Genomic DNA, 144,179 nt, shown 5'->3' with positions numbered 1-144,179 from the left:
TACCAAAATTGGACTGGAGTTTGAATAGGAGATAAAGCCTGGAAATTATCATCATAAAAGTGATAGTTGAAGTAAAGGGACAACAGTAGCTCCCTAAATGAAATAACATGCATAGAGAATAGCAGAGGACCAAGGACTGAGCCTTTTTTTTTTATAAGTTTCTTTTTTTTTTTTAACATCTTCATTGGAGTGTAATTGCTTTACAATGGTGTCTGCTTTATAATAAAGTGAATCAGCTATACATAAAGGACTGAGACTTTAAAGAAAACAGAAGAATGAGGGAAAGGCCAGCCAAAATATAAATATTTTCTAGGTGAAAAATAGCTAATCACACAACGAGAAAAAAAGAATTCTTGAATTTCTAATAATAATGTGACTTTTAAAAATTGGTTCAATTTAACTGTTTCTATAAAAAGAATTTTCTAAGGAAAATGCAAAAATAAAAGATTCTATCCAGTCTACCTAGAAGAGTTTATACAAACATACTTCATGTGACTGCTCCTGAAATGTAATTTCACCTAGAAAAATAGCAAGCATCCTTAAGTAATGCTTTAATGTCTTTATCTCTAAATTACTCTTGTCAGCTAAAAATTTTGGAAATAAGTCTATGTCATTTGGCTCACTTTGATAAAGAAGAGAATCCTATTTCCTATGTGAATTATGAAGAACTGTAACCTTTATTCTCAATAAAATATTAATGGAGGAAGAGTTTCTGAAAAGAGCCCTATTTAATGACAGAGTCCTGTGTTAATTCAAGAAACATTTACTGAATCCTACTCTATGCAATAGATTCTGCTCCTCATTCTCTGGAAGATCAAAGACTTTCTCTGCTATCCCATATGTGGATATCTAACCACAAGCTGCTATGCTATTTATTATCCACCTTTCTTCAAAGAATGCTCATATTTCAAGAATACCAACCATTCTACCTCTTTATCCTTGATGAAACTGATTCTAATAAATCAAATTTGCCAAAGGTCTAGAGGACCATTCTAACTTCTATCTAAGAAGATAACATATAAAACACATAAACTACAATTATTTTCTCCCAGGTTCTTTAAGGCCATTTATAGTGTGAAAAAATGACATACAGGAAATTATGTAAAACATAAATGTGCAGCTTAATGAATTGTTCTATAAGCAAACACCAGTATAATCACCACCTAGGTCAAGAAACAGGACACTGTCAACATTACAAAGCCTCTAACTTGCCCTTCTCACTTAGAACTCTCTCCCCTACCCCCAAAGGTTACATTAATTACTTGCCTTTTGGAGTAATTACCTTTGCACTTCTTATACAGGATGATTTTAAAAGAACATAAAACTATCAAAATTTTATTTAGTATATATATTCAGTATATAGTACATTTAGTATATATATACTTAGAATATATGTTTACTACATATATAGGAACATATAGTCAAAACCAATTTTTAAAGGAATTATCACAATATTTTTTCTAATTTTACTAATCTTCAAAATTATCCCCACAACATACATAAGTCCTGAGGTCTAATTTATCCCAAACCCTTGGTAGCCTATCACCAATGATGAAATGGTAGCCATAATGCAGTGCTTCATTTCTTCAAGAATGTGAGTAATATGTGGTACAAACACAAAGTTCTCAGTATATCCCAAGAGATTTGGGTGGTCATTCATCCAAACAGTCAAGGTTTCAAACAAAACACTCAATCTTGACCCACGGAAAATGCTTATTAAGGAACCACTGGAACGTGTGATGGAAATGAAGTAGAAAATGAAGTTATTAGAGACTTCCTGTGGCTACAGGGGAAAAACTCACTTCCTTAGCTTTTTGAATATGGGATCAGTGTCATTACGGTCTCCAGGAAAAAGAATGGACTGAAGATTCATTATGGTCAGCCCTCTGTATCTACAGGTTCCGCATCTGAGGATTCAACAAACCACTGATCATAATGTTTTTTTTTTTTAATTCCAGAAAGCAAAATTTGAATTTGCCGTGCACTGGTAACTATTTACATAGCATTTACATTGTGTTAGGATATCCACGTGTTCATACAATTTATTGGAAAAAACTATCTTTAATCCACTGCTATGCAGTAGCACCATTGTCTAATCACGTTTCTATGTATTGACAGCTGTATTTCTAGACTCTATTTTGTGCTGTCAATTTACTGTCTCTTCTTGCACAGATAATAGGTACTCTCTCATGGTTAGAGATGGAAGTTTATCTTTAATTTTATTTCCATCATCTCAGATTTAAGCAACTTGTTTTAGTTCCCTCAGTATCTTTTCTCAATTTTTTTTTTTTTGGTTACAGCCCTGATTTTAATGTGAGGAGCCATCCTATCCCCCTTTTCATGTAGTCTTACTGGGACTGTTAATTGAGGTGCCCACCCTTCCCTGACCAAGAAATAGTAATATAACTCAAAATGTTTTTCAGACTCTCTCTCTAGTAAGAAACTGAATCATAAACTCAGTGATACAAGGATAAAAAGTTTGAGTTGATCCATTCCAATCCATTCCTAAAGAGATTATCCATTAGTCCGTATACACCAAGAATATTAGCCAGTGAATTTTATTAGAAAAAGCCAGTCTGGACACATTGAAACACAAAACAATTGATCAAGTCTTCTCTGAATCGAAGATGTAAAGATATATTACCTCCAACAGTCCATTACAAAGCTACGGATGAAAAAGGAAGATCAGATTCCTTATAAGAAAGAAGATTAAGAGTTCAATATTTTTCAAAAGAAGTGCCGCCATCCAGGTACTAAGGAAAAGACACTGGAAAAGGAAAAAAGACTGCTTTACTTAGGAGGTAGTCTCAATCTAAAAGTGTTCATCCATCAAACTGGGAAAAAAATTTTTTTTAAGCAGTGCTATCCATTATCTATGAAGGTACAGGGTACTGTGTACTCTCATGCATTGCTGAGTGGACTATGACCTGCTGCAACCTCTTTGGGAAACTAATCCGGTAATATCTACGAAGATTCAAAATATATATTCTCTCCACCAGAAATCCTGTGTTGGAGAAATGTATCCTTTAGAAAGAAAAGCACCAGTATCTAAAACGCATATACAACGATGTTTCTTTCAACTTTGCCTGAAGTAACAAAACAGAGGAAGGGGGCTTCCCAGGTGGCACAATGTTTAAGAATCCGCCTGCCAATGCAGGGGACACGGGTTCAAGCCCTGGTCTGGGAAGATTCCACGTGCCACGGAGCAACTAAGCCCGTGTGTCACAACTACTGAGCCTGCGCTCTAGAGCCCACGAGCCACAACTACTGAAGCCTGCACGCTTAGAGCCTGTGCACCGCAACAAGAGAAGCCACTGCAATGAGAAGCCCGCGCACCGCAACTAAGAGTAGCCCCCGCTCACTGCAACTACAGAAAGCCTGCGTGCAGCAACGAAGACCCAACACCGCCATAAATAAATAAATAAATAAATAAATAAGCAAATAAATAAATAAATTTATATTAAAAAAATAGAGGGAAGGAGGGAAGGAGGGAGGGAGGGAGGATGTGCCTGCCTATCAAAAGGAGAATGGGGCTTCCCTGGTGGCGCAGTGGTTGAGAGTCCGCCTGCTGATGCAGGGGAAACGGGTTCGTGCCCCAGTCTGGGAAGATCCCACATGCCACGGAGCGGCTGGGCCCGTGAGCCATGGCCACTGGGCCTGTGCGTCCGGAGCCTGTGCTCCGCAGCGGGAGAGGCCATGGCAGTGAGAGGCCCACATACCGCAAAAAAAAAAAAAAAAAAAAAAAAGGAGAATGAATATATTGTGGTATATTCATGCTATGCAATAGTCGTTTTTAAAAAGAATAAGTCAACCCTACTGAACTGTACACTTAAAATGGTTAACATGGTATGGCTAAGATGGTAACTTTTGTATTATGTGGTTTTTAACAAAAAAAGAGTTATATCCACACATAATGATCTAAAGAAGTGGTTAGTTGACATGGAAGCATAGAAAAAGGAGTACCACATCACTAGCAGTACCCTAGCACAGGGACTCAAACTGCTTGGTCTTAGTGAATGCTTTTATGGAAGCAGCTATATCAGATTATCTCAGCTTGACAGCAGCAAGCAGTCCAATTACATAATTATGTCCCTTGTTTTTATTTTCATGGTTACCCCCCCCCAAAAAAAGCACTTCCTTTTATTACTTGCATATAAGTGTTGTGACCAAAGGATGCTAATATTCAGTCCCTTTGACAGCCATATTTCTCACTGCAAATTAATAAACTGGCTTTTGGGTTTTAAAACAAATAACAAAAAATGGACTCTGTCTAAAGGCAGAGCTTCCTCCCCACCAACCGTCCCCAATCATCACACATACATAGCCCCAAAGATCTTCCTGCTTTCTCCTCCTCAACATTCTAAAACTCCTCATAAACTTTCTAAAATTCAGATTCTTCTCGTGTGTGGCAGAAGAACTCAGAATTGGGGAAGTCAGAAAGAGAATCCATAACAAAGCAAATGCATGAAACTGGTCAGAACTTACTTAAAAGAAAAAAAGACAATTTGGGACTCAGAGATCAGAACCCTGATTTCTGCTCTTTCTACAATGAATTAAAAATCAATTATGTTAGACATTTTCTACCCTACTTCCCTACCCACTCACAACTATCTCCCTCAACAACCCCAACACCCACCTCTCCCCATCCTCTCACAGAAGGAAACTGAAACTACATTTCAGAAGCAAAGTAGATGATGGTCAATGCTAAGCATAGAAGGAAATTATTATAGTTAATTTTCCTATTTATATCACACAATATAAGCAAGACCTCATTGGTTGAGCCTTCAGAATGTGTCCCAGGTAATCATACCTATTCTCCAACTCCTGTCTTCTCTCCAACACTTTCCCTCTTCCCCTTGCATCTGTGCTTTTTAAGTCCTCATCCTTCAGTATACCTACCATCTCCTTTGTGAAACAACTATGCTCACCCCACTCCTTTCTTGCATCTTGCAAACTCCACTGCCTCAGTTGCAACGAATGTCAATGGAGTCTCTGCTCAGTCCTCTATGGATCCCACAGACAGAAATGGAAAGCTCTCATCATTTGTATGCTCACTTGTGTGTGTACGTGAGTGCATGAGAGAAAGGTAGAGAAAATGAGAGGGAACAAAAGTAGGAGAGGGAGAGAGAGAGCGAGGGAGAGAGAGAGAGAGAGAGATCTTGAGTTCAAACTATCTCCATCATCCAAGGCTGCTGGGCCAGGGGTTTATTCTAAACAAACACAAATCTATCTAAATGCAATGTGGTACCCTGGATTGGATCCTAGACCAGAAAAAGGCCTTTATTTAAAAGAAAAAAAAACCTGCTGAAATCCAAAAAAGTTTAGAGTTCAGTTAATAATAATGTACCAATTTTCTTCTGTTAGTTTTGACAAGTGTCCCAGCGTTATATAATGTGTTAACATTAGGGAAAACTGGATAAGAGTATACGGAAACTCTCGGCATCATCTTTGCAATTTTTCTGTACATCTAAAATAACTCTAAAAGTTTACTTAAAGATATGTACACATATATATGTATATATAACACACACATATAGCTATATATGTACTTATAAGATTAGATAGATAGACTGGAATTGTGAGAATTTTTTTTTGCCTTCAGGAAACCACCAACTCTAGTTTACTCCAGAATGTGTTAGAGAATGATGACAATTTCCCAGAAGATTGTGAGGAAAGGTGAGGAAAAGATTTTACATCATTACACAGCACATGAAAGAACTTAAATCTCTGTAAGATTATTGTTCTTCCCCCAAAATCTCTCCAGCAGCCTCAGTACCCTCTTCTCCCAATACTATTAAGTGTTCTGGTTATCATTACTGCAAAACAAACTACCCTAAAACTTAATGACTTCAACAGTCAATTATTATAACTCACAATTTTGTTCGTCAGGAATACGGGCAGAATATCAGCAGGGTGATTTTTCTGTTCCACATGTCATTAACTGAGGTCACTGGGTCGCTTAGCTAGCAGATGGAATGGTCTGGAGGGTCCAAGATGGCGTCCCAAAGATGCCTGGCACCTTGGCAGGAATGACTAGAAGGCTGGGCACAGCTTTGGTTTTGAACCATGTGCCTACATATAGCCTCTCCACCAGCATAGCTTCCAAGTAGTTAGACTTTTTACATGGCAACTGAGGCATCCTAGAATGTTCCAAAAATAGGAAGTGGAAACTGTCAGTATATGAAGGACCGTGCCAAGAAACTAGCATACCATCACTTGTGCCATATTCTAGTCATCAGCATAGTCACAGAATCTGCCAGTCACTGATTCGAAAGGAAGAGGCTTAGACTGCACCTCTCAATGGGAGGAGTGTCAAAGAATTTGTGGCTGTCCTTAATCTGCCACACTAAGCATTTAATACACATTTCAGACTTATTTTTCTAATGAATGAGAAAATTAAAAGTTTCTACCTTCAAAAAGCTAGCTCAGTATGTAGGCCAAGTGGCAGATGCATAGATAGTTATTAAGCTATAGAGATATAGTTTATTGTGTGAAAGTGATTGTTTTGCTTTCATTTCCTGGGAATTGATTAAAAATAGAATTATCATTGACTCGTAGGAGTTTATCTCATTCTTTCATTCCAGTTGGAATATGGTTTCACTATGAAAACATTTTCTATATTAGCACTAGTACATTAAAATAAGGTAGTTTTTTTCTTTAATCCCAAATTCAAGAGTTAAGATGATAGGTTTAAAGGTACTGAGTGTGCCAAATATTCTTTCAAAGAATATATGAACATCTAAAAACATGGCAAAAAAATTTTTTTAAATAACAAGTAATGACAAGGATACAGAGCAACTGGAACATTCACACATTACTGGTGGGGATACAAATGGTACAGCCACTCTGGAAAAACTGTTGAGAAGTTTTTCATAAAGTTAAACAAACACCAGCAAACTCTCACTCCTAGAGCAGAGGTTGGCAAACTATTTCTGTAAAGGCCAGGTAGAAAATATTATATAGGCTTTGTGAGACAAACAGTCTCTATTGCAACTACTCAATTTTGTCATTATAGCATGAAAGTCACCACAGACAATTTGTAAATGAATGAGCATGGCTGTGTTTCAATAAAACTCTATTTACAAAAACAGGCAGTGGGCTGGATTTAGCCCTTGGGCCTAGAAAAATTAAAATATGTTCACACAGAAACCTGCACACAAATGTTTACAGCAACTCTTTTCATAACTGACAAAAACTGTCCTTCAATAGATTAATGCATAAACAAACTGTGGTACATCCATAAAATGGAATTCTACTCAGCAATTAAAGTGAAGTATTGCTATTCAATACATACAACAAAATGGATGAATCTCAAAGGCATTGTGCTAAGTGAAAGAAGCCAGTCTCAAACAGTTGCTTACTGGTATGAGTCTATTTATATGAAATTCTAAAAAAGATAAAACTATAGGGACAGAGAATAGATTAGTGGTTGACAAGGGTTAGGAGTGGGGGGAGAATGTACCTACAAAGGGTCAGCACAGGGAGTTTGAGGTGAAAGAACAGTTCTGTATTCTGATTGTGGAGGTGGTTACACAAATTTATACATGTGTTAAAACTAAGAACTGTACACACCTCCCAAAAAAGTCAATGTTAACATGTTATTTTAAAAATAAATAATATGAAGAAAAGTATTTTCTCCACTATAAACTCATCAAACAAAAAGACTATTTCTGTAAACAGAGAACTGGAGTGGAGAGATTATGACTAGAACAATATTTAAATTCCCACTCAAAATTCTGAATAATTTATAACATAATAAACATAATTATATAATACTATATATAATTTATTTACACTTGCCTTGCTTTTTTTCACCTTTATCCTTGAAGTTCAGAAACTTCTCAACTATCCCAGCCACTATATGCCTGAATGTATTTTCAGCAGTATCTATTCCTTCTGTTGCTTCTCACATGGTTTTCATCATTTCAATATTTTACATTCTTTCATTTCTTCATTGTACTCTTCCAACCCATTTTTCACCTCCTTCTGTTGACTTTCTTTGAGCCTTTTGCTAATCTCTTTTCCCCATGAAGAAACAGGGAACAGGTTTTCTGTAATTTTTTTGAGGGTATGTAGAACAATTATCCAAACTCTTCCTGTTTTCCCATGCCTCCTTTGAGGCATTTTCTTTTTTTTTAAGATTTATTTCTTATTTATTTTTATTTATTTTATTTATTTTTGGCTGTGTCAGGTCTTAGTTGCAGCATGCGGGATCTTTCGTTGCTGCATGTGGGCTCTTTTTTGCGGTGCACAGGCTTCTCTCTAGTTGTGACATGTGGGCTTTCTCTTCTCTAGTTGTGGCGCGCAGGCTCCAAGGCACGTGGGCTCTGTAGTTGTGCCGCCAGGGTTCCAGAGTGCGTGGGCTCTGTAGCTTGCGGAACGCAGTCTCTCTAGTTGAGGTGCGCGAGCTCAGTAGGTGGGGCACACGGGCTTAGTTGACCCATGGCATGTGGGATCTTAGTTCCCTGACCAGGGATTGAACCCGCGTCCCCTGCATTGTAAGGCGGATTCTTTACCACTGGACCACCAGGGAAGTCCCTGAGGCATTTTCTTAACCTGTCTTTTGTTGGGGTTCTTTTCTGAACACCTCCTGCTAAGAGTTTAGTCAACTTTGAAGTCAACGAGAACAGCCCACGTAAGAATGTCCTCACTTCTGACATCTTTGCAAGCTCGGAGTTTCCCAAAACCACCCTTAGTTCCCATGATTCATGAGGAAGACTCACAGAACTCAGAAAAAGCTATTATACTTCCAGTTATGGTTTATTACACCTAAAGGCTACAGATTAAAATCACCCAAGGGAAGAAGTGCACAGGACAGAGGACAGGAGGGCTCCAAATACAGATCTTCCAGTTGACCTTTCCTCCACGGAGTCAGGACTGCATTACTCTCCTGGCACTGATGTGTAACAATGCACACAGAATATTGCCAACCAGGAAAGTTCATGCAGATCTCCATGTTCATAGCAGTCTCCAGTCCCCGGCCTCTTCCAGAGATAAGCTGATACTGCATGATCCAAAGCCCTCACCATAAATCACATTATTATCTGCTGTGGCCAGCCCCCACCCTAATCACATTACCTACCTAGTGTGATCCAAGGGCCCCATGCAAATAAGACATTCCTATTAGGCACGATTTTCCAAAGGCTTAGAGACCTTTCCAAGCTGAGGACAAAGGTCAGACCTCTTTGGGGGTAAGGTTAAATTCTTTACTATACATCCTCCAATATATTTTAATTTTTAAAAAAGTTTTCAGGCACAGTCTAGTTTTTGAAGTGGGCTAGGTACATGTCGAAGAAGAGTATAAGCAGGGGTAATGGGAATCAAGCTGGAGAATTTCACACAGATTTGATGTATGTAACACCCTTCCATGCAATCTATTTTCTTTGCTGCCACCAGTTTTTTGCAGAGGATCACAGCAACATCCTTTGGGTTAAGGTATTTTGTGTTGTGATGTACTAATCACTTCTCCTTCCTCCACTTCACTTCCCTTCCAGCAATCTCCTCTTTACTAGGACGCAAAAATCATAGAAATACCAAGTAAACTAACACCCCTGTAATCGACAGTTTTCTTAAGAGATATCTGTCACTTCTCCTGTGACTCATTCCAACCCCTCTAAACGAATAATCAATGTATATACCTGTGAAAACTTTCAATGAGATCTCAATTCTGCTTAGATAATTAAGAGACAGCTCCCTTGTTTCAGTCTTCGTTTCAGGATCCCTTGTTTACAGTATTTGGTAAGGTATGCTATTTTATAGTTTGTGTCTTATGGTTATGGATTTTATAATTCATTAAAAATGGCACTTTTTCTCTACATTCGCATGTTTGTCATTTTCAACGAGTTTCAAAGGAGAAGAGATTTTTTTCCATCATCTTTTGCAAAAGACCCCTCATTTATTTTCAGTTTTGGGGGTGTATGTCTCTAGCAATATAGGTGGATTTCTTTTTAAAATGAATACTCTAATAGAGGAAGAATTTGATTCATTAAAATTTTGACTTGGTGAGTAAAATAAATTATAAATGTCTTGGTGTATAATAAACACTGATATCCTTGAGCAGAATGCAGATATAAATTAAAAATAAGCGAAGAAAAATGCAGATATAATGAAAAGGTAATACTTAACTCATTTTATGACTGAAAAATGAACAAAGTTAGAAGAATGGGCCTAAAGTGGTTCCAGGGTGGGTGGTACAGTAGAATCACTCTGATAAAATATTACATAGAAACAAAGGAAGGAGTCTGGATTTTGCATAAATACATAAATCTAAACCTGTGTCACAGGAATGCTGTGTCCCTATTGCTTTTCATATTGATTCCAATCAGGGCATTGTAATAAATCATGTAGCTACTGTGTTCAAGTTAATTTCTTTAATTATTACCATCCGTAGAAGAAATCATGGACTAGAAAAAGACAAATGGTCACTCTTCTGCTGCCCTGAGTAAGAGCTGACTAGGGCAAATTGTGCAGCCTGTTACTTAGATTGGTCTGCCTACCCTTCCCACTGTCCAGGATGGCTGAGCTTGCCCAGACAAGGGACTAACACAGGGAGTCAACACACTTACTGTAATTACTAATATTTTTAAACTTATTCCTGCCCTCTTATGCATTTTTCCAATTTGTCATTCTTGTTATTGTTTTCTCTTTCCTACCTTTATTCAGATTCATTTTCTTTTCCATTTTATCCTCTAGAAATTTGGAAAATACATAGCCTATTTCTATTCTTCTTATAATTACCCTTAAATTTTGAAAGAATATAACTTTCATTTAAGTATTACCACCATGGCCAATATACAATTCTCCATCAGTTTCAGTATCTAGAGCCTTCCCTGCTGGTCACCATCCACCCTTACCCCAACACATACCTTAGCATCTGAGGCAATTATTTGAGGGTCCAGTTGCAGATTATTAAGCTGTTTTACTTTACAGATAAAAAATTACTCAGACTTAACTATTTTGTTTGACTGGTCTTTTTCAGTACTATTTTATCAACCCATCTCTTCCTCTTCCCTGGATTCATTTTGCAGGAATAAAGCTTCTAATAACTATTTAATAGGAGAAAGGTAGAAAAATGGATTTAAGATAGTCTTCAAATCAAAATCAGTATAATATAAAGTCACCCAGATAAAAGTCAGTGGTGAGGGCTATGGAAAAAAATAAATAGATTTCTATGAAACAAGAGGCTTGGGAACACTGGACACCAGCTGGAGAGAAGCCCAAACCAGGAGCAGTAAGATGCGAGTCATACCTCTTCTCACCGGCCACCCACCCCACCAAAGGTCTGTGGGGGCTATGGTGGGGGGGCAGCTAGCAGGTGTGGAGGAAGGGAGGAAAACATTAGGCTGGGGCTTTCCCCTCCTGAATAAACCACTGATCACTCACAAACAAAACTAAAAAATGCTTTCTCTTCCCAGAGGAAAATGCACCCTTGGTAATGCTGTCTTTTGGTCAAGAATCAAGAGAGATGAGTATTTGTTCCCACTAATGGAAGCACGTACATTAAGTTATATCTGAATGGTGACTTCAGCCCCAAGTATAAATGGGCAAAAACATAGGCAGACTTTGGTTTTCCCAGCTCCAAAAGTACCTTTTTCTGCCTGGACATCATCTCCAGCAGCTACATATCCCATTAAGATTCTGAGGGCCATGAAAAGATGCACTAAGATATGCTGTATCTGATCTGCTCTGTGCCGTCACCTCATTTGTAGTAACATGTTATATCCTTAGTTAATTAAATCAGAAACTTAAAAAAACATATATTTGCATGGACAAGAAGGACAAGGATCATTTTCCACAACCCAACTGAAATACCTCAAATGGTAAATTTGAGGCCTTGCACATCTAAAAATTTTTATTTTTCTCTTCCATTGAAATGCTTCTTTGGCTAGGTATATAGTATTCTGCTCAGTTAAAGAAAATCTTTTTCCCCCCTATCTTTCAAAGTGCTGTTTCATTGCCTTCAAAGATTGCATTACAACAAGAGATCTGGTTATTTCTTTGTAGACATTTTTTTCTATCTGAAAGCTTTTTAGAAATTTCTCTTTATACTTTGTCATCTCAAATTTTACCATAATGTATCTAGGTGTAGACCTCTTATAATTTATTGTTATTTATTTATTTAGGCTTTATTTATTTGAGTTTTTCTCCAGATATATTTGGAGGTGGAACATGTGTGACGTGTGCTGCGTCCACCTTCTTTATCTAATCTTACCCCACATACAATAAATCTAGTAAGATAAAAACCTAAGATACAATATGGATAAGTCTCACATACATAACATCATTGAGCCAAAGGTAACAATACATTCTCTACTATTCCATTTTATAAAGTTCAAACAGGCAAAACTAATCTATGCTGTTAGAAGTCAGGATGGGGCAGGGAGATCAGCTCGGTGCTTTGTGACCGCCTGGAGGGGTGGGATAGGGAGGGTGGGAGGGAGATGCAAAAGGGAGGGGATATGGGAACATATGTATATGTATAACTGATTAAATTTGTTATAAAGCAGAAACTAAAAAAAAAAAAATTTCATTACATTGTAAAAAAAAAAAAAAAGAAGTCAGGATGGGGGTTATGTTTAGGGGGCTACTTGGATCTTGGTAATATTCTGTTTCTTGGTCTGGGTACTGATTACATAGCTGTATTAACTCTGTGCAATTAATTGAGCCATATACTTACAACTTACACACTTTTATGTATGTAGTACTTCAATTAAAAGTTATTTTTTATTTTTTATTTATTGTTTATTTATTTTATTTATTTATTTATTTATTTATTTTTGCGGTACGCGGGCCTCTCACTGTTGTGGCCTCTCCCGTTGCAGAGCACAGGCTCCGGACGCGCAGGCTCAGTGGCCTGGCTCACGGGCCTAGCCGCTCCGCGGCATGTGGGATCTTCCCGGACCGGGGCACGAACCCGTGTCCCCTGCATCAGCAGGCAGACTCTCAACCACTGCGCCACCAGGGAAGCCCTAAAAGTTTTTTTTTTAAACTGGATTTAGATTATTTTGAATTCTCCATTCTTCATATGGAGATAACTTTTCACTTACTTTAACCATAATTTTAAAAACAGATTAGGGACTTCCCTGGTGGCGCAGTGGTTAGGAATCTGCCTGTCAACGCAGGGGACACGGGTTCGAGCCCTGGTCCAAGAAGATCCCACATGTCACGGAGCAACTAAGCCCGTGCGCCACAACTACTGAGCCTGTGCTCTAGAGCCCTGGAGCCACAATTACTGAGCCCGCATGCCACAACTACTGAAGCCCACATGCCTAGAGCCCGTGCTCTGCAATAAGAGAAGCCACCACAATAAGAAGCCCGCGCACCGCAACAAAGAGTAGCCCCCGCTCGGCACAACTAGAGAAAGTCCACATACAGCAATGAAGACCCAATGCAGCCAAAAATAAATAAGTAAAAAATAAATAAATTTATTTTTAAAAATAGACAGTTAGGAGTTGTTAAAAGGTGAAGCTGGAGCTGGATGAAAAGAAGGTCAAATGTAAGAAAAGTTAAAAATGTACAATTAGTAAGACTTCGTATGATTAGAAATATAGTAAAGAAAAAGACCGCCAAGGAGGTTTCCTACACTTATTTCCGGTATAGGTAGCTGAAAGAGACCATAGTATCTTACTTTTCAGATTCAAGGCAAACATGATTCACTTCTCATTACATTTACTTTCATAAGCCTAAATTACTTGTGCTATCTTCCTAAAACCAGATCCTATCACTTTCCTGTTCAAAAACACTTTAGTAGCTTTCCTGTACATACAATAAAAAAATTTTTTTAATTCAAACATGGTCAATAATGCCATCTATGATTTGGCTCCCACCTACTCCCTCATCATCTTCTCACAACACTTTCCTTCTCACCCACAACACTTAAAGCTATGTAGCTTTCCTCAGTTCTATAAAATATCAAGATCTTGGTCTCCTCAGGGTCTCAGACATGACTTCCTTCTAAAATTTTAATTTCCTTCCCCACTGTTCACTTCTTTATGTCTCAGCTTAAACATCATTCCAGCAAACAAACCTTCAATGACTGCCCTTCCCCCAACTTGTTAGGTCCCCTAGTTATTCTTCATATCCTATTTGTGATTATGTATTTAAGTTGACATGTTTGTCTACCTCCCCCTTTAGACTAAGTTAGGGCAGCACCTTTATCTATTTGATTCTCCTGTATATCCAGTTCCTAGCACAGTGTACAGTGTATACAGGAGGTGCTCAAACATTGAATGAATGAGTGAATGCACACAGGATGAATAGCAGATTTGAGGGGAGAAAGATTTCAAGTTTGGGTATTTTTAATCTGAAGTGTCTATGCATTATCAAAGAGGAAAAAAATGCTAGGCACACAGAAATAACTACCTGGATTTCAGGAGAAAGATCTAGGACAGAAAGACTGATTTGGGAGTAATCAATAAGTAACTGAATCCACCCAAAGGCTGAGAATATACAGGGAGAAGAAATTTTAAGCAGAAGGGGAAGGAGGCTAAGACTAAGAAAGAACAATCAAATTGATGGGAGATAAATGAGAAGTTTGTGATACCGTTAAGTGTGATACCACTGAGGAGATTATTTCAAAACCAGAGTAAATAATGCGAAATACTGCAAAAAGGTAAGGACTAAGAGCTATCTACAAGATTTAGTGACAAAGCTACTGATGACCTTGGATAGCATATCAATTGAATGATGAGTAGAAATAAGCATTCAGTTAATTGAAAACTCAATCAGTGGAGAAGTTGAGAAACCTACCAAAAACTTGGATGCTTATGTTAAAGGAGATGGAAGGGCTTCTTCCCCTTTTTTAAGGAATGAAAGCTGAGCATATTTAAATTATCACGAGATGGAGTCGGTAAAGAGAAATCTAAGTTAGACAATTGCTAGAGCTTTGTATCCCATAGGGTAGGAAAGATGTAGGACCCAGAGCACAGGAAAGAGGGTCAGCCCTAGAATGGTAATTCTCCATTCCACTGCAATTAGAGGAAAGATGGGTTGGATTCAGTTACATCTGTAGATAAGGGGGCAATAATTAAGGAATAGTTTCAACCTCCTCTGTGAAGTAGGAGATGAGGTACTCTGCTAAGATTAAGTAGAGGGCTAATATAATAAATCAATAGAACATGAGATTTAAAATGGCCACTATCATGAAAAGTAAAGGAAAAGAGAAAGGAATTTCAAGAAGCACTACAGGCTTATGAGTTTGGAGACAATGAATTTCTAATAGCAGTAACAGTGTGATTCTTTCATTTCCTTTGCAGCTCTTGCCTGAGCCAAAATCGGGGGACTAAGCCTGATATAGGATTTGTATTCTGGAGGGCACATGAACAAAAAGATAAAAGGGCAAAGAAGTTAGAGGTATTGGCAATAGAACACTTAAATGAGAGTGGGTAAGGTGGGAAGTGTGGATAAGGAAAAAGGAAAAACAACAGGTTCCTCACAGAAGAGAATGGCGAAGTCCAAATGATGCCAAGTAAAGGTGTGGTGGGAACGATGGAGTAATAAAGCTGAGAGAAGTGTAGGCTGAAAAAATGAATATATTAGAGAAGTAATTTTCCCCATGATAGGCCTACCCCAAGTATCATATTGAATGTGTATGTGTACACATATGTGCATAAATTATAAGATCAATTTTAATCAGTACTTGATTTACAAAGTTTAATTCTAACCTCAGGTTACTATTTTTAAAAAAAATTTTAATGCCCTGCTTACACGGTAGGCCACAACATCTTTCAATAACGACATACTACTTTGAATAAAGCAAAAAGTTAAAAAATCACTGGTCTAGGTCAACCTGCTGATTTTACAGAAAAGGAAACAGCCTTCCAGAAGTAAAGTGATTTATCCAAATCCAGCAACTTGCCATAGCAACAGAACTTTAAAAATAAATAGAACTTTGCAGAAAATTTTTCTGTATTGAAAAATGGCTTACTCCTGATCTTTCTGAATAAAAGTATTTCATAATCATCAATCTTTCTTTAAATCTTTGACAGAAATATTTGCCATAAATATAATATTTATCATGCTTACAATTAAATACTGTGTTCATCATGTTTATAAATTAAATGTTATAAATGATTTATAAGTCTTGTCTAAAGACCTGAATTTATAATTTCTATAAATTTCTTTGCCAAAAATTATCAAGGAAAAAGGACAAACTTAGTCGATATAAATGCTACATTTTACTTACACTGTTAATTAAAATTATTCCATTTCTTCTATAATCTTCCTCAACACAGCATTACACACAGCCACTACTAGAAAGGACTGAAATTGGCAAGAGAGATGAACCCTACTTGTCTCATCAACAGTTTAACCACTCAACAGGTTATATTTAAAAAAAAAAAAAAAAAAGCTCAGAATATTTGCCAGCCCTTGAGCTAAATGTCAGAAAAACGATAAGATAGGAACTATCTGTTTTCCCATCTACAGACCAAATAATAGATGCTCACTAAAATGCCTATTCACATGAAGGAGCAATTTCAGTCTTCTGATCAGAGTAAATATTTTGATTTATCTACTACCCTACACCTAAGGATTAAAAAATTATCACACATCACACTTCAAGGAATTTAAAATCTGGCTATGGAGATGAGATAGATAGGCAGTATATGCATATGGTGATGATCAGATCCCGGAACTTTATACCTACTGGATGTTAGCCAACGAAGTACTCATCTGGGAAATAGACAGTGAAAGTTCTACCAATGATATCACTGTCAAAATATTTTATAATCAGCTGTTTCACCAAGAAAATCATTAATTTGTCAGATTTCACTTTTTGTGTGTGTGTGTGTGTGGTATGCGGGCCTCTCACTGTTGTGGCCTCTCCCGTTGTGGAGCACAGGCTCCGGACGCGCAGGCTCAGCGGCCATGGTTCATGGGCCCAGCCGCTCCGCGGCATGTGGGATCTTCCCGGACCGGGGCACGAACCCGTATCCCCTGCATCGGCAGGCTGACTCTCAACCACTGCGCCACCAGGGAAGCCCAGATCTCACTTTTTTTTTTTTTTTTTTTTTTTTTGCTGTACGCGGGCCTCTCACTGCTGTGGCCTCTCCCGTTGCGGAGCACAGGCTCCGGACACACAGGCTCCGCGGCCATGGCTCGCGGGCCCAGCCGCTCCGCGGCATGTGGGATCTTCCGGGATCGGGGCACGAACCCGTGTCCCCTGCATCGGCAGGCGGACTCTCAACCACTGCGCCACCAGGGAAGCCCCCAGATCTCACTTTTAAACCAAGAGTTGAACTACTTCATTTATTCCCCGAACTCACATTTTAAAACTATTCCACAAAAATCTAACGTGAAGACATGAAAGTTTCTACACACTAATTCTTCCCCAAAGAACATCCTGTAAATTCTTAAGATTTCAAAATAAAAACTTCCAAAACACCTCACAAATAGAAGCAAGACCTCCTCCAAGAAATTCCCCTTGATCCTCATTATTTGTGGAGTCCATATTTGCAAATTCTCCTACTTGCTAAAATTGATTAGCAATCCCCAAATCAATACTCACAACACTTTCACATCATTCACAGACATGCAAGGGTGGTGAAAAATTTGAACTCCCCAACGCTAAGGTCCAACAAGGCTATGTTCTAACTTCTTATTTCAGTTCTCATACTGTAAACAAGTGTCCTTTCTATGGTCTACTTAGTGTCACATTTTTGTACTTTTTGTTGGAGATTTCACTGTTTAAAATGGCCCCCAAGCAAACCAATATACACAGCATGGATAAACAAAGTCCTACTGTATAGCACAGGGAACTATATTCCATATCCTGTGATAAACCACAATGGAAAAGAATATGAAAAAGAATGTATATATGTGTAAATGAATCACTTTGCTGTATAGCAGAAATTAACACAACACTGTAAATCAACTGTACTTGAATAAAATACATTTTTAAAAATAAAATAAATTAAAATTAAAAAATAAAATGGTCCCCAAGCATAGTACTGAAGTGCTGTCTAGAGTATCTAAGCTCGAAACCGTGATGTGCCTTAGAGGAAAAATATACATATTAGATAAGCTTCAATCCGACATGAGTTATAGTGCAGTCGGCCATGAGTACAATACTTATGAATCAATAATATATAATACATACGGTGTCCTTAAATAGAAACACACATAAAATCAGGTTAGATATTGATAGGCTGAGAACTATATTGTGACCAGAGGCTCACAGGAACCTAAGCCTGTACTTCCCCTAGGAGCAGTGGTTCAGTGAATACTAATTCAGCATTCACAGTGACTACATAATAAAACTACCCCAAATAACAAGAATCCACTGTACTCTGAAAGTGACCCCTTTATGCACGTAAAATCAGCAAAACAGGGCAACAGAATTTGTTCACCGAAATGAACTACCGTTTCCCAACATATAGCATTATTCCATGAGACTACTCAATAAACACGTGTGTCAAGTAAATGGTTCCGAAAATTAAGTGATCCAGTTTTATGGCAAAGACCCCTCCAGTGCAATATTCTTCCCCAGCCGGCACAAAGGTAGACCATTCCCTTGTCATTAGCTGGAGCACGTGCAGGCAGCCATTAGAAGCTTAAGCGCACAATCACCGGAGTCGGAGAAGAAAAAAGTTCAGGAAGTCTGGTCTCACGTTGCAGTTCTCATTAGTGCACAACTGACCCCTGAACAACACAGGTCCACTTACACAGGGATTTTTTCCAACACATATACACTACAAGATCCGAGGTCGGCTGAACCCTCGGAGGCAGAACCTCAGATACTGGAGGGCGGACTGTAAAGCTACAGAGGGAATTTCGACCGCAGGGAGGGTCAGCACTCCTGAGTCCACCCGCACCGCCCCCTCCCCTCCGGAGGCCCGCACCTCCCCACCTTTCAAGGGTCAAGTGTATTTTCCTTCAGTAGATCCCCTCGGCTTTCACGACGTTTCGAAAATAACCTGTGACCACACATTAATACCAAACGTGAACGAGTGTCTCAATTTTATTTAACATTTTTAAGTGACTGTAGAACTCTATGAGGCCCAATGCCAAGAAAGTGCAAAATAGTCACCACAAGCATGCGGTTATGAAAGTGAATACCCACAGTGGTTGCATCATCAACCCAACTACGAGCTTTGGCGCGTTTAAAGAAGCCACGGCGTTTTCTGGAAGTTGGCTGGACGTAAACAGCGGCGCTACATCTTCTCCCACTACCGTCTTCGGTACTGGTTCGGATTGCTCGGCACATAGCCACTGGGGGTTAAGAAGGCGGTGAAAAACACCGCGAGGGCAATAGCCACCGCCTGGAAGAGAAGATGAAAAACGCTGTTAGCGACGGCGGCTTTGCTTCACCTCACATCACTCCACAGTCACTTGCTGCCGAACCAAAGAACGAACGACAACCAACGAACGACAACCGCCCTAAACGTTTTGAGGAGTTTGGCTGTTGTCATAGAAACGGGGGCCTACTGAAACCTAAACAGCGGGAGCTCCCTTCCTAGGCGACCCAATAGAAATTTTTGAGGAAAACTCACTTTCCTTCTCATGGCGCCCCAGTTCTGACCTTTGAACTCTGGAAGCTAGACGCTATCCACGATTTTCAGCGTTTTAGGGACAATGCTACGTCTTGGCAATTTAAAGGGCGATCGAAGGTGGCAGATATTCTGAGGTGGGCCACGACAGCTCTGCCCCTCGGACTTCGCGCCCCTAAAAGGTACCGACGACGAAGGCTCGGCCCTCTGAGGCCCGCGCGCTCCTCCAGGTCCCCGCTTCCCGCCGCCTCAGGCCCAACCCCAGCGCCCTCACCGCGACGCCGCCCCAGCACCCCACCGGGCCTCTGCGCCCTCCAACTGCGGCCCGGCCACCGAAGCCTCCCACCCGAGCGGCGGCCGCGTCCTCCCCACCTCGACCACGCGCTCCCGTCCGTCGCGCCCCGCCTGCGCCGCCCCAGCGGGTGGGCCCCAACTCACGATGGTCGACGGGGGAGGCTGGCGCACAGGCACCAATTGGACCAGGCGCTGGCCAGGCTGCAGGACCAGCAGGGTCACACGGCGGCGGGGAAGTAGGCAGACAACCGGCAGGTGCGGCATGACTCTCGGCTGAGGCGAAGACGCGAGGCTCTGCGAGGGGAAGACGCGAGGCTCTGCGAGGGGAAGACGCGAGGCGAAGTGATGTGAGGTGAAGCGAAATGACGCGAGGCAAGGTTTGAGCGCGCGAGCTCCAGAACTGGGCGGGCAACTGGTCTGCGCAGGCGCCCGGGCCAAAGGGTGGGGGGCCTACTCCCCTTCTCCCCGCTAAGCCACGCCCCTGCCACATCCCTTCCGCTCCGCACCCTGCTGTGCCTCGCCCTCTCACAAGTCCTCTCCACTCCCAGTCCTCGTGCACCTCTTCTCGCGTCACACGTGCAGTACCCCCGTCCTGGGGCCCCTAGGCCCTGCTTCCTACCCCTCCCACAGTGCCCTTTCCCTTACCTACCTTGCCCAGCCCCCCAGCGCTACGGCACACAGTATCTCGATTTTCTGCCGGTGAGGTGCTGAACACCTCTGTACTTATTTCCCCTTATCTTTCATTCCTCCCTACCTATACCTCTCAACATGCCATTACTTCTGTTCGTGGAATTTATAACATTTATACTCTGTTCTCTAATGTTAATTACATTTCCCATACATTGTCTATAACTTAATTCCCAACATTGAAAACCAAGAACAAGTATCTGCTGTGTGCTGATGATATAAAAATATTCATGGCAGGATCAAATAGAGTGTGTGGATCCAGTAAAGAAGGTGATATAATTATATGTCACTAGACTTGTAGCTCTTGAAGGAGAAATGGAATATATTGTGATTTTCAAATTTAATACTATAATAATCCTATATCTACTCTCTAAGATGATCTAGTTTCTTCACACTATTTCACTTTTAGCCTTATTGCACAACCAGCATTCTAGGATTTCTTTTAATTGCCTTGTTTCTACTTCCTGAATTCTTTCTCTGTTTTTGGATTCCTATTTCATTTTGCTGTAGTACATCCTTAAGCACTTCTTTCAGGAAGGGTCTGTGGTTGATAAATTTCCTCAGTCCTTGGGAGTCAAAGTATTTTGCTCCATACTTAAATGCTAATTTGGCTGAGTATAGAACTCTGGGCTCAAAATCATTTTTCTTCAGGAATTTTAAAGCCATTATTCCCTTGTTTTCTAGCAGCTAGTGTAACTGATGTGAGCCAATATAATTCTCATTCCTTTGATGTAGCCTCTTGTTTCTTCTTGGAATCTTTTTATCTTTGGACTTGTGAAGTTTCTCCAAGTTAGGGCTAGATATGGTTCTTTCATTCATTCATGAGACTTTTTAATTTGAAGACTTGGATCTTTCTTTAGCTCTGGGAGATCTACTTCTATGTATTATTTATGTCTGTCCCTCTATTTTCTTTGTCTGTCTTCTCCTTGTGTCTTTACATGGGGTGGCAAGAGCAAGGGAGCTCTCTGTGGTCTCTTTTATGAGACAGAATACCATTCACCAGGGCTCTACTCTTGACCTAATCATCTCCCAGAGGCTATACCTCCTAATACCATCACATTGGGAGTTAGGATTTCAACATACGAATCTGGAAGGAACATAAATATGCAGCCCATTGCATTTAGTAAAAAAAAGAATGCAAAACATCTCATTAAAAAGTTTTAGTTCTTAAAAATTATCATCACAAGAAAAAAGATTTTGTAACTGTGTGTGGTAACAGATGTTAACTAGACTTATTGTAGGGATCATTTCTCAGTATGAAACCGCACACCTCAGTTGGGACTTGAACCCACAATCTTCCACCTGAAACCACACAACTCGTCTCAGGACTTAACGAAGCTCAGGTTCTTTACGTTTCAGTGCAGAAGGAATTCAGCGAGAGGCAAGGTGATAGGTAAGAAGTAGATTTATTAATATCCTTTGTAAAGAGGTTGCAGGAACATGGGGCACGAGAGGATGGTCACGTCCCAGGTCTCAGGTGAGTTCTTGGGGTGGGCCACCAAGTGAGGGTCCTTGGCTTCTCGCAGGAAAGCATTCAAGAGCAAACCAGAGTAAAGGGAAAGCAGAGATACATATTCCATAGGCAGAATATGATCTGTCTCAGAAGGTAAGGGCAGCCCTGGGAGATACACCCTCCATAGACAGAATGTGGGCTGTCTCAGAAGGTGAGAGCAGCCCTGAAATATGGGGTGGTTAGTTTTTATGGGTTGGGTAATTTCATAGGCTAATGAGTGGGAGGATTGTTCCAACTATTTGGGGGAAGGGGCGGGGATTTCCAGGAGTTGGGCCACTGCCCACTTTTTGGTCTTTTATGGTCTGCCTCAGCACTGTCATGGCACTTGTGGGTGTGTCATTTAGCATGATAATGTATTACAATGAGCATATAATGCGGCTCAAGGTCTACTGGAAATTGAATCTTCTGCCATCTTGGACCTAGTAGGTTCTAACCAGTTATTGTTGTGTCCTCAATGGCTGTGTGCCCTTTTAATGGTTGTGCCCTGCCCCCTTCCCTCTTGTCTCATTTGTATACAAATAGAAAATCATTATATTATACACCTGAAACTAAAATAATGTTATATGTCAATTATATCTAATTTAATTTTTTAATTTTTACTTATCTTTTCAATGAGTATACTTGATTTATAATATTATATTAGTTTCAGGCATACAACATAGTGATTCAAAATTTTATAGATTATACTCCATTTAAAGTTATTAAAAATAAATAAATAAAATAAAGTTATTATAAAATATTGGCCATATTCCCTGTGCTGCACTATATATCCTTGTAACTTATTTTATACATAGTAGTTTGTATCTTTTATTCCCTTACCCTTCTTTTGCCCATTGCTCTTTCCCTCTCCCCAGTGGTAACCACTAGTTTGTTCTCTATATCTGTGAGTCTGTTTCTTTTTTTTATATTCACTACTTTATTTTTTAGATTCCACATGTAAGTGACATCATACAGAATTTGTCTTTCTTGATCTGACCTATTTCACTTAGCATAATACCCTCCAAGTCCATCCATGTTGTTGCAAATGGCAAAATTTCATTCTTTTTTATGGCTTAGTATTCCATTAAATACATATATGTCACATCTTCTTTATCCATTCATCTGTTGATAGACACTTAGGTTGCTTCCATATCTTGGCAATTGTAAATAATGCTGCTATGAACATTGGGGTGCATGTATTTTTTTGAATTCAGTATTTTCATTTTTGTTGGACGTATACCCAACCGTGGAATTGCTGGGTCATATGGTAGTTCTATTTTTAGCTTTTTGAGAAACCTCTAGACAATTTTCCACAGTAGCTGCACCAATGTACATTCCCACCAACAGTGTATGAGGGCTCCCTTTTCTCCACATCCTTGCCAACATTTGTTATTTGTGGTGTTTTTGATGATAGCCTTTCTGACAGGGGTGAGGTAATATCTCATTGTGGTTTTGATTTGCATTTCTCTGATGATTAGTGATGAAGAGCATCTTTTCATATGCCTGTTGGCCATCCATATGTCTTCTTTGGAAAAATGTCTCTCCAGATCTTCTGTACATTTTTTAATTAGCTTGTTTGTTTTTTTGATGTTAAGTTGTATAAGCTGTTTATATATTTCGGATATTAATCCCTTATCAGTCATATCATTTGCAAATATTTTCTCCCATACAGTAGGTTGTCTTTTTGTTTTGTTGATGGTTTCCTTTGCTGTGCAAAAGCTTTTAAGTTTGATTAGGTCCCATTTGTTTAGTTTTTCTTTTTTTTTTTTAAATTTTTGGCTGCATTGGGTCTTAGTTGCTGCGCGGGGGCTTTCTCTAGTACGCGAGGGGCTACTCTTTGTTGTGGTGCACGGGCTTCTCATTGCGGTGCCTTCTCTTTGTTGCGGAGCATGGGCTCTAGGCGCATGGGCTTCAGTAGTTGTAGCATGCAGGCTCAGTAGCTGTGGCTCATGGGCTCTAGAGCACAGGCTCAGTAGTTGTGGCACATAGGCTTAGTTGCTCCGTGGCATGTGGGATCTTCCTGGACCAGGGCTCGAACCCATGTCCCCTGCATTGGCAGGTGGATTCTTAACCACTGCAACACCAGGGAAGCCTAGTTTTTCTTTTGTTTCCTTTGCCTTAGGAGACAGATCCAAAAAATGTTGCTATGATTTATGTCAAAAAGTGTTCTGCCTATGTTTTCTTCTAGGAGTTTCATGGTTTCCAGTCTTACATTTAGGTCTTCAATCCATTTTGAGTTTATTTTTGTGTATGTTGTGAGAAAATGTTTTAATTTCATTCTTTAACATGTGACTTTCCAGTTTTCCCAGCACAACTTATTCAACAGACTGTCTTTTCCCCATTATATATTTTTGCCTCCTTTGTCATAGGTTAATTGACCATAAGTATGTGGGTTTACTTCTGGACTGTCTATTCTGTTCCATTAATATATGTCTGTTTTTGCACCAGTACCATACTGTTTTGACCACTGTAGCTTTGTAGTACAGTCTGAAGTCAGGGAGCATGATACCTCCAGCTCTATTCTTCTTTCTCAAGATTGTTTTGGCTAATTAAAAAAAAAAAAGAATATCTACTTCCTTAGTTTAGGGGACAGCAATCTATGGCCCACAACCTGTTTTTCTAAGCAAAGTTTTTATATTGATTGCATACTGAAATGATACAATTTTGGTATATCTGGTTAAAAACAATACAGTATAAAAATTAATTGTACCCATTTGTTTTTAGTTCTTTTAACATAGTGACAGAAAGTTTGAAATTACACATGGGTTTCATATCAACCCAATGTTCTCTTGGACAGCTCTGCTCTAGACTCTTACCCTGAGCAATCAGATCCTGCATGAATGTGCCTAGCTACCTCCCTAACCTCATCTCCTGGTCTTCACTATCCTCTTGGTACATCATGCTGAGTCACACCAGTCTCTTGAATCTACATGGCTTCATTCTGTATCCCTTATGGGTCCCTGCCTGAGAAATCTCCCCTGGACATTCCCACAGCTTACTCACTTACATCATTCCATTCTTATACTATCCTGCAAAAATACAGCCCTCACCCTATTCCCCATGGCTCTCTTTCCCCTTCTCTGAGTTATTTTCTTCATGGCCCATCAGGACCATCTGAACATGGTAACTGTGTGTCTCCTTCACTAGGAGGTGAGCACTGCAAGAGCAGGAGTCTTGTCTGACTTGCTCACCCCGAAGCACCCCAAGAGGCACCTCATACATGGTAGGTACTCAATAAATATATGTTGAATGAATGAATAATGAATGCTCATATCTCTTTGCTCTCTTTTCCTTCCCAACTAAAGACACTGTCTGGAGAGAGTAGCCTCTCCAACACAGTAGAAATTGACAACATAGGCAAGGGAGGCACTAGATTGTGAAGAGAGGGAATGAATGCACAATGGCACATTTCAATATTGGTCACCTGTTTGTAGCTGTGATATGGGAGAGCACAGCTGGACGAGAGATATTAATATATAATTGTTCCCAGACTTTTCTCTCCCGCTATGGGCCAAAGAAGACTCGAGTTTTGCCTAGTCAGTTTCTTTCTCTCCCTCATCCTTCAAGATGAGATGTCAGAACTATCCCTTTGAACTCTTGTAATGCAGAATCAGGAGGAAACAGAAGGGGCAAAGGACAGGAAGCTCAAGACACCATTGGGTGCGATTTTCTGAAGAGTTGAAAAAAAAGTTTTGCAAAGAATTGCACTGTGTGAGTAAAGTAGAAGGAAAAATGAAAGGGAATTTTTAAAAGGAGTGCTGTAGTCGATATATCCCATTTAGGACATCTGAAAAATTGAAATAAAAAACTTGAAATTTTGAAACTGTTTTGGGTGACAAACTATATATCTCAATTGACATATCTGAGCCTGGACCACATGGTTGATGATTGTGTGTTTAGACCATTTACATTAAATGTAAATAAATGTGAGTAATAAGAGGCAAAGTTTATCATATTAAATTTTTTTAAAGATCCAACTATATACTGCCTAAAGAAAACCCACTTAAAGATGAAGATATAGATAGACTAAAAGTAAAAAGATGGAAAAAGATATACATGCAAATATTAACTACAGAAAGCTGGATTTGCTATACTCTCAAAGTAAATGTCATCGCAAAGAATTTTTGCACAGATGAAGAGAGACATTTCATAATGATTAAGGGATCAATTAATTAGAGGACATTAAATTCCTAAATGTTTTTTTTAAATTTTTTTTAATTTTTTTTTTTAGATATTGGGGGTAGGAGTTTATTAATTAATTTATTTATTTTTGGCTGTGCCAGGTCTTCGTTTCTGTGCGAGGGCTTTCTCTAGTTGTGGCAAGAGGGGGACACTCTTCATCGCGGTGCACGGGCCTCTCACTGTCGCAGCCTCTCTCGTTGCGGAGCACAGGCTCCAGACACGCAGGCTCAGCAGTTGTGGCTCATGGGCCCAGTTGCTCCGCGGCATGTGGGATCCTCCCAGACCAGGGCTCGAACCCGTGTCCCCTGCATTAGCAGGCAGATTCTCAACCACTGCACCACCAGGGAAGCCCCCTAAATGTTTATGCACTTAATAACAAAGCTTCAAAATAGCTGAAGAAGAAACTGATAGACGCAAAAGAAAAAATAGACAAATCTAAAATTATAGTTGGAGAATTTAAAACTCCTCTTTCAATAATGTTTGTTTTCAACAAAACAAGTAGACAGAAAATCAGTAAGGATATGGAAGACTTGAACAACACCATCATATTGAAGTAACTGATGTTTATAGAACACTCTATCAATACCCAAACACACATTCTTTCCAAGTATACATGCAATATTTACCAAGATAGAATATATTCTGCACTATAAAACAAGTCACAATAATTTGAAAGGATTTAACTCATACACAGTATATCATTTGACGACAATGAGATTAAATTAGAAATCAAAACCAGAAAGGTATCTGAAAAAAATCCTCGAATATTTGGAAATTGAACAACACACTTCTAAGTAACCCATGGGTCAAAGAAGGAATCACAAGGGAAATTAGAAAATATTTTCCACTGAATAAAAATTAAAATACATCAAATTTTGTGGGATGTAGCTCAAGCAGTACTCAAAGGGAAATTTTTGGCATTAAACGCATGCATTAGAAAATAGGAGAGGTGTAGTTAAGTCTTTCATTTCTAATTGTGAAATGAGAGAATTTGTTTATTATTAAAGACTTTCTTTCTTTCTCTCTAGATGGGAGACCAGAGGGAATACTGGAAAGATGTTGGACTTCAACATCCTACAAATCTAGGTTCAATTCCTGGCTTTGTTATTTTTTAACTATGTCACATTAGGCCACTTACATCTTCTCTCAGCCTTAGTTTCCTCACTTGTGAAACCGAATTAATAACACCTATAGTTCAGGAATACTTCAAGGATTAAATGTGCCTTTGGTACATAGAGGGTCACACAATGATATCATGCTTTCCCATGTAATGCCAACAGGGGAGGGCAAATTGTGGGTTCGGGCACAACAAATAGTCACAGTAGGTCTAAAGTGCCATGTACAATATAGGGGTAGGGAAGTACAAACTAGTAGGTATAAAATAAGCTACAGGGACATATGTACAACATGGGGAATATAGCCAATATATTTTTTTTTTTTTTTTTTTTTTTTGCGGTATGCGGGCCTCTCACTGTTGTGGCCTCTCCCGTTGCGGAGCACAGGCTCCGGATGCGCAGGCCCAGCGGCCATGGCTCACGGGCCCAGCCGCTCCGCGGCATATGGGATCCTCCCAGACCGGGGCACGAACCCGTATCCCCTGCATCGGCAGGCGGACTCTCAACCACTGCGCCACCAGGGAGGCCCTATAGCCAATATTTTTAATAACTATAAATGGAGTATAACCTTTAAAAATTGTGAATCACTGTACTGTACCCCTGTAACGTATATAATATTGTACATCAACTATACATCAATAAAAAATAAAAATTTTTTGATAACAAAAACAAAAAGGAGAACCATGTAGGAAAGTTGCTAACCCTGAGACACAGAATCAGCTATCATATTGTTAGAGAAACTCAAACTACGGTATGACCTAAATCAAGATATATAAAGTAATGAGATGATTTCTACCCTTGTACTTGTTTTTTCTGCAGTACCTGCCTTAACATAAAACCCTAGACGTTTTCATACAGTTTTCTCTGATTGGTTATTTTTTGATTCCAATGTTGCTGACCTCTGGCATAGTCTGTGAACCTCTCTTTTAGTAGCAGTAGCAGTAGTGGTGGTATTTAACCCTTCTAAAGTACCTATTAAGTGCCTGGAACTGCTCTAAGCACTTCACAATGTATTAGCTCTCTTAATCCTCCCATACCCCTATAAGGTAGGCCCTATTATTATCCCCATTTACAGATGAAGAAACTGAGGCACAGAAAAATCAAGCAAGTTGCCCATAATTATATTAGTGGTTCGGGAGCTTTTTCTTTTTCTTTTTTTTTTAACATCTTTCTTGGAGTATAATTGCTCTACAATGGTGTGTTAGTTTCTGCTTTATAACAAAGTGAATCAGTTATACATATATGTATGTCCCCATATCTCTTCCCTCTTGCGTCTCCCTCCCTCCCACCCTCATCGGGAGCTTTTTTAATCTCAGGAACTCCTTAGAAATTATTGATGCCTCTAAAGAGCTTTTGTTTATGTAGGTTATAACTATTAATATTTACTATATTAGAAATACTTAAATATTTAAAATATTTATTAATTCACTTAAAAATAGCAATAACAAGCCCATCACATACTAACATAAACAACATTTTTATGAGATATAAATATATATTTTTTAAATAGTGAGATGAGTGGCATTGTTTTACATTTTTAAATCTCTTTACTGTCAGGCTTAATAGAAGACTAAACTACCTGAAAAAAAATAAAAAATAAAGATAAACTACCTGGATTCCACATCTGTTTTTGTGTTCAATCTGTTGTGATGTCCCATGTCATGTAACCTCTGGAGAATTCCACTATACGCTCTCCAGAGAATGAGTGAAAAAGTCAAATATCTTAGTGTTATTATGAAAATAATTTTTATTTAATTGTGTGTTTTTAATGAAAATAACAGTGACATTGTGGGCCCCCTAAAAGGGTCTAGGGGACTCCTAAATCCCCATAGTTTGAGCACCTGTGTGTTACATGAGTCCTGTAAGAACTGATTTAATACAGCCTATCCCCACTTCCTGGTCACTGTTGATTGGTTTCAAGTTTGGCTCCTGACTCAAATATTGGGCCAAAGCGCCCCTCTCCAGGGATGTTATGCTTGGGATCAGCAGCCTGAAACTCAGACTCTTTTATTCAATGAATGGTCTAACTTGGGAGCCATGTTGTTTTTCGACCCACGGAGAAAGCCCTTCCACGGTGAGTTAATAATGAAGCCAAGCTGTTGAAAGCAGCAGAGGTAAGCAACAGAAGGAACATCCTGACCAAGTTCAAATCCCTGGTTCTCACTGTTCCTGAAGCTCTGATACTTTCCTATCCTTGAGTTCTGGGCCACTCTTTATTTTCTCTATAATAAATCCTGCTTTGGGCTTAAACTAATCGGAGCTGGATTTCTATCACTTGCAACCCAAAGAGTCTTAACAAAGGCTCTGTTAGTCTTTTTTTTCCCTCAGGTTTTCCCCCACTTTTTAATTAAAAAGTCAACAAAAATGCTGAAGTAAGCTAAGAAAGAGCTCTGTAAGAGACAAGCCTGGCTGAACTAATCCGAATCATGAAAAGTTTAGACTGGGGTGCAGTTGATGTGAGAATCAAGCATCTTAGGTCTTTCTCTGTGACAAAAACCTTAAATTACTTTGACAGTGTCAGTAAATCTGACTCCAAATTCAGCCACAACGCAATTAAGCTCCCTGCCGGCCCACCCCTACCCCAGGAGGTGGCACTTTTAGCTTCTCAAATCACAGGTACAAACAAACTTCCTCCTTTGATATCTCCAAGTCACAAGAGACTAGCATTGTTGACTTAAACCTCTCCAATTTTCAATAAAGGGCTTAGTGAGCCCCGGATTCAATATATTCTCAGTGACCTACAATGTGGAACCTTCCTGCTATAGTTATATAAAAGGGCTTGATTAGAGCTATAGCCTAGAGATCAGGTTTTTGAGCTCTGTGTATACAATGAAAAAGAAAGGCACACCCGCCCACTTCTTTTTAATGCAATTTTTATAAATGTTCATGCTCTAAATGAACTGGTGTTAGGGTTCTAGAAAATTATATAATGTACTAAGACTGCAGTACCTCAGGCTCAAACATCTTCAATTCTCTCCTCTCTAGAAAAAACTTTTAATTGCTGTTCCAGGACAGAAGGTCTTTGAGGAATGCAGTGCCTCTCTCTGGGTCTGTTTGTGTCTATCTTTACAATTGCATGACCTCAAAGAGAAACTCAAGATAGGAAAGCGGCAAGAGCAGAGAGCTGCAAAGGTGGGAAAAACAGAGAGTTACGCAACTGGTAACATCAGTAACACACTTTTGAATTGAAAGCACAATGCTAATATAAGATCCAACAAAAGCTGCCATCCATTATTACAAAGAATCCTGAGAAAGAATTGCCCTTCTGCAGTTCAGAAGATAATCTTGGTGTTCCAAGTTCACTCTTTTAAATTTGTACAACATTATTTTTTTAATAGTCTTTCTTCAAAAAAAAAATTGTAAGCGATGAAAAGTTTTAGTTTTCTTACATCTCTTTTTCATTTTTAAATCCGACATTCCTCTTCCTCTCCTGAGGCACACCCAGATGTTCTTCAATGGATTTCTGTTATGCTGGAGTGAAGAGAGATTGTCAGTTGGAGCCAATAGATCAAAGGTCAGACCTCAGCACTATCCTTTACTAGCTGCAGAGCTTTACACAAATAAAGTAAGTATGATAATACTTCTCTTAGAATGCTGATATGGAGGAAATAGAATTTTCCTTTTCTTCATGATTTCAAAAACTCAGCTTCTATATTTATTTCCAGAAAGATGAGCCTGTGGAGAGGCTTTGGTGGATCATTACATATGGTAGAAAAATGAAGGATCAGATTGGAGTAACAGAAAATGGGGTGACATTCACTGATGGAGGGAGCAGGGAGTGGAAGAACAGAACACTTGATTGCAAGTGACAGAAATGTACTGCTTTTATCCACCTCCAACTAGTTTAAGATGAAAAAAGGGGAGTTAGGCAACTTAATGGTTCATAAAAACTAAAAGACCAAGGATGGACTGGTTTAGGGCACAGCTCTGCCCAGGAGTTCAAATGATGTCAGGCTTCCATTTTTCTCAATTTCTGTTTCTTTCTGCTTGTGGTCCCCATTCTCTCCTATTGCTCATGTCTTTCTCCTTATAGCTAAGGAAGATACTTTACATTGTCCTTTAAGGTCATAATTCCAGAGAAATAGATTAAGAAGAAACATCTCCTAGGAGAGCCTGCCAGAAATTTCCAGAATAGATTCTCATTGGCTGGCTTGTGTCACATGCCCACCCAGATCTGTCTGACTCTAGAACCCATACTCTTCACTGCTCCTGAATACTGTCTTAGCACTTTTTAAAAAAAATTATTTTTTAGTCTGTCTTCCTATTGGAGTCTAAGCTCCTCAAGGGCAAAGAATCATTTATTTTTTACCCTGAGCATCTAGCATTGTGCTTGGCACATGGTATTGGATGCTTTAAAAAAAAAATGTGTGGGGGCTTCCCTGGTGGCGCAGTGGTTGAGAGTCCGCCTGCCGATGCAGGGGACACGGGTTCGTGCCCCGATCCCGGAGGATCCCACATGCCGCGGAGCGGCTGGGCCCGCGAGCCATGGCCGCGGAGCCTGTGTGTCCGGAGCCTGTGCTCCGCAACGGGAGAGGCCACAGCAGTGAGAGGCCCGCGTACAGCAAAAAAAAAAAAAAAAAAAAAAAAAAGTGTGTAGGACTGAACTGAAATAGACAAATCTAAACTCTGACATATGATATGTAAACCAAGTTAATTCAGTATCTAGTAAGTACACCTAAGTGGTATGATAAGAAAACACATGGTAGATGACTTATAGGGTGGAAAAAAATCATGGAACACTTACGCATGATTTCTGTAAAGATAAATCTTACCGAACTAGCATACTAGAGTTCTCCTAGTGTGCAGATAGACAAAAGGACAAAGTGAAACCAGCAGACGTTATTTGGCTTTTCAAAAAGTCTTTGATAGATGTACACATCAAAAGCTTTTAAAAAAATGGTGTTACCCTCGGATTTTAGAATGATATTGTTGGTATTGTTTTAATTTTGTTTGTTATATTGTGTCTAGGAAACAGAATCAAAATCAAGCAATGAAGGTTAGGAATAAATGAGAAAGTGTAATTAGTGGGGACTGATCTTATTTCATGTTTAATAAATTATCAAGAGGTGGTTTGGACAACGGAATTTTTAGTTTGCATATAAGAGCTCTTTCAGTTAATGCAGTATTTAGCTGAAGACAAAGGCAAAATAATAGTAATAATGGTAGGTGCCTTGAATTTAGATAAGATTCAATTGTGCATTTAGGGGACGTATAACAGTATAGGGGAATTGGAGGTGGGCACACAGAGCCAAACCTTTGCTCCAACTAGATGGGCCTATTTCCCTTGCATTTTTTCACCTTTCCACGCACTTCTTGTCTCTGGTCCACACGTGTGATCAGTTGAAGAGACCCTTACCAGCTAGAAGGGACCTTTTTTTTGGACAAGGGAATACTACAATCTCTGCTACAATCTCCAAACCTTCGAGGATTGGGGTTGGGGAGAGATGCGTGGGGTGAAAGGGGGGGAAATGAAATAACACAAATTGGAAAGAAATAATCTTTCCAAGGAAGTAAGGAGGTGATGAATGAGCACAAGAAAGATACATCAAATCTGAAGAAAGTCCAGAGAAAAGTAACGATCATATTCAAAGAGATAAAATACTTCCATTTAAGGATGTTAAAAAAACTTAAATCTTCCAACCAAATGCAAAACGTATAAAATAATAAAGGACCAAGAGATGGTTAAAAACACATCACAAAATTGACAATTGCTCTTATTCTTTTAAGCTTAGAGATGGTTTGAGAGCAACAAAGATTTGGTGGCATGACTTGGAAAACTTGTTTCTCAAAGGGTGGGGAGAGATTGAAAATGCAAATACTTTAAAGGGGGTTTTAAATAAATTCCCAGAGGACAAATACAGGATGTATTGCTAGGGCCTGTCATAGAACTGTGAGATGACCAGGGTCAGAATGTCTGGGTTCTAGTCTTGTCTTGCCTACTTACTAATGCTGCATGTGCGCCCCGGGGCAAACGACTTAGTATTTTTGAGCCTTATTTCCTTAGCTGTAAAAGGGCGATAATAATACCTGTCCTGACTACCTCAAAGGGCGGTTTTGGTGTTCAAAGGAAGCCATGCATTTACCGGTGTTTTGCGAACTGTAAGGTGCTCCATAAACATAAGTGTTTTTGTTAGTGCATCGCTGAACTTACTGCAAACTCCCAGACAAGGGGCATCTAGGGAGAGCGATTTGGCTCTCCCACGCGGCGACTGTGTTTTCATCAATCCTTATCCCACGTTTATGGGGGTATCTTGCTGAGGAAAACTTTTCGGTGCCTGATGAAAAAAAAAAAACAATCCACTATACAACTAGCAAGGTGGTGTCTGTAAAAGTACCATACAGACAGCGCTTAAGATAAACTGCCAAGAAAACGCCAAGACTGTCAAAAAGGACTTCTCCGTGGAAGCGCAGTCTTCGCTTTACGGAAGATGCGTCGTGAGAGATAGATCATGATGCCGGCCGCCGAATGGAAACATGAATTGGTAGAACTGGTCGTGCGGTAACGTAGTTATTATGTTCCGCTCTGACAGATTTAACGATTTGCCACAATTCCCCGGAATAAGCAAGACGCAACCAGCTTCAGACTCCGACCGGAGAGCGGGAATAACGCGCGCGCACTCGGCTCCAACCGTTCCCGGGTTCCGTGAACGCGCCTCCCCGGCCAGCCAGGGCGCGCGCGCCGCCGCCGGCCCACGTGACCCCGGGAGCGGCGGCGGCGGGGACGGGCGGGGGCTCGGGCCGGCTCCGCAGAGCCGCGCAGGCGCCCCAGGCCTGCGCCGAGCCGAGCCCCTCCTGCTCGCTCCAGGCGTCAAAATGGCGGCGAGGGAAACCTGGAGAAGCCCCGGAGCCTGAGCCACTGACAGGAGCGGAGACGGGAGGTGGCGGCGGCGACGGCAGGAGGAGGATGGCCGGGGGCGCTGGCGCCGGTGCGGACGGCGGTGCAGGCGGCGGCGGCGGCGGGGGCGACGGCCGCGGTCCCAGCGGCGGCAGCAGCAGCAGCGGCGGGAGGAGCCTCCGGGGTGAGTGTCCCTCGATGTCTCTGAGGCTGTGAGCCGAGGCTGTTACCGGCGCGGTGCTGGGCGTCCCGACGAGGAAGGGGCTGTGCGGGGGCCGTGGGGGCGCAGGGCTGGGGCCCGGCCGCCGCGGGGGGCGCGGGGCCGGGGCCGGGGAAGGGTCACTGGTCCGTCTGGGGCTGAGGCGGCGGTGGCAGACTGACTGGTCCCGGTGCGCTCCGCGGGGCGGGCTGGTTAGTGCGCCGCCGTCCCGGGGGCAGAGGCGCGAGGTGTGGCGCTTGGGGCGGGGAGAGCGGCCCGAGGTGGCCGCGGCGGCGGCCCGGCCGGCTCCAGTCTCAGGGCTACGAGGGGCGGGACTCGTCGCTCCCAGGACGCCGGGAAACCGCTCCCGAGACTCGGGCGCGTGTTTACCCGGCTGCGGGGCTGCGACCGCCCCGGGGTGGGCGTGAGAGCTGCCGTCCGGATTCAGGGGTCGAGGAGTGCAGGCCTGTGTACGGCTGCTCCCCGGGGGAGAAGTTAGATTGTCCGGGTAAGTTACTGTTTCGGGATCAAACTGGAATTGCGCTTTGACAGGTTGGGAGAGAGACAAAAACGGAGTCTTTGGTAAAGGATCTTGTGCTTGGAGTACTTGAAAGGCTAAAAGCGTGCATTTTTCATTGTCTCATCATTTGCACAGCTGTTTATGAGATGAGAACTTTCTCACCGTTTGGGGGGAGGAAGCCCTGAGTGGTGTTTCTGCTTTGAACTACAGTAGCAACTCTTCACATTACCAGCACAGATAACAAGTACTCTGGATTAGGCCTAATTCGCAGAAGCAGTCTTGGTTTTTACCAGAGAACTGTTTCCTCTGCTAAAACATCTTACTGTAATGAGGAAATAGGCATTTCTGCAGAATTACATCGTTGTTTCAAGTAGCAGAGTCTTTTGTCTCTGAATAGCATCCATTTCTTTTAGATTGCTGAAATCAATTACTTTCTCCCGGAAATGTGGAAGAAAGATTTGAAATTGCAAGAATCATACATGTTAATGGCAGCTGTGATTAAACTTGTCCTGGAATTTTGAAGTCAGAAAAACCTTTAGCGATCTGATGTGACTTGTTTTAGAACTGGGAAACTAGGCCCAGGGAGATGAGTGACTCTCTGTGGGTTCTGCAGCTGGCCAGGGATTGGACCAAAACTAGGATCTAGGCCTCTCTCCGCCCTATTTAGAGAGCTCTTTTCACTACACTCCTGAGCCTCGTATTCTTCATTGATTGCATTCTTCACCACCATCCTCATTCCTGGGTCTTTGTACAATGTAGTTGAAAGGAGAAATCAGAGAGAGCGCCTCACTGATTCTTGACAGTTACTGTCAGTTACCACAAGTAACTGATGAAGATTTTTTTCCCTGACCTGAATTTAACAAAAACCAACTGACATTTCATTTAGAGTTTTCATAGGTCTGTGACTGACTGTATTTCTGTCCAATTATAGCATTGCTTATTTATGCCTGCATTCAGTAAAACCAGTATTCTGTCCCACAAAACTTAACTACTGTGTTGTTTTGTCGCTCATTACCAGCATTTAAACAGGTTCTTTGTATCAGGCTCTAACTTTAGGATTTAAAACACCTGTGTTGTATTTGCCAGGTTGTACCACCTGGTTTCCACATAGCCACTTGAGTCACAGCAGTTTTCTGTGTTGTGTGTCACAGGTTAACCTTCAGAAATAGTCATGTCAAATGCTTCTGATTTCATATTCTAGTCATTGAAACTCACACACCAGAGTTGTACCTTGTGTTTAGTTACACAGGTGATTATTGAAGATCTGCTTTGTATTTTGCAATACTAGGTGCTACAGGAGAAAGAAACAAGTGAAATATGTAGACTTTGCCCTCAGAAAAGATAAGATGTACCCCTCTGAGTCTAGAAAACAATCTATCAATACAAAGAATGCTGTACGAGTTCTGGTTAGAGGGAGATGAGCGAGGCCTCAGGAGTCTAAATAACTTCCTGGAACACTTGGGACTTGAGCTAGCTTCTGTGAGGGTTTAGATTTACAGAGAGATTGGAGCAGTTACTTTGTGAGGGAAAAGCAAGAGTGTAATGTGGAGATTAGCTTTGGGGGGGGGGAATAGAGAGGGAAACTAGGATGAGCTGACAACTGAATTTCCTTGGGAAGACATTAGACAGTTGAAAGGATATGTTTGTAGAAGGGTTTGAGTACTGGATTGAGGAGATTTGGATTTTTATCCTCTTGTGCAAGGTATGGGGAGCCTTTGAAAGTTTGGAGGCCACACATTAATATGATAAAACTGCCAAGACGCACCTGTCAGTGATCTGTTGGTTGAGTTAGAATGAGGAGAGAGTGGAATGAACCAGGGACAGTAGTAGCTATTGCAGTTACCTGGGTATGAAGAGATGAGATCCTACACTAAGATAGAGTCACTAGGAAAGATTCATAGCAGGTATCATTTTTTTTGTTGCTGTTTTTATTGTGGTAAAATATACATAACATAAAATTTGCCATTTTAACCAGTTTTAAGTGTACAGTTCTGTGGCATTAAGTGTATTCACATTGTTGTGCAACCATTATCACCATCCATCTCTAGAACTCCATTCATCTTCTGCAGCTGAAACTCTATACCCTGTAGACACTAACTCCCCACTTCCCTTTACTCTTAACCCCTGACAACCACTATGCTGCTTTCTGTCTCTACGAATTTGATAACTCTATGTATTTCATGTAAGTAGAATCATACAATGTTTGTCCTCTCGTGACTGGCTTATTTCACTTAGCATAATGTTCATCCATGTTGTAGCATTTGTCAGAATTTCCTTCATTTTTAAGGCTGAATAATATTCCATTGTATGTATTTACTGCATTTCGTTCATCCATTTATCTGTCAGTTGATACTTCATGTGCTTCCACTTTTTGGCCTTTGGAATAATGTTGCCATGAACATAGGTGTGCTCATATCTGTTTGAGTCCCTGCTTTCATTTCATTTGGGTATATATCCAGAAAATTTTACATTCCCACCAGCATGCATCCGGATTCCAGTTTCTCTACATCCTCACCAACACTTGTTGTTTTTATTATTTTGACAACAGCCATCCTAATGGGCGTGAAGTGATATCTCATTGTGGTTTTCACTTGCATTTCTCTAAAGATTAGTGATGTTAGTATCTCTAAAGCTTATCAGCCTTTTGTATATCTTCTTTGGAGAAATAATCTATTTAAGTTCTTTGCCTATTTTTTAATTTAGTTGTTTTTTGTTGTTGTTGTTGAGTTGTAGGAGCTCTTTATGTATTCTGGATACCAATCCCTTATCAGGTAGATGATTTGCAAATATTTTTGCCATTCCATGCATTGCCTTTTCACTCTGTCGAGTGTATTTTGATGCACAAAAGGTTTTTTTTGGTAAGTTTTTAATTTTAATGAAGTCCAGCTGATCTAGGTTTTCTTTTGTTGCTTATACTTTTGGTGTTACATCTGAGAAATTATTGCCAAATCCAGTGTCATGAAGCTTTCCCCCTTTAAAAATCTTCTAAGAGTTTTCCCCTCAAAAAACTCTTATGTTTAGGTCTTTGCATGTGGATATCCAGTTTTTCCAATGCCATTTGTTGAAAAGACTATCTTTTTTCCATTGAATGGTCTGCCCATCTTTGTTGAAAATCACTTGATCATACATTCGAGGGTTTATTTCTGAAATCTGTACTGTTCCATTGGTCTGTAAGTCTGTCTTTGTGCTGTCACCGTACTGTTTTGATTACTCTAGCTTTATAGTAGTTTTGAAATCAGAAGTGTGAGGCCTCCAACATTGTTCTTTTTCAAAATTGTTTTGGCTATTTGGGGTCCCTTGAGATTCCATATGAATTTTAGGATAGATTTTTCTATTTCTGCAAAAAATGTCATTAGGATTTTTTTGATAAGGATTGCATTGAATCTGTAGATTGTTTGGAGTAGTGTTGACATCTCTTCTGGTCTTCCAGTCCGTAAACACCAGATAGATGTCTTTCCATTTATTTGTGTTTAATTTCTTCCCACAACATTTTGTAGTTTTCAGTGTAAAAGTCTTTCATCTCCTTGGTTAAGTTTACTCCTGAGTATTTTATTCTTTTTGGTACTGTTGTAAACGTGATTGATTTCTTAATTTCCTTTGCGGATTGTTCATTGTTAGTGTATAAACACAACTCATTTTTGTGTGTTGATTTTGTATCCTGCAACTTTACTGAATTCATTTATTCTAATGGTGTGTGTGTGTGTGTGTGTGTGTGTGTAATCTTTAGAGTTTTCTACATATAAGGTAAGGTTGTTTTCTAACAAAGATAATTTTATGTCTTCTTTTCCAGTTTGAATGACTTTTCTTTCTTTTTCTTGCCTAATTGCTCTGGCTAGGACTTCCAGTACTGTATTGAATAGAAATGGTGAAAATGCACATCCTTGTCTTGCTCCTCATCTTAGAGGGAACGCTTTCAGTCTTTGACCATAGTATGATGTTAGCTGTGGATTTTCCATACATAACCTTTATTATGTTGAGCTAGTTTCCTTATATTCCTGGTTTGTTGAGTGTTTTAGCAGGTATGTTTTAAGAAAAAAATTCAGTTATGGGTGCTGAGTTTCTACCTGGTGAAAGAAAATTCTTGTGTCATTGGTGGAATGTTTTTGTCAAGTGGTTTTTTTTAAGCATCATCTTTGTACTTTTGCAGTTATGTTCTGGCTGAAAAAAATAGTGCTATAGTTATTCAGTGGGGAAGACTGACACTAATCAAATAATCATACAAATATATGCCTGAGTAACTATAGTACTGTTTTGCTTCCAGCTGTATTCCCAGCATCTAGCATAGTGCCAGGCACATAGGTGCTCACTGAAGTTATTAATTGAATTTAAAAGCAGAAGACTAAGATTTAACCCAATAAGCTAAAAAATATATTGTTTATAATTTTTATAGAAAGTGTTTATTCTATTTTAAACCACCTTCCCTCTTAACCCAATCTTGGTACAGTGGAAATAAAACAAAATCAGACTTCTCCACTCTAAAATAAAACAGGCAAGTGACTTTTTCTAAAACAATTATCTTTTTTAAGATGAGACAGCATTTTTCTTTTTAAGTTGATGCTAATGGAAGTTGGTTATCAGAATCTGAAATTTCAAAGGGAAGCATAATTTAAAGGAAACTTTTCATGTACCTACTAACTTCAGATTTATAATGAAATTCAAACATTCAGTACCTAGTTTATTTACAAAACAAGTTCAAAAATTTTTATGCAAGCTTCAGTTCTTTTAATTTTTAAATTTTTGGCAGTCTAAATTTGACATTACAAGTTGAGTCTTTCACAGCATCCTTACTATCTCAAATAATGTAGAAGCTTCAAAAACATATAATGTACTAAGTTTTATAAATTGACATTAAATCCATATAATGAACATTATGTTAGAGTTGGAATAAACGGAAATCACTTTAATTCAATACACAGAACATCCTTTAAATCACAAGATTCAAAAAATCTGCTTTTTTGAGCATTATTGGAGTTTTTAGACATAGTTGTGATGTTATTAGAACACTGGACTGGGAATCAAACCTCCATTCAGATTCTGATTACTATTTATAGTTTTGCAATCTTAAGCAATCCATTTTACCTGTCTGAGGCTTAATTTTTCCTCATCTGTAAGAGGGAAAACACACACACACACACACACACACACACACACAGTGTTTTACATAGCAGCTTTGCCACCTTGTCTTTTTTATTCCATTCTTTCCCTCCCTGTTAACCACTTACTAGTCTGGACTATTTATTGAACAGCCTACCAGTGGAGTCTCTGCCGTTTGTTCTCCCACTTTTCCTCTCCTTCTCTGGCTGTTCTCTATATTGCTACCACACTTTTTTAAAAATGCAATTGGAGGATGTTACTTCCCTACCTAAAAAACTTGTGTTGACTTCCCATTGTCTATTGGATAAAGTCCAAACTCACAACAGTTTGTAGACTGTGTCTAACGTTATATTTCCCATTACTCTAGTCATACGAAGCTGTTTCTTGTTCCTTCTACTTCTGTTTTTCATGTGTTTATCCCAGTACTTGGAGTTCTCCTGTTCTTTGCCATCCAGGAGACTCTGAGAAGATGACTCATCACCCATTTCAGTGGTAGATTTTGATTACTCTAAGCCAATCAGCTCAAGGCATTTCCCTGTAAATTATTATTTGTCCCAGTTAGATTGAAAGGAAAGAGACATTCTATTTCTGGGGGAGAGGATTTTTTCCCCTATTGTTTGTGAGCAAGAGAACATGCGGCCTCAGTCACCACTGGCAGCTGTCTTGTGACCACAGGGGATGATGAAACATGCCCTGAGGTTGGCAGAACAGAGAGGTAGAATGAATGTAGGTGCATGACATTATTTTAGACACGTATTGTGCTGGGCCTGGGGCTCTCACTACCGTGGGATTTCTCCTTGTGAATAAATTCCTGTTGTTTAAGCCAATTCTTTGGGGTTATTTGCCATCAGAAGTCTGATTCTTACAGTCATCTTTATTCTTCAAGACCCGTTCAAAAGTTAGTTTTACCAGTAATCATACACTCACTCCCTTAGTACTTTGGACCTTTCTTCCAGTCCTTATTTACTTTATTATCATCAGTTGCTTGTGTGTCTAACTCTTCCACGTAACTCTTTGTACTTTGAGCCAAAGCCTGTAGGATGTAGCACAGCGTCTGGTAAACTATAGATACTCAGTGAGTTGTTAGGATGAAATAATAACATGAGTAAGTGCTTTGTAAACAAATTTTTAATAAATATGAGGTATGTTATTGAGTTTAAAACTAAAGTGAGATGGAAAAATCAATTAGGCCAGGCATGCAAAGTGTTCTTTGCTTGTCCTTAATTGTTTTCTAAAAATATTCACTTAGATAAAAAGTTTGACAGTCTCTTCTGGCTACAATTCCTTAAATTTTATGAACACTCTTACCTACTTAAAGCAGGAATCATGGAAGGAGCAATAATGAATTGTGTTGTTAGTGTGCAGTTTCCTTCCTTCTTTAGGGGGAGACTGAATGCCAGAATTTCAAGTATAGTGTCTTTTTTCCCTATATTCTGAAATTATACTTATTTAATTTGTTTTATCTGGAATTTACTTTTGAGTTGTTCTTTAGAGAAAAATTCCATAACATGCTTCATAAGAATTAATTGTGCGGGCTTCCCTGGTGGCGCAGTGGTTGGGAGTCCGCCTGCCGATGCTGGGGACGCGGGTTCGTGCCCCGGTCCGGGAGGATCCCACATGCCGCGGAGCGGCTGGGCCCGTGAGCCGTGGCCGCTGAGCCTGCCCGTCCGGAGCCTGTGCTCCGCAACGGGAGAGGCCACAACAGTGAGAGGCCCGCGTAACGCAAAAAAAAAAAAAAAAAAAAAAAAAAAAAAAAAAGAACTAATTGTGCTTGTCTTCAGACTTTCCCAAAATATTTCTTGCTTGCTTGAGACTAGACATGAGAATTTTCTGGTTAGGAAAAAAGCTTTGAGGCAGAACTAGATGAGTTTGTAGTGAATGTTAGTAATAGCTTATGACAGAGAAATCTCATTATAGCCTTAATTATGAAGTCTGACAAGGGAGGAAGGATAGGGAAGGAGAGTTAAAATTCCCAACTTGGTGTACCTCACCATTTGTTGCCTTCAGCCAAATAAAACTTTGACATGGTAATTTGTAGTTATTTTAAAAACAAGGTAAGGAGGAATACAGTACACATTAGAAATTGTAAAATCATCTGTTGGGATGAGTATGAAAAGACAAATTTGTCTATGAAGAACAGCCTTCTTGTTTTGAAGTCTAGTTGTTTGTTCCCTTGGTACCTTAGTTTCCACATCTGTAAAATGAACAGTATCACCCTCTTTAGGGTTCTTTGATTAATTAAGGTAATCTATGTGAAAACACAATATAGTGTTCTGAGCATAGATGCTCAGGCATTCCTTTTTTTTTTTTAAGCAGAGATTATTTTATTTTTTATTTTTTAAAAAATACTTATTTATTTGGCTGCACCGGGCCTTCCTTGTGGCACGTGGGATCTTTAGTTGCGGCACACTGGATCTTTAGTTGCGTCATGCGGGATCTAGTTCCCTGACCAGGGATCAAACCTGGGCCCCCTGCATTGGGAGCACGGAGTCTTAACCCGGAGTCTTAACCGCTGGACCACCTTGGGAAGTCCCTCAGGCATTCTTTTTATTTATTTTATTTTATTTATTTATTTTTTTTATGATACACGGGCCTCCCACTGTCGTGGCCTCTCCCGCTGCGGAGCACAGGCTCCGGACGCGCAGGCCCAGCGGCCATGGCTCACGGGTCTAGCCGCTGCGCGGCATGTGGGATCCTCCCGGACCGGGGCACGAACCCGCGTCCCCTGCGTCGGCAGGCAGACTCTTAACCACTGCGCCACCAGGGAAGCCTCCTCTCTGCCTTTTAGAGCATTATTTTGGCATCCCAACCCCTCCCCACCATTACCTTCACCAAGAAAAAAGTTCACACTTATTGTCAGTCTTAGTTCTTATCTCAGATGTCACTTTCTCAACAGCCCCATAAGGTAAATACTTTTAAATATTATCATCAGATACAGAAAAGGTAAACAATTTGACCAAGATTACAAAGCTTATAAATGGCAGATCTAGATCCAAACCTAGACAGTTTGGCTCTAGAGTTCATCTTCACTAATCTGTGCTTCCTCTACATTGTAACTGCCTATTTATCAGCTTGTCCCTAAGTAATTTTAAACCAAAAATGATGTCTACCTAGTTCATTGTTATATCCTCATGTGCCTATTATCAGCACATAGTAGGTGCTCAGAAAATGTTTAAATGAGTGACTGTCTCTTATTTGAGGGCAGAATTTGTGATTAAACTCCTCTTAGTACCTTTCACTTAATACATATCAGTAAATAGTCTTTTCCTGCTTATGATACAAAGTGAAATTTATATGATCAAGTTCACTGTGGCTTTGAAATATATTTCACTTTGTAACCAAAGATAGTTACAGCCCCATTTTTATAATCACTGTTAACTCATTTTATCCTTTTATAGCAGTGTTACTTGGCATCTTAAACTGGTGCTTTTGTAGGCTTCCTTTTCACATGGTATCCCTATGAACTGTTAAAATACAGATTATTTGTAACTCATTTCTAAGTGGTGCATAGGAGATTTTACAAAATAAAATTACACTAGTATATGCACTCTGGTCATTTATATCTATTAACCTTTTAATGGATGTGATTGCCATACATATATGGAACTTAGAAAAAAATAGAAGTACCCACATTTTAAACCTTGATGGTATCCCGAAAGATAAATGGTTTATCTATATAGAATAGTCACAGGGTAAATAATGATTTAAGGCATGCACATTGTCGTTCACGTTGATGGGAGAAATTGGAATGTTGTATTTCAATACACTTTTCAAACAAGTAATGCCTGAAGCTCCTTCCAGGTTCATGCTCTAATCAGGGTCAGTAGGTTAAGAGAACCAGAAAAGTCTTCCTCCTCCATGAATGTTCTCACTTTACCAAAGACTTTGCTTCTTTGGTTAATCATTCTCTCTTCCATATCCCCTATGCTCTGGAACAGGGTTTCTCAACTTTGACACTGCTGACATGTTGGGCCAGATAATTCTTTGTTGTGGGGCGCTGTCCTGTACTTGCCAAATGTTTAGCAGCATTCCCAGCCTCTACTCACTAGGTTCCGGTAGTACCCTTCTTCACTCCCAGTTCTGGCAACCAAAAACGTCTCCCGGGGAGCGGAGTCACCCAGCTGAAAACCAGTGCTTCACTGCCTCATCCCTACTCATTTGTTACAGTATCTCCCTCTCTTTCATACACACACCTTTCCAGACTTTCACATCCTCTCTATCACTGCCTCGCTTCTTGGCACCTTTTGCAGTCTTTTTTGAAAAGAGTTATAAAACATCTGCTCACTCCAATTTTACTTCGGTTCAGTTTCCTCTCTTCAGTTCCATGAAACCACATTTTTCTGGTTTTCCTTTACATCTGTGGCTGCTCCATTTTGGTCTTCTTTATCTGCTCTACTCACTGGACAATGGCATAATCTTTGCTTCTTTCTTACTTTTTCTTATCTCGTCAACTCCTGCCTTTCTTGCCTCATTTCTTTGTATGTTGTCCCTCATATACCTATTAACTCTTAAGCTGTTCTCTCTGTTGAAACGCCCTTACCTATGTTTCTCGCTATTTAAATTCTAACATCCTTCAAGAACCAAAGCAGGTGTCATCTTTCCATGAAAGCCTTTTCTAATAACTAAAGCCTTTTCTAGTCCTCTCACTTCCATGCCATGTTCCTGTTCTTTCTCTCTGTCTTCCACTTGCAGCTTTCTGTTATTTATGTATTGGAATGTGTCCTGCACTAGACAGTAAGCTCATCTTTGTGTCCCTGACATTACCAGGCTACGTGCCCTGCACATAGTTGGTGTTTAGATAGTTGTTGCAGCAGTGATGAGGAGGCAGCGGTAGAGCGGAAAGGATTTAGTAAAAACAGTGATGACCTGAGAGGTTGTTCAAAGTAGGAGAAAAAGAAGAAAACGGAAGAAAATTTAAAACTGCTCATGGAATTCTTTACATTCTCTCCTTTTACGGTTTCTTTGATATGGGCCTTTTCTGGTTTCATTCTCCATTTCTAAGCACCTTATTTATTAAGGACCCGTTATGAGCCAGGCACTCTTCAAGATACTTGGAATACAGTTACTGGAAAAGGAAACAGTCCTAATACTGTCGGAACTTAGTCTCTTGGAGGATGTAGAAATCTTCACAATTAATTGCCCCTACGGAGTGGTAAGTACTGAAATTGAAGTGTATCCAAAACTTGCAGGTAGCACAGAGGAAAGGGGTGACTTCTCAATTTGAAATAAACCTCATTCAGATGCCACTTCTTACATGCAACCTATTCTGGCCACTACCCAGCCTGATTAGTGTTTTCCATGCTTTCCTTTACTCTGTTCTCTTTCAGCTACCAAATTATAAGCATTTCCTGTGCCTCAGTACTTAGCCTTCCGTTCATTCTTTTATATCCTTTTCTTTAGGAAATGGATTTAGTTTTGAGGCTTCAGCCGACAAGTTTCAAAGCCATACCAGCTACAACAAAACATTTTTTTTGTTGTGAAATAATACACATGCAGAGAAGCATAGTAAACAAATTTAAGTTTAACTTATTTTTTTAACAAATTATTTTAAAGCTGACACCACCGTGGTCACGAAACAGTGGAAGTATGCTCCAAGTATACTTGGAGTATGCTCCAAGCCCCACTCATGCCTCTTCTCAATCACAGCCACCTTAAAGGTCACCGCTATTCTGCTTTTTATGGTAATTGCTTCTAAGATTTTTTTTTTAAAAAAGAAGCAGCCCTGTACTTGAATACCAACTAGATATTTATTCCAAAACAATATAGTTTCATTTTGGGAGACTGGGAGACAGAGGTGGAGGGAGACATTTCAGAGTATTCTATCTTGTTCTTGCACTGAAACCCCGAAGAACATCCCCAGGTTCACTAGAAGGACTCACCTGACAGAGCATATAGTCATACTCAAGGAGATCATTTATTACGGCACAGGATACAAAACAAAATCAGCAAAGAAAAAGACACATGAGGCTAAGTACAAAGAAAAACAAGCGCAAGTTTCCAAGAGGTCTCTTCCGGTGGAGTCACACAGGTCACACTTAGTTCCTCCAGCATTGACTTGTGACAGCACAAGTGAAATATTGTCTACTAGGGAAGCTCATTAGAGACTCAGCACCTAGGGTTTTTACTGATGGCTGGTCACACAGGCATCTACTACTTAACATGTATCAAAATTCCAGGCTCCCAGAAGGAAAGCAAACATGCAGCATAAACCATACTGTTTGCACAAGCAGTTTAGGTACAGTGAGCTGTCCTTATCAGTTAAGGAATGGTAAAAACACGGAAGGTCCAAGTTCCCAAAGACCAACCGGGGCCAGCCTTTCCAGCAGGCCTTTCTAAGTATAGCAGTTTCAGGCCTGCTGTGGCTAACTTTTTTCTGCTTGATATTTTTCAATTCAAAATTTAAATAAATAAAAACTCAGCTTTCAAATTGTGTCATTTTCTCGTAAAATGTATCAACACTAACCCAGTGCAAACCTTCGCTTTATACCTCCACTACTATCATATGATTGAAAGTATGTTCTGTGGAACATTGGACATGGCCTATTACTGGTTTTTCTTAGATTAAAGTTCAGGAATACTGAATTAAGCAAAGTTATACAGGTTACTTAGCTGCAAGACTCTCAGCCTTTTGCAGTGATGTGTGTGACCTGGCCTCTATCTACCTGTCTTGCCTCATCTTACATTACCTCCCTTCCCTACTTCCCCTGCGTCAGCCACCTTGGCCTTCTTGCTCTTCCTAGAATTTGCTAAACTATTGACTCTGCTGTAACTCCCCAGCATCACATCACTACTACCTCTGTCAATAAATAATATCAAGCTTTATTTATTTATTTATTTATTTATTTATTTATTTATTTATTTATTATTTGGTTGCACTGGGTGTTGGTTGCAGCAGGCAGGCTCCTTAGTTGTGGCATGCATGTGGGATCTAGTTCCCTGACCAGGGATCAAACCCAGGCCTGCTGCACTGGGAGCACAGAGTCTTATCCACTGCACCACCAGGGAAGTCCCTCAAGCATTATTTATGTTTATTTGTATTTATGTATGTGTTTAAGATCTTTCTTCTGTATGCTGTATCTGTTCTTTATGTCTTGTGGGCTTATTAATGTCAATACATCAACTTATTCTTTCTCATAGCAGCCCATGCCTTTCATGGCATTTATCTCAGTGTATGATTTTATTTTTTGTAATTATTTGTTTAAATGTCCATTTCTCTCACTTGATTGTAAGCAACGTGAAAACCAAGACTGTTTTGTTCACAACTATAACCTTCAACACTTAGCACAGAGCACATAATTGGTACTCAGATTCTTAATGAATAATATAAATAATTCTACAAAGCTGGGCTATAGTAAACTGTGTTTCCCAAACTAACCAAGACTTTTTTTTAAGGCTCATTTCATTGTATTTTGCAAGACTGATGTTGTGTAGAATACACTTTGGAAAATACTGATATACTTTAAAGTGTAAAATACTTTACATAGGTAGGATTTGTAGCTAGGAGTTTGTATTTATTGCATATTCTTGACTGAACCTCCGTTAGGAAGATTAATTTAGTGTTGGTGTGCTAGATGAATTAGACTGGAAGCAGAGACCAAGATTGATTTTTGTGACAATTCAAGAGAGGTAATAAACAGTGACTTAGTCTAAGTGATTTGCAGTGGGATTGGTGAACCAGTTTGATATAGAGGAGAAGGATGAGGGAAAGACGCCTGCAGTTCTGACACTGGATGCCCAGGATGTCTTCAGCAAACGACATTTGAATAGATTGGAGTAATTGAGTTTCTTCCTCCGGAAAGCATGCTCCTGTTAATCTGGAAAATATATCCATCTTGTTTCCAGGCAACACCAGATAATTAAATTACCTTCATATTTAGGAATTAATAAATTTTTAAAAATTAGCATACTGAATTACTTAATAATAACTGTGCTGTAAACCCTTTAACTGTCTAATGACAGCTTTCTGCTGTGGTTGAAGAGTGTGTTTACCTACATACTCTAATTTGGAGATGACAACAAAAATTGAGAACTTTTTTCTATATTGTTCTAACTAATTACATATGTATATATAAATCTGATTTCTGATGTTAAAGTGTTTACAGGAAGGAGCATGAAACTCAGACATTACTAAAGGAAAAGACTGAAACAAGTGACTATTTAAAAAATTTAAACATTTATGACAAAAGCCATTATAGTTTTAAAAGGCTAATATGAATATTCTCCCCTGATATTTTAACATTAATATAAAAAGTGTCACAAATTAATAAAAAGAACAGCCACATAGAAGAATGGGCAAAGATTATAAAGAAACACAGAGGCTGATAAATATATTGAGATCCAGTTTCACTTATAATTTTTTTAAATGAAGATTAAAATAATGAGTTCATTTTTTTCCTCCATCAGATTGGCAAAGATTAATAACAACCAGAGTTTTGATGTTCTCATGCAAAGTTGATAGGAATGTAAATTGTAACTTTTCTGACTAATACATCTCCAAATTAGAAATATATATACCCATTTATCCAGTAATACGATTTCTTTTTAATTTTTTTTTGGTCGCACCTAGCGGCACATGGGATCTTAGTTCCCGGAACAGGGATCAAACTCATGCCCCCTGGTTTGGAAGCACAGAGTCTTAACCACTGGACTGCCAGGGAAGTCCCAGTAATACTATTTCTTGATATTTATTCTACTGGCATAGTTTACAGCGGTTGAAGATAGAGGTAAAAGGATTGCAGGACTGTTTATAATATTGAAAAATTGGAAATGATTCTCAATATGTTTTGGTGAAATAAATTATGGCATATTTATACAGCACAGTTCTATTTAGGGGTCTTTAAAAGGTGAAGTAAAATTTGTATGTACACGTGTTTCTATATCCCTGGTATATTATGAAATGAAAATATTTTTTTACAGAACTCTTTGTTAAATATCCCTACTTAAAACTATTTATGTCAAAAATGCTAGAAGGGCTTCCCTGGTGGCGCAGTGGTTGAGAGTCCGCCTGCCGATGCAGGGGGCACGGGTTCGTGCCCCGGTCCGGGAGGATCCCACATGCCGCGGTGCGGCTGGGCCCGTGAGCCATGGCCGCTGGGCCTGCACGTCCGGAGCCTGTGCTCCGCAACGGGAGAGGCCACAACAGTGAGAGGCCCGCGTACCGCAAAAAAAAAAAAAAAAAAAAAAATGCTAGAAAAGCAGAAATCAAATTGTTACTTGTTGTCTATGTGAGAAGGGAGGCAGATTTTAGGGAATTGCCTTTTTTTTTTTTTTTTTCTGCAGTATGCGGGCCTCTCACTGCTGTGGCCTCTCCCGTTGCGGAGCACAGGCTACGGACGCGCAGGCTCAGCGGCCATGGCTCACAGGCCCAGTCGTTCCGCGGCATGTGGGATCCTCCCGGACCGGGGCACGAACCCGTGCCCCCTGCATCGGCAGGCGGACTCTCAACCACTGCGCCACCAGGGAAGCCCTAGGGAATTGCCTTTTGTCATACTCTCCTGTGTAGGTTTTTTGGTTTTTGTTTTTAATTTAAACAACAAAAGTATAATTCTCATAAGTGAATGGGGAAACATTAAGGTTCTGGGGTGGGTAGGATAGAGAAAGTTTAACATGTATCTTGTTCTTTGTATATTATGATCTGTTCTACAATCTTTAAAATTCTTATGAGTCAACAGTGTAACTCTCAACTTTTCAAACTCTAGTAATAGAAGGCAAAAACACTTCTGGGGAGAGAAAGAAATACAGCTAAAAATTACAGAGATGCTAAAAATTATTTTTCCATATTTTCAATAAAGAAAATAAACTAATATTTTAATCTTGTAAAGCAGTAAAACTAAGAGGGGGGAGGGGATGTACACTGCTTGATGGTGGTGCTTGTGTACTGTCCCCAAATAGTATGATTAGTTTTCTATTCAAATTAGATACCCCATCTGAAAATGTTCTTAGGAGCACAATGACTTTTCATCAGAAATTTAATAATTAAACATACACGTTGAATAATTATTTAGGGATTTAAAATTCAACAAAACTAATGGTCTCTTCTTTATGCAAAGGAAATGTGTGGGTATGGAGAAAAATAATTAGATTAATAATACGGAGTCCTGTAGCTAATCATCAAATTTGGAAACAACCCCCTAAAATATTGTTCTTAAATTTAAACTAATTCACCTGCTTGATGTCTAGCAGTGAAACATCTGTAACGTGGTTCACTTTAACTTTTTGTTTTTAATGACTATTTACACTAAAAGTTAGCCATTTCTATTCTTGGATAACCTACTTAAATATTGGTATTAATTTTACATTTAATACACATCCAAATGCATAATAGTTTTCAAGTTTAACATTAAATGTACGTTTAATTTTCATAAGTGAGAAAATTTCTACATTTAAAATTATTTCGAAGAATTTAGTATCTTTTAATGATTCTTTCACTGGTTTTGGTTTTCTTATCCTATTTAAAATGATCATCACTAGTTTTCCCTAGTGATTATTCCTAGGCTGTTCATGACTCCTTAAAGATTATCTTTTAAAAATCGTTTAAAAAGCTAAGAGATAACATATTTCTGACCATGCTGAATGTGCATTTATGAAGCAGGTATTTTATTTAGGAAGTATTTTATAACTAGAAATATTAAGAATACCAAGAGTATATAGTATCAATATGAATCTGCACTGTAGCCAGAGTTCTAAGAACCAGGCTCACCTCATTTATCTGCATTTTCCCCCTCATTTTCTAGCTTAAAAAATTTTAATGGTTACCCTTAAAAGAATGTTGCATAAACTGGTCGAATGGGATGTACTTTTAAAAATATTCTTTTAAGAATACATTTTTAATCGGGGGAAAAAAAAGTAGCAGCAGGAGACTGACAGCTGTTTTGAATTATAATAGGTTCTATTAGAAGAAGCCCACATGGGCTTTAATAAGATTCTTCTAAGCAGAACTCTAACAAGTAATCTCTATTTGCAGTACCACAACTTAATTTTATAGAAAAATGAAATTTAAAATATATCTTTGTTTAATATGAACAAAATGTTTTCTGACTTGCCTTTTATTGGTGGTGGGTAGGTAAGGAAAATACTATTCTTATACATGATCTTGAGCTACTAACTACAGGTGCGCAATGTCTTATTTATAATTTGAAATTCTAAGAGTTCTGATAACCATTTCTTTAGGGAGATTCATTTGATGGCAAACAATGATGTGACCTGAATTCATTTGGCAACAAAACCTAACCTGAACCAGCACAGCTTAGTTTAAATGTTTAATATATTTTATTGCAAAATATGGGGTAATATGACTAATCTCACTGGATGTGTTTACATAGTATACAGTAAATGTTTCATATACCATATTACTTTCTTTTTAAAGAGAGAGAGCCTGAGAGAGAGAGAGAGAGAGAGAGAGAGAAGGAAAAGAGTCTGAATTTTACAATATATCCAGCTCCAAAAGTTTCTCCCTGGTAAGGAATTGTGGACTTGTATTCTGAATAACACTCTTAAACTGGTGTTTTAAATTGGTGATGAACATTAAATAAAATTTTTATTGGTAGGGCTTCCCTGGTGGCGCAGTGGTTGAGAGTCCGCCTGCCGATGCAGGGGACACGGGTTCATGCCCCGGTCCGGGAAGATCCCACATGCCGCGGAGCGGCTGGGCCCGTGAGCCATGGCTGCTGAGCCTGCGCGTCCGTAGCCTGTGCTCCGCAACGGGAGAGGCCACAGCAGTGAGAGGCCCGCGTACCGCAAAAAAAAAAAAAAAAAAAAAAAGCTGTGCCTAAAAATCAAAAGTGAAATAAAAGTGTACTTCCAGTTAGTGATGTAATCACCCAGAGCAAACTATTCCAAGTGACTTACATACACAGTAATTTATAGGATATCCTGAGTTGGGTATATCCTAAGGGTAAAAAAGAATTGCAAAAAAAAAAGATTTTCATTTATCGTAATGTTGATGATAGTGTTGACATTTTAATTCTTGGCTGTTGTGTGTGTATTGTAAGATAAAATAAATGAACAATTATGTAGGCAGTGTTGAGAACAGGGTTTTGACATGTGAGAAAGGAGAAACACGTGTAAAGTTAATGAGATTAAGTAAAAACCCTCTAAACCTGAATTTGAATTGGAAATATCAGTATACACTCATGATGTATGTGTATGTATCTAAATACACATGTGTAGAAAATTCCCTAACTCTTGTACTAAAAAGGCAGTCAGCACCCCCTAGCACCCAGACTGTGGTTTCTAAATACCATTTCTCACTGAAAGGAATTAGGGCTCCTTTAAAGAGATGGCTGATTACAGGTCTAAGGTAAGAAGAATACAAGATTATAACCCTAGAAAGCAAAGAAGCTCTCAGAGACAAGTAGTGTTGTGTCATATGATCTCAGGGACCAATTTGAATAAGCTTCCACTGTCCAAATGTGGGGCAAGTTGAGCCTCAACTGGGATAAATACACATAATTGAAACCCATCAAATATGTTTAAATCCATGAACACATAATTTTTTTAACTTGCTGATCATCTTTAGAGAATGCTAGGATGTTAATTGTTTTGAAAATTAGTAAATAAAGGTAAAGAATCATTTATTCTTACCTTTCTGTGCAAACAACTGAATAGTTGATGAGTTCCTCTTACAGAAGTATTCCAGCTAATGAAAAAAGAAGGAGTGATAGAGTATCACCATGTTGCAACCCCTAATGAATTAATGACTCTAGTTGGTGATTACTGATAATTGTTAATATTAGAGAATGAGAAGTAGACATTTGGTACCTATTGTTGGAAGTACACATCACCACATGTGAAGCAGTCTTGACAAAATAAACTTTAAAAGTACAAAAATGACACTAAATCTGATTAAGTTGTTAGATCTATAAATCTCTGTAAATACAGGGCTGAGAGAAACATATTAAGCTACATCATGGTGATGCATTTGCCAAAATTCAGACTACGGGAAACTACCATATAACCTGATTTCTTCAACTGCAACAAGGAAAAAATATTGCAAGGGGGAAAGGGTTGGGGAGGGACCTTTTAAAGGAGATTTAAGAGACATAGTCATCCAGTCACAATGCATGGGCCTTATTTGGATCCTGATTCAAACAAACTAAGAAAAAATAAAACAGTGGTGGAAATGTCAGCACTGCCTGGGAAGTTCATATTAAGGAATTGTTCATAATTTTAGATGTGATAATGGTACTGTAGTTGCTCTTTTGTATTCTTTCTTTTAGAGATTCATAAGGAAGTATTTACAGATGAAATAATACGCTATCTGGGATTTGCTTCAAAATAATCCAGAGAGATTGGGTAGAGAGTGGATTGGGATGTAGTGATACAGGACTGCCAGAAATTGGCAACTACTGAAACTTGGTAATTGTTGAGCTTTGTCATACTATTCTCTCTACTTTTGTTATATTTTCCTCTCCTTTATTACAGAAGCTGCATAAGTATCTCCTGCACAGGAGGAAAAAATAAGTGATAGATAGGAAGGAGTGAAAATAGAGAAGCATAGTCATTTTTGTCTTCGTTGTTTGAATGCTAAGGGGTTTGATATTTATGGAGTATAATCCACAATCCAGAAACTTTTTATTGTTCACCAACAATGAGGACCCAACACAGCCAAAAGTAAATAAATAAAATAAACTTATTTATTAAAAAAAAAAGACTTGTGACAAAAACAACAGTGTAGTTAGACATATAGACGCATAAGGAAGACATGGCTGTTCCCATCAGAAAGGTTAGTATAGGACTGAGGACTTTTAAGGTACTTCCTTGTTTAGGGGGGAAAACACTGAATTAGGGATCAGAATGACTGGTATCTAGTTTTGGCTTTGCCATTTTACTATATATTAATATTTTACTTTGGAAAAGTCACTTCATCTTTTTACCTTAACTACCTAATTCAGAGATTAGAGAATGAAGCCTGTCCTATCTACCTTGAAGACTTAATGTGAGAATAAAATGACTTAGTGTGTAGAAAAGCATTTTGTAAACTATATATCCCTGTTAGAAGATATTCCTGCTACAGTCACTAAAAGAATGTAAAAAGGGGAGCACATGTCATTGCTTTTTTAGTGGGGCTTTTTTTTCCATTTACTTTTTAAAAATTATGATTAAAGATACGTATAACATTAAATTTACCATTTTAACCAGTTTTAAGTGTACATCCACATTGTTGTGCAACCATCACCACCATCCATCTCCAGAACTTTTCATTTTCTCCAATGGAAACTCTGTACCATCAAACACTAACTCCCCAGTCCCTGGCAACCTCCATTATTCTTTCTGTCCCTGTGATTTTAACTACTGTAGATGCCTCATATAAGTAGCGTCATATAACATTAGTCCTTCTGTGCCTGGTTCATTTCACTTAACATAATATCCTCAAGGTTTATCCATGTTGTAGCATGTATTAGAATTTCCTTCATTTTTAAGGCTGAATGATATCCCACTGTACATATATACCACACTTTGTTCATCCGTTTGTCTGTCGATGGACATTTAGTTTGCTTCCACCTTTTGGGTGTACTACCCTGTTTGAGTCCCTGTTTTCTTTGGGGGGGGGCGTTATATAGCCAGAGGTGGAATTGCTGGATCATATGGTAATTCTACATTTAATTTTTATTTTTAAATTTAATTTTTGGATGGATCATGGTGCTTTTATTTTTAAACAATACTGTTTATATATTTTGAAACATCTCAAAAGAGTCATATCTGAGGCTGTATGCACACTGTGATCTACACTTTTTTTTCCCTAAGAAATGTTTTTTTACTCCCAAGAACTAGTGCAGTTTTTAAATCACACTCTTGTAAGAGGCTTAAGCTGTATATGTGGAATATGGATCCTGAGAAACAGTTTTTGGACTGAAGAGCTCAAAGAATGATTACAAACAAGCCTTTCCTTATTAAACGGTTATTTTTTTAAAAACTGATTTCATTCAGCTGTTCTCAGCTCAATACTTCCTATATGCCAGGCACTGTTCTATGTGCTGAAGATTTAGTGTCAAATAAATGCAGTCTGGCTCAGTGTAAGTGGAGCTTACATTGTAGCATGAGACAGTTAACAAGCAAACAAGTATATATTCAATAATTTCAAGTGGTGAAAAGTGCTACAAAGAAAAATAAAGTGAAGAAAGGGGATAGAGAATGATGGGATGGGACAGGATGTTGTTTTTAGAGGATGATTAGGGAAGGCGTCTTTGAGGAGATGGCATTTAAGCAAAGGCCTGAATAAAGTGAGAGAGTGAACCATGTGAAGACTTTGTGGAAAAGTGTTACAGCTGAAGGGAATAGCAGGTCCCAAGGTGGGAGCTTTTAAAGGAGACAACTCAGAAGTTAAATGAAGATCTATCTCAACCAGTACCCAGTACCCATATGAGGAAATGGATTGGTTTAAGATATCTCATTGGAAAGAAAAGTAAGAGAAAAATAAAGATGGAAAAACTGTTAGGGAAATTGATTTGTATATTCTGTTAATGATCTTCGAACTTTGGGGACTTCCCTGGTGGTCCAGTGGGTAAGACTCCGCACTCCCCGGGTTCCATCCCTGGTCGGGGAGATAGATCCCATGTGCCACAACGAAGATCCGGCACAGCCAAAATAAATAAATAGATAGATAGATAGATAAGATAAATACATGAATACATACATACATACAACTTTGATAATTCTGGAATCACGGTGGGTGATAGAGGCTTAAGGGCTCATATACTATTCCCTTATGTATATTTTTGAAATTTTTCATGCTACAGTTTAAAATCAGAAATCTGTAAATATGAAAGAGCAAATAACATTTTTTCTAAATATAAAAATTAAAATGTACTACATTATTTCTGGCAAATGTTATAATTTTATAAAATACTGTTTATTTCATTTGATGTTGAAATATTTATATATATATCATTAGTGGGTGATAAAATGAAACATTCCTGAAATGGAAGGATTTTGCCTGTCTAAATGTTTTTTCAAACGAGCTCTGTGATGCTTGAAGAGAAATATAGTAATAACTAATCTATTTTACTTTACCTGGAAGAGATTTCCTTAGATAAATGAATTTTTAACCTTAGCCATAAAGCTTCACAAATGTATATTTTCTGATGACAATAGTTTTTTGATGGCAATGTTTGTAAATTTTTTCAAACTTTAAATTGTGGTAAAATATAACACAAAATTTACCATCTTAACCATTTGTAAGTGTACAATTCAATGGTATTACATATTGTTGTGCATACATACTGTTGTGCATCTGTCACTACCACTCATCTCCAGAACTCTTCATCTTTCAAAACTGAAACTCTCTATCCATTAAACACTAACTCCCCATTCCCTTCCTCCCGCCTCCAGCCCATGGACACTACCATTCTGTTTTCTGTCTCTATAATTTTTACTACTCTAATTGCCTCATGTAAGTTGAATCATACAGTATTCGTCTTTTTGTAACTGATGTTTCACAGCATAATGTCTTTAAAGTTCATCCATGTTGTAGCATGTATCAGAATTTCCTTCCTTTTTAAGCCTGAATAATATTCCATTGTATGTACATACCACATTTTGCTTTTCATCAGTTGATGGACACTTGGGTAGCTGCCACGTTTTAGCTACTGTGAATAATGCTACTATGAACATGGGTGTACAAATATGTCTTTGAGACCCTGCTTTTAGTTCTTTTGGGTGTATAGCCAGAAGTTAAATTGCTGGATCATATGGTAAATCTATTTTTAATATTTTGAGGAACTTCTGAGCTGTTTGCCACAGCAGCCATTTCCACAGTGCACAGCAGTGCATGAAGTTTCCAGCTCTCCACATCCTTGCCCAACATTTGTTACTTTCTGTTTCATTGATAATAGCCACCCTAATAGGTTTGAGGTGGTATCTCATTGCGGTTTTGATTTGCATTTCCCTAATGATTAGTGATGTTGTCTTTTCGTGTGCTATTTGGCTATTCATATATCTTCTTTGGAAAAATGTCTATTCAAGTCCTTTTCCCATTTTATAATCAGGTTTTTTTGTTGTTGTTGAGTTGTAGGAAATCTATATTCTAGATATTAATCCCTTATCAGATATATGATTTGCAAATATTTTCTCCCATTCTGTGGGTTTATAATTAATTCACTTTCAAAAATGAGGTTGACCAAAATAAAATTGAAGTCCCTTTCAGCTCCCTGAGTCTGACCTCTCTGCCTTAATAAGTATGTTTAATGGAACATAATTTCACCTCAATGAGTTGCTGCTATCATAAACATTCTTGTTCTGTGTCACTGGAATGAATAGGGTTTTGTGGTACTGGGTGGAGGTCATCTGCCTCTGTGGCCCTAGAGAGACATATGAGCCTAGTTGGTGGCTTTCTAAACTCTCACTCTGATCTCATCTCTTTGAAGATGCCTTCAAAAGGCAAAGGTCTCTTGCTGACTGCTTCTGATTTACTGTTCACAGTCTCTTTTTGTTTTGTTGTTCTTATTAGGTGTCCAGGGATAGAACTGAAGGTTACAATATCTGTGACTTTAGGCAAGTTACTAACCTCTCAGACTCATCAGTTTAAAAAAGCGAGGAGCAGTATTTGGAGAATTAAATGGGTTTAATACATATAAGGGCTCTAAGAACAGAGTCTGGCATATAGTAAACCCTCAATAAATGTTGTTATGTTAAGTAAAACATGTTTGGGTAATGAGAATGGGCATAGGAAGTTATATTCTTTTAACTTAGTTTTTTTTTCTTTTTAAGCTTTATTTCTAGCTGCTCTGGAAATGTGGGATTTGGCTATAGAAGTGATCATTCATCCCACTTTGCCTCATTAGTCCTGGGCTGTACCCCTTTTCACTCTCAAGCATCCTGATTTGAATGATATGATTTGAATGATGTGGTCACCTTAGATTTGACAGAACTGAAATATTACTATAGTTTTGCATTTCTTTTTAATTATAATTGTTTTTCATATTCACATATGCCCCACATTCCTGTTCTTCTATAATTATCTGTAAAAATCGGACTAAGTGGAAAGCATGTTTAAATTCCAAAGTCCAAGTGCCTTTTTTTTCTCTGTACACTAACGTTTAATATAGAAGTAACCCCCCTCCCCATCCTCATTTTCCAAATCAATAAGTATTACAGCTTCAATGGATTTTAGGAACCCTGTTTTGACGTAATTTATAGATGTTGCAACCCATACATTTCAGTTTAGGTTTATAAAAACTGAGACTCATAGAAGTTAAATGTAGCTTATCCTGTGTAAGTGGTAAACTAGTGACAAGAGGGAGAACTCTATCCCAGATACCTGATACTCATTGTTCTCTCTGCTGCCTAAAGCGTAACAAGTATTTTTATGCAAAGGTCAGAGTTTTCTAAAGTGTGTTCTGCTAGTCCATTCTTTTAATGCTCTGTGGGGCAAAGGGCCTCCTTTAGATTACGCTGAATACTTCCTCTTGGAGGTTCACAGTGCACCTTAACACTTTAAAGATGCTAAAAAGTTCTAAGTAAAGAAAAGTAAAGCTTTGTTTAATACTGCATTTTCCAAACATTACGAAAACTGTTGGGAAATGCTAGCCTAGGGATTTTGGGAGGAGAGAGGTTGATTTTTGGTTTTGAAATTTTTTTCATAGGGTTGTTAATTCTCTCTGTTGCATTCAGCATGATTTTTCTCCCTTAGTTGGGTCTCCTACAATCACTGAAGCTTATTTGAAGCCAGTTGGATCCTCTGATTGAGATTGGTCATGTCAACTATTAACAGAAGGAGCTCCCCAGAAAGGTGATTCTAGAAAAGGGCTTATGAGTTCTCTAGGGCTATTTGCATCCTCTGGGCCTCTCCCAGTCCTATAGGCCCTCTCTTTCCCTTTCCTTTCCTGTCATATCATCCAAAGATTAGATTTCATCTTGTTCCGTGTAGGATACAGACAAAGCTTGCCTGGAATGAAAACATCCCTGGAGAGGTAAGACTGTGACTGACTCTCACTTGCAGCTTTTAAAGGCAGTGGATTCGATTAAGAAATAAATAACATCATACTGTGTTCCATTTGGCATGAGGTTTTGGTTACCTAAGAAATAAATTGTTCTCTGAGAATTTTGAGAGATACAGCTTTAGTAACTTAGGGTTACCCCCAGGATTTGGAATTGGGGACACAGGGTGGACTTAAGGGTTACATCTGATCCAGAAAAGATTCTCCCACCAAGTCTTTCCAAGGCCTGTGTTTATTTTAATATTAGAGCTCTAGTAGAAGATATTAGTGTCACCCAAATCAGTTCATCTTGAAGGGGATTTCCATTGACTAGGAGCTACCAGGAAGAGACTCTGTCCCTAAGTCCCAAAGACATTTTTATTTCAAGCCACGTCACCAGAGTGAGACCCCAGCTGTCCCGGTGGTGCTAATTATAGTGGCAAATGGCCAAGCATCTATATCTCAGCTGTGACTTCTCTAGTGCTTGCTAGGTGTTCTTGTGTCTTCAGTGGGTCTGGTGATGTCTTCTAACCCTTCTGTGGTTGCTTTAGAATATCTAATTGTGCTCATCATAAAACTGAGATTTTTTAAGGCATTTTTGGCATGGTTTAAATCTCAAGCAGACCAATGTAATAATGTTTGGTGTCCCTGCAAACTGTACAAAATTCTCAGATGAAGATAATTCTCGTATATGTGTGTGCACGCATTTATGTGACAAAATGAGAACAGTTAACTCTGTCCACTTCTATAGATGCTCTGACTTTTCTCATCTGGAAGCAAGCCTCCATTCTTCCTTGGTTTCTTTCGACAGCATACTTTGTGCTATGTTAATGGGTTTACTCTGCAGTCATTAAAAATCAAAAAGCAAAACAGAACAACAACAAAAACTGAAGCAACATGGAACTTCAAGAATTGAAGTTGGACGAATGGAACTTCCTTCCTTAAGGAAGTGAGACGAGGACTACCATTAGGGTGACACTTTATTATTTATCTTTTTAACATCTTTATTGTAGTATAATTGCTTTATAATGGTGTGTTAGTTTCTGCTGTATAACAAAGTGAATCAGCTATATACATAAGCATACGTCCCCATATCTCCTCCCTCTTGCGCCTCCCTCCCACCCTCCCCATCCCACCCCTCTAGGTGGTCACAAAGCACTGAGCTGATCTCCCTGTGCTATGCGGCTGTTTCCCACTAGCTATCTGTTTTACATTTGGTAGTGTATATATGTCCATGCCACTCTCTCACTTCGTAGAGTGACACTTTAGAAACACTTTATCAGCACTTTCCACCATCCACCATTACTTCCAGATTTAAAGCTCATCTTTTTAATCTTTTTTTTTTTTCTCATTTTGGTAAAGGCTTTTATTTTGCATGTTTTTATTCTGGATTTTTCTTAATATATTTCAAACTCTTTTTGAGAAAGGATTGCCTATGCTGTTTTTCTGTTTTAAATACAAATCTTTAGTGACTGAGAATAGGATTTGACCTGTAAATGAGGCCACAGACTTGGCTTTCCAGGACCCTATTTTCTTTTCCTTTCTTCTTCTTCTTTTTTTTTTTTTTTTAATATTTAACTATGGTTGATTTACAATATTGTGTTAGTTTCAGGTGTACATCTTCAGATTCTTTTCCATTATAGGTTATTACAAGATATTGAATATAGTTCCCTGCGATATATAGTAAATCCTTGTTTATTTTATATATAGTGCTGTGTATCTGTTAATCCCTTGTCCCTCCCCTTCCCTTTTCCCCTTTGGTAACCATAAGTTTGTTTTCTGTGTCTGTGTGTCTGTTTCTGGTTTGTAAATAAGTTGATTTGTATTGTTTTTTAGAGACCCTATTTTCTTTTAAAGAACCAGTAAAAATGCCTGATAGAACCTTGAAACTTTTTAAGGAGCTCAATTTGAAACCTAAGATTTACTACTTAGACTTACTGTTTTTTAAAGTTTGAACTGAAATTAACACAGGCACATTTAGTTTCCATTTTATAAAAGTTGACAACATTCAAAGTGAATTACCAAAAAATTGCTTTTTCTACATTTTTTAATATTTAAGAATAGAAAACTGAATTTACGTACACTGAGCATCAACCTTTAAGAAAACTGACTTTTCTGGAAGAAGTAATTTTCTTGATTAAACCCTCTGGATTCCTCGCTGGGTAGTTCTTAACAGAATGTACTGTTGGGCTTCCCTGGTGGCACAGTGGTTAAGAATCCGCCTGCCAATTGCAGGGGACACGGGTTCAAGCCCTGGTCCGGGAAGATCCCACATGCCACGGAGCAACTAAGCCTGTGCACCACAACTACTAAGCCAGCTCTCTAGAGCCCCGAGCCACAGCTACTGAGCCCTCGTGCCACAACTACTGAAGCCTGCGTACCTAGAGCCTGTGCTCTGCAACAAGAGAAACCACCGCAATGAGAAGCCTGCGCAGCACAACGAAGAGTAGCCCCTGCTCACTGCAACTAGAGAAAGCCCGTGTGCAGCAACAAAGACCCAACGCAGCCAAAAATAATAATAATAAATAAAATAAATATTTTTTAAAAATCTAAAAAATAAAAAACAGAACATACTGTCACATCTCTTGCTGCCGTGCCTCAGTAAGGTGCACTGAAGTAAAAAGTCTATAATGTGCTGTGCTCTCCTAGGGTAGGTAGGTAAATTTCAAATAGGAAATGAAATTTGCTCATGTGAGCATACGATTTGATTGAAGTTACTGCTACTTTGCATCATATCTAATTAGTAGAAAGTTCCCCAGTTTTCTCTTGAACACTGTAGGTAGATAATTCTATGCTTAGGTAAACAAATTTCCACATATTTATAGTAGGAAAAGATTGAAGGGAAGCACAAATGTAGAGTGATTTTCTTAAACTTGAATCCCTAAGGTTACAGTGTGTAACAGAGATGAAAATAAATTCCAAGAATCTTGACATAGTTCTGTTTTCCAGCAGGTTTTTTGTGATGTGTATGTGTGTGTGTTTAACTCTTATTTGTTAAAACGTTTCATCCTTAATCATGAGGCCAGATTGACTGCCTACTGGTTGGTTTCCTAACAGTTCCAATAATAGATTTTAAATTGTGTTTTCCCTTAAGCCATTATTGCTTTTGGTCAAATACATTTTATATATCTGGATGGTATAAATATTTTGAAGCATTCCTGTTAACACTCAGAGAATTTCTTCTCTTTGCGCTTATATCTTCTGCTTGCAGCTCTGAGAGTTAAGGTTCTGTGATGTAGAATTTAATCTATAATTGTTAAAATTATCTCTCAAACTGGTACTACCCTGTCCCTGTTAAGTCATAATAGCAGGTAAAAGAAAGTAGTGTTTTTATTTCAGGGCTTTATGGAGAGGAAAGAGAAAAGGTTTTGTTTTTCCTTATGTCTCCTCACTGTACTTATTATAACTTCTCTCAAAATTGCTATAGAACAAGTAGCCTAAAGATAATTTAGTTTGAACTGTCCACCTTTCCTTCCCCCTCTTTCAGTAAAACGCCTAATGACACAGATTAAGGATCAATGTAAACAATTTTATCTACGGTAGAAAAGCAGCAAACCATTCAACTATCTGTTCTCTGTGTGTCTGCGTCAACATGCATGCATTTGCACCTACTGGTATCAGACACCTCTCAAGTGTTTGTAAATGGCTTAGAATATGTTAGATTATAGTGACTGGTGGTTGCCTCTAAGGAAAAAAATGTTTTGAAAAGTTTCTTTTTAGTCTAAATACTTTTCCCTGTGATTTGAAATATTCTTTCTGTAACTATATTTAAATAAGTCTGATATGTTACTTTTTACTTCCTGAGAAAGTATATAATTGGTACCTTTTATGGCTCAAGATTACACATAGTACTGATTCATAGTTCCACTGTTTGTTTACATTTTCTGAAATTTTTACATGTGAATTTGACAGCATGTCATTATTTGCAAATAAAAGCAGTTTTCAGTAGCTTGCTTTTTTTTTTAACTGTACAATTTGAGATACACTTGAAAAAATGAATAAAATTATTTTTGTTTCATATCAAGAAATGGATGAAAAGAGGCTACTGGATCCAGGGTTGAAAGTTCGTAAAGGCCTCTGGGATTATACTCTGAAGAACCAGCAGATGGAATGCCTGAGTGACTGAAGAAAATGGGTGCTAATGCATCTAACTATCCTCATTCATGTTCCCCGAGGGTAGGGGGAAATTCTCAAGCCCAACAGACTTTTATAGGTAACTGTTTCAGTTTTTCTAACTTCATTTTCTTTTGTGAATATGAATAGAATCAGGTTTTCGGTGGTCTTTTTGGATTAAAAAAGGATTAAGCTATGGAAAAAGTTATTACAGATAATAATTCTGTAGCATCCAGATTTTTTCCCATCAAATGTAAATCTGGCTTATATGATTTTTATCCTAAGCAAGCTGCTATAGCACAGTTGAGCTTTTCTTTGATTGTCTTAACCATAATTGCCAGTTACCCTAGGAAAACTAGGAATCTCCATTGGTGTGGAAATAGCAAAATATGTTTCTTGTGTCTTGGTCCATTTATTTTGCCCATACAACTGCAGCATTTTTTACAATTAATAATCTGCTTTGTTTGTCCCTATTCTTTCTTTAATATAAAAATGAGTTATTTGAACTCTTTAGTCTTCCTTTATGAAAACAGAAATCAGTTTTATTTGAATGGTTCAGAAATGTTTGTCTGTAAATATTTTTAGCACAAAATGCATATTAAATTGAATGCTGAAAATGACTGTCACGAAAAAAGAGACAAGTTTTCATTTGTTTAATTTCCTTCTTAGGGACATCATCCTATTCTCAGCAAGGCTATGGTTGTGAATCAAAATTATATAGCCTTGACCATGGCCATGAGAAACCACAAGACAAAAAAAAGAGAACCTCTGGCCTTGCCACCCTCAAGAAGAAGTTTATCAAGCGTCGAAAATCTAATAGGTCTGCTGATCACGCCAAGCAGATGCGAGAACTCCTCTCTGGGTGGGATGTTCGAGATGTCAATGCATTAGTGGAGGAATATGAGGGAACTTCAGCCTTAAAGGAGCTTTCTCTACAAGCCAGTTTGGCTAGACCAGAAGCCCGGACATTGCAGAAAGATATGGCCGATCTTTATGAGTACAAGTATTGTACTGATGTAGACTTAATATTTCAAGAAACTTGTTTTCCTGTTCATCGTGCCATTTTGGCGGCAAGATGTCCATTTTTTAAAACACTACTTTCTTCCTCACCCGAGTATGGGGCAGAGATCGTAATGGACATCAGTACAGCTGGTATAGATATGCCCATGTTTTCTGCGTTGTTACACTACCTTTATACGGGAGAGTTTGGAATGGAAGACTCAAGGTTTCAAAATGTTGATATCCTCGTTCAGCTTAGTGAAGAATTTGGAACACCAAATTCCCTTGATGTAGATATGCGTGGACTCTTTGATTACATGTGCTATTTTGATGTCGTCCTTAGTTTTTCTTCAGACTCTGAACTGGTTGAAGCTTTTGGTGGAAATCAGAACTGTTTAGATGAAGAGCTCAAAGCTCATAAGGCTATTATTTCAGCACGGTCCCCATTTTTTCGAAATTTATTACAAAGGAGGATACGGACTGGTGAAGAAATCACAGACCGAACTTTAAGGACTCCCACAAGAATTATATTAGATGAGTCCATTATACCAAAAAAATATGCGAAAGTTATATTACACTGTATGTATACTGACGTGGTGGACCTCTCCGTTTTGCACTGTAGCCCCTCTGTGGGGAGTCTCAGTGAAGTTCAGGCTCTCGTCGCAGGGAAGCCAAACATGACTAGGGCAGAAGAAGCCATGGAACTTTACCACATAGCACTGTTCTTGGAATTTAACATGCTTGCACAAGGTATGAAATTCTGATTTTTAATCTTGATTTCTAAAATGACATATTTGTCTTCCAAATTGAAAACACAACCAATATGTTCCATGATTTCAGTGTCTGGGTTGTAACAGGGTCAGTTTTTTCAAGTCTGTAGTTATGACATCTGAGACAGAATGAGGGTTAGTGTTAATGTGGCTCTTCATTTGGTACTAAAACCAAGCATTCAAAACTAATGGCTAAGCAATAGATGAGACTTGAGGCTCTTTCTTCCCTAACGTAAGATGATAGGTGTGGGAATATATGATTACCCAGCTACCATCCACCTACACCCTGTCTGCCCTTGAGCTTTGAGCTAGCCCTGTTTCCCAAATTTCAAGGTTATTCTTGATCTAAGACTCCTTGGGTGACTTAGATTCTCATATTCACACCAGTGCCTTATTGATTCTTAAATACTTAGAATAACAATGAAAGTTCATTACACAAATGAAGATAGTCCCATTTGGATACAAATTAATTGAATCAAAGAATTGGGCAAGGTTTCTGACTTAAATTTTAAAATATTCTATATCTTTTCAAGTTCAACTTGTACCTCAAGCAGCAGTTTACAGGGCATAAGGCAGAGTTAGTGCTTAGACTCGTGCCTTCATTTAATTTAAACTAAAACTAAGAATGGCACATTTTTTGTGTTACAGGCAAATAAATACATGAAAATTACATTAAAAGAATTGTGTATCGGGCTTCCCTGGTGGTGCAGTGGTTGAGAGTCCGCCTGCTGATGCAGGGGACGCGGGTTCGTGCCCCCGTCCGGGAAGATCCTACATGCCGCGGAGCGGCTGGGCCCGTGAGCCATGGCCTCTGAGCCTGCGCGTCCGGAGCCTGTGCTCCGCAACGGGAGAGGCCACAACAGTGAGAGGCCCGCGTACCGCAAAAAAAAAAAAAAAAAAAAGAATTGTATATCTGTTGGTAAACATTAGAATCTTAACATTTCAGAGCTGGAAAGAGATCTTCCATGGGAGAGCAAAGGGAATTTGCTGCCTTGACAGAATGCACTCTTAGCTTTCTATGGCTGTATATTAAAAGAAAACAAGCTATATGACATGAAACTACTTGAGAAATTTAGCTGATGAGTGTTTGCTAAAAGAACACTAGAATTTGCCAATTAGAAGAGAATGTTAATGGTTTGGGTAAAAGACATTAATTTAAATAAGGAAAGCTAAGCACATTTTTCTAACTTGAAAAAAATGTATGGCTAAATCAACAAATTAATAAGACTTTGAGAAATAAAAATAAAAGCCCCAGTTAAATAACAGTGTCAGTGACAAAATGAGAGAGATTATCAGAAGGCATTATAAACATGAGTGAAAAAGTTAAGATTTCTATTACATAAAGAATCTTAAAATCTTATTTTACCATTACTTGTGTAGTAATAGTACTAATTTTGTTTTATTACCATAATCAAAATGTCATTAAAGTATTTTCTTACTAGTTTAAAACAAAAATTATTAGTAATAGTAGACTATTAAACATCAGACTATAGGAAAATATGTCGCAAAAATAACCTAGCAGCTTGACCTACCATTCTTTCATTCTGTAAAACCAAATTTGTCAGAAAATGCCTGTACAGAAAAATTGAAAGGTTGCAACATTACCAAAAAGAGATAATAATCTCTATTTTCTCAAAATGGCTTTATTTTCTTGACAAGTTTAAATAATAAGAAACCAAAATGTACTGTGTATACTTTACTGTTTTTAAAAATGGGAAAGCATCCATTAATGTTTTTTTGTTTTGTTGCTGTTAAGTTTTTAAAGGAAAGTAAAATGGTGAGCCAGTTCTTGGATCTTGGATAAAACTTGATCTAGAGTTCTTTTATGTTAAGTGAGTTAAATTTTTTATATATATAATTTAGCTAGAAATTGTATTTTTTGGAGCACATTTAAAGCTATAAAACAACACTCCTTGCAGAACCTTAATTTTGGTTACTTAAAACAAGCAAACAAATATTCCCTTAAATTTGGGTGTACATGACTCTCTGCTTCCTTTCATTATTCAAAATATAGAGTTTGGGTTATTTGGTATTTTGTTTTTCACACCCCATGTAGGCCTTACCTTTCTCCCATACCCATTATACTGTTATACTAGGGTTTATAACAGACCATAACTTCAAGGTAATTTTTACCTATTCCCATGGGAAGGAGAATATTTAGTCACTTGGAGAGGGATTTTATATCATAAAGCCTAAGACCTCAGGCTCTGGTACCAGACAGGCTGGGTTTGAATCCTTTACTATCGTGTTTTAACTCGTTTGACCTTATAAGTCATCTCTCTAAGCCCCTGTTTTCTCATTTGTAAAATAAGAATAGTAATGCTATAAGATAGGTTTATGAGGATTAAAGGCAATAATATGTTAAGTGATCTGAATAGTGCCCAGTACATAGTAAGCATTCAAGAAATATTAGCTGCTAAATGATAATCATCACAACATACATTGTTCACTACCACAGTCTTTTCTAAAACTAACTTTTTATGTTTTAAAAAATAATTTTATAATTATATTGACTAAACTGCATATTGAGAATAGTTTACAGATTTTTTTAAAGTAATTACTGTTTTTAAGATTTTCTTATAATTTTATCACTAGTGAGTTGGTGCATACCACTTATCAAACTATTGTATCTGGCTGTTTGTCACTCAGCTCTCAGCCAGAGTTCTGCAAGCAGATTAAACCTGTAATCCTCTGAGGCATCTATTATGTGTAATGAATTAGCATCTCTCCCATGCATCCAGCATGATACTAGTTACATACCATTTTGGAGAGAATTAAGAAAACAGTCACCGAAATAATTTTCTGTGTTCTATGATTCAGACGAGGACTCCCAGTTAAGAAAGGCTGTGAGACTAGACTGGCAACTTGAGGATAGGACCATATTGTTTTCATCTTTGTGTCCCCAGTGCCTGGGGCATAGTAGGCACTCAGTAAATGTTTATGAATTAATGACTGTTACCTTTTATTCCAAATTAGATTTAACTTTAAAAGTTAAAGCCCGGTTTCAAAAGGAGACAAATTCTATCAAGGGAGGCTAGGACCTTGAGACAACATATGCCCTTCAAGGTGGAGAGGTGATTTAATAGTTTTAAGAACATTATAGGGCTTCCCTGGTGGCGCAGTGGTTAAGAATCCGCCTGCCAGTGCAGGGGTCATGGGTTCGAGCCCCGGTCCAGGAAGATCCCACGTGCCGCGGAGCAACCAAGCCCGTGCGCCACAACTACTGAGCCTATGCTCTAGAGCCCGCGAGCCACAACTACTGAGCCCACGTGCTGCAACTACTGAAGCCAACGCGCCTAGAGCCCATGCTCCGCAACAAGAGGTGCCACTGCAGTGAGAAGCCCGCACACTGTAATGAAGAGTAGCCCCCGCTCGCCACAACTAGAGAAAACCCCCACACAGCAACAAAGACCCAATGCAGCCAAAAATTAAATAAATAAATAAATTTATTTTAAAAATTAAAAAAAAAATAACATCATAAAAAGAGGCAATATAGGCAGATAGCCAGAGTGGTTTGGCAAGTAGATAAAAGGGAGGATTCCTGGCCTACACTGAGAACGTGTTTTATTCAGACAAGTAGGCAATCACTGTTAAGGAGGTGAATTAACAGGTAATGAGGCCTCAGCTTACTGTGTGCCACCCTTTATTAAGCTCCCATGAATACACGGGTTAGTACTTCTTCATTTTGTTTCAGGGGTCCATCTGTCCTTGCGTTAATATCACTAGCAGCCAGGTGACAAATCCCGACCTCTGCCCCTCGATTCCCTTCTAAACACAAGAGACCTGAGGTTTATTTTCAAACGAAGTGAACTAGAGAGATTCCACATCTGGAAATAGCGATAAAGAAGGGTGGGGGTAAGGCTCAAGGTTGAAATCTAGAATTATGTGAAAGCCTACAAACTAAATGGTGAAGTCATTCCCTGACCTTCACCTGCTCTGGTCCGAGCCCGGACAGATACAAGACAGTAAATCGGGCTCCAGAAGTGGTGAACAGCGTAAGAGCATATAGACCTGTTTTAGGGTTTCATGATGCAATTATACAGTGAAAAAGCCAGTATACCTTCCAGTGGTTCTACAGAGAAGACTACAGTCAGCAAGCCTCCCTCTGCAAGAGCTTCCAAGTAGGTATTTACTACCTCAGTCTTAAATATAAAAACCCCAGACATTTGAGGAAAGCTTCCAAATTGAGACAGAAATAAGAACAAATGCTGGAAGAAACAGACACTGAAGGGAGCAGAAGAAAACGTCAGTAGAATCAAGATATCCTTACATAAAAGAGCATTTTATTGAACAATGAGACATAAATAGAATGCTATAAAAGTAAAAACAGGAGCTTTTGGAAATGAAAACTGTAATGGATTGAAAGGGAAAGTTAAGAAATCTAGAAAGTAAAATAACAAAGAGATGGACAACAGCGGAGACAAATAAGAAAACTAGAGTATTCATCCAGAAAGTGTAACATCTTAAATAATGGCTTTAGAAATATATACTAGAGAAAATGGAAGAGAAGACAGTATCTAAGGAATCATACAATCAGTATTGCCAAAGCGAAAGGGATTTCTATATTAAAAGTTTCATCCCTTTCACTAGAAAACACCAGGGAAAAAGAGAAGATTCTTAAATGATTTAGAGAGGAAAGAATTAGTTTCCATACAAGAAATAGGAATCAGAATGGTATTGAACTCTTCAGTAGCAACAACTGAATTACATATTGCCTTTAAAGAGCTGATGGAAAATTGTTTTAAACACAAAATTCTATGCTTAGCCACACTGTCAATCAAGTGTCAGACTAAATAAATGCATTTTCAGTCCTGCCTCGAAAAACTTACCTCCCGTGTACCCCTACTCAGGAAGTTAACCAAGGATGTGTTCCACTAAATGATGAAGTAAACCAAGAACAAGGAAGTGTGGGATCCAGTAAATGGGGTCTAACACCAGAAAGAAGAAAAGAAAATCCTAGGGACGAGCTGTATGTTAGCTGTAGTGGGCGTCTAGTCTAGACTGGACTAGGAAGAGGAGGAAAGGCTCCAAGAAGTAAATATCTGGGAAGAAATCAATTACCTGAATGTTTGAACATTAAGTGACAAGTGACATTGAAAAAGGTGTTACAGATCTTTTGGTACATTTATGAAGAATTAGCTATTGTTAAGTTATAAAAAATGAAGCAAGTGAGAAAAGAGGAAATTAATATTTGCCAGAAAACTTAAAGTTACATATGAAAGAAAATGTAATTCTAGTACACAGCCTGGCTCAGCAGTAAGTAGTATTTAAATAGTCATCATAGGGACTTCCCTGGTGGGCCAGTGGTTAAGGTTACGTGCTTCCACTGCAGGGGGTGTGGGTTCAGTCCCTGGTGGGGGAGCTAAGATCCCACATGCCTTGTGGCCAAAAAGCCAAAACATAAAATAGAAGCAATATTGTAACAAATTCAATCAAGACTTTAAAAATGGTCCACATCAAGAAAAAAAATAGTCATCATAATTTGAACAATGAATGTTGGTTTAATAAAATGTCTAAAATTTTATTTTCATAAAATTTTATAAAAATTATAATAGAGATAAATACCAGAAGATACTAAAAAACTGAGAGTAGTTGCCTCTGGGAAGCAGGACTGGTGTGGAAGAGAGATAGGGCAGGAGGTTTTATTTTTAGAGTAAGCTTTTTATTGCTAAGTACAAGACTTTCTAAATTATGAGCATACACTGCTTTGATTACAAAATTGATTTTTTATAATAAAATAAAGATATGACATCAGTACCCAGAAGAACCAGAGAGATCTGGATTGGCCACAATCCTGAAGAACTGGGGAATTTATCATATCTATCAGGACTGTTAACTAATGCGATCATGCTTATAATTTTGGTCTACACAGGGCTTTTACTTTCCTCTTATTTGGTTATCTTGACAACCTATGAGTATAGTAGGGCTCAGAGATTAATAACTAGCCTTTTCCTAAGCTTGTTAAGTGATGAAGTTGTGACTCATGCCAGCTCTTCCAACCCCAAGCCCAGGAATTTGGGCATGGTGAGGCACGGGAGCAGTATGAGAACCACTTTTCAAGGATGATGGTGGGAGGCCTAGTTGCAGCAACAAATCAGCAGGCTAGTGATTGAAGCATCAACTCAGAGGAGCCTCAGCTGTAAGCCTGGTGGGACTGAACCGCTTGCGGATGGGGCTAAACACATATGTGGGGGAATTGTGGGCCAGCTGGAGATTTAAATACCTGGGTACGTCACCACTCAGACTGCTTCAGAGCACTTCGCCAGAGAACAGAGGGCTTTGTACTGAGCGGGCCATTCTTCCCGGAATAGGCAAGTATTCCAATATCAGTTATTTGACTTTTTCAGCTGCCCAGAGTAAGGAACTCCTTCCTCATGTTGGGAAATTCCTCACTGTGTAGGTCTTCATAGAAGGCAGAGCCCACCTCCCAGTGTAAAAACCTAAAAGGTTGGATACTTGCTTTCTCAGCCTTCTCTGTGTTTAGGGCTTCAGCACATGACCTAGGCTTTTTCAATCTAGAGCTAATGGCACAGAGAATCGGGGACTGTAGAGAATTCTTTCTGGAAGCAGGGTAGGAGCAGCAACACCAACACCTAGTGGAAAAGGAGAGAAGTCAGTGACAGTGGTACCAGTGATGGCATTCACTGTCCAGGAGTGGTTTTGGCCAGGTCCCAAGGCTGCACAAGGTACTCACTGGACTGTCTCTGTGGTGTAGTACTCACTCGCACCCTTCCTTTGTTGTTTGTTTTCTGAGCCTGCTCTCCAACTCCCCAGCAGCTCTGTACTAACAGTATCCTTTCAAATAAATTCCGTTTCTGCTTAAGCCGACTAGAGTTGTTTTCTGTGGTTGCAGCTTAGAAACCTAGTTCATAACAGTACCTATATTAAAAAGACTAGTGTATAAAATTCCAAAATAGATGACTAGATTGGAAGAGCCTCAAAAGAAGGACCAGGTGTTTGATCACTGACTTTGCACAGTGACCTTAGCATACACTGTGTAAACAGCTCTGAAAATGTGAGAACAGTGAGAATATACTATTGATTCATAATTTTTTTTTTTAGTAAAAATCCACTCTTTAGGAGAACTATAGGTTTTCTCTTGAACTTTAACAACCCACAGGCCTACAGTAAGAACTTCTGTTTCTGTGTCATAAATACCGTTGACCTCAGAATAAAGTAGCCCAGAATTAGCACCAACATCTACATGCATATTCCAGTCCAGGACATTTTACAGTAATATGCTTTAAACAGATTTATTTTTTCATGTTGATCAAAACTGTATTTTTCAATCTTTGGAATATGAAATTTATAACTTTAGTTCCAAAATAGCCTCTGAAATTCATTGTCCATATTTTTAGTCACAATGCATGTGATTATATTTTATTGAATTAAAAATCTAACAGAGAAACAACTGAAAGCAATGACCTAATTTTTTCCCTTAGCAACTTGGTCAGATTCCAAGAGTGTGTGACTTGAAACGAATGCAAATTAGCAAAGACTAACTGTCCCCACTCTAATCCATTCCTCCCTCCTCCCATCCTCTCCATTGTCCCCATGTTGACACTCTTCCTTCTGTCTCGGTTTGGTTGAACTGACAGTTCATTTTGCTTCTGTCTGTAGTTATTTCCTCTTCAGCAGATTAGTCTGGATATACTTCCTAGAGAACAATGGAGCTAAGTTAAAGACCATTATCAACAGATCAGAGTAGTAAATATAGGTTTCAGTTAAATATGTGACATAGATGAAGAATTAATCTCAGTTTCAGGAATGGCAGTTCAAAAGACTCAAGTTATACATCTCTAATCACAATAAAATTTAGCTTACAAAACTTACTCAAAATTGTAACATGTAATATTTAAAATATTTAATTGCACATTTTATTTTAGAACTTAAACCATTTTTCATATAAACTATAAATTCTTCACCTCTGATCCTCTCTACTCACAGTTTTCTTTGATTTTGTAATATCTTTGACTTTGTTCACTAAATGTTCAAATTTCTACCCTTGTCTTTAAGACCAAACTCACATGCTACTTCCCTTGTTTGGTCTTAGGCATTACAAATTAAAAGTATTTTCTGCTTCTTGCAGACTTCTAAAACACTTTGATTATTCTTTTGGGTTTTTACATCTTCTGACTTATTTTGAAATTAACCTATGTAACTGTTTCATTTCCTCTACCAACTAGTATCAACTATATTCTCTAAAGACAAGATCAAAATCTGGGTCATCTTTGAATCACCCAAAAAACCTAGCACAGGGCTTTGCTCCTGGTAGACTCTCAGTTATATATTTTGAATTACATTTAGAACCTATGAAGACTGAGTAACTTTTTCTTTTAAGAAGGGGGAGGGGTATAATAAATGTTTAACCCTAGAAGTTGCAAATAAAATGAAAGCAGTGAGCCTCAATCGAGGAGATAAGTATGAAGCATTATTTATAAAAGTAAATTTAGATGTGGTCCAAATGATGTATAACTCTGTACTGTTAAACGCAGTTTTAAGTTAAATTTCAAGTAAAATTGTCTCATCAGCTCTTTACTTTGTTGGTCCATTGATATGAAATAGAATATCAATTGAATTTAGAATATTCTTGGAAGCCAGTCAAGGCTATTAATCTTTTGAAGCCAAAAAAGTTTAATCCAAGTATATATAATCTTACCTTTTGTGCTAATTATAATTTAGATCAAAGAACTAATTATGTATCTAAAATCTCACTAATAAAAACATATTTACAGTAATAATGCAAATATAATTCAAAATGTTAAAGTAACTTGGAAATTCTTATTCTAAATTAGACATCTTTTTACTTCTTATTTATCCTGTTTTATTAAAGGAAAATAAAATTGTAAAGGAGTTGCCATTTTCTTGTGTATTGAAAGTAGAGTGTTTATTCACCCTTATTTTATATACTTAGAAGACAGTGAGTGTAAATATTATGGCTTGTTATATGACTTTTTGAATGTAAATGCAATATACACCAGGCACTTTGCAGTCATAGCAAGTGTTATTTTAAAATACATACGGTTTATCTGAAGTAAAGTCTATCAAATGTCTGTTCCTTTTAATTTAAAATTATGCGGAATTTAATTAGAAGGCTTTTCTCAACGCTAAGCGCAACCTTTTTTCTGTAATACTGAAATTCCAAGGATGCCACCGTGAAGGGAAATGAAATAGAGGAAGATTGATTTGGTTTGGTTTTTTTCCCCAACCCAAATTGTGTGTTTACTATAGTCAGTGTCTAAGCAATTGGATTTAATTTGAACTTTATAGATATTAATCAGATAGAAGATGAAATGCTATACTCAGGTCAGTATGGATATGAACACAAAACTTTGAACAGCAGTACTACTTCTCTGGGATAAGAAAGAGCTGAGCATTTATATTATTTAAAGAGTATGTTGAATTCTGGCCACTTGGAGGATAGCAGATAGCATCTGCAGTGTATTCTGAAACAGAGATACTTGATTTCAGGTTAACATTTTTTGAACACTGTTGCTATACAAGATGCAGTGCCAGGGAGAAGAGAATTACAGTTTTCAAATGCCACTGTGTACGTAGCAGGCCCTTCAGATATGCTGATTCATGTCATCTCCTATTTGCTTAGAGAGGTTCAGAGACAAATAACAGTGCCCAAATTTAATGGTATTTTATAAACACCATTAGGTGAGGTTAGATCTGTGTTCTAATCCTGCCTCTGCCACATATTAACCATATAAATTCTGTCTGGGTTCCTCAACTTGAGCTCGTTTATTCCTCTTCATAGAAGTACAGACACCAAGCACTGTGCCTGGCTCACAGTTGGGCTTTAACAGATGGTTTTAAAACTGGATTACATTAACTCTGAAGTAGACAATTTCTGAAGATAAGAATTGAGTTATCTTCCTTACACATAATTTGACAGTACAGTTCCAAGTTTCCGAAGTCTTAAAAAATTACCAGATTCAGACTTTTTTAAAAGCAATGATGCAATTGCAAGAAACATCCAATGTTATATGGCAAAACAGAGCCATTACAAAAAAATGGTCCATAGAACTTTCCCTATGGTGGTGGGCTATTTGGTGTATACTCCCATTTTGCTTTGATTCAGTTATAGTTCCCTTTTCTCTTAGAAACACTAAGAAAACCGACCTAAATTGTGGCCTTTTCCTAAAGCCCCAACTTATTTTTATTTTTCTGACTCTGCCATCGTCAGATTTTGACCTTCCTCTTATACCTTCTATTGCCAAGGAGTGCAGAAACTAATGCAGTCTAAGATGCAGGTTATACCAGTACAAGGAAAATGGGATTGGGAGAGGGCATTATTAGTGAATTAGGAGGGGAAATGACAGGAGGAAGAACCTCTCTATTATACAAGTATCCTGGCTTTTCAAACTCAGTGTTGAGATACATAGTTGACGTTTCTGCCTTAAAACCAAATATTGCACTTAACTCCTAAAATATCCAGAGTAGAAGGACTCTGCCCAGATACAAGTATTCTGTCTACTTCTGGTTTTAAAAGTGGCTGGAGGGGCTTCCCTGGTGGCGCAGTGGTTGAGAGTCCGCCTGCCGATGCAGGGGACACGGGTTCGTGCCCCGGTCCGGGAAGATCCCACATGCCGCGGAGCGGCTGGGCCCGTGAGCCATGGCCGCTGAGCCTGTGCGTCCGGAGCCTGTGCTCCGCAACGGGAGAGGCCACAACAGTGAGAGGCCCGCGTACCGCCAAAAAAAAAAAAAAAAAAAGAAAGAAAAAAAAAGTGGCGGGAGGAAACTATTCCAGGAATTAAGATGGATTAAATATTTTAGCTATTACAGTGTGCAAAACATTGAGCTAAGCTCTTTTTGTGTAAGACCTCCCTTAATCTTTACAGTAGCTCGTATGGTAGCTGCTATCACCCTGCCTGTTTTAGAGATGAGATGAGTAACTTAAGTTGTTACTTCCCCAAGGCCACTTCTATTGATCAAAAGGTGGACTTCAAAACAAGAATTTACCGACCACCAACTCTATATGCAGTAGCTAAGCTTCTCATGTACTTTGGTTTGTTGGGGAGTTTTTTGGCCGCCCCGAGCGGCATGCCAGATCTTAGTTCCCCAACAAGGGATCAAATCCGTGCCCCCTGCAGTAGAGGGGCGGAATCCTAACCACTGGACGGCCAGGGAATTCCCTATACTTCGTGCTTTTAAAAAGTTTATAGACAGTGTGTTTGGTAACATTCATAAGTAAACCATTCCTTGTAACAACTTTAAATTTGAATGAATTTATTTCAAAAGCAGTGTATGCTAATTGTTGAAAAAAAAAGAGAATAGTACAGAAACAGCCTAAAGTGTATTTTCACCTATTACCACTCCTTTCCCCAAATCCTTATTGATGACATGATTTGAACAGTTTGAGTTTCCTTGCAAACCTTTGCATGTGTATGAGTGTGTGTGTGTATTTCACATGCATATCTTGTTCTGTTGTAATATAATAGTACCACACTATACATGTTATCCTGTGTCTCGCTTTTTACATACTTAATAAACTTTGGGAAAATTATGTCGTTACATAATAGTTACTTTATTTTAATAACTGTATTCTTGTTTGTTTCTAAACATGTAAGGATGCCCTGGTTGGGTATTCAGATAATAAAAATAATACAAAAGGTGTTGAAGAACCCTTCAGAATCACTACTCAGTGAAAAACACTTAACAAATAGTACCTTTTTATAAATATCTCCTGAAGACTGAATCTGAGCTTGGAGTGTTAATTTATGAGCCTGCTAAAACATTCATTGAATATAAACTGACTAGAAAGTTCTTCCATCCAACTATTTTTTCATATATGTAGATGAAAAGGAGTATCAATTCCTATTATAAATTAACATGGGCTAGGCTCACTAAATATGTCTCCACGAATGGGGTAGCTTTGATATATTAAAAGACTTTGAGCTCTGGTTTTGTTCTCTCCACTGAAACATGCCTCATACTTAGCACTGATGTGTCCATAAGACTTCGAATAAATGTTTTTACATGTCAAAGTACTTGAAGGTGAAATATCCACACATCTGAAAGTCATTCCAGAAAACTGAAAACACTATTTGCACACTTACATGGCTTTGTTTTTAACCATGTTCCTCTTCAACCATAATAGACCCCTGAAGTGGGTTTGTTTTAATACTAAGTTTTTACTGTCAGTGTTCCTTCCTAAAGAAGTTGACATTAAAGAACAATGCTGGAACTTCCCTGGTGGTCCAGTGGTTAAGACTCCGCGCTTCCACTGCAGGGGGTGAGGGTTCAATCCCTGGTCGGGGAACTAAGATCCCACATGCCGTGTGGCACAGCCAAAAAAAAAAAAAAACCAATGCTGAATTTTGGAACCTGATTCACTAAACTATTTCTAGAAAATACGTGGGCATCACCTTGGTTTTCTAAACCTTGATATCTCTCTGAGCTTGTATCTAATTATGAGAGGTTCAGAAATGTGTGATTAAATAATTTCTTTGTTATTTTTATGCCTCATCGTAAATTCTAGATTGATAGTTTTTTGTTTATAAGTGTAAAGAAAAATATTAAGTATCTAAAGTCTTCAGTGGTGTGAACTCCCCCTCCTAACCTAGTTAAATAGAAGGTAGTAAGTACTAAGTTAAATAGTAGATAGATACAGTGTCGTAAATCTGTTCATCATGATAGGTCTGTAAACCTGAGAGAACAGCAGCTGCCTGAGTTTTCAAGCAAATAAAGGTAACAATGGGGCATTATGGGGGGAGGGAGGAATATAACCTGTTGATTCAAATGGATCCTTGGTATAGAATTAGCACTGTGACTCCTATACCTTATTCATTTGGCAAACACTTATTGACCTCTTACAGTATGCCAGACCCTGAGAGTAGAGAAATGAGTAGGATAGTCCAGTGGTGAGTGCCAATAGGCAATTCCAGTGTCAGTGGTGAGTGCCAGTAGGCAATTCCAGTGTTAAGTGCCCTAATAGAGTAAAGCACTGAATGGTAGGGAGCACATAGGAAAAAGAGGAGCCTCAAACCTCAATATAGGGAGTTAGGGAAGGAGGGACCATATCAAGAAGAACTTTACAGGGAAGTGACCTGGAGAATGAAAGGAGTTAAGTAAATAAAGGTTGGCGATAAAGAGGCACATATCAGGCAGAACGAACTGCAGGTAGCAAGGCCTAGAGATAAATGAGAGCGAGACACTTTTGGCTGGTGGGGAGGGGAGGGGTTGCAGAGATAAGAGAGGTGTGGTATAGAGAAATGAGGCTATAGCAGCCGGCAGGGCTGGGTAATGAAGAACTTGGTATACCGTGCTGAGACATTTGGCTTTATCCTGAGCCTGTGGCCTGATTAAATTTACATTTCTGAACGCTCTCTTTGGTTGCAGCATGCAGAGACCATAAGAAATGTTCCAGAAATAGTGTTTTTATTTTAAATGCATACATTCTTTAAGCAGGTAAAATCTATCAATTATGCATCAAAAAGTACTAATTCTTTTTAAAAAGTTCCTTACTCTATTTATTCATTTATTTAGTAGAATTTTTTGAGCACCTATTTTTTTGCCAGGCACTGTGTAATCTCTTAGCTCACATTATCCTCTGTGGTAGGTACTATCTCCATCTTACAGATAAACTGAGGCTTGAAAATACTGTCACCTGGGTTTACAACTAGAAAGTGTTAAGGCCTAAATTTGAATCCTGGTTTTTCCAACTCTAGAGCTACTCTTTCCCATTTGAGGGGGAGAGGGAACATGATCTCTGTAAGAAGAAATCATCTATGAGGTACACTGTTTCAAAGGGAGTACACGATTATATTGAAGAGATAAAAACCAGTAGATATCAAAAAGTTTTCTGGAAGTCATAATTACATGGCTCTACCCCAAGAGCTTTGGACTTTCCCTTTATTATGATAATGGAATTAAGGATACTAGCTTACTGTTTGGTTACTAGTGGGAAAATGGTTTAAGAATAATAAACATGGTATAGGTATAAATGGGTATTGTTTGTTTTTAGATAAAGAGGCATAAACTTCTGAGTTTTTCACGTAATAAGTACTAGGATTGTTTTTATGTAGCATTTTAATAAATGATCTGTGAGAGAAAAGTGCACAAACATTTAAGTTGTCACTGACCCTTTCTGTTCCCTTTATGATCTTTGACTTGCTCTGCTGTCTTAAGATTATGCTCCCTTCCTACCCTCTCCTACTCCCGCAAATCCCCATACTTGCTTTTGAATTAGAATACACCAGTACCGTGGGTGCCCTCTTCAAGGGAACTTAATTATAGTAATAGCTGCCATTTATTTAATGTTTATCGTAAGTTAATGTGCTAGATGCTGTGTGTATATTTTCTTATTTAATCCTCAAAATCACCTGATGAGGGAGATTTTTAGGATTAGGAAACATTTTTCAGATGAGGAAACAGGCAAAATTTCATCCATCACACAGCTAAAGGGAGTTGGGATTGGGTCTCAGATCAGTCCGACTCTAGTGGTGTATCTTGGCATCTCTCTTCCAGTAAGATGCCTGCACGTGAGAACATGTGTTCAATTTCAAGGAGTTCAGGCACCCTGTAGGTCCCAGAATTAGATCCCCTCGCATTTTAGTTTAGCAGAGGCTTATATATAGTGTCTGTGTCCAGAGAAGGACATCCCCGTGAATGCTTCTCCCTTTCATTATGCTGTTCTCACCCCAAAAATCACTTAAGCACAAATATTAAAAATGTCATATTAGAAATGTTAATTTATAACAGACATTAAAGAAATATAAATCTATATTCAACTAAGTATCTTAAGGATTCTTAGTCTTTTTTTTTTTTTCCTTTCATGGTGTAAAGAGAAATCTTCAGTCTTTTGTCAATTGTTGTCTGTGTGCTTTAGCCGCCTCCTTTAGTTACTAAAGTTGTTCTTTAGACATTTTCAGCTTCTTTCCCATCTTTGTTTTTCCCTTTCACACAGCTTGGCAGAGCTGTAAGAGTAAAGAATACAAGCACTCTTTGTACATTTTCACACACAAGTTACATGAATCTCAGTGATTGTGTCTTTCCCATCAGAAGGGAGTAATGTTCTCAGAGCAGCAAACCTTTTCATTTCCTTCCCAATATTTGCTTGGATTTTGTGGTCATTGATTGATTTTATATTGAGCACTGAGGGAAGGAACTCCTGGCACCTTCCATAGCCTGGTGTTTTTTGTTATTTTTTTTATTATTTGATTTTTTGAATAGATAATCATTCAAATGGAACAGAATTCAAAAGGTACAAAAGGGTACTCAGCGAAAGGTCTCCTGCCCTCTCAACTTTTTGTCCCCCAGCCCCTCAGTTCCCCTTCACAGAGGCAACCAGTGTTATCCGTTTCTTGTATATCCATCCAGATAGTCAATCCAGAGATTGTATTAGAACATAACTTTTTAAATATACTGAAAGGGAATTTTAAAAGATATTTGGAATGGATCTATAATACTAGTAATGCTTTCTGGCATTTAGCTATTACAAGAAAATCTTACAAGGCTGTTACAAGGGGCAGCAGTTTGAAAGATATACTTCCACATAGATAAATATGTCACACTTAAGTCTCTGCCTGTATGTTAATGCCCTTCTACCCAACAGGGACAACCAGGTTCTGAACGTTAGCCAAAAGAGCATAAGAAATAAAACCCAGAAAAACTCAGTCTACTTTTTTTTTAATAATGAAAATAGATTTTAATCCAGAGTTATTTTTCCCCCAGCTTTATTGAGCTATAATTGACATATAGCATTGTGTAAATTTAAGGTATACAATGCAATGATTTGATACGTGTGTACATTGCAAAATGTTTACCACAATAAGATTAGTTAGCATATTCTTTATCTCACATAATTAACATTTTGTTGTTACGGTGAGAACATTAAAGCTGTGCTCTCACAGCAACTTTCAAGTATACAGTACGATATTGTTAACTAGCCTCCATGCTTTACATTAGATCTCTGGACCTTATTCATCTTATAACTGAAAGTTTGTACCCTTTGACCAACATCTTATTTTCCCTGCCTCTCAGCCTCTAGAAACCACCATTCTATTCTCTGTTTCATGAGTTTGATGTTTTTAGATTCCATGTATGAGTGATATCATATTTTTCTTTCTCTGACTTATTTCACTTAGCATAATCCTCTCAGGGTCCATCCATGTTGTTGCAAATGGCAGGATGTCTTTCTTTTTATGGCTGAATACTAGATATAGATTATAGATATAGATATCTCACATTTTCTCTATCCATTCATCTGTTGATAGACACTTAGGTTGTTTCTATGTCTTGGATTGGCTATTGTGAATATTGATGTGATGAACATGGGAGTTCAGGTATCTCTTCAAGATAGTGATTTCATATCTTCAGATATATATACCCAGAAGTGGGATTGCTGGATCATATGATAGTTTTATTTATAATTTTGTGAGGAACCTCTCTGCTGTTCTCTGTGGCTGTACCAATGGACATTCCCACCAACAGTGCACAAGGGTTCCCTTTCTCTCCAACCTTGCCAGCATTTGTTGTCTCTTGTCTTTTGGATAATCGTCATTCTAACAGGTGTGAAATGATGTCTCATTGTGGTTTTGATTTGCATTTCCCTGGTGCTTAATGATGTCCAGCACCTTTTCATGTACTTGTTGGCCATTTGTATGTCTTTGGAAAAGTGCCTATTAAGTCCTTTGCCCAGTTTTTTACTCAGATTGCTTGCTGTTGAGTTGTATGAGTTCCTTACATATTTTGGATATTAACCCCTTGTTATTTATGGCTTGCAAATATTTCCTCCCGTTCTGTACGTTACCTTTTTATTTTGTCCGTTGTTTCTTTTGCTATGCAGACACTTTTTAGTTTGTTATAGTCCCACTTGTTGATTTTTGTTTTTGTTGCTTGCGCTTTTGGTGTCATATCCAAAAATACCTGCCAAGACTGATGTTAAGTAGCTTTTCCCCAGTGTTTTCTTCTAGGAGTTTTACAGTGTAAAGTCTTTAAGTCCTTAATCCATTTTGAGTTAATTTTTTGAGTGGTATTAGATAGGGGTCCAGTTTCACTCTCTTGCATGTAGGTATCTAGTTTTCCCTGTACCATTTATTGAAGAGACTGTCCTTTCCCTCACTGAGTATTCTTGGCTTTCTTATCAGTCCTTTTTTTTTTTTTCTGGCCAAACTATGATACACCTTTACCTAACATATTGATTTCAGTTCTTACTGCTCTTAAGAAATGTAGTAACGTTAGACATGTCCTGAGGAAAGGCAGCTAAAACAGATCAAAGAAATGAGTACTGTGGCAGACTAAAATGATTAGGATTGTCTAGTATGTCAGAAAGGATATTGCTAAGATGCTTATAAACTGACTGTGACCCCTAATGATCCTCACCTTCCGGTATTCATACCATTATGCAATCCCCTCCCCTTAAGTGTGAGTGCAACATAAGACTTGTTTCTAACTAATACAATATGGCAAAGATGATGGGGTATCACTCCCATGGTTACATTATATTATATAAGACTCCATCTTCATAGTAGACTTATACTAGAGACTTTTTACCTTGCCAGCTGTGAAGAAGTAAGCTACTATGTGGTGAGATGGCCTGTTGCGTGGACTGCATGGCAAGAACTGCAAGCAGCCTCTTGGAGCTGAGTGTGAACCCCGCAGCTAATAGCCAGCAAGAAGCTGGGCCTTTAGTTATACGGCTGCAGGGAAATGATTTCTGCCAGCAACCCAAACGAGCTTGGAAGCAAATTCTTCCCCAGTTGAGCTTCAGATGAGAATGTAAACCCAGTTGGCACCTTGATTGCAGCCTTAAGAAACCCTGACTAAGGACCCAGGTGACCCGTGCCCAGACTCCTGACCTACAGAAAATATGGCATGATATGTTTGTTGTTTTAACCCACCAAGTTTGTGATAATTTGTTACATAGCAATGGAAAACAAATACATTATTTAATCTTCTGATTTTCATAGGTTAGAATGGTTTAATATCAACAATTCCATGTGATTTAACTTAATTAGGGGAAATCAGTAATTTAAATCTAATTTATCACAGAGCCTTCAAGGTGATAACCAGCCACGCCTCCATAAAAGACTCAGTTCAGGAAAGATGGTGCTATTAGCCACAGTCCCAGCTGCTACAATTGGCTGGAGGCTACAATTGATATTCTCATTGTAACTATATCACTCAGAGTTCAGTCAGGGAAGCTGAGCAGCTCTGACTTTCGGGGTAGGGGAATTATTATAGGAATTGGGCCTTACGCAATTGTGGGAGAAGCCGGGGAAGTGAAGGTCTGAAAGGGAGAGGAGTTAGACCCAAAGGAGTTAACAGCCAGTCAACCTGGGAAGCCAGGGACATCGAGCCACTAAGGTGGAGCTGCCAAGGGGAAAGCACGCCCGATAGTGGCAGTTGTATCTGTGGATCTGCAGCCAATCATCTGGTGGTTGCCTGGGGCCGGTGTTGTCACCAGGGCTGCAGTTGGGAGGGAGAGCTGGATGCAGAGCTTCGGAGAGCAAGGACAAGCTAGAATCCACGGGCACCTCTGTGTCTGCCTGTCACCACATCTAGCTACAGTGACTTTTTTTGTTGTTTGTTTTCGGGGTTTTTTGTTGTTTGTTTTCGGGGTTTTTTTTTTTTTTTTGGCTGCATTGGGTCTTCGTTGCGTTGCACGGGCTTCTCATTGCGGTGGCTTCTCGTTGCAGAGCACGGACTTTAGGCACACGGGCTTCAGTAGTTGCGGCATGTGGGCTCAGTAGTTGTCACGCAGGGGCTTAGTTGCTCCATGGCATGTGGCATCTTCCCAGACCAGGGATTGAACCCATGTCCCCCTGCATTGGCAGGCGGATTCTTAACCACTGCGCCACCAGGGAAGTCCCTACAGTGACTTTTAGAGAGTAATGGCTGCTGCTGCTGCTTCCTTTCAAATCACACATTTCTGTTTTGGCCAACTTTAGCTTAGAAACAGACAGGGATGGAGATCGTGGAAAAGAGTTTTAGCTTAAGCAAGTTTAAACAGTACAGGTCAGCACAGTCTCCCTCTTCCATCACCCAACCTAGATTTTCTTCATGCTTTGCCAACATTTCAGCAGATCTAGATAGCCTGCCAGGTGAGATGACCCAGACCCTCATCCCAGAAGTATCTGCAGTTGCCCAGCCTCCATTATCACTGAGCAAGGAAGCACCAAAAGGTACTGCAGTTGAATCCCTCGGATTCTGGACAGACACCTTCCTGCTCCTTTTGTACTGCCCCATACCTAACACCCTGGCACAGCACTCTCAATATCCACTCTCACAGTATTTATATCTAGGTCTTGTAATTCCTTGGGTGTGTGTGCTTTCTTCCCAGAACAGGAGCTGTACTTTCTCTCTCAGAATGTGATTATGCTTGAACAGATCCTGATGATTGGTTTGGAGCTAGTGAGAGGAGGCAGGGGCAGATGTTGAAGAAGACCAACCCTGTCTTTTCAGGCACCTCCAGGGTCTTCTGGCAAGAGAACGCTACTGTCCTCTAGCAAGGAGTTGGGAGGCGCTGCTCCTCCCAGCGCGGAAAGTTCAAGTGAATCTTGGGGTTTAGCATTCCTAGCTCATGCACCCAAATATCCCCCTTCCAGGTTTCTGTGTCCACCTGTTCCTATCGAGACCCAGATTTTGTCAGAGGTTTGCCAAGACTTTGCTCAAGTCTTCTTTGTAGTTCTGATATCCTTAAAATTAAATCTTGAGCCTGAGTTTTGGCAGTCTTTTCTGCAGCTGCAGGAAATAAGGGTCTTTTTTGTTTTTGTTTTTGTTTTTTGTTTTTGTTTTTTTTGCGGTACGCGGGCCTCTCACTGTTGCGGCCTCTCCCGTTGCGGAGCACAGGCTCCGGACGTGCAGGCCCAGGGGCCATGGCTCACGGGCCCAGCCGCTCCACGGCACGTGGGATCCTCCTGGACCGGGGCAGGAACCCGTATCCTCTGCATTGGCAGGCGGTCTCTCAACCACTGCGCCACCAGGGAAGCCCTGAGGGTCTCTTTGAACACTGATCTAGAAGTTTCCTGATTTTCACAGAATTCTTAGACTTGAAGGGTGACTGTCATTTTCTTATTTTCATGACTTTTCATCCAGCCACATCGGGTCCTTCAAATTACTAGTGTTTCCATTCAAGTTCAACCACTATTACTGAACTAATACTTCACTTAGTGAAAAATCTTAGTATTGTCATGCTGCTACAGGCAGGGGTTATCACCACCCCACTTGTCATTAGGAATGGGGTCCTCTTCGCCATCTTACCAGTGAGTGATTTAGTTCCAGAATCTCACTCAAGAATCTTATTTCCTAGGGCCACTTATCTTACTATCGTAGTGTGGGTGTCTCCTCTCATTCCCCCATAACCTGTGCTGAAACGGCCTAAAACAAAGGCTTGCTTGCAGGTAGTTTATCTGGTAAGGAATCCCATGAACAAGAGTGAGAATTGAGGGGACTGAAACAGGGGAGGAAGGAAAGCAGCATAAGAGTGGGCCATTGTGTTGGTTACCACTGGAGGCTACTGGCCTCCAAACCTGCCAGGATCCTTGAGGAGTTTTGTCGAATCTTCTTCAGAATGGTCCTCCTGAAGGATAGCAGAGAGGAGCCTCTATCCAGCCAGCTCTCAGGTGTTGCAGAGTCCAAGGACTAGCAATGACAAACACTAAGGCATAGATTGACTTGTCTTCTCACCCCCATGTCTGATGCTTATTCTCTGCCTTGGATCTGGAATTCTGGCTGCCTTTTTAAAATAGGTGTGCAGGGATGGTACGTTGATGGTGGTGTTTTAGAAAGCAAACCTTTCGGCTGTGTGATCATTATGGATTAGAATACTGAAGGGACAGAGATAGTGGGAAGCTTTTCTATAATTAATGTGTGAGGTACTGAGGGTTTGAACCAAGGTGGTGTTAATGGGAATGGAAAACAAAGCTAATCAAAGAGCATTTTGAAGGAAGAATCAGTAAGGAACATTAACTAGTTTGTTTTTTGTGTGTGTATGTGTGTGAGAGAGAGAAAGAGAGTTGGCACAGCTGATTTAAGATTTCTTGCCTAGAAAAAGGATGGTGTTCATGGGCACATTGGCTCCCCGATGTTATTTAACATAATCCTCAGAACTCTGATGGGACTATTTCATCCTGGATGTGAGGAAATGAGACTAACAGAGGGTGGTGTGCTTTGATCCAGTACAGGCTGATGGGTGAGAGCCAAGAGTTAGTGATATAATTACCTGAATTCAAAGCCTTATATGCTCTTTCTGCTACTTCATGCTGCCCTCACTTCCCTCTTGTTTCATAATTCCTTTCCTTAGGATTTGGAATCAGTCATGTACGGGTTAGTAGGAAAGAACTGAAACAACTTTTCTCTCAAGCCTATTTGCACTTGAAGTCTTAATTCTAACTCTGGTGCCACTGAAGAGTCACTATGCCGGCTCTAAGGCCAGCCTTCCTCTAACCTCATTATATTGTTTTATGTTGCATGGCAAGCCGTAATCTCCTCCATAATTCCTTTTCTTTCTTCCCCCTTGTCTATTTCTTTTTTCCTCTTACCACCTCAAACCCAATATGAAACTCTAAATTTGGAAGCAGCTTATACATTTCCTGTTGGATATGAGCCAATGAAAAGGCTTCCCACTGATATTGGTGAAACATGTATGAGGGTATACCTGGGACTAACGAAGAGTATGAGGGTGGCAGGAAATACAGATGCTGACAATGTATTATTCAGGAAATCGGTCAACGTTGAAGTGCATTTTAGTTATCAGAGGAACACGAAGAGGAGAAAAACAAAAATGTTCATAATAAAAACAGAAAGTGGTCCTATTTAACATGCAGCAGTAACAATCATTTATATTACTAAATGTCAAATTAATCTGTTTCACTTTGTATTTCTGCCTTGATCATTCATGTTATATAGCTCAAATTTTTGAAGAGAGGCATTTTTGCCACCGTTAAAGATTAGACAGAAGATATTCTGGTGAAAGAGAATAGAAGAAAGGATATAAAAAGTTGGAGATGGATCTGTAAAATGGGGTTATCACACAAGCAAAAGGAATTGTACATTGCAAGAAGACAGACTTCATACTGTCTGCCAACCTCACAACAGCATCGTTGAAAATCTGCTACCTGAGCAAAATACATGGGCATGTTTGAGCCATTACATGGCTAGGCTACAGATGAGTTTTTCTGTTACAAGGAAATTGTTAAAAGCTTTGATTCATCCAAAAAGGTGTATGGTTTATTAGTCATTGCTGTGTAACAACCACCAGAGAATCTCAGTGGCATTTAATAAAAAACATGTATTTCTCACAAATTTCCGGGTCAGTTGAAATCCCAAATTTAAATTTGCAGCACTGGAGTCACTCTGATTGCCACCATGGTTGAGTAGGGCCGGTGGCTCTGTTCCCACTGCTGCTCATTTTCCTCCTGGGACCAACAAACTAGCCACAGTATGTTCTTCCCATGGCAGTGGCAGAAGGTGAGAGGGCAAGTCTAGTTCCCAAAAGTACTTTTGAAGCCTTTTGTCACATCACATTCACTAACATTTAATTGGCCAAAGCAGATCTCATGGCCAATTCCAAAGTCTTGGGGCAGGGGAATACACTCTGCCCATGGAGGTGGCGGGGTAGGGGGATCAGAAGGCTGGTAGTGAATATGTCTAAACAGTAATCTAGCACATGTGGATAATAGTCTAATAAGCTTTAAAGTTCTAGTTTAAAAAGATAAAGTAGGGCTTCCCTGGTGGCGCAGTGGTTGAGAGTCCGCCTGCCGATGCAGGGGACACAGGTTCGTGCCCCGGTCCGGGAGGATCCCACATGCCGCGGAGCGGCTGGGCCCGTGAGCCATGGCCGCTGAGCCTGCGCTCCGCAACGGGAGAGGCCACAACAGTGAGAGGCCCACGTACCGCAAAAAAACAAAACAAAACAAAAAAAAAGATAAAGTAGTCATTCTGACTGTGTCGTTTAGTTGTCTTTAAAGAAATATATGTACTGTTTAGTCTGTAGTTAGGAAATGGAGTCAGTAAGCTCTATAGGGAAATAAGAGAGAACGTGCCCTCTCAATGTTTGTTTTTAATTAATTATTTACCAGGTGTCAGGTAGATAGATAGAATCAGAGATAAGATGGGGCCACTACTGGGACTTCCCTGGTGGCGCAGTGGTTAAGAATCCGCCTGCCAATGCAGGGGACACAGGTTTGAGCCCTGGTCTGGGAAGATCCCACATGCCACGGAGCAACTAAGCCCGTGCACCACAACTACTGAGCCTATGCTCTAGAGCCCCTGAGCCACAACTACTGAGCCTGCATGCCACAATTACCAAAGGCCGCACACCTAGAGCCCGTGCTCCGCAGCAAGAGAAGCCACCACAGTGAGAAACCCACGCACCTCAACAAAGAGTAGCCCCCTCTCACCGCAACTAGAGAAAGCCCGTGCACAGCAATGAAGACCTAACGCAGCCAAAAATAAATACATAAATAAATAAAATTATTAAAAAAAAAAAAGATGGGGCCACTACCCCAAAGGAGTGCTCAGTCTGATAGAGGATTCAGACAAATATATCAGAAAGATAAACTAGTATGAGAGTTTAATGCTATTACAGAGAGAAACACAGGGCACCATGGAAACTTTTAGGTAAGAGGAACACCTGACTTTTGACTCAGGCTTTGGGGAGCAGGTTCAAGACAGGCTTTTGAAAGAAGCAATATCTAAGCTGAGTCTAAAAGATGTGGAGGAGTTACGAGGGAAAATTAAGAGCATTTCAGAAAAATGGAGCAACATATGTAAAGGCCTAGAGGTGAGAGAGTTCGGTGGAATTCTAGGAACTTGTAAGTAATGCAGTAGGACCAGAGTGCAGAATATGAGCCGAGTAGGGGCTGGAGAAGTTGGCAGAGGCCACGTCATCCAAAAGACTGCAGTTTGGATTTTATCTTGAAGTCAAGCTACTGAATAATTTGTTACATATATAACAAAGGTGTGTGTGTGTGTGTGTGTGTGTGTGTGTGTGTGTGTGTGTGTGTGTGTGTGTGTGTGTGTGTGTGTGTGTGTAAGTGCCAGAGGAGGGAGGAGGAAGGGCTAGATTTCCCGAGGAAACGAAGTGACTTTTGGATTAAAGATGTCTGCAGAATATCCATGTGAACTCCAGGAAGTTAAGGAATGAGTCTGGGAAGTTTAAGAAATGAGTCTGGATGTCAGGAGAGAGCTCTAGGTTGGACCTTGAAAGACATAAGGATACAATGGGAGTTAAGGCCATGGGGACAGGTGACATTACCCAGAAAATTGTGCAGTAGAAAGAGCTTTGTAATTACAGCACTTGGCAAGTAGGTACTCCAGAATGTTCGAATGAAGGAAGAATATCATCAAGGATACGGTCTCATTTAAATCTCATATAATAACCCTGAGTTAGGAATATAATCCCAGTTTTACAGATGAAAACATTTCAGGCTCAGGGAGGGTAAGTGATTTGCCCAAAGTGACTTTTCTGCTAAATGGTCAAGCTGGGATTTCAAGTCAATTTGATTTCAAAGTCCATTTTTCCTGTCATGTCTAGCTTCTTTGTAAACCTCAGAAGTTGAAACATATGTGTTATCCTTAATTCCCTTTCTTCCCTCTGCCAATACCCTGGTTTTAGTAGGATTGTGACACATTCTTTTAAAAAACACATTTTCTCTAATTTGCCTGGCTTTGTCCCCAAACATGTCGACCAGATTGCCTTTCCTGTCATGTTGACTCATACTGCTTGACTCCACTTCAGTGCCTGCTTTAAAACAGCAGACTGACAGAAGTCCTCCACTGGCTACTGGGCGAGGCCTGTCCTCCTCAGCTTGGCATTCAAGGCTTACAGTAAAATCTTGAGAACTGTTCAGAACTTTTCCATATTTCCCACTTCTCATCAGCACATATTCATGCCTTTGGTGGTGTTTACATGCAGATTTCATTTATAAGGATCTCATTTTAATGTTTAGATTAAATAAATTAATCTTTAGATGTAATTACTCTTATGCTTACTCTGTTATTTCTAAAAACGATTTTATCTTTGTGGCAGAAAAAGCTTGGATGTCATCCTACCTTAGTTCCATACCCAGTGTAAGGGTTCTTGGTACCCTTGGTGTCCTAATGTGACAAGCTAGCCTCTGCTCCTGCCTTTTTCTAGAGGGATCCTTTTGTTGAGGGGAGGTAAGGAGAGCAGTTCTAATTGTTAGAAATTTCTTAATAATGAGTCAAAATCTCTCTTCTTTTATCATCCTGTGTTTCCCAGGACTTGCCCTTGCAACCACAGAGAATGGGTCATTTCTTTTCTGCCTCATGAGGTTCCATCAAACATTGAAAGATAGCTCTTATGTCTCTCCTTAGGTTTGTCATACATAAATCAATAATAATCCTGTTTGTTCAGAGCTTTTCTTCAGTAACAGGTCTCAAACTCTCCACTGTACTTACACCCTCCTCTGAGAATTCTGGAGTTTTGTCATTGCCCGTCTAAACACAGGGCTCAGAACAGAACACAGCACCCCACAGGAGAGCAGTGCAACATGATTCCTTTGCTTATGACTCTATGCTTGTATCTTAAACGCCTGAGATTGCTTTAGTTTTATAGCAGCCATGTCACATTTTGCGTTTGTTCAGTTAACATACCCAGATATTATCTTTAAATAAGCGGTTATAGTTAAGCTAGCTCACCCCTGTCTTTTACTGTGCCGTTGCTTTTCTTTAATCTAAATATAGAACTTTCTGATTTTTTTAGTTAGATTTCATCTTCATTTCGATCCATCTTTTTAGCAAATTATGATCATTTTATCCAGTGTAGTTTTACCTGCGTCTCCCAGCTTTAGGGCATCTCAAGACTTTGAAGCATACTTTCCACAACTTAATTCAAATTTTTTTTTTACATCTTTATTGGAGTATAATTGCTTTACAATGGTGTGTTAGTTTCTGCTTTATAACAAAGTGAATCAGTTATACATATACATATGTCCCCATATTCCCTCCCTCTTGCGTCTCCCTCCCTCCCTCCCTCCCTATCCCACCCCTCTAGGTGGTCACAAAGCACCGAGCTGATCTCCCTGTGCTATGCGGCTGCTTCCCACTAGCTATCTATTTTACATTTGGTAGTGTATATATGTCCATGCCTCTCTCTCACTTTGTCCCAGCTTACCCTTCCCCCTCCCCATATCCTCAAGTCCATTCTCTAGTAGGTCTGTGTCTTTATTCCCGTCTTACCCCTAGGTTCTTCATGACATTTTTTTTTTCTTAGATTCCATATATATGTGTCAGAAAGAGAAAGTCAAATTCTTGATTAACATCGGAAAGACAGAGACTCTCCACTCCATCCTGGGAGTTAATCGGTGCTACTCACAGATGGTTCTGTCATCCCTCCACATCTTTTTGTCTTACCTTCAAAGATCTCATTTGTACATTCAGCAAACTTTTATTTAATGCCTACCATGTGGTAGAAGGTGCTAGAGATACAGTGAAGACAGCGGTCCCCGTCTTCTGTAGCTAACAGTCTAGAGACATCATGAAGTGTTTTGTTAAATGCTTCGCAGACATCAGGCTATACAGTTCTCCGTGATATTCTGCTCATCTGGTACCATATCAGAAAAGGGGAGGAAGCGTGACTTTTTACAAACTTGATATTGGCTCCTAATGATCTTATATCACCTGAAAATGGGAATTGCTATCTTTCTCTTTTCACTTTTCAGAGGTTCACAAGATCTTTGAGCTTTGGAAGTCTCCAGAGTTCAGTGCTGCCCTTTCTGTCTTTTACTCTATCTTTTAAACCTCTGAGCTCATTAGAGAGCAGCCTGTTTAGCCACATTTTTGTTGGTGGTGGTGGGTGGTGTTTAAACAACCCCCCTATTATTGGGGTTCTTTTTTTATTTTATAGTAAACTTAGTTGTGGAGAATTTCTGTCCAACTTTAGCCATTTTCCTTTACAGTCTTTGTCACTGTAATTTTACTTGTATTTTATCTTCGTATTTTGAAATTATCTTTCCTAAGGAAAATAGATGACTATCCTCAGATTTTCTTCTTCTCTTATTTGAGCTCTTAAGGTGCCATAGTCACTTTCTCCAGGATCCTGGTCCTTTTCACCAGATGAACAAAAAACTGCAGTATTTTATCTGTATTCTGAGGGATTAAACTATCGACGATGCAAAGTGTTGGTTTTTTATTAGAATAATACAAAAAACAGACGTCCTCATAGCTCCTAGAAGATAGCCCCCCTGTCATACCCTCAAGGGTGGATTCTCTTATCAGTCAGGTGTCATCCAAGCCTTCCTCTTGCCAGTTCCCCAAACTGTACCATTTCTACCTATTCTTCTTTCTTTCCCCTTTGGTCCAGTGCCCTTCACTCTAATGTCTTATACAAATTGTTGAGTTGCACATAGATGTTTATTTTCTTAAACAATTATGAAGGTTCCTTGCCTTTTTCTATGGATCTGTCCTTATGGAGCAGCAGATTTCCTGTAGATGTCATAATCTATTATAGTTACCAGTTGTTACCCCATCCCACCAAGTCTTGGTGATTACCATGAGATTTTATTTATCTCCTTGTTCTTTTTTACCATTGATACTTTTAAGGTTGGTATCTAACACACTGATGTTCAATAAGTAATATTTATGATTAATCTCAAGAAGTATTTGCCTTCTCTTTTAGGCTGTGAGGATATCATTGCTGAAAGCATCTCATTAGATACCTTAATTGCCATCCTCAAGTGGAGCTCTCATCCATATGGCTCTAAATGGGTCCACCGACAAGCTTTACATTTCCTCTGTGAGGAATTTTCCCAGGTCATGACTTCGGATGTTTTTTATGAACTCAGCAAAGACCATCTGCTTACTGCTATCCAGTCTGACTACCTACAGGTAATCATTTATACACCTCTCAAATTCATTGTCATTCATAGGTGCACCAAGAAACCCATCTGTACTCTGTTACTCTCCCATCTAGGGAGATCAGCCCACCCAGGAATACCCTCTTCATATTTGTGCAGCCACAGCCTTCTAGCTCTCCGGCCCTTTGTGCACTCTGCCGCCATGATTCAGCATTGTGAACCGGCCCAGGTCCTAACCAACCATGCCAAAGGGGTTGTGACAGTAGGCAAAAGGCAAGGTCAGAAGCATATCCCAGTGGTGATTCTCTTGGCTTCTGTTAATAATAGATTCACTGTCACGGTTTCGTTTATTTGGTGAAGTATCAGAAGATACTTAGTTAGTTTAAGCAGCACAAAGTAAGAATAATATTCAATTTCTACCTACTCAAATGCTTATAAAAACTCAATGTGTGTGTCCTGCTGAAGTATAATAATGTTTTCAACTACTTATTTTTAGTCAGAAGTACTCTTAAGCAAATTTCTTGTGCCCTTGACTTATATGTCCTTTATAATTAGGTAATTTAAACTAACAATAGATTTAAAATATTGTAAAAAAAATACTTTCAGGTAGAATATGTTCAAGCTTTTTTTTTTTTTGCTTTTTTTTCTTTTTGCATTGGCTGTATGAATTTTATGCTAGAAACTGTACAACAGTTTTAATGTTATGAAGTCATAAACTCATTGAGCCATTTCCTGTTTCTTTGTATTTGTACCAGAAAAATTATGAAATGCTTCCATCTCAGTCAGAAATGAAGATTTTAAAAATCCACTTAGCATCTGTGTTTTTCCTTCATATATTGCTTTGATTGCAGTACAAATGTTGTCATAATTAGTTTTGATTTATTTAGGATCTGTGTTCATTAACCTTATTTCACTGTCCTGATGCAGACATTATGGGAGTTAGGATTTGTCAGTTCTCTCAATTATTGTTTTTAGAAGCTTTGCGTTTCTTCTTAGAAAGTAAAAACCTTGGACAGCAGCCTAGATTTTGCCCTCAGATTTTAAATAAAGTACAAAAGAGGGGCTTCCCTCGTGGCACAGTGCTTAAGAATCCGCCTGCCAATGCAGGGGACACGGGTTCAAGCCCTGGTCCGGGAAGATCCCACATGCCGTGGAACAACTGAGCCTGTGCGCCACAGCTACTGAGCCTGCACTCTAGAGCCTGCAAGCCACAACTACTGAGCCTGTGCTCTAGAGCCCGCGAGCCACAACTACTGAACCCACGTGCCACAACTATGGAGCCTGTGCGCCTAGAGCCCATGCTCCGCAACAAGAGAAGCCACTGCAATGAGAAGCCCGCGCACTGAAATGAAGAGTAACCCCCACTCGCCGCAACTAGAGAAAGCCCGCACACAGCAATGAAGGCCCAACACAGCCAAAAAAAAAGTACAAAAGAATAGGTGCACATTGCCATTTCACGGACAGTGCTTGAAGGGTCCTTCACCAGTCAGTAGCATACTTTGTGGAGATTGTAGTGTCTTCTGCCAAAACAAGTTGCCATACTTGTTTTTTTCTGCTCCTGCAGGAGATAGTGGTCACACTGTATCCTTACACTTTTACTTTCATCTGTTTATCTCCATATTGTCCCCAAAAGAATTTAAGCCAGCTGTATCGAAACCATATAGTAAGATAAATTTAAAACAGGGCAAGAAACAGGATAAACAAAAAATAAAGATGGAAATAAGAATAAAAATTTAATTAGAGCCAAGAGTGAGGTTATTGGACAAAACACATGTCACTCGGTCTTGTGTATTTGCTGCTGATACACCACAGGTTTAGCTCAGACAATGGAAACAGCCAGTGTAAAGAGTGAAGCGTGGCAAGTTGCACGTTGTATTTACTTTGTGACCTAGGAAGAGTCATCAATGAGATTAACCATCTATCTGACTGCACTAAAATAAATGTAAACCATTTTGTATTATAGGCAAGTGAACAAGATATCCTTAAATATCTGATTAAATGGGGTGAGCATCAGTTAATGAAGAGAATAGCAGACAGAGGTAAGCTCAGAAAACTAGCTTGCAACTGTAAGCTTGTCCTGAAAGTTACTGAAGTGCGGGCTGCACATCAGTCTTTTGACAGTTGCCACTGTTGCCTGGTGAAAACAGAAATTTTTACAATCAGTAGAATCCTTTAGTGGAAAGGGTATGCTTTGTTAGAAATAACTATACCAGAAAATTTAATTTTGCAACTTTAAAGCGATACTCTTAATGTTATCTTTCTATGTGTTTAATAATATATGTTGACTGATTTATGAAAGTATTAGAATGAAATTTTTCATTTAATTAAAGTGTTACAAAAGCATGTTGTTGATGAAAATGTTCTAGAATTAGATAGTGGTGATAGGTGCACAACATTCTAAATGTACTAAAAGTCCCACTAAGTTGTACACTTGAAGATGGTTAAAATGGTGAGTTTTATGTTATGTGAATTTTGCCTCAAGGGAAAAAAAATATATATGACTACCCAAAGAGAGTATATTTGTTGATTATTTTAAATTTTTGTGGAAGGTAAAGGAGAAATGATCCTTTTGAATGTCCTCCAGCTGGGGATACTGCAGAAGAGATAGAAGCATCATATGTAGCTTATGATTTTAACTAAACTTTGGAAGCTTATGATTCTATAGCAGTCTTATATTTATATCTAGGGTTAGCCCACCCACCTGTGCTCCTTCTGTCATAGAATATTGTGTTCCTCTATGTAGTGAACCCAAATCAAAATATTAGAAAAATTAAATGCAGGTTTCCCCTTCCTGTCATTTTCAACAGCTTTATATAAATATAATTTACATACCGTAAAGTTCACCTTTTTAAGTTGTTCATGTCAGTGTTTTTAGTACACTTACAGATTTGTTCTGCACACATTTTAAAATATATTTTAAAAAATCAAGCTAAACCTGCCTTCAAATCTTTTTATAGTGGCCCTTTAATATACTACAACCCAAGCGCTAGGGAACAGAAGCAGTCTTCCTCTCTTATTTCTCCTAATTTATCTTTTGCTGAAAGCCTTTAGCAATTTCAGGTTTGAAATTTTTTAAATACAAAAACCACTACTATTAATTTGGGACATTTTTGAAATGCCATTATACAGTCTATCCTTATTTGCAGATTCTATATTTTCAAATTCACCTACTTGCTAAAATTTATTTGTGATCCCCAGATCAGTACTCAAGACACTTATATGTTCATTTGCAGAGATGTGCAGAGTGACACAAAATTTGAGTCCTACGTTTCCAGCTTAAGGTAGAACAGAGTGACACTCTGCCATCTTATTTCAGCTCTCAAACCAGTGTCCTTTTCATAATCTTTTTAGTGCCGTGTTTTTCACATCTTTATGGGTTTTTCTGGTGATCCCACGGTCTAAAATGGCCTCCTAGTGTAGTGCTTAGTACTGTCTAGTGTTCCTAAGTCCAAGAGTGCTGTGATGTGCCTTATGGAGAAAATATATGTGTTGATAAGCACAGTTCAGGCATGAGTTACAGTGCTGTTGGCTGTGAGTTCATTGTTAATCAACAATATGTACTAATAAGGTGTCTTTAAACAGAAACACGCATAAAACAAGGTTATGTCTTGATTGGTTAACAAGACTATTGTGACCAGACGCTCACAGGGACCTAACCCTGTGTTTCCCTAAGGAGCAGTGTTTCAGTGTTCACTAACTGTGGTGGCTTTAGCAAACAAAACCACCCCAGATAATAAGAGTTGATTGTATATAATGCTACATAATCATCATAGGCTTGTTTGTTGATGTAAGGCTGGTAATGATGAAATGTTATATTTATTTTGAGCAGATAATGAACATCCTTGATAAAATTTCCCTTAAAAAACAGTGGTTTTCAGGCTGGGTTAGAATGGGAGGCTCTTTCACAGGGATGAGGAGGACGCTGCACCAACCAGGGTGCCCTTTGTTTCAGTCCCCTTCATACATAAGGTTTCTGCCCTTACGTGTTACATATTTGGGAATTTCTTGTAATATTTCATTTGAAACCAGGACACCACTACTTTGAGAAAAAATTTCTTTTGAAAAGCAGTGTCTTTTATAAGTACTGAAGCCAAAGCATAGCAAGACGAGAGAAAAAAAAACCCTTTTTCACACACGTGCAATAATTTTATTTTGAATGACTCCAAAAATATCTTACCCTCTCTAAAAACAATATCTCTTTTCCATCTATCACGTGATTTAAGGGAAATACCAGTTTGCCTGTAGTGTTGGCAAAAAATCCAGCATTTATATTTGTGAATGATAAAGATCTCATTTTTTTAAGGAAGAAAAAAATACAGCCCCCTGGTTTAAAGATATGATTAAAAATTCCCCAAATATGAAATTTTCCTTCCCACCTCAATATCAAAAGCATATATATTATATATACACTTCAGATTTTCCCCTTTCACTAATACTCAATGAAGAAAACATTTTATTCTCTGCTCTAGACAGTGGTATTACCCGTCAGATGTCAAAAGGTTCACTTTTATGCATTAACATTCCCATATTATGGAAATTTAGGAGGCTCATAAAATTCTTAAAGTCAAATAGAGTGTACATTAGGTTTTGCTGCTTTAAGATACCAGGTGATATAATTTTAGAATCTCATTAAATTGCTGTTAAACATACATAGTAGCCTAATGAGCATATTGATAACCTACATTGATCAGAAATAACATTTGACCTGCATTGCCCTTATTGTACTTTTTAAAAAACTGGTCACAAAAGTGAGAAACCTTAAGAAAAAGCCCTTGGTCAAACTAGATTTTAATAGATTGTTGTTTTTTCTCCTTTGAGTTAGTATATGGAAAAGAATTCTGTATTCTTTAATGCAGAACAATCATAAAGAATGTTATTGTACTGTTGACACCATGCTTTTTTCTTTGTCTCAGAGTATCTCTATTATGAAAACTTCTTAAGACATAGAAATAATTTATTTATAATGCTTTTTAAAGCAGATATACTTAATATAAAGAGTGTTACTGAAAGTGTACTAGAGAAGAAAGAAAGCCTTTCTCTGAAAATTTGGATTTGGTTGGAGACTTCTCATTTTCTGTCTCTGTCATAGAGCCAAACCTACTGAGTGGCACTGCTCATAGTGTGAACAAGAGAGGTGTAAAAAGACGAGACCTGGACATCGAAGAGCTTAGAGAGATCCTTTCTTCTCTCTTACCTTTTGTGAGAATTGAACATATTTTACCTATAAACAGTGAAGTCCTAAGTGATGCAGTAAGTGTCTTATTTCATTTATCCCTTTCATGAAAAGAAAGTGTCTTTTTTTTTTAATCATTGTAAATAATTTCTACTAATGGAGTATCATGAAACTAAATTCCATGAGGACAGAGACAGATGTCTGTTTTGTACTGTATCGTGTCCCCAGTGTCTGGCACGTGGCACAAATAAATGTTTGGTGGGTGAGAGTTGAGTGGATATATCAGTCTTACTTTTGCAAGAGGATAGTTTCTAGTTGGAGTTGATCCAGCCATTTATCAGTGTAGATCAAGTAGTCCTTATTAAAAAAGGAAAGGTTAGAAATTACCTTTGGAGACTCTTTAAGAATAGCAGTAGGGGCTTCCCTGGTGGCGCAGTGGTTGAGAGTCCGCCTGCTGATGCAGGGGACACGGGTTCGTGTCCCGGTCTGGGAAGATCCCACATGCTGTGGAGTGGCTGGGCCCGTGAGCCATGGCCGCTGAGCCTGCATGTCCGAAGCCTGTGCTCCGCAATGGGAGAGGCCACAACAGTGAAAGGCCCGCGTACCGCAAAAAAAAAAAAAAAAAAAAAAAAGAATAGCAGTAAATCAGAGAGCAAGAGAGAAGGAGATTAGTTCATTGTAAAAGGGATGAATGAATCTTATAATTGTATTTCAGGTAAAAATTAATGGAGCTGACTGATAATGTTACTTTCATAATTTTTAAGTGAATTTTTTAGACTGTAAGAATTGCTGTAATTAATGGATGGAAAAAATAAATATTCTTCACATATTGGTTTATAACTTTAATATGATGTTGTAAATATTATAATAGTTTATTATTCAACTGCACAGAAACATTATAAAAGTCATCTGGAAAAAAACTGCTAAGAATTTTTTTAAGTTCTCTAAAAAGAACATAATTAAGGATGGATAACTCTTCCATAATGTAAAGTATATTTTAAAATTCTGTTAATCTGTGGTGCTAGCATAAAAGAGAAGACAAAATAGCCCAGAAAAAGATCCTAATTAATATAAGAATTAAACATATAATAAGCGAGCTATCACAAATCACTGCAGTATTATACTAACCCATCAGTGGGAGAGGGAAGAAATGTGCTTAAAGTTAAACCCTCATTTCACTTGCACACAAAATTAATCCCTGTTAGATTGAAGAATTAAATATTAAGTTGAAATGTGGAAAAACTAAAAGAAAATAGTTAAATATTTATGGACTCTGATTAGAAAAATGTTCAGTCTCACTAGTCATCACACACACACCAAAGAAAGCAAAATAAAACAGTAAGTTATAATTTTTTTACCTATTAGGTCACTGATTTTTGAAATAATATTACTGTTCCATAGGGGAAATATAGCTGGTACATTGGTAGCATCATCATTAAATTTTGGGAAATAGCCTAAATATCTAATAACAGGAAAGATAAATTATAGCATGACTCCTTGACAGAATATTTTGCTGCCTGCCCTGACCAATGTTTGTAAAGACTAATATAGCAACATAATAATGGAATATAATTTTAGAAAGAAGGATAAAAAAATGTGGGTTTTTTTAAACTTTTTTTTTAACATCTTTATTGGAGTATAATTGCTTTACAATGGTGTGTTAGTTTCTGCTTTATAACAAAGTGAATCAGCTACACATATACATGTATCCCCATATCTCCTTCCCTCTTGCGTCTCCCTCCCACCCTCCCTACCCCACCCCTCTAGGTGGTAACTGAGCACCGAGCTGATCTCCCTGTGCTATGCGGCTGTTTCCCACTAGCTATCTATTTTACATTTGGTAGTGTATATATGTCCATGCCACTCTCTCACTTCGTCCCAGCTTACCCTTCCCCCTTCCCGTGTCCTCAAGTCCATTCTCTAATAGGTCTGTGTCTTTATTCCCGTCCTGCCCCTAGGTTCTTCATGACCATTTTTTTTTTTTAGATTCCATATATATGTGTTAGCATACAAAAAATGTGTATTTTTATGTATTCTAAAATTTAGTTAGGTAAAAATTCATTTGAAAAAGACTGGAAGGGAATATATCAACATTATTACAGTTGTAACAGATTAGAGTCGTGGGTTTTTTTTCCTATTTTCAAAATATGTCTATTGCTATATTTTATTAATTCAACATGAGTTTAATGCAGCAATTAGATGTTTATTATATTTAACAAGAATAATATTAAAGAAACAGTGTTTGGTTTTGTTTAAAACCTGGGGCTCAAACCAAATTGATCCCTGAATTCGGTTTAGAAAAAAATTTTAGAACTTTTGTTTAATAGACTTAGAAAATATATATCTCTGCTCTTAATCCCCTGCCTAACACATAGCAAGTCCCCAGTAAAAGTTCGCTAATAATGGCTGTGGACCATAACACTCTTTCAGTGTATGCTAAGCACTGTGCCAGGCACTGCTTATCTTCCTTACCTTCATTTACTCTTCACAGTCACCTCATGGGCTATAAGGACTTGATTTATAGTCTCCTAGCGTAGATGTGGGAACAACAGGGCCACCACATTTAGTTAGTTGTGCAGTGTCCCATCTCCAGGGCTACCTAGGGGCCCTTAAGGTGAGGCCCAGGTAAAAGGAGATGTCCATGGTCACGTGGCTGTTAAATGGAGAGTTAGGGTTTGAACCAAGTTCTCCTTCCCTTAGAGCCCCTGCCCCTAATCACCATGCAGACTGTCCATCTTTGTACTGTAGATACAGGCCCAGGAATGTGCTTGTTTTGTCTTGAGGAGGGTAAGGTGGGGAGGAATCAGTTCCCAGATGAGTAAGGAAAAAAACACATTGGTTCTCATTAAGAGTTCTGAAAGTTAGTCTGACTCAGTATATTTTTAATTAGTATAGCTCTTGTTTTTAAAACATCATTCCTGGGCTTCCCTGGTGGCGCAGTGGTTGAGAATCTGCCTGCCAATACAGGGCACATGGGTTCGAGCCCTGGTCTGGGAAGATCCCACATGCTGCGGAGCAACTAGGCCTGTGAGCCACAACTACTGAACCTGCGCATCTGGAGCTTGTGCTCCGCAACAAGAGAGGCCGCGACAGTGAGTGGCCCGCGCACCGCGATGAGGAGTGGCCCCCGCTCGCCGCAACTAGAGAAAGCCCACACACAGAAATGAAGACCCAATACAGCCCAAAATATAAATAAATAAATAAATAAAATTTAAAAAAGAAAGCAAGGATGTTTTAAAAAAATAAATAAATAAAACATCATCCCTCTATGTAGAGAAAAATGGAAAATTGTAGTACCTTTTTATGGCTTGCTGAATCCTTTAAATATTATTGAACATTTGAAGTATTTTTAAATTTCACATATATTCCTAAATTTGTATTTAAATGCTAAAGTTCAAACATTTTGATTTATGGGTATAATTATTTTTATCTTTGTAATATTGTGGTGCTCCACAAATCTCTGTTTCTGTAAAAAAAAAATTTTTTTTTTCAAGATGAAAAGAGGCTTGATTAGTACTCCTCCATCAGATATGCTTCCTACAACAGAAGGTGGAAAGTCAAATGCCTGGTTACGGCAAAAAAATGCTGGAATATATGTTCGTCCTCGACTGTTCTCTCCCTATGTAGAAGAAGCAAAGGTAATAAAAACCATTTTAAGATGTTAGACTACTTTGTTACAAATTATAAACACAAAGATATTTATTGTGATATTACTTAACTATTTGGAAATAGCCTAAATGTCCAATAATAGGGAAAGTGAAAGTAAATTCTAGTTTGACTACTCACCAGAGTAGTTTTCCAAATGTTGAGTTATCAAGCATGTTTTTATTTTTATAACTTAGGTCATATTAAATTGCATTTTACATTGTTCTCATCTCAGTTTTTCTTGCAAACTGTTAGCTTGGAAAAAATTTTTCATTTTAATGAAATGGTCGTCAGTATTTTGTGATCTTCAGAGTGGGAAAAATGAAAGAAGATTGCATACATATTTTCTTCCTTTTGTAAACTAAGGAAATGCCATGACTTCTTGTAACATATTTTTGTAGTGGCTGCTGGAAATTGTGTTTAGTTTTGGAATAAGTATACAAACTAAGACAAAATTTTAGGCCTATTAAGTAAAAAGTTGGCATTATGTATAATAACATAAAGAACTCACCACGTAAATATGGTAATGGAAAATGAAATACTGCAATCTTTATTAGAAATGTTCAGCCATAAGATCTTTGGGGTGACCTTTTGAGGAACTGGCAGTCTTTGAAAGTCAGAAATCACCAGTAAGCTTAATGAAATGAATTAACAGGCAAAACAATGTGTTTGGGTATAGAAACATAGTTATCTTAAAATTTTTCTCATTTTATTGTTGGAGTCCCTAGTTTAAGATATGTCTATGAAAGGATTTGTGAGAGGTTTATTTTATTGAATAGGATGATAATCTATCCCTTATTGAATAGTTGACACTTTTTTTTCCCAGTTTACCAATTTTATTTTTAACTGATTTGTATTGGAGTATAGTTGATTTACAATGCTGTGGTAGTTCCTGCTATACAGCAAAGTGAATCAGTTGTACGTATGTCCACTCTTTTTATTTATTTATTTATTATTTGTATTTTTTGGCTGCACCACATGGCACACAGGATCTTAGTTCCCCGACCAGGAATCGAACCTGTACCCCCTGCATTGGAAGCACAAAGTCTTAACCACTGGACTGCTAGAGAAGTCCCTATCCACTCTTGTTTAGGTTCTTTTCCCATATGTCACTGCAGAGTATTGAATAGAGTTCCCGGTACTATACAGTAGGTTCTTATTAGTTGTCTATTTTATATATAGTAGTGTGTATATGCTCCCAAAGAACAGAAGGGAGGGTAGATCTAGTTTATTACGGGCCTTTTATCACCAGACTCAACCTTCCAAGAGGCCTCAGCTGCTTGAGTGACTTTAATCCTCGAACTTACTTCAGAAAGACCAGACCCAACCATTCTGCTTTTTTCCTCTGTTTTACAACTATTTAAAGTGTCAACTACTCGGAGCCTGTGCACCTAGAGCCCGTGCTCCACAACAAGAGAAGCCACTGCAGTGAGAAGCCCGTGCACCACAACAAAGAGTAGCCCCCGCTCGCCACAACTAGAGAAAGCCCGTGCATAGCAACGAAGACCCAATGTAGAAAAAAATAAATAAAAGTAAATTTTTTTAAAAGAGCAGATTTTTCAGCAAATGATTCTTTCTTTTCAAAGATGCTCCAAAAAGATCCTTTAAAAATTAAAGAGGTAGGAAAAAATTTAAGAGATTAGGGTACTTTTTCCTTTCACCACTGATTTTAAGCTTCATGCACTGGAAACAATAAATTAATTCCCTTTTTATATGATGATGGCAGTAATCTTTCTCTAAATGTGATTTAGCAGAGGTGTAAGGTTGACTAATTCTGTTAATACTGAATTGTTTTCAGTCAGTGCTAGATGAGATGATGGTGGAACAAACAGATCTTGTGCGTTTGAGAATGGTTAGAATGTCCAATGTGCCAGACACACTTTACATGGTCAATAACGCCGTGCCACAGTGCTGTCACATGATCAGCCACCAGCAGATCAGCAGTAACCAGTCAAGCCCTCCTTCGGTTGTAGCAAATGAAATCCCAGGTAAGGCAAGTAACCTTGTTTCAGGCATTATATTTAAATGAATAATCTGATCATATTTTGGATAGTCAGGACTCAAAAAATTATTTGAATAAAAGAGTGAATATATTTAAAAGACTTCTGAAATATCCTGAGATTCAGAAGAGAATATATGCAAGTAAAATTTTATTTGGACTGTGAACTAATAATGCAGTTCAGGGGCTGTTTGGTATTACCAAGAGCCTTTTGGACACAGTGAAATTTTAAAACCTTAAAAAATAATTAGAAGTATATAAATTACTATCTTTCCAGAAAATTAAAATACTATCAAAAATTTGTGAGAAGATTCTGATGCAAAACACATGCTTTTTTTCTTGCATTCAACAGGTGGTCTTTTGTGTAGCTCAGGTATTGTGCCTACAAACTATTTCTCTTCTTCCAGTTCCTCGTCTCCTCATTATGAAAGACATGGTCAGACGTCTGCAGGAGCTACGACACACTGAGCAGGTGCAGAGAGCCTACGCGCTTAACTGTGGGGAAGGCGCCACAGTGAGCTATGAAATTCAGATTCGAGTATTGAGAGAGTTCGGGCTTGCAGATGCTGCTGCAGAGCTCTTGCAGGTGGGAAACGGCACTAAACCATTTAAAATAGGGAGCCTTGTGTTAGATTGTCTGTTATTATTAATAATGAAAATAGGGCTTCCCTGGTGGCGCAGTGGTTGAGAGTCCGCCTGTCGATGCAGGGGACGCAGGTTCGTGCCCTGGTCCGGGAAGATCCCATGTGCCGCGGAGCGGCTGGGCCCGTGAGCCATGGCCACTGAGCCTGCGCGTCCGGAGCCTGTGCTCCACAACGGGAGAGGCCACAACAGTGAGAGGCCTGCGTACTGCAAAAAAAAAAAAAAAATGAAAATATTATGGTATTCTTTTGGATTTTGTGATGTTGTGTTATATGTCATATTTCAAAATTTGCAATTTGTGATTTCTAATTCTAAATAAATATTCAATTTTTTATACTTGAAAAAAATGAAAATATAGGGAACCTTGACTGTCACTCAGGCAGTATTTTAGATATCCCAAGGAGCCCTCGTAGCATGTCTTTTTCTCTGTACATGCTCTTTGACTGTCCCTGGTGTCTTGGATTACCTGAAAGCCCCCAGTGAGAGGCAGTGTGGCAGAGTGGACAGGGCACAGGCTCTGGAGTGAGAACTGGCTATATCCTGGCTCTGCTGCTTACCAGTTAGTTAACTTGGAGCAAGTTACATAACCACTCTGCGCATCAGTTTCCTTACCTGTAAAATGAATTGTTGTGAAGATAAGAGCTGCTGTATGTAAAGCAACTATGCCTCTTGTATATATTAAGCACATAAATGCTAACTGCTAAAAGTTCATGGTGTGTACGCCCAACAGAAGTGGAAGAGAAAATAGAAAATTCTGACCTTCTGCTGCTTTCTGTCCCTAGTTTGGTCACTAGATATCAGGTTTTAGCCTACTACATACTTAACAGACCTTCCATGTGCCCTTCTTTTTCCCTCTCTCCTCCCCTTTATTATAAGAATTTTTTTTTTGCATGATGGTTCAAACCCTATAAGCATGAGAATCAAGGAATGAGTGCTTTTTTTTTTTAACTAGCACGAAGAAACCCATTTCTAGTAATTATTTGGTACAAAAAACAGTAGCATTTTTGTATAAAATGTGTAAAGTAGTCTTCACAGCAACTAAAGTAGAGCCTAAAATAAAATTTAATTTCATCTGGTCAAGTGATTGAATTGTTTTCTTGCCACTGACTGCAAACCACTTTAGCCTGAGTTTTCAAAGGGGAACATGGTATGGTGGCCTTAGGCAAGGAGCAGGCCATTTTTAGGTTCTTGATTTTCAATTTTTACTGTGGTTTCCATCTCTAAAACAGGCTTGTTTTCTGTTCATTTCTATTCTCTGTGCCATTCTAAATTTTATCTTAATTTGATCTCTTAAATTGTGTAAGTTTTACAATTTAAGAATTTCCATATAGTGTTTATCAAAATATTAATCAAACTTATTTCTACATAATAGGTAAGGAATAGTATTTTGTAGTTTTTATTTCAGACCGAAAGTGTACAGATATTTTGTCAGAAAGTTCTAGAATCCTCACTTTTCCTCCTTTTTAAAAAATTTTTTAATCTCTTTTATTTTTTTAACATCTTTATTGGAGTATAATTGCTTTACAACGGTGTGTTAGTTCCTCCTTTTGTTTTTATTTATTTATTTATTTATTTATTGCAGTACACGGGCCTCTCACTGCTGTGGCCTCTACCGTTGCGGAGCACAGGCTCCGGACTCACAGGTTCAGTGGCCATGGCTCACGGGCCCAGCCGCTCCGCGGCATGTGGGATCCTCCCGGACCGGGGCACAAACCCGTGTCCCCTGCATCGGCAGGCGGACTCTCAACCACTGCGCCACCAGGGAAGCCCCCTCCTTTTGTTTTTAATGTTAATTTTATTTTCTTAGCAAAGACATATTTGCATTAGGTTTTATTTCCTATTTTTGATTATCACATAATCTTGCAAGAGATTACTGACCTGCTTTCTGGAGTATTCAGTTAAGCTGCTCTCCTTGATAGCTGCTGCACTCTACCCTTTTATACTGTTTTTGAGGTAATTTTTCCTTGGGCTTCTGGCCTAGAAAAGTCTGTTGTGCCTTTTACTGTTGCTGAATGTGGTTTTCCTAGGTACTCGCTTAACTTTGTCAGCCTGTAAATTTCTGTCTAGGAAATCTGCTAACAAATATCCTACGTTTTTCCCCCCATTCTTTCTTAGAATCCTCACAAGTTCTTTCCTGATGAACGTTTTGGAGATGAAAGTCCACTCTTGACAATGAGGCAGTCTGGGAGATGTCGAGTTAGCAGTACCCCCGCTGCAGAAACCGTGTTTACAGATCCAGACTCTTTTGTGGCCTTCCATCCACCCTTGCCACCTCCACCGCCGCCGTACCACCCCCCAGCCACCCCAGTCCATCACCACCTCAAAGCGGGCTGGAGACAAAGACCTCCCAGCCAACACCCTTCACGTTCGTTCTCTTATCCCTGTAATCATTCGCTGTTTCACTCCAGAGCAGCTCCTAAAGCAGTGCCCCCTCCAGTCTGTTTGCCAGGTGTTCAAGCAGCAGGACCTGACTGTGCCGGCACCACAGGGCTGGGGAGACAGACGGTAGCCGCCGCCGCCTCAGCAGCAGTAGCATCTGAGAGACAAGTGGTAAGTTTGTACCTCAATAACTTACCTAAAATTACAAGCTTCTGGAATGTTAGAAGCAATTTCCTTGGCCCCAGGAGCCCTACTGGGACTCAGCGGTGTCCAGAAGTGTTACTGACAAGCTGAACGCATAGACTTAAGGGAGTATGGAAAAGGGAGAGAAAAAGAGAGTGTAGGGGGATGAAAAAGGACGGAGAAGAGAGATGAGGTGTTTGCGGCAGGAGTAGGCCAGGGCCTTCCCTTATGTTCGCGTGCAGGTATCCAGAAGGGTGGGGTTACTGGACAATGCAGCTGACGTTACCGGTTTCGTAGTGTGCTGTTCAAGCACGTGTCTAGAGTCTGGCCCTCTATTCTGTAGAGTCTACTATTCTGCCAAAGGCTTTGGTGGGGCAGGAAGGGGAAGCTACTTGTAGCTGAGCATACCATCGGGAACAATGTGGCAGAAGACTCCTCATTTCCTCATTCATAAAACGGGCAGAAAATTAACCCGCATGCATGTCTCTGCCTCTAGCAAGCTGTTCCATCAGAGCACTCATTTCGCTGGCGCTAGTAAGCAGTAAATGAAGCAAGAATTCTTTGCTTGATCTTGCACTGCGTTAGAGGTTGAATTTCTGTCTTATATAATACATGTGGGAAAAAAAACAGTGGTGATTTTTAAGTCTGCCTGCTTAGTCACATACTGTTAATAGCGTTCAATATAGAGAAGAACAAAGGATACATATATTAGTTAAGGGAATCTTCATTGAAAGATGTCCTTTGGGAAGCTGTGGACTAGTGTACGCCTTGGGTCAAATTATGGTCCTTCCTCACCTTATACCCTTCTATCTGCTTTCCCTGCTGTCCCCCCAAACCCCTCCAAAAAGAAGAAACAGCAAAGGTTGATAGTGTTGAATAAACCAAATTCCCATCTTATTGGCCTGGCCCTCAGTTCTACAGTTACAAAAGTTCTACTACTGTATATTTATTTATTTATTTATTATAAATTTATTTATTTATTCTTGGCTGTGTTGGGTCTTCGTTGCTGCACGTGGGCTTTTCTCTAGTGGCAGCAAGCAGGGGCTACTTTTCGTTGCGGTGCACAGGCTTCTCATCGCAGTGGCTTCTCTTGTTGCGGAGCACAGGCTCTAGGTGTGTGAGCTTCAGTAGTTGTGGCTCGCGGGTTCTAGAGCGCAGGCTCAGTAGTTGTGGTGTGCGGGCTTAGTTGCTCCGCAGCATGTGGGATCTTCCTGGAACAGGGATCGAACCCATGTCCCCTGTATTGGCAGGCAGATTCTTAGCCGCTGCGCCACCAGGGAAGTCCTACTTTATATTTGAAATAAAACTCCCATCAAAGGTGTTTTATCTGTATGTTCATTACAGTCCTGTTTATAATAATGAAAAATTGGAAACAACCTTAAGGTGCAACAGTGGAAGAATGGTTAAGAAGTCACGCCTCGTCAATACAGTGGAGAATAGTAGGCAGTAATTTAAATAGTATTAGTGGCAATGTTATATATGCACTAAATTTTATGAAAATATGTGTGCAAAATATAAAAGGTGAGAGAACTGCTTCAAAATGCTAGTAACAGTGGTTATCTCAAGGGTTTTTGTGGGGTTGTTGCCTTATAGTTTTCTATATTTTTATCATTTTAAAAATAAGCAGGGGAATTCCCTGACAGTCCATGGAGTCCAGCTTAGGACTCCATGCTTCCACTGCCGGGGGCCTGGGTTCGATCCCTGGTCAGGGAACTAAGATCCCACAAGCTGCATGGCACAGCCGAAAAAAAAAAAAAATCCAAAATAAAAAAGCATGTTTCATTTTTCTAATGAGGAAACAAAAATCAGTGAACATCATTTGAAAAAGAGGGAGTCTCGGGCCTTTTCCTTTTAACCCTCCCCCTGTTTTGTTTGTTTGCAGTGTACACAACCCGTGCTAAATGATCTAATGCCAGATATCGCCATGGGAGTGTCCGCACTGTCACTCGAGGACAGGAGGCTTCCCGAACTTGCTGTAGACACAGAATTAAGCCAGTCAGTTTCTGAAGTAGGACCAGGGCCTCCCCAGCATCTATCGTGTATTCCACAGAGGCATACACACACATCTCGAAAGAAACACACACTAGAGCAAAAAACAGACACTCGAGAAAATCAGCAGGAATATCCAGATTTCTATGACTTCTCGAATGCTGCTTGTAGACCGTCTACTCCGGCTCCTGGCAGACGCACCCCTTCCCCTTCGCAAGGTGGATATTTTGGTCCCGATTTGTATAGCCACAATAAGGCATCACCAAGTGGCTTAAAGTCAGCCTACCTACCTGGCCAGACCTCTCCTAAAAAGCAGGAAGAAGCTAGGAGAGAATATCCACTTTCCCCTGATGGGCATCTGCACAGACAAAAGAATGAGCCGGTACACCTCGATGTTGTTGAGCAGCCTCCCCAGAGGTCGGACTTTCCTTTGGCAGCCCCAGAAAATGCCGGCAGCGGTCCAGCCCACATCAGGGGGCGAACAGCAGTGGAAACTGACTTGACTTTTGGGCTGACTCCTAACAGACCTTCACATTCTGCATGTAGCTCTGAAGTTCCAGAAGAGAGATCTGGTAGAAGACTGGCAGACAGCGAGTCCTTGGGCCATGGAGCTCAGCGAAATACAGATTTGGAAAGGGAAGATTCAATCAGCAGAGGAAGGAGGTCACCAAGCAAGCCAGACTTCCTCTACAAAAAGTCTGCCCTTTGAGAGCAACCTCCAAGTCGTCTGTGCCTGAGATGTGAAACATCCCATTTTATGATGTAACCCAACAACTTAGAGTATTGATGCCAGCTGATAACTCAGTTTCACATTATTTTATTCTAGTTTTTGTATATACATGTTTATTAGACATGGCATGCTAAGAGGGTTATTTTGAATGCTGCATCTGTCTATTTTGTGTTTGAACAATTGTGTGGGGAAGCATTTTTAAGAGCAAGCAAGCTGGCACTTTTTTTTTTTCTCTTTACAAATGATGGAATTTTTTTGCACTTGTACTTTTATCTGTATTGTTTTTATATCAGTATGTTAAACTTTATTGCCACATTTAAAGGACTGTATTTTCATACTTTTTTGCATTTTACCTTTCATCTAGCAATTTCCACGTGCATTGGATTGCACACTAAGATGTATTTTCTTATGAAATAGTTCTGTGTTTATTTTTTAATTATAGAAATTCCAAAGAACAGCACATCAAAATGCTCCTCTCTTTTCAGTAATTGTTTTAGTTCAGAAAGCTTCCTGCTCAGTCTTCATAAATCTAATGTCGTACTTTTTAAATAAGTCTTGGGAGCTGGTCTTCATTCCTCCAGCAGGAATCCAGTCAGGATCCTGAAGTTTCCTGGTTCCGTAAAGAACAAGAAGGAGAAAAGCCTTTTGTGTCCAGACTCAAGCTATTGCTTTATTCACAGTGCAGATGCTGTTAGAATCACTGCAGATTCTGGTAGTGTGGACTAGAGTTTCACTAGATGAGGTTCTAAAGTGATCGGCTTTCCTGGAATCCTAAAGAAGTGGAATTAGCGAAGTAACTTAAGCCTGCCCTACGGGGTTGCTGGTTCTGAGCTGCGACTCTCCAGATGAGTCCGGGGAGTGACTGCTTGCTGCCTTCAGTTGTCTTGCTCTCTGTGGGAAAAAAAAAACAACAAAAGGGCTTCAGCCTTACGGATGTCATTTGGTGTTTGTAAGCATATATTTTCTTTTAAGTGTTTTCCAAAGTGTGTCTGAATTTTGGTGTCCTTTAAAGAAGTTGTTGTATAATGCATAATGCTTTGTCACCAAAAAAGAAAAAGAAACCTTTTTTTTTTTCTTCGGTGAAACACTACATGTCCTACTTGAACTCCACTGGGGACGCTGGTTTGGGATTTTACTGAACCACTGAGCACATGGGATCTTTTAAGATCCTCTCCCTTAGAAGGGCAATGTGTGAGCTAAGGACTGTTTTTTTCTTACTCTCCAATGTAAATACATTAGTATTTGAGTTTTTAAATCACTTCAACATTATTTGAGCATTCACTTTCTATTTTTACACATACACACACAGCCGTAGCACTTAGAAGAAAAGAGACTTTCTGAACACTCCCTCCCGTGAAGGATGTTTGGAAGCCTCTTCTCTGTGTATGTATATATATATAAAACTCTGAATCACTCACACTCACTCGAAAACTATGCAGGGCTAGGGAGCCTTCACAAGCTACCATATAAATGAATGACATGCACTTTTAAGTAAATAGGTTTCTATTGGGTGTCAAGAACTCTGATTTCTCCCGAAACTGTAGTTTCTCTTACAATCTTTTCCTACTTTTACCCTGTGGATATACACTCAGGAATAATCTGACATTTTAAAAAATCCTAACAGTAGGTAGTCTTAAAAGATGGGGAACACATAAGTTTGTCTGTCTACACCGGCAAACCGCTGCCACTCGCTCTGCTGCCTGGCTAGTTAGCTGCTGCCCGTGCATCCCTCGATGTCGGCCAAGCCGCACACCGAGCCCCAGATCTCCCAGAGTCAACACCAGGCTACTGTGAGGTCGGCTACACATCGTCGCCTTTGAGGCTCCTTTTTTTAAAGATGAAAAACGTTAGGACTTTGTTCTCGTTTTTAGGAGGTTTTTGACTCTGTAATAGATGATGGTGTCTTTTGAAGCCAGTCTCAGTCTGTCTCTCCTCAGAAACACAAAGTGTTAATTCCATCATATTCCTTAATGTGTATTTATGTACATGTGTTGACATGAATTATTTTGATACGGTTTTAGATTTCTATTCTGAATTCAGACTGTGCTGTGCTGGTACCTGCAGAGAAGAGTGAGTAGACATAGTTGGGGGGAATCTTTCTCATCTCCAACCTGTTTTTTTGTTTTAAATGTCAGACAAGAGCTATTGGTACCACACATGCATTTTTCTGAAAATTTATTAAATATTCTTTCACGTCCCTAAAATATAATTATAAAAGAAGTGGCCACTGTTCATAGTTTTACTTAATTTATGAAGTTCGCTTTTAATAATTTAGTAGCATACCTGGCTAAACTCTATGTATAGAGAGAAACGTGCTGTGGATCGTGGACTGCTGTGACTTCCAGAAGGTAAACAGATGTGGGTTTTGTGTTAGGGTAGGAGTTAGTGGACTTTTAATGTGTCTTGTGAAGTATGGTCAGTAGGGTAGGTTGAATAGCTATGTCCTCTGGCCTTTGAACCCATCTATTCAGTTTTCTTTAATGCTTACTAAGCATTAAAATCTTTCAGTGCTGTACGAAGATAAATGTGAAGTCTGAGTAAGATTGCTCTCAGAAATAAACATGTATAATATAAAATTTAGGCCACGGGACCTAGCATTTTACTCGGTGTAGAAATTTCATGAGAACCAAATCTCAACATACCAGATCTCCTCTCGAGGCCATGGACAATCAGGCCATTAGACAATCGCCACCTTTGGTGTCCGCCGTGTTGAGGTTAGCGAACACCAGTTAGATCCTGGAGCGGAAGGAGAAGATCTACATTTCTTCAAGATGCTGTTGGTCTGTTGCTTATATTTCTGTTTTAGTTTTGTGATTTTGATTAGTAATTTCAGTTCAGAGTCACCTGTGACTCCTAAGGGAAAAAGATAGCAGCATGAAAGGCAAAAATTATTCCTGAAAAAATCGTTGTTTGAATTTACCCTGTACTATACATACTCTTTCTCACACGCCCCTGTAGCTTTTTCTAGGCATGTCCCTAGACCTAATCTCTCCTGACATTTTGGTAACCAGGTAGATTTTAAATGAGTTCTTTTTATTTGAGTTTTTTTTTCTTTGGTTGAACTCTATGAAACTTAATTCTTGTTTATGCTTCCTTAAAAAACTGTTCTTTATTGCGTCTTCTTTGGATTTGTTGTTCAAGCTGTAGTAGCCGTGGGCCATACTTGTCCCTTTGGATTTAGGTGATGATGAAGGGGAAGCAGCATATGCAGCATCAGCAGCGGGGTGCAAAGATGACCCCCACGTGTTGGCAGCAGCGGGACGCAAAGATGATCCCCGCGGGTTGGTCTCTAGAGGTGAAAGATGAACAATTCTCAGTAACTACTCATCAAAATATGTATTTTCATGTTTAAGTCCGCCTTTTAGGGGAAAATGTGTTCCCTGAAACACTTGTAAGATACTGGTTTTGCAATTCTAAGGCATTTATGTTTTTATCTTAGGACTGAACTCAAAGGGAAATGTTTGACTTTTTCTTTTTTTAATTATTTGGTTGACCTTCAACTTACTGTTGAAAGTTACTATTAAAGCAGCAGTGATGGGTGCTATTCCCCGTTCTGCAGTGGTTTACTTTGTCTACTAAGGAGTTTACTTTAAAACCTCATTACAGAGAACCTTACTAAAAGAATTACCGTCACACACTAAAGGGTATTGTATTATTTTCCATTAACACTGTTGTACGAACAGTGTTTTATGAAATGTTGTCGTTTTGTCCCGTCGATTGCAATAGGTGTTATGTAATCGTTGTATTGGCAAGATTTTTGATTTTTCTTTTCCTGTAGAAAAGCCTCAGACCATGAGTCAATCTTCCATATTCTGAATATTATAATGCTGTGGCCGTTTCTATAGAAAGATTACTTGCAAGTGTGTGTCTCGAAAATAACTTCTTGTGTCTGTGTGTTTACGTGGGTTCTGTCTAAGAGCTGAAATGAGCTCTGGAAGCTTCATCGTGTACCTGCACGTGACTGTGTATCTGGGTTCCATGGGCACATGGGACGGAATCCTGCTCTTAGGTGGGGTGGCTGAACGATAAAGATTCCTGAACTCCACTTGCTGTTTATGTACCACGTCTGTGCATCAGAGAGGTGGTATCTCCTACAACACTGCATTTCTTGTGGTTGTGCTGTTACTGGTATAAAGTCAAGTGCCTTCAATGCTAAAGGCTCAGAAATTTTTCTTAAACTGATTTCATGTCCTATGCAAGTGTTTTCTACAACCTGCATAACCAGTACTTTGTAAAACTTGTTTACGCTTCAAATGTACATAGTGTTTTTTAAAGAAATATATAGTATTTTTATTTAGGTACCTCCAAACTTGAATTCGTCTGTGTGAAGCATTGTAAAATGATACATTTCTCTTTTGGGTATCATTGCAGTTGTACAAAGGTTTCCACTGGTTCTATTTTTCTACTGTTACTGACAAGCATGTAACACTGACTTTATCCTACATATAGTTGGCGTTTCAAATAAATGGCTTGGATAGAACCCGCTGAGTTGGATACAGTCTGTTTTAGCAGGTAGCACACAGCCCTCAGTTATTATGGAAGCGATGTTGTCCCCACCACAGGGTAGAAGTGGGAGGTTTTCTAGGTGGACTTCTCCTCTGTCTCTGTGCTTTCAATTATTCAGAGGCTTTTTAAAAGTATTATGGATTTCTTGGAAATACCATGTTTCATTTGATTCAAGTTCAAAATTTTCTGTGATTTCACTGGGGCATTTCTGAGAGATTTCATTTTACAATTTGAGCAAAAAAGTAACTTGCACAGGGGTCTCCAGAGGAAGTTCAGCATTCCAAACACAGGGACCCAGCAACTGGAATGAATCCGTCACTGGAAGGGCTGTGGTCAGTCGGTGAGAGACCCAAATGCACCCCAAGATTCACAGGCCTCCAAGTGTCAGACACCTGGCTTAGATTCAAACTCAGGAGCATTAATATTTTTCAATTTGAAAGGGAAATGGAGTCATGATCTAGAGTCTAGTTTTCCAAAAAAAACATGCAAAATAGAAAGTTTTCCAATTTCCGTTTTTTAAAATCACTATTTAAAATTTTTACTTTAATCATTTCACTAATAAGTTCCATCCTAGCATTTCACCTTTGTGCCTCACTGTGGCAGTTCTCTTTTTATATTTTGTAACCATCTTAGGTTTAACTGTGGAATATCAAGATAAAATAAAACCTAAGGTTTCTGGAGGTGAGCTTCCTCAAAATCTAAAACAGGAAATTGAGTAAGTCAACTTTCACTTCTGTTGTGGATTCCCCTGGAAGAGTGAGTTCAGGCCAGCTTCCCTAGCTACTAGAGGCCTTACCTCTGCTCAGTGCATTAAGGAATATTTCTTGAGTCCACTCTTCCCAGAGTTTGGGAATGTGGAGCAGCAGATAAAGCAGACAGGATACCTATTCTCAGAAGCTTTAAACTAGGGAGAGACTTCCCTGGTTGTCCAGTGGTTAAGAATCCGCCTTCCTAATGCAGGGGACGCGGGTTCGATCCCCGGTCGGGGAACTAAGATACCACGTGCCGCGGGGCAACTAAAACCCAACGCGGCCCAAAAAAAAAAAAAAAAAAGCTAGCTAGAGAGACAACTGGAACAGCACATAGCAGTAGGAGGTTACTGTGGCTGAGGGGAAGGCCGGCTTGACATGGCCCAGGAACAAATGGGAGGAGAAACGCGCTGGATTCAGTGCAAAGCACTTTATTTTTTTTCCCCTGTAATCAATGAGTTAAGTATTGTTTTCTTTTTTTTTTTTTTTTTTTTTTTTGCGGTACGCGGGCCTCTCACTGTTGTGGCCTCTCCCGTTGCGGAGCACAGGCTCCAGACGCGCAGGCTCAGCGGCCACGGCTCACGGGCCCAGCCGCTCCGCGGCACGTGGGATCTTCCCGGACCGGGGCACGAACCTGTGTCCCCTGCATCGGCAGGCGGACTCCCAACCACTGCGCCACCAGGGAAGCCCCATATTGTTTTCTTTAATCCTCTGTGAATCACCTACTATTATTAGTGCATTTTACAAATGAGAAAACCAAAGCACAGAGATATCAAGTGACTTGTCCAAGGTCACACAGCTAGTAAGTTGGCAGAGCCTGATTTCAAACCCAGGCATTGTGGCTACAGAGCCCAATTCTCAACCACGGTGTTGTACTGCACACCAGAAAGCATGGTGGCCCAGGCAGGGGGACCGTAGTGTGCAGAGTGGAGGTAGGTACAAGCATGGCATTTACTTGTTCAAACATTTATCCAATAAGTAAGCAACTTCTACCCGCCAGACCCTGCTAGGCCCTGAGGTGACAGGAATGAACAAGACAGTCACAGCCCCACCCATAAGAACATTAGGGTCTCAAGGAAGAAAAGACATCGTACCATTACAGAGGTAAGGCTGGGGGTCTTACTGGTCCTGGGATTGGGAAGGCTTCCATGTGGAAGTGAGCTTCAAAGCGCAGGGGAAGGCGGAGTCATGGGGCTAGGAGGGGCGGGTTTCCCGGGAGGTTTCCAGGACGAGGCAGAACCTGAGGCAGGAGGGTCTGAGCACTGGGGAAACCCCTGTGGGCTGAGACGAGGGTTGAGCCCATCTTGCCAGCCTTTCCAGGGCAGGCCAAGGATTTTGAAGTTGATCCTAACAGGATCAATGGGAAACGGCTGTAGGGTTTTAAGCAGGGGCATAAATGTAATCAGATTTGCATGCTGCACATCCCTGGACTGAGGCAGAGCAGGAGTGGGTCAGGAAACCAGGCAGGAGGCTGCAGAGAACAGAGAGGAACGTGGTTAGGGAGTGATGTCTACCAGACTTGGGCATTGCTTGGACGTGGGGAGAGAGCGGCAAGCGTCAGAGCTAGGGGAAAGACCATGAGTTTACCGTTGCTTGTCTTCATTTGGTGATTCCATGTAAGCCGGGAACTCAGAAGCAAGGGGCCAAGCTGGAGGTGCCAGGTGAGAATTGTCCACATACCTGGGTGGCATTGAAAGCCTCGGAAGTAGATAAGTTGACTTAGTGGGGAAGGTTTAAAGATGAAAAGAGAGCCTAGGAATGAACTTTGAGGAACTCAAAGCTGACTTTATAGGTCAGCTTGAGGGAGTTGCTGACCAAGGGCAGCCTACCAGGTAGAAAGAGAACTAGTGTGGTGCTCAGAAGGCCAGGCAGAGGCTGTTCAAAAAGGGCGGAGTATGATCTTCAGAATTTATAAAGTGAAAGAAGTAAAATACAAAACAGGGCATATGGCCGCTCCCACTTGTGGAGAAGACAAGAAAAAGGAGCGGCATAATAAACTTGTATATTCATAAAGACGTCTGCAAAGACCTATGAGAACATTTGCAGGACTGCCTCTGGAGAGAGAAGGGCACTGTAATCGGGTGGGGGGAACTTAGCTGTGTACTTTTTGTCCTGGTTGAATTTTTAAATTACCTGCATGTATTACTTCTTCAAGTTAAAGGTTAAGAGATGAAGGATCAATTCCACCCCTCCCCAAAAGTTAACTCAGTGGCTGCTGCTCGGAGATTTTGGAAAATCAGGCTCAAAAGATGCTTTTGGTCGGCACCATGGAGAAGGTGAGGTTGGCAAGAGCGGTTTGGTGGCGGGATAGGGGGAGAAGCCAGGTGGGGTCAGGTTGGTGCGGGAGTCTGCATGGGAGACGAGGCGATGGCCTGGGCGAGGAGCTCAGGGTGGGGAGGCGCGCGGAGAGCACGGAGGCTGGGGCAGTGGTGAGGTGTTGGGAGTCATGGCCAGCCCCCCTTCTTCATCTCCACGCCTCCCTCATGAGAGACTGTCACATGCTCATGTGCAGCCCGGCTGGGGTCTGTCCCCCATGGAAGAGGAGGAGGCCAGCTCAGCATAATTTGTTCTTAAAAGACTCTTAGTTCCGGGAATTCCCTGGCGGTCCAGTGGTTAGGACGCTGTGCTCTCGCTGCCGAGGGCCCAGGTTCAATCCCTGGTTGGGGAACTAAGATCCCACAAGATTTGCAGCACGGCCAAAAAAAAAAAAAGACTGTTAGTTCCTAATCACAACTACTTTCTCCAAGTATCAGAAATCATGCAGGGACTTCCCTGGTGGCCCAGTGGTTAAGAATCCGCCTGCCAATGCAGGGGACACGGGTTCGAGCCCTGGTCCGGAAGATCCCACATGCCACAGAGCAGCTAAGCCTGTGTGCCACAACTACTGAGCCCGCGTGCCAAAACTACTGAGCCCACGTGCCTAGAGCTTGTGCTCCGAAACAAGAGAAGCCACCACAATGAGAAGCCCGTGCATCGCAACGAAGAGTAGCCCCCACTCGCCGCAACTAGAGAAAGCCCGCACGCAGCGACAAAGAGCCAGTGCAGCAAAAGATAAATAAATAAATTTATTTAAGAAAATCATTATCTATGTCTTTAAAAAAAAATCATTCAGCAGTAGCAGGAGTTCATTTTAGAATCCTCTAGGGAGGGGCTTCCCTGGCAGTCCAGTGGCTAAGACTCCGAGCTCCCAATGCAGGGGGCCCAGGTTCGATCCCTGGTCAGGGAACTAGATCCTGCATGCAGCAAGTAAAGATCTCACATGTGACAATGAAGATCCCACACACTGCAGCTAATACCTGGTGCAGGCAAAATAAATAAATAAATAAGTGTTTTTAAAAAAAACCTCTAGAGAACCCCAGTGAAGGCCCCTGTCCTTAGTTGCCAGAACCTGCCATCCCATCCCCCTTGTAACAGGACCAAAGCAGATGAACTGAGTCATTTGGTCATTTCTATTATTGGTCATCTGTCCGATTGACAGTAACGTGACAGCTCCCCGGAAGGGACCCTCACGCTCCCCAGACCCTCCCAGACCTTTGCCTCCACGTTTGCTAATTTGTCCAAGTTTGAGGGATGCTCCCTTCACAGAAAGTATGGAAGTGAATCATGGGTCTGCTCGCCATCATCCGCTAAGCCTACATTAAATGTCCCAGCTCCAAACGCAGCTTTACACTTGGCAGTGATAACGACACTGGGACCATGGGCCTCACCTCAGGCTTGACTTCACTTCAAGGACCCACTGACACGTCCCTTGTCTGCACACCTTTTGCCCATGGGCTCCTTTTTATTTGGTCTCTAAACCCCCGGAGTTCACCATTCCGAACAGCCTCAGATGCCGGCCCGGAGCCTTTGCGTCAGCATCAGGGTTAAGACGTCCTCCTCTGAGGTCTTCTCAGTGGGTGAGCCTCACATCTTGCAGAGCCTTGGATTTGGGGCCAGCGTCACTTGTCTGTAAACTTCGAGGCATCTGCATCCACAAAGTCTGGTGTCCAAGCATGCTTGTGACCATTGCTGGATGGTGGCCGAGCTTGGGAGAGAGTGGGGAAGCCGAGACCAGCAACCCCGAGGGCTCGTGTTCCGGAGGGACACTTGCCTAGCGGGGACCGTCACAGGGCGCCACGCAGAGCCTACGGGTCCTCATCCTTAAATGGGGTGAGAGTAGTTCACAGGGTTCACGGAGTGAGCTTTGACTGTGGACTTGAAGTATTTTGCCTCATAATCCTCGAGTCACTCTGAGTCTTCTCCCCATTCTCAGGTGAAGAAGCCCCTCAACACCCCTGGCAGGGCTGCTGTGAGGGTCTGTGGGCAGCTGTTGCCTTTCGCACTCTCCTCCTGAAATCCCTCACCTTAAACACACGTAAACATCCTCCATTTCTGGAACCTTCCATCAGATGAACCAAATACCTCGCCACCCTCTGTGACCAAACTAAAAACATTTGTTCTTCCCATTTCTCCACATTCTGAACAGATCCACCCAAACTCTGGTTAGTTCCAGGTGTGGGTGGCCCTGAGAGGCCCGAGTGCCCCGATTTCCCAGCATCCCCCCGGGGCTTCCAGGACTGTGCCCTTTGCACAAAGCGATGGGGCCCGTCGTGCCCCTGGACCTGCTGTTCCCGCTCTCCCAGGTCGCTTGCACAGCCCCCTGGATTCCTCCCGATCCAGCCCCCTGGATTCCCAGGCCGTCCCCCAACCCCATCCGCGTGGCCCACCTTCCCTGCATGCTTCCCCCACCTTCCCACTCTCTCCTCTCCTGCCTCTTGCCTTAGCTGAGGCCCAGCCCTCCTCCCGCCCTGCAGGCCTCTCCCGAGAACTGGCGTCTCGCACTTTCCACGCCTGAGGGTCAGGATAGGCGGTGTGTGGCGGCACCCCCATAACACCCCTAGCACCTCTGCAGCCCCTGCTGTCTGGCTGTGACCGTCACCCTGTCACTCGTTTCATACCCCGAGGCCTTGTCGAAGCCTCGCTGTTGTCCTCTTGTTCCAGGCCCAGCCATCAACCTGGGTAGCACCGGGGACCATCTCCAGTTACCTGCTCTTCTATTCCCCTCCCCCCTACTCTGTGACCTTCTCCCTTGTCCCCAGAAGGGCTCCACCTTTGAAACCTTAGCTCACTTCCTGCTCCCAGGCCACCATGTCCCAGATGCCCCTCCTGTCTTCCTCTGGAACCTCTGACCTCTGGCCTCCTTGCTCCCCTCTCAAGGACAGCCCAATGTCCCTAGGTGTCGGCCTCCTCAATTTGCTCACCTTCCTACCAATTTTCTGGCCAAACTCAACCCATAAACAATGGACATGTCCATCTCCTGGGTCTGGACCCAGCTTTGGGGGACAACTGAAGACAGTTGTACAGCCACAGTCCCCATGGTCCCCACGGCGCCCAGGCTCCCGGCCTCAGTGCCCAGGCCAGCTGAGTCAGCCCTCACCCAGCTCCCGGCCACTTTCCACCCTCGCCTTCTCTCATGGGGGCCACCCTCCAGCTCACTCCTCACTCCTGGACCTCGTGGGCAAAATAGGCTGCCACCGTTTCCCTCGTCCTCTCTTCTGTGATACTTCTTGTGGGCGAGGGCACCACACTCTCCTCTGGGGTCACCATCCGTTCCCAGCCTCTCGCCTGGGGACGCTGCACTGGGGTCGTGTTTCTTGGAAGGCTTAGGAAACCCTCCCTGTAGTGGTTTAGATGCTGGAAGACAGTCCAATTCTGTCATGTAAGTATAAGTGAATTTACCAAAACAAAACCCAGAAAAGAGTCAATGTCCCTCCTATCCCAGGGCAAAATACGACATCCTGTGATTTATGCAAAAGCTATTGGCATCTTCCATCATTTCTGCTCCAAGAATGTTTTGGCCATGCCACACAGCATGCAGGATCTTTGTTCCCCGACCAGGGATCGAATCTGTGCGCCCTGCAGTGAAAGTGTGGAGTCTTAACCACTGGACTGCCAGGATAGTCCCTGCTCCAAGATTCTTAACTGTTCCTGGTGCCCCACTTGAATGAGGCCAGGCTGTGGAATGAAATGAGCTGGGAGTCACCCCTGGCAAGCTATGGACCCCCGGTTTCTCAGAGCCTCAGTTTTCATATCTGTAAAATGGGGATGGACAATCACACTCTTCAGGCTGCTGTGGGTGGGTGAATGAGATCAGGCGCACAAACGCGTGCAGCCCGCAGCTGCGCAGTCACCTGACAGCGGGGCAGGCGGCCCTCAGGTTCCAGCCCTTTAACCATGAGCTGGAAGGACAGTCCCTGACCTCGTGGAATTAACCGTTTAGTGGGGAGGACAGATACTAAGCAAATAAACTCACGAATATGTCATCACTAACAGGGCTAAGTGTTGTTACGAAGTGAAGTAACGATCTGAATATTAGCCACATGGCAGTGTCTCTCCATCCATAATGAAGAGGTCGTGGAGGGGAGGGGAGGGGAGGCTGGGCAGGAGAGAGCGGAGGCCTCGGTCACAGCAGCTGACCTGCCGATGCACCGAGAACAGAGCCTGAGAATGGAATCAGTGGCTGGCTCCAGTTTTGTGAAGAAACTGGTGGGGAAGGTACGTCTGTCATTCTCAGCAGCTTCTCTCTCCTCAGCTGCTGCCCCATTTTATTCACAGCCCCAAGCCTGAGGGAGCGGAGAGCCCCTTCCCTCGCGGCCGGGGTGCTGTGACCCCAGCGTGGTCTCAGGGGGCCTCTTACAACGGCAACGGCCTGAGCGGCACCTGGGGCCCAGAGAGCGTAACAGCCGGGGCACAGGCCACGACTCCAGACCGCAGGCGGCCTCTCTCACTCCACAGGTGCTGCTCAGGGTGGAATGAGACAAACGGGTCGCTTGTTGTGATGGCTGATTCTCTGTGTCAATTTGACTGGGCCATGGGGTGCCCAGACATTTGGCTAAACGTTATCCTGGTGTGTCTAGGAGAGCGTTTCTGAGTTAGATTAGCATTTGTACCTGCAGTCTGAGTAAAGCAGATAAGCCTCCCAGTGTGGTGGGCATCATTCAGTCCATTGAGGGCCTGAAGAGAACAAAAAAGCGGAGGGAGGGCTTCCCTGGTGGCACAGTGGTTGAGAATCTGCCTGCTAATGCAGGGGACACAGGTTCGAGCCCTGGTCTGGGAGGATCCCACATGCCGCGGAGCAACTCGGCCCATGAGCCACAACTATTGAGCCTGCGCGTCTGGAGCCTGTGCTCCGCAACAAGAGAGGCCGCGATAGTGAGAGGCCCGCGCACCACGATGAAGAGTGGCCCCCACTTCCCACAACTAGAGAAAGCCCTCGCATAGAAACGAAGATCCAGCACAGCAAAAATAAATTAATTAATTAATAAACTCCTACCCCCAACATCTTCTTTAAAAAAAAAAAAAAGCGGAGGGAGAATTTACTCTCTGCCCATCTGAGCTCGGACACTGGTCTCCTCTGGCACTAGGACTGACACGTACTCACATCATCAGCTCCCCTGGTTCTTGGACCTTCGGGCTGGGACTGGAACTACCCCACTGTCTTTCCTGGGTCTCCAGCTTGCAGACAGTAGATCATGGGACTTCTCAGCCTCCACAGTCATGTGAATCAATTCCTTGTTTTATAGATATATACAGAGAGACACACAGAGAGAGAGGGAGATGGGTGTATATATCCGCTATTGGTTCTGTTTCTCTGGAGAACCCAATACAGCTGTAGAACTTTTCAATTTGGCTCATTTAACTACGGGTCAGCTGCATCCAGGAGCCTTAAGGCCTGAGGCAGAGGCAAGAGAGGGAAGCGAGGAGTCGGGGACGTGAGTGGGAGAAACAGAGTAGCACAAGCCACAGGCTCCACACAGGAGGGTAGATGGCTGAGGAGAAACCCAACCAGCTCCAGGGGGATGGGAGTCTCCAGGTGGGGCGGTTGAGACAAAGCTAAGCAGGGGCTGGAGAACACCAGCACCAAGACCGGCACTGGTCCCCTGTGAGGCTCACCCGCGAGGGAGGGACCCCGTCCCAAGAGGTGAGGCTGGGTGACTTCTCAGATCCCTTCCAACCTAGGGATCCTGTGACTAAGTATGGAGCACAACCTGTCTAGTGCCCAGTGGTTCGGGGCACAAGTGAGGGAGAGTATGGCTTTGGCCCCGTGCCAAATGCTGGCTGCCCCTCAGGCCAAAGCTTGTGTCTGGCAGCCGCTTCCAGGTGAGCTGACTGGGAGGCAGCCTCACTGGTTGCTGGGAGCTCTGCTGGGTTGGCTTCCTGTGCTCCCCACATTCCCCAGAACACACTCACCCTCCATGGGAGCTTCACTAGGTCACTGCCAAGGTCCGATTATCACTGGGACTGCTCTTTCCATCTTCTTCCAGTCCACTAGGGTCCTCTGGGGGAGCTGGGAGAACTGCTGTTTTCCTGCCATCGATGGTTATATAATCCTGCGCGTTCAGAGACGAGGGCAGCTCCAGGCCTACAGAGAGCACTTCATTCACTTAACTCACCACAGGTGATGACCTCAAGTGTGAATCATTTCCAAGGAAGCAAGAGCTGCGGGGAGGCCAAAGATGGGCCTCTACACTGGCTTCTTGGTTTGTTCTCACATTTACTTTTGAAATAATGGCTACCATGGAGGTGGACCTCATCTCTTCCTTGGCCTGTGGGCTCCCAGCCCTCTCCCCTGCACACAGCAGGACCTGAACACGTTGCGATAGGTCATGACCACCCATTTCCTTGTTCTCTGTTCATCTAGGCCCCAGAAGGAATCATGGGCCCTCCCTCCTCAGAAGTGTCGTAAAGTGGGGGTGGGGAGGGGAGTGAAGGAGCTCTGCTGGCGGGACCTGAGATCAGGCTGAATCGGATAAAACAGCTGCAGAGGCAGGAACCATCCCCTCTGCTGGAGCAGGGCCCCAGGGCAGGCAGAGCTGCCGGAGTGGACCCATTTTCTTACAGCCTGCAAAGGGAGGCTGGGTACCTTTAAAAGTGACTAAAAACAATCGGAAAAACCACTATTCTGAATTGGTTTATTTGAATTTTACAGAAACCTGATTAGAGTTAAGTATGTAATTATAAGTCCAGTAACAATTCTACAAAAATGCACGTACAATGCCAGAATTCCTTAAAAGTAACTAATATCATATTCTTGTTTTGCATAAAACATGCATTAATATCAACTGCCACATGTTGGCCAAAATCAGTCTCTACAAGAAGAGACGGTCCAATACAGTCAATAAGAAAACTAGTTGTTAACAATAGGTAAAAAAAAGAGGTTTTCTGGTTAATGTAAAAGGAACAGTACCTTTCCAAAAACAAGCCCTTCACCACTGGGTGATTTGTGTTGTGCTGCACAGCAATGCATCACCTCCAAGACTGGGTCCTGACCTGTCATAAGGAAGGAAGGAACTTTCTGATGGTTAAATCAAATGTCTGAGAAGATATAAACTTTCAGGCCACGACGGTTCACAACTAGTACCACCTTGCAGAGGGGGTCAAAAATCCTCAGACTTGGGACACAGTTCCCAAGCTGGGGATGTAAACCGTCTTCAAGATGCCGTGAGCTCTCACCCTAGCCTTTCCACCCTTTCTACAGGGCCAGCTCAGAGCACACAGGCATCTCCTGTGGCCACAGGGCCTTCCAGCTCCACACGTCACTCTTCAGGAGGATATAATGATTAGGAGGTTTGCTGCAGAAAAACGAGTTGTACTATTTCTTTAAGTCCTTGACTTTCTGTACGTCTAGTTCACCTTATCCAGGGATTGGTGGGCACTTGTGACCGCTGGACACACAAAAAATATTAATATACACTCGTGGCCCCAAAGCCTCAAATGCGGTGTATAGTCTCACACCTCAAACTGTGGCGTCTACTGTCAGGAAAGACCACGCTCCTCCAGAGGGAGAGAGCAGCTGAGGGCCCTTTGTTTATCAAAATGGGTTTTCCACATAGACTGAATTTGAAAAGAGATTTCAAACCAACTGAAAGGACATCCCCTCAAATATGGGGTTTTATACAACATCCCATGAGGTTCTTCAGAAGATCTCACAGTCACTAGGGACACAGCTGTGGACAGTAACGTTTATATACATGAAGCTCATCATATGCACAGCCTAGGGCCTTGCTTGGCGTCTCTTCCACACAGTCTCCCAAACCAGAGCACTCGCTGCCCTGCTCGCCACAAGTAAGCTAAGCCAGTAGCTTTTCTCTTCAGCACAGATTTAAGGGGAAAAATAATAATTTATTGGGGGTTCTAATACCATTTTCTTAACAGAACAACATCAAAATAGGTCTGTTTATAATCTAGGCTTATGAATATCCCTGATAATATAAAGAAACCCAGAGGACTTTGTAAACCACCAAGATTTCACAGGGTAGTACCCGGTCTATTTTCTAGGCAGCAGAGAGGGACCAGTATAATGGCAGATTTTCTCCAGGAAGCCCTGTGAGCACTACAGTACTGACATTCTAATCATGTAGTGCCAGTAGACGTGTGAATGAAATTCTCACTTTAAATTTATTAGTAAAATTTGTAACAACGGTGGGCTTCCTCAATCCTGCCATCAGCCAATCTCCTTGCCTGTGATAAACATCTAGGCCAGAAAACCGCTACTCCGGAGGTTTGGCCTGGAGGAAGCAAGCTCTGAGATCCCTTCTAAGCTGTGACCAAACCTCAGAAAACAGCGATGTGGGAGAAGGGGCAGAACAGGCTTGAGGAAGCTTTGGCCCAAGGCACCACGACCGTAGGGGTGGGGGGATCTACGGAGGGTGGAGCTGACAGGAAGAGAACTTGACAGAGCAGGTCCTGGGAGACAGCGGCTCTGTGACAGGGCAGACACGCTCGGGAGTTAAAGAGCAAATCATAAGGGGGAAAAAAAACTAGTTGACTTTCTCAAAACCAAATCAAACGTCTTGAAACTCATGAGCACATAACCCTGGCTGGACTGGCGTGGTGGGGCTCAAGTCTGTGGAATGAGCTGCATTTAGCTGAGTCAGAAAGAATGCTGGTTGTGAAATCAGCAGGAGGAGGCCGCTCCAGGGGGCACAGAACGAGGACCGACCGTGAACTATGCCTCTTTTATTCCTGGAACAGTAAGGGGTGTCCTCACTGGCTGGATGAGAAGGCGCCATGTTCCAGTCTAGCTGCAGTAATACTGCATCCCATCCACTCTTCTTCTCTTTTTTGACTGAAATTCTTCAAAGAACTGCTGGATGTCCTCTCTCTTAACCACCTGTCGAGGGAGAGGGAAAGTTAGGAAAGGGAGCATCACAGAACAGCACTAACTGGTTGTAACATTCACAATCGAGTCCAACAATACTGCTGATAAGGACTGTTTTAATGTGTAATTAATTATCCTATCTCCACTGCACAGACAAGCTCATCCTGGCTCAGAGACTGGCCAGTCAGAGTCACGCGGTAGGCAGGCAGCACACTGGTACGGAGCGTGGGTTCCACCACCGCCCTTGGTTTCCTCATTAAAATGAGACGAAAGCAGCACCCATCTAACAGGGCTGTTTGAAGAGCAGTGAGATGTAATGCCTGTAAAACACTGCCCAGCACAGAGTAAGTTCTCAATGAGTATCAGCTGAAAAGGAAAGTAGCAGAGCCAGGACGAAAACTGAGGGGACTAATGGTCTCCTGAGGCCACTGCTCCGCCTCATGACACAGCTGTCTTGGGAACGTCCTTCAGTTCTGCAGAAGCACCCACAGCAAACAAAATCTGCTTTCTTGAGATTTGTGCTCTCTCCTTTACTGAAAAAAAGGAACCCCCAAACTCTTCCCTCTTCAAGAGTCCAAAATTAAAGATGTTTGCTATATAAATAGAAAAATAATTGGCAAAAACTATGGAAGCAGTACTCCCAGTAAATGGAATATCCATGTTATGCAATAAAAATGAGAAATTTATCTTGTATTTTATTGGAAAAAGGACTAGAACATCAGATAAAAGTGTTTCTATTAGCAAAATAAAATATCAAAAATAAGAAAACAAGGGGAAATATAGAAAAAAAGTAAACCAGGCCTAACCGGAAGGAGTCCCTGCTCACCCCAAGAGTGAGTCTGTGCTGCAATTGACAGGTTTGTTAACATGGTTTTTAATTACAAAGGTAACACATTCTTATTATTATAAAGGAGTAAGGGTGGGGCGGGGAGAGGGAGGGAAAGAGAAAAAGAAAAAGAAAGCGCTGGAATACAGTGAGCAAGAGGGAGAGAGAGAGAGAGAGAAGTAAGAAAGAGGACAAATACTTGTGGGTAAAGCGAAAACCTCCCTCTCCACTCCCCAGGGGTAAGAGCGCGACATCCCCAAATGGCACAGGCAACCTGAATAACTCACTGGGGCAAGACATGATCTGACAACTCCTCGAAATGAAAGAACTCCACACCAGACTGGCAGCTGACACACCAGTCTCACAGGCACCAAGAGTCAGCTGGGGGTCAACCTGTGAGGAATTAGAGCCCCTCACAGACTCAAGATCGAGATGCTAACGCACTCTGAGGCAACCACAGCTCAGAGCTCTAAGGCACTGGGCTTGGGAATGCACACTTATAAATGCTAATAAATAGGACACTGGGGAGTTCCAATGTGAAGGATCTGCCCCCAGCTCGGATCACAGACATTAAACGCTGAAAGGCAACACAAGGACATTTCTCTGGCAAGGAAATAGTAGGAGGAGACCTAAAAGCCCACAAATTACACAAATTAGAGTGTGTAATCTTTAGTTTCTAGGCATCCTCAAATGGTCACAGCCAATATGCAGAGTAGAAATGTTAAAGAATAAATACCTGGGTCCAATAATGAATCATTTCATTGGTTTGTCCTAGAAAATGTGTAGTGTCTAAGTGTTATTATTATTTTTTAGTCAGACACAAACATTAAAGGGCAGTCCATCATTTGACAACACCCAGACCTTATTAGCATTCTCTTCTATAGCCAAATACAACCAAAGCAGACGAGCTTTAAGACAACTTAAGGTGTTTGTAAAGATCTAGTTAGTAATGTCGAAAACAAACGATAAAAAATATTTTTCTGTCCTTTTAAATTGTCACATCAGATTATCTCAGACTCATAAAGAATGGCTCTAGCTTTCACAAAGATCCATACACTGAGGACACATGTGAAGACTCTGGATAAAATTGTTCCAATTGTGAATGGAAAAAGACAATATACCTACTTTTTTCCTTTTATGTGAATTTAAGTGTGTGTGTAATAAAATCAATAAAGAGCACAGCAACCACAAACTACACAGAAGCAGAGGCAAGAGCACGTGCTCTGACACAACGGAAAGACCCTGAATGTCCACCAACAGTGCCGAGGTTAAAAGAGTTACACCCGGGGCTTCCCTGGTGGCGCAGTGGTTGACAGTCCGCCTGCCGATGCAGGGGACATGGGTTCGATCCCTGGTCCGGGAGGATCCCACATGCCGTGGAGCAACTGAGCCCGTGCGCCACAACTACTAAGCCTGCACTCTGGAGCCCAGGAGCCACAACTACTGAGCCCATGTGCCACAGCTACTGAAGCCCACGTGCCTAGAGCCCATGCTCTGCACCAGGAGAAGCCACCACAATGAGAGGCCCGCATGTAGCAACGAGGACCCAATGCAGCCAAAAATAAATAAATAAATTTATCAAAAAAAACCCCCAACAAAACCCAAAAACAGTTACACCCATGGACCCTCTTAGTTCCAGTGAGAGAGAAGCGTGAGGCTGCATTAAGCAGAGGACAGCCTTTGCAACAGAAACGAGAATAACTGTCTGTTAAGAGCTGCTGGGAAGCAGGAAGACGTCCGTCCCCAGTGACACTGAGGAACATTCTCTAAAAACGAGAAAAACCATTTAGCAAGTCTCTTTAACTTTGGACTTCACAATTCATTTTGCAGAAAGGCAGCATTGCCAGATATCCAGGCAGCTACAAGTTCTTCCCACATTTATGAGAAAGCACTCGGTTGCAGAGACTTCTTCCAAGAAAACAAGTTTCCGGGCACGTCCCGAGTGTCTGTCAGACCCATGTCTGACTTCATTTGTCTGTCTAGCTATAGCAGAGCAAAACATTTTCTGTCCAGAAGGACAACTGTAGGCCATGAAAAGAAAAGTTTTGCTTTATATCTGCCTCTGGAAGATAGGAAAGTATTTTAGAAAAAAAAGTCCATCATAAATGTATGAGTAGTAGAGGGCTAGGAGGTATTTGTAAATTCATCTGGAAAACTATTTTACCTATCTATTTATTTGTTTATTTATTTATTTATTTATTTATTTTTTCGCTGCACCCTGTGACATGTGGGATCTCAGTTCCCTGACCAGGGATCGAACCCACACCCCCTGCAGTGGAAGTGCATTGTCTTAACCACTGGACCAGCAGGGATGTCCCTGGAAAACTATTTTAAAAGATTACATGGGAATTCCCTGGCGGTCCAGTGGTTAGGACTCCTTGCTTCCACTGCAGGGGGCATGGGCTCATACCTGGTCGGGGAACTAATATCTCACGTGCCACGTGGCCAAAAAAAAAAAAAAAATTATACATTATAGAGTTAGTGTCACCCTCAAAGGCATGTAGACTGTCCTAACCAGCAAGAGAAATGTTTTAGCCCCCCAATATAAAGTTCTTTCATTTTAAACTAGAACTCAAAAATCACAGAAAAGTGGTCTGGCTTTCATTTTTTCCTGCCTGGTCATTTTTCCTTCTTTCTCCAAAAATCCCTGCTTGAAGGTCAGGACTGGGAGAATCAGTATGGCTGATCCAATGGCCCTCTCCTAAGCTACAACGATTCTCTCCAGATCATGCAAGACTGCTCCGCCCCTCATCCGGAGGGTTGGGAAGGAATCCTGATGTGGCTAGTCCACTGGTGTTTCACTACTATTGATCTCCCTTTCCTCTGCCTGCATTAAGCTCTCAGTCATCTTTTTCATCAAAGAAAATGAACTATGGAAAACAGTATGGAGGTTCCTCAAAAACCTAAAACTAGAACTACCATATGATCCAGCAATCCCACTTCTGGGTATGTATCCAAGAAACTGAAAACACTAATTCGAAAAGATACGTGCACCCTAATGTTCACAGCAGCATCATTTACAATAGCCAAGATATGGAAGCAACCTAAGTGTCCATCAACAAAAGAATGGTTAAAGAAGATGTGGCGTGCACACACACACACACAATGGAATATTAGCCATAAAAAAGAATGAAATTCTGCCATTTGCAACAACATGGATGGACCTAGAGGGTATTATTATGTTTAGGGAAATAAGTCAGATAGAGAAAGACAAATATTACATGTTATCATTTATATGTGGAGTCTAAAAAATAAAACAAACAAATGAATATAACAAAACAGACTCACAGATATAAAGATCAAACTAGTGGTTACCAGTGGAGAGAGGGAGGGGGAGGGGCAAGTGAAGGGTAGGGGATTAAGTGGCATAAACTACTATGTATAAAATAAATAAGCTACAGGGATATATTGTACAGCACAAGGAACGTAGCCAATATTTTATAATAACTTTAAATGGAGTATAATCTATAAACGTTGAATCACTATGTTATACACCTGAAACTAAAATAATACTGTAAATCAACTATACTTCAATAAAAAAAAGATACTTTATTCAAAACATACAAGGCTATGATTAAAACTCTAACTAAACTTACTGTGCCTTCATCAGCAAATCTCTTGAGATAGTCTTTAAGTTCAGTCTTCAAGTCATTGTATTCTAAATCAAAACAACAGAAAAAGGACATAAACTTTAGATAAGCCATTTGCATTTAGAAACAAAATATTTCTTGACCATTGACATTTGAGTATGTTAGTCTAAACCACATTTTTCTTTAAGTGAAATCTGCATAGAAACTTGTTCTCAATTTCTCTCAAATTCCTCCATTTTGACATCTGGGACACTTTTTCATTCAAAAACCCTCAAAAGGGGCTTCTCTGGTGGCGTAGTGGTTGAGAGTCCGCCTGCCGACGCAGGGGACACAGGCTTGTGCCCTGGTCCGGGAAGATCCCACGTGCCGCGGAGCGGCTGGGCCCGTGAGCCATGGCCGTTGAGCCTGCGCGTCCGGAGCCTGTGCTCCGCAACGGGAGAGGCCACAACAGTGAGAGGCCCACGTACAGCAAAAAAAAAAAAAAAAAAAAAAACTCAAAAAAACAGAGATATCCTCATTCCCAAAAAGATTAGCTAAGAACTTTTTTAAAAAGTTTTCTGTCTCTCTGGAATTCTAGTGCTTGAAATATCTTGGACTTGTCAAACATTAGGTTTTAAAACTCGTGCACTCACTCAACAATTTATATTATGTACAAGGCACCTTGAGGGCTACAAAAATGTTTTAGATGCAGCCTCTATCCTTGGAAAGGTTTTACTCCAATAAAGGCAAAAGGAAATTAATCAAACAGTTACAAATACAAGACAGGAATAATCAATGTCAAAAAAGGGGCACAAAAGTGGTGGCATCCGAGTAGAAATGGCTAGGATGGAAATCACTATAATAGGTTGGGCATACTGGGGGAAAAAATGTAAAAGCCTGTAATTAAGGGTTTGGGAATGTTTCCCCTCTAGTGGTTTCCTGTGAACCACTGAAGCATCCTCAAGAACTGTCAAAAAGATGGCATGCTTTGCTCAGAAAGATGACATGTAATGTTCAATGAAAATTATTTCAGTGAATGGAAAAAGAAATTGCTTTCCTTTTATCTTTACTCATACATCTACCCTTAATCAAAATAGCATGTTACGATTTCTCAAGCATGTAATTATTCTAGCGTGTAACCCAAATTCAATGGAAATAGCGGCTAAATACCCAGCAACATTACAATCAAGCAAGTGTAGGTGAGGCCTACTATACAATTCCAAATTTAAACCATCTTTGTGTTAAATTAAAATAGGTTATTAGTTGTCCTCCTTATACATATTTTTTTTAATAGTGAAGGAAACTTCATGAACTTCATAAACTTTCACAAACAATATTTACCACAAATAAGTTCCACTTGCTGGACTCTGTTCATGCTGTTAAGGGTGTCCATTAGAGGGTCTCTCCTGTCAGCTGCCTGGTCAACCTTGCCTTTGTTTTCATAAGCCAGAACTGTGTCACATTCATCTGTCAGGAACAGGACATCTAGATCGCCATACATTTTCTTTAAAAAATAAAACCAGTTTCCCCATTAGAACTGTATGTCATTCTCAGAAAGTCAACCTCATGAGAATCACTAAAAATTTATTTAATTAATATCCAGAAAAACCTGAGCCTTTTAGCGAGTTGCTTGAATGTTTTATTCTTTTTGCCCAAATCTCTTTTAGAAACCTCCCAACTTCCCAGTAGATATTATATGATCTAAGAGATCTTTATTTAAAAACCACTGACTTACTGTAACTTTCAAGTAATATGTGTTTCCAAGAAATTCTATGATATAAAAAAGATAAGCTATTTTCCACTGAAATGAAGCTAAGTAAATAAAAAGTATCGCATAATTCTTAATTTCTTCCATAAGCATTCAGACTGCAAATACTATTTCATAAATTTGCTTAATATAAAAAAATTTTCAGTTCTCTATACTCTAATATCAGTTTCATAAATATACTTTTCAGGTGCTCTTATTTTAGGCATCAGTCCACAAAACATACTAATATTGAACTTGATCAGGTACTTACCATACAGTCTTTGCAGGTACATAACTTGCTACGCCAGTTCAGGGGCCAATAGGTGGCGGTGTCCTTCTTTATAAACTGCTTAGCTTTAAGCTCCTGAAGTTTGCAGCCAGACTGTGATTCTGTGTTGAGATGTTGATTCTTAAATGCTGTCTGAAATTAAATTAAGTTTTGAAGTGTGTTTTTTAAACTATCATAGTTTTCACAGTTTAGATTTTGTCAAAGGATTTCTTTAGGCAAAGGGTACAACTGAAACCCAAAGCTATATAGATTACAGAATTAATTTTGCTTAAGTTTTATTTCTTTTATAGCTCAGATTTCATGTTACCTGGAGATCAGCTTCAGAACTAGAGCTGGTACATGGTTCGTTCATCTGCTCTGCTTTAACTTCCTTCTCAGCAGCCTTTCCATGTTCTGGAACATCCTTTTTGAGGGCACCATCATGATGAGCTCCATTTTCAGGTTGGATAACTTCCTGGTCACCTACCACATCAACATTCAGCACCAACCCATCATCTTCAGCAGTTACTTTGGTTACTGTGGGTTCATTGAAAAAACACACACACATATCCACAGACCAGTTAGCCAATGAAATCACTTAGTCTGATTAAAACATACTTCAGAATCTAGAAAAGGAGAAAGTGAACCTTAATCTCTGGAATAATAAGAAAGGAAATAACACTTTTTTAGGTTATCTCTGCCTAATCCAAAGAGTCAAATAACTGAGAAGATCATTTAAAAATACCAACCACGGGCTTCCCTGGTGGCGCAGTGGTTGAGAGTCCGCCTGCCAATGCAGGGGACACGGGTTCGTGCCCCGGTCCTGGAAGATCTCACATGTCGCAGAGCAGCTGGGCCAGTGAGCCATGGCCGCTGAGCCTGCGCGTCCGGAGCCTGTGCTCCGCAACGGGAGAGGCCACAACAGTGAGAGGCCCGCGTACCGCAAAAAAAAAAAACAAAAAAAAACCAATCACTACTTAAGCACTTTCTATGTAAAAGAGAAAAAAAAATACTATAGATGTTAAAGACAGAGGGACACCTCAAGAAGCAAGAGGCAACAGGAATAGATTTAACTGCAAATACAGGTAGAAGGGCAGTTTTAGAAGAAACAACAGCTTTTCTTTACGAGAGAAGGAAATCAGAAAGGGCGCATGTAGAGACAGAAATACTGTGAAGGAGAGAAGAGAAATGATAAGGGAACTCAGTTTGCATGATGGCATTTCAGTTTAGTAGGAAATGAGGCCATCTGCTGACAGGGAAGGAAATGAAGGAGGGGCAGAGGGGAGCGGTTAAGAAAACCTGATGAAGGCGAAATAAATCCAGGTCCAGCAGAAAGTGAGATTTAATTGTAAAGGGTATGAACAGAAAGAAAGCACACCAAGTTTAAGAACTTGGAGACAAATCAAAAATGTCTGATGCTGCCTGTGGTTTGTATGGTGAAGTGTTCCCTAAAGGTGAGAAGGGCAAGAAATTGTGAGGCCAGAGCAGCAGATAACTGCCACTTTAAAAATAAATTAACATGTATAGCATTACAAATAAAATAAAATATTTAATGCCTCAAGAACATTCATTGCTGATTAGTGGTTTGGGGTCAATTTCTTAGAGTATAATAAAAGCACTATATGACAAACTATACCACCACCCCCTCCCCAACCAATAGCATGTCTTACATTTAAGAACAATGTTTATCTCTTTATCTTTCAAAACCCCGTTCAAAACTGCTTCCTCCATTTTCTCTAATTCTGGTCTCATCCATACTCTGCATCACGCCATTTAAGTACAAATTTGTTCTTGGTAGTCTCCCAATCTACCTATAAGCACCTTGTGGAGAAGGAACAGGTCTTATACTTTTTTCCGCAGAGTCCAGTTAAAACTAGTTGATAAAAATTATCTACTGAACGTACAAATTGTTCTGAACATACAGCACAAGTTGGTGGAATACCAACTCCAGAGACATTTACCTGCCAGATGTGCAGCATAAGCCCACAAGAAAGAACAGCGTTTCATGCAAGCCTGGCACACCATCTCCTGGAAATCTCCACTCTCAGGGGGAACGGCACCAAGATGCTGCGAACACAGAAAACCGAACATTTTCCTTGTGATCACCAAGCTGTCCAAAAAGCCCATTATTTTATAAAATATTGCGAGACTTCCCTGGTGGCGCAGTGGTTAAGAATCCGCCTGACAATGCAGGGGACACGGGTTCGATCCCTGATCCGGGAAGATCCCACATGCCGTGGAGCAACTAAACTGGTGTGCCATAACCACTGAGCCGCACCCTAGAGCCCAGGCCCCACAACTACTGAGCCCACACGTCGCAACTGCTGAAGCGTCGCAACTGCTGAAGCCCAAGTGCCTAAAGCCCGTGCTCCGCAACAAGAGAAGCCACTGCAATGAGAAGCCCGTGCACCACAACAAAGAGTAGCCCCCAATCGCCGCAACTAGAGAAAGCCCACGCGCAGCAACGAAGACCCAACGCAGACGGGAGAAAGAAATATATTGCACTAGGATGCTGATCATATCTTTACTATATTTTTAGAAGAGTAATTATAACGTAAAATATAGTAAATTCCAAAAGACAAGATCTTTTCTCTTTTTGTAAAGACAATGTCTTTAAAAGGTAAAAGCTCTCCTTACCCTTCCATGGAACCAGTCTTCACAGACTACACACTGGATCATCTCATCTGGAATCTAACACGGGAAAGCCATTTGTTTGTTAATGATTACAGCGAATTCTGGGATACCAAAGTAAATCTGGCACACACATTAGAATTAGATATTAAATAATTCTCTACCAATTCTGTAAAACTGCTATCCACATGCCAGAAGTCAAGGGGACAGGGAGAAACGGCAATTCAAGGGGCCAAAGAAGTTCATTCCCCATGAACTGGTGTTACAGAAGGATTACATTAAGATAAGCACTTTGTGAGCAATTATCAAGGCTTTCATATCTGTTACTTAATATATGATTCCCATAAAACTTTATAAATAAGTAATGTATTCTCACTTCAGACATAAACCCAGGCCCAGGGAGGTAATGTGAATTGCAGCAAGTTGCAGAAGTGACTGCACAGAATTTTCACTTTTGTGAAAGTAAAAGGAAACTAGAAATTAAAACTCACATTCACCCACTTATGTGTGCACAGAAAAAGGTTTAAAAATACATATACCGAAAAGTGTTAACAGTGGTTGTTTCTGGGAGGTAAGAAGGTACAGGAGTGAGGAAGAAGAAAAATTCTTTTTAAATTTTGTGTGTACGTCTAATTGAAATTTTTAAGAGGATCCAGTTTGTACACCCTAATTCTTTCCTTGCAGGGATGCAAGAAACTGAAGGTCATTTTCTGGCAAGTGTTCAGGGGAATGGAGCAAACAGGCAGGCAAAGGGGGGGAGGAAGGAAAAAAGTTCTGGCCTTGAGAACGTCCTGTCCGATATTTCATTCTCATGATGTAAGAATGAGAATGGCTGGGGTCTGTTCTGGTTGTAGCTCCAGCCCAGATTCATAAGAAGGGATAAATCTAGAATCCTTTCACAATCCCCAAATCCCTGCTGAACAGCTAAAGGGTCAAATATGACAAAAGGCTGAGGAGTGAAGGCTAGAGATGACACAGTCCCGGTGCTAACCTCTCAATCTCTTACCTCATCTTCAGGATCAGGATAAGGTCTCTTGCAAATACAGTACAATCCAAAAAAGTTGTCATTGTACTTATTGCCACAGTTTATCTTTGCTTTGTCCTGAAAGATATTAATTTCAATATATAATATGGTCTAACTTTAATTTCATGCATCATGAAATGTATGCATTCAATAAATTTGTGCATTAAATATCTCCCCCACCCAGAAGCTGGTCTTTAACTTTCAAAGTACAAAGGAAAAAAATTCATTCCTATTAAAGGGATACTTTTTCCAGGATACAGGGAAAAAATAAAATATATTTTCTATGCCTTCTTTGTAGCAATTGGGGGAAAATGAATCATAAATATTAATTATCAACCTCTGTAAGCTGACATTGGTCTAGAATTTCAAAAGACTTCTTAATGCCCAGCTGTGACAGCCAAGGCCCCCAGGTTACTAGGAGGTAAGAAGCAGGCAAGGAAATTGTCTGAAAATAATCTTTGAGGAGGGAAAAAGCATGACAGCTTTAGCAATATGATTGAACAATGTAAAGTCCCTTATTTTCTCTTTCATTTCTGTTATTTCATTGAAAGTTGGCATATAAGCATAGTTTTTATTATCCAAAAAGCACTGAAAAACTTCTGAGTGCACATAACCCACTCATTATTACCAAGTTTTATTTTTTCAGTTTTTAAAGTCATCCCCTTTGCTTTAAAAACCTTAAAGTAGGGCTTCCCTGGTGGTGCAGTGGTTGAGAGTCCGCCTGCCGATGCAGGGGACAAGGGTTCGTGCCCCGGTCCTGGAAGATCCCACATGCCGCAGAGCGGCTGGGCCCGTGAGCCATGGCCGCTGAGCCTGCGCGTCCGGAGCCTGTGCTCCGCAACGGGAGAGGCCACAACAGTGAGAGGCCCGCATACCGCAGAAAAAAAAAAAAAAAACAAACAAAAAACCCTTAAAGCATAGGCACAATCAACATAATTAAACCTGAATCACTTTAGAACATTCCCCCACAAACCCTTCATATTAATTACAATCTATACTGTAGGCTCTGAAAAGGTTACTTAGTTTTCCAAAAAGTAATAAATGGGATAGTCTAATATTGATTTGTCCATTTACAAAGAATAAGCATAAGAACTTCCTTTTTGGAAAATACTTGGTTTTTATCCACTCGGACAAATATCAATCTCAGCTACTTTTCATGCATTAATAGTTGCAGTGCTTACTTACAGGAAATAATTTGCATTCCAAATTTGTAAACTTGCTGTTTCCACAATCACAACGAAAATTTCTGAAACAAAGGAGGAAGAGCCGATTTTAAGTTTTCTTTTATATCTGATGACTTACTCTTTAAATTCATGTCATAGCCTCTTCCCTTTCAACTGGCTTCTAGGATCTAAAAAGTGACCTTGGTTGTTGTTCATGTATCCAATCCAGAATCTCTCCAAGCACATGACAATAAAAGATTTAATAATTCTAGAGATTAACATGCATAAAGACAAATATCTATATTACACAAACACTAATAAAATAATGGCAGAGCAGCAGGAGTAGTTGAGTTCGCACCATAATTTTATTTTAAAAGGCCCTCTGGGGACTTCCCTGGTGGTGCAGTGGTTAAGAATCTGCCTGCCGGGCTTCCCAGGTGGCGCAGTGGTTGAGAATCTGCCTGCCCATGCAGGGGACACGGGTTCGAGCCCTGGTCCAGGAAGATCCCACATGCCGTGGAGCAACTAAGCCTGTGCACCACAACTACTGAGCCCACTTGCCACAACTACTGAAGCCTACACTCCTAGAGCCTGTGCTCTGCAGCAAAAGCTACCGCAATAAGAAGCCCGTGCACCGCAACAAAGAGTAGCCCCTGCTCTCCACAACTAGAGAAAGCCTGCGTGCAGCAACAAAGACCCAACACAGACAAAAATAAATAAATAAAATTAATTAATTAATTTTTAAAAAAAGGCCCTCTGGAAAACTGCTCTCTCCAATTATATCATATAAAAACACATCACATTTTACCAGTGCACAACTACTTTGAATGCAAAAAAAAAAAGATTAAGAAAAAAGTGCAGCTGGAAAAGAATCTAAATATTTGAAAAGCATTCAGCATCAGTCTCTGACCATTTTACCTTTTTGTGTATAGCTCAAAAAGTTTATGACTTCCATGACATTCATAACTGCAAGCTAGGCAAATTCCTGCTGGTTCCTCTCCCTCTGGGGTGCAGGTACTACAGGCATATAGTGCTTGTCTCTTTACTGAGCCCTAAAAGACAGCCCCAAAATGGAAAAAGAGAGAGAAAAAATTGAAGAAACATGGCAGAGTCACCTAATGCCCATACTATGATCTAAGAAATAACTGAAATCAGACTACCTGTGGTCAAGATTTTCCTGTAAAAACCACCGAGGCTAATAAATTAGCTTATTCAACAGAATACCAAAACACTGTTGCATGTTTCATACACTAGTGCTTGTTTTCATGTAAGTTTTTCTTAAAGTGATAGAAAGAAGTTTAATATTTTCAGTCAGCTGTGAATAAGCTGGCCTGCTTAATCATTTCAACACATAAAAATGTAGGAGAATGCGTGTAAGTTTATGTAAATAATAATCATACTTAATTTTGGAAAATGCTTGTGGCTCCACCAAAGAGAAAACCAATGCATTAAATGAATCCCTGTGATTCTTAGATGTATGCTGAAGTATTTAGAGGTGTAGTGTCATGGTCTGCAACTTATTTTCAAGTGGCTGAGGAAAAAAGAAAAAAGAAAGTCTATTACAATGAAGGGGTAAAAGAAGAAACAAATGTAAAATGTTAAAAAGTGAATATATGTGAAAGTACACAGGTGTTCATAATATTATTCTTTCAACTTATCTGTAGACTTAAAATGTTTCCAAATAAAAAGTTGAAAGAAAAACAAGCAAATCCTGGTAATGGATAGTACCCTCTTCTGGGAAGTGGGGAGACACAAGGAAGATACAAGGAAGCTTCTGGTATGCCGGTAATGCTCTATTTCTTGATCTGGGTCGTACGTACCTGCATGTGTTTTTGTTTATGCTTTCCCAAGACTTATATATGGTTTGTGCACTTTTCCACACATTTCACTACAAAAAAAAAAAATGTTAAGGAAGTCCGTTTCAAAAACCTAACTACGGGCTTCCCTGGTGGCGCAGTGGTTGAGAGTCTGCCTGCCGATGCAGGGGACACGGGTTCGTGCCCCGGTCCAGGAAGATCCCACATGCCACGGAGCGGCTGGGCCCGTGAGCCATGGCCGCTGAGCCTGCGCGTCCGGAGCCTGTGCTCCGCAATGGGAGAGGCCACAGCAGTGAGAGGCCCGCGTACCGCAAAAAAAAAAAAAAAAAAAAAAAAAAAGATGAGCTTTAAATCTGGAAGTAATGGTGGATGGTGGAAAGTGCTGGTAACTACATTTCAAAGGTAACTCACATACAGACTTTTTAAAAAAAGGAAAGCAGAGAAAAAGTTGTTTCAGTGGTGACCAAAGGTTTTTAAATACCAGACAACATTAAGTACATCTGACACAAGGTGTATTACAAAAATGTAACCATTTTGCAGTGTAAACTCAACTGGACAACGATGACAACTGGTATTATGATCTCAGTCCACACCACATAATGACCCCACATCTCTCTCCCCATCCTTCAGTGTTCCACTCCACCCCCTTGGAAGGTAACCTTCTTCCTCCTACGAATTCTCACCTCTTATTATCTTCTACCCACCTTTCTCCATTTTTGTACCTAGAAATATAGGATGAGTCACCAAACACGACATCACACCCCCTCAAATCCTTGTTCACTACATCTTCCAAATGCTTTCTCGCCTCCCCTCCCCTCCTCTGCCAGTGCCAGCAGCTGTTCGGGTCCCGGTCTATCCCCCTGGGGGGCAGACTGCAGACAGATGCGGTATTTGCTTCTTCTCTCCAAGAAACCAGCTAGCACTTGTCAACCTAAATTGCAGAGGAACCAGCTGTCCAGGAGCCCAGCCCACACGGGGAGATTTTCAAATCCAGAACTCTCTCCTTTCACTCTGTTTTGACTCTCCCATTCGATTCCTAATAAATGCTCTGAGGATGCGAAAAGTAGAGACAAAGATGTCTGGATGTGAGAGGTCACGGGGACGGTTTCGTGAAAAGCAGCTGAGGCACCGAGAAGAGACGGGAAAGGAAGGAAAGAGCAGCCGCTCCAGGGCCAAAGCCTGGAGAATCGTGGGGGGCCGGACGGAGGAAGACCGAGAAAGGAGGGGAGCCCTGCTGGACACAGGCTGAGGAAGGGGGCTCAGGAGACTAAGGGTAATAGGACAACTGGGCCTGCGATGGGGAAACGTACTATGAACAGCGGCGCCGGACCACCACGGGGGTGCCGGCCGCGGCAGGCGGGAAGAGGGTAAGTCCAGCGGGGAAGAGAAGGTTCAGGGGAGCCCGGGGGAGGCGAGGCCCGGGCCGCGCGCCCACCTGCGAGTAGGAGCACTTCTCCGAGTCGCTGCCGCCCAGGACGGCGCACGCCTCATTCTCCAGCTCCTCGTCCTCCTCAAGTACGTCGACCAACGATACCACGGGCTCCAGCTCCAAATGCCGCCCAGCGGGCTCCTCGGCTCCGGCCATTCTCAACTGTCACCCAGACCGCCTCTCGGCCCCGGCGGAGGCGGGAAAAGCGGCCGCGAGGGGCGGGGCCGGAGGAGGCGGGGCCTCAGTGCCAGGCACCAATCCCAGAGAAGGGTAGCGAAGGAAGGGGGAGGAGCGACTTCCGACAAACGGAAGTTACTCCTCTCCCTTCTCCCGCCTGCGCCGGCGGCTAGTTGACTTCCGCTTCCGGGTGGCGCGTCACCGCGGCGCGCTCTGGAAGTTCGGCGGTGTCCATGGAGTTGCTGGCTGAGTACGTCGGGCAGGAAGGGCAGCGACAGCAGCTACGGGCGCCCTGTGAGGCGCCGGGCGTCGCCGACCCTTTCCAGGGCTTGTTGTCGGGCGTGGCTAAGATGAGGGAGCTGGTGACCAACCTCCTCGGCTCCCCGGTACAGCGGGAAGCACAGGACCAGGTGGCGGCGGCTCCAGACGACGCGTTGGACGGTAAGTTCTGAGATGGTGCTGGAGCGACAGATGGGTGGGCAGGGGCGCCCGGGGAAAGTCTGCTCAGGGAGCCCGCGTGGAGTGGCAAGCTTGGAGAAAGTGAGCCTGGGGGGAAGAACTCCAACTAAAACTTGTTAGCACCTTCCGCCAGATCTGGGCTGTACCTGGGCTCATTTACCAGGGCTGCTTTTCACGACTGTCTTTGCATTTATATCATACACACACACAAAAACGTGCTGAACGGCTACTGCTCTATGCCAGTCATTGGGCTGAGCTCTGGAGAAAGAATGAAACTCAGTTCCTGTCCTTGTGGGACTCTGACCGCTGAGGGGTTAGAGAAACACTCTTATTAAAGAGTAGAAGGATGACCCTAGGCTCCTCTGTAGCTATTGCAAACCTGGAGAACCCAAGAAGACTTAAGAGAGGGCGTGAATTCTAAGCTGGGTGTTGGATGGAAAGGAATTTTCCCCGGTGTAAAATTACAGACAAGTTTGGAAGACTGCCATCTGTCACAGAATAGGAGCAGGTTCCGAAGATTGCAGCAGATTTCAGATGAACAAGTTGTAACTCTCAGGGACTCCTTTCCTTTCCCAGTTTTGTAGGTGCAGTTTGAAAGTAGAAACGGGAAATTTAAATGTATTCGTTTTTTTTTAAAGACTTGTCTTGACTACCCTGAGCTGAAGAACCTAAGAACTAAATATTAGAATCAGGACTTAATTCCTCTGAAGAGGAGCTTAAACTGTACTGTACTGTACTTTCCTTTCCATCTTGTTTACATCTTGATTGCTAGATAATGTGAAGGAACCAATTCAGAATATTACACGACTTCAGATAATAGATTGTTTCCATGAGAGAGAAGTCCTGGTTCTTGGCTCCAAAAGTTCCTCTCTAATCCGTTGAAAATATTATCATTGGAATAAGGACAGGTATAGGTAGAGCCATTAAAAAAAAATATATATATATATATATATTATTACTTACTGGAAAAATAACTGCCGTCTGTTCTACTAATAGTGGGTTTGTAATATCTTCATACAGGAAGACATGCTTTTGTATATTTAATGAGGTCCCCATAAAGCTTCGGTTTGAATTTCCTTTGTTAAAAGCTGTAGAGATTAAAACGACAAATTTTATCTTATATGAATCATATCTTAATAAATACAAAATTTTTTAAATGTAACAATTATGAAAGAAAAGTGATAGAATGCAACACTAGAAAGACATCATTTTGTAATGTACAGAAATATTGAGTCACTGTGTTGTGCACCTGGAGCTAACAGTGTCGTGGGTCAGTTATACTTCAATTGAAAAAAATCATCATAATGACAAAAAAAAAAAAAGAATCCAGTTACCAAATGTGCAGAAGACTTGAATAGACAGTGCTCCAGATAAGATATACAAATGGCCAGAAAGCACGTGAAAAGATGCTCAACATCATTGACTTTCAGGGAAAGGCAAATCAAAGCCACAGTGACATACCATGTCATGCCCACTAGGAAGGCTGTAATCAGAAAGAACAATAACAAGTCTTGGCTAGGATGTGAAGAAATTGGAGCCCTCATACATTGCTGGTGGAAATGCGAAATGGTGTACCTTCTTTGGAAACCACTTTGTCAGTTCCTCAAAAAGTTAAACATAAATTTGTCGTACGACCCAGCAATTCTACTCCTAGGGATTCCTAGTTCCACTCCTCGTTCTCCCGAGAGAACTGGAAACATGTTCCCATTAAAAACAAACGCACAGATGTTCATAGCTGCATTATTCATAATAGCTAAAAAGTGGAAACAACACAGATGTCCATCATCTCATGAGTAGATAAACAAAATATATACCCATACAATGGAATATTATTCAGCAACAAAAAGGAATGAAGTACTGATAAATGCTATACAACATGAATGAACTCTGAAAACATGATAAGTGAAAGAAGGCAGACACAAAAGGCCACATGTTTTACGATTCATTTATATGAAGTGTCCAGAATAGACAAATCTAAGAGATAGGAAAGTAGATTAGTGGCTGCCAAGGGCTGAGGGGAATGGGAAGTGACTGCTAATTTGTATGAGATTTCTTTCTGGGAAGATGAAAAGTGTTCTGGAATTAGTGATGATGGTTGCACAACCTAGTGAATATCTAAATCAATAAACTGTACACTTTGAAAGTGAATTTTATGGTATATGAATCATATCTCCAAAAAAACTGATAGAAAAGAAAGGTTTTAAACACCAAAATTCCCAAAGTCTTTTTAACTGTACATATGTCTAATTTGATATATCCATTGTTCTATTAATCCCTAAAGTGAAATGGTCTCATTATCAACTGCTTTAGCTATGTATATTTCTTTCAACCAACGAACATATTGTCATACAACAAATATTTATTTTAAAAGGTGATGATGAAGATGATGCAGAAGATGAAAATAACGTTGATAACAGAACTAACTCAGATGGACCATCTGCAAAACGGCCAAAAACACCAACTTAACTGTAGTTTTTATGAAATTTAAAAGACTGCTATGATATCTTATTTATCACACACTGACATTTAAGGAAGACTTGTGCTCTAGTTTGGAAAGAGCATTTGTTTTGTTCCCCTGGGACAATTTTGTCAAAGAAGAAACTTTTCTGCTGTTTCCATCAAAGAAAGATGGAATAAATGTTTAGAAAGGAATCTTTTTTTCTTGAGTGAGAAGTAAGTTTCAGACCATGGAGATAAAATAGACATTTAATAATGTATAAAATCCACTATGTTGGCAACTGAATTTTTCTTTATACTTTTTAAATACCCTCTGGATTAAATTGTGTGATGTCTACATCTTTTAGCTTCTGCTTCTGTTATAAAAAGTACATGTCAAGGCTCATGGACAATTACATTTCAAGGAACTGACATGAACAAGTGGTGAAAATTGGGTATTAAATTTAAGAATGGCAGTTCTGTATAAATAGAAGGAAAATGGGAATAGAGAGAAATACTGAAGAGAAAGGAGAGCCCTTGAGAGAGACCCAAGGAAACCTTGAATCCACATTCACCCAGTACACAGACTTCTGGAGACGATACCACTCAATGGATATATGTTTAACCAGTACCTTAAGAGAGTTAAATGGGGTGTGCTTTTAGGCTGTGATTTATGTTAACACAAATATAAGTCTTTAGGTAAGCAACCTGTGTTGAATATAAAAAGATATTTCGTGTCATCCTGTAGTCAAACTTTGATTTTGCTTAGCAAAGGACTATCAAATCCTTTAAATATACATATGTATATATTCCTAAAATATATGTGTGTGTGTATGTATTCCTTTTCTGCTTGTCGGAGGGACTAAGGCATTTTTCATTTACTCTGCGTGTTTCCTGATTCATTTAGATAGCTAAACTGCAGAGAAATCAAGTAGCGTTTACCTACTGAAACACAAATTGTCATAGAATTTTAGAGTTGGAAGTAACCTTACAGATTATATGATTTATTTCAGAGGTGAATCAAATG

General features: G+C 40.3%; 3 protein-coding genes across 5 annotated transcripts; 2 read left to right on the top strand and 1 right to left on the bottom strand.

Moving 5' to 3' along the window:
• The first annotated feature begins 34,016 nt into the window (after positions 1-34,016).
• BTBD7 (BTB domain containing 7) lies at positions 34,017-113,691 on the top strand. Of its 3 annotated transcripts, XM_082619515.1 has the most exons (11): positions 34,698-34,799; positions 62,845-63,032; positions 63,602-64,681; positions 92,294-92,502; positions 94,435-94,510; positions 97,561-97,721; positions 101,139-101,282; positions 103,088-103,277; positions 103,696-103,874; positions 106,046-106,480; positions 108,375-113,691. In XM_082619515.1, exons 2-11 carry the CDS (start codon positions 62,951-62,953, stop codon positions 109,188-109,190), a joined length of 3,372 nt encoding a protein of 1,123 aa, XP_082475641.1. In that variant the 5' UTR covers positions 34,698-34,799; positions 62,845-62,950; the 3' UTR covers positions 109,191-113,691. The 3 variants fall into 3 exon arrangements, with proteins under 3 accessions (XP_082475643.1, XP_082475641.1, XP_082475642.1); XM_082619517.1 differs by lacking the exons at positions 34,698-34,799; positions 62,845-63,032; positions 63,602-64,681 and adding an exon at positions 34,017-34,276; XM_082619516.1 differs by lacking the exons at positions 92,294-92,502; positions 94,435-94,510; positions 97,561-97,721; ... (3 more) ...; positions 106,046-106,480; positions 108,375-113,691 and adding an exon at positions 65,350-66,013 and having other exon boundaries at positions 34,699-34,799.
• Positions 113,692-123,421: 9,730 nt separating this feature from the next.
• On the bottom strand, positions 123,422-140,296 carry UBR7 (ubiquitin protein ligase E3 component n-recognin 7). Its single transcript, XM_082619518.1, has 11 exons — positions 140,087-140,296; positions 137,753-137,886; positions 136,857-136,917; positions 135,654-135,749; positions 134,654-134,707; positions 133,978-134,083; positions 132,345-132,553; positions 132,020-132,169; positions 131,343-131,505; positions 130,029-130,090; positions 123,422-125,618 (listed from the first exon to the last, which is right to left on the bottom strand). The coding sequence occupies exons 1-11, from the start codon at positions 140,234-140,236 to the stop codon at positions 125,526-125,528; spliced, it is 1,278 nt and encodes a 425-aa protein (XP_082475644.1). The 5' UTR covers positions 140,237-140,296; the 3' UTR covers positions 123,422-125,525.
• Positions 140,297-140,440: 144 nt separating this feature from the next.
• On the top strand, positions 140,441-143,514 carry GON7 (GON7 subunit of KEOPS complex). Its single transcript, XM_082619520.1, has 2 exons — positions 140,441-140,698; positions 143,088-143,514. The coding sequence occupies exons 1-2, from the start codon at positions 140,491-140,493 to the stop codon at positions 143,180-143,182; spliced, it is 303 nt and encodes a 100-aa protein (XP_082475646.1). The 5' UTR covers positions 140,441-140,490; the 3' UTR covers positions 143,183-143,514.
• The last annotated feature ends 665 nt before the right edge of the window (positions 143,515-144,179 follow it).

This window comes from Mesoplodon mirus, assembly GCF_964341445.2.
Source record: "Mesoplodon mirus genome assembly, chromosome: 4".
Taxonomy (NCBI): domain Eukaryota; kingdom Metazoa; phylum Chordata; class Mammalia; order Artiodactyla; family Ziphiidae; genus Mesoplodon; species Mesoplodon mirus.
This window is presented reverse-complemented; position numbering and strand designations above follow the sequence as displayed.

Excerpts from the sequence above, each read along its gene's own strand:
- BTBD7 (XM_082619515.1), top strand. The coding sequence starts at position 62,951 with ATGGGTGCTAATGCATCTAACTATCCTCATTCATGTTCCCCGAGGGTA. Across the intron at positions 94,511-97,560 it reads GAAGAGAATAGCAGACAGAG|AGCCAAACCTACTGAGTGGC; the intron begins GTAAGCTCAGAA and ends TCTCTGTCATAG. Across the intron at positions 103,278-103,695 it reads TGTAGCAAATGAAATCCCAG|TTCCTCGTCTCCTCATTATG; the intron begins GTAAGGCAAGTA and ends CTCTTCTTCCAG.
- UBR7 (XM_082619518.1), bottom strand. The coding sequence starts at position 140,236 with ATGGCCGGAGCCGAGGAGCCCGCTGGGCGGCATTTGGAGCTGGAGCCC. Across the intron at positions 135,750-136,856 it reads TGGAATGCAAATTATTTCCT|GACAAAGCAAAGATAAACTG; the intron begins GTAAGTAAGCAC and ends AATATCTTTCAG. Across the intron at positions 131,506-132,019 it reads GTACCTGCAAAGACTGTATG|AAAATGTATGGCGATCTAGA; the intron begins GTAAGTACCTGA and ends TATTTTTTAAAG.
- GON7 (XM_082619520.1), top strand. The coding sequence starts at position 140,491 with ATGGAGTTGCTGGCTGAGTACGTCGGGCAGGAAGGGCAGCGACAGCAG. Across the intron at positions 140,699-143,087 it reads TCCAGACGACGCGTTGGACG|GTGATGATGAAGATGATGCA; the intron begins GTAAGTTCTGAG and ends TTATTTTAAAAG.